Source organism: Crassostrea angulata, chromosome 4 (genome assembly GCF_025612915.1).
Source record: "Crassostrea angulata isolate pt1a10 chromosome 4, ASM2561291v2, whole genome shotgun sequence".
Classification (NCBI taxonomy): Eukaryota; Metazoa; Mollusca; class Bivalvia; order Ostreida; family Ostreidae; genus Magallana; species Magallana angulata.
Genome location: NC_069114.1, coordinates 23,656,397 through 23,798,216, shown reverse-complemented (window position 1 = coordinate 23,798,216; position 141,820 = coordinate 23,656,397). Strand labels below are relative to the sequence as shown.

Here is a 141,820-nt window from a genome sequence, read left to right as displayed (position 1 = left end):
CGTTGAAGGAAAGCGCATATGTATAGAGAAGTTGTCTAAGCCATACTCTCCAGAAAAAAACCTTATTATTATAATAAAAATGTTCATTTAAAAAACATGAATTTAGACGACTCCAATGATTGTTAACCAACGGGTTATGATAGCCCGTGAACGGTTGGAACCTAATTAAACTGTTAAAATACGTTCCGAGTGCTGCATATAATCATCTCATTCTCAATCATTTTAAACTGTTAACAGTATAAAGTTTTATCCTCTTAAAAGTGTGAAGTTTAAATTTAATTTTTCATTATACATCATATTTAAAACATTTACTTAGTATATACATGTATAATACAATTAACTATATGAGGGAGTTTGACAAACTCCCTCATATAGTTTTGCTATCGTAACTGCAGTTATAACTTACCATAAACAGAAAATTTACATGCATTCGAATGAAAAATTGTCCATATTTGCGAAGTATTCATACTTCGCAAATATGGACAATTTTTCATTCGAATGCATGTAAATTTGTTTTTCTTCTACCACTATTAAAAGTGATATGGAACACATTTAGGTACATCTAAGGAATTAAAACACATCATTTTAAAAAAAAAATATTTTTGTAAAAAAAGAAAAAATCCAACATACCCCCCCCCCCACCCCCCCCCCCCCCACACACACACACAGCAAAACAGTGTTCAATGCATAAGGAGATAAATATATTTGTTTTTTATTCTGTTAATTTATCAGAAAAACATAACCAAGAATGTAAAACATTTTTACAGAATACATTTTGTTTTATTTGTTTAAATTTCTCCAGCTTTAAATTTCTCCAGCTTTAAATTTCCAGCACGAAGCAATTTTTAATACTAGTATCTATGTCTAAAACATAATGCAGATTACTACATGTACTTTGTAGCATGGTGTTCATCATCCAAACAAAATCGAAGAATTTATTATGTCATTAACTTGTTTGGATGATGAACACCATGCCTGTGACTGTTTTTGATTAATTTAAACAATTAAATACTTTCTTTGGTGATTCTTTCGGGATATGAAGGTAGCGACATTGCAGAAATATACATAACCCGCGTTAGCGGGTTAAGTAAATATTTTGTGTAATGATCGTTTCCTTCATAACTCACATGAATCATCAAAGAAAGTATTTTATTGTTTATATTAACAACTTTCTTTTCACTAATTAAAAAATTGATTATGAAAAGGCAGTAAAATTCCCTAAATTGCTGTTTATGTACAACAGTGTGTTATACTCTGTCCCGAGTTTTTGCTTCCACCACTTTTTGCTTGATATTTCAATAACAGTAAATACCTTTGTGCTCAAACAACGTTCATCCACTAATATAAAAAATGTCCAGATTATCTGTTTTGAAACGCCCCCTCTACCGCTTCAGGTTTCAATACACATCCCGAAATTGAAAATCCACGGAGATTTTGCATTGCAACAGCCATTAAAAGGCCCGGATGATAACGTTAAAAAAATGAGCGATGTATTCCGAGTGTATTCCAAATGGAGAAAAGATATAAACATTCCCCATTATAAATCTCTGTATGGAATCTGTTTTCGTTCCTGTGATTTTTTCTGAGTGGAAAGGGATAATTGTTCAATGAAGATATCTTGGATATATTCCATTTTAACGATTTCAACTGTATTTCTTACACAGTTCTGTGTAATTTTATTAAAAATCATAAAAAAGCGATGGAAGCAATAACTTGGGACAGACTATAGCTATTTTTTTTTTATATATAAAAGAAACAGCCAAATCATCTCCTTTGAGACTTTGAGGCTATGAATTAACTATAATTAAGTTTCCGTAAGAAATAGTCTGAGTCATACTCAGTAGATGTAAATATACTTATATGGTTTTGTTTTTTACTTTAGAAAAAAAAATCATACTTAAAGTACGATAACTAAAGTCGAAAATCATATTGCCCTACATACTGAGTATCGATGTTGTAGCATAGTGGCTTTCCAACCAGTCCAAAACTAGTGCAATTTGTTAACACGTCTGGAACTGTAGCTCCCAGGTCGTCCATTCATTTTTTTCAGACCGGGAGAGCTCTACAAACTTGCAGGTAGCCTAAATATGCATGAACTCATATGCCGTGATATTTCTCAAAGAACTAAGACCATATTGTAAACGTGAAAATACATTAAAAAACTAGATGCTGTCATTAGACAGTAATACCCGCACCATGTGTTTGCCCCTAAACAACACTGTTTTGTACCAGTTTAATTAAAAATGAAGGCTACATGCAAACTCCGGTAATACATTTAAAAATTATAATTTTCATAACTGAAGGATGAGATCCCTGCCCATATGATAATACACATCGTGACATGAGCAGCACTTTATGTGCAATTTGGGGTAGAACTGTTTGCAGTGAATTTTCAGTTAATCAATAATCTTAACATTTTATGTCATAGGAAGTATAATGGTCTATATAATTATTTAAAACAAAATTAAAAATTAAATTATGCCCCCTCCCCGTGGCGGTTGCCGGTTTTAGATTTGCTTCTGTGTGCCTACATGAACATCATCGTGTGCACAGATTTAGAGAAGGGGTGGGAGTGAGGGGTCCAGACCCCCCCTCCCCATGAAAATTCGTAAATTACCAAAAATACACCTTGGACCCCAATGCTCTTACAGACATGTAAACGCTCTAACCCATTGCGCTTCAATGTTAGGTAACATTATTTGGGGGGTAAATATTTAATCAATATTCAACATACTTTATTGTTTATCTCAATAGGAAGTATACATGTACATCACAATATGCAGGTGTCCTGCACCACCTTAAAGCTGTTATTTACCTAATAAAATAGTGCAAGTGGATTTGAAGAATAGGTCATAAAAATACATGTATGTTACAAATGACTGATCTTTGTCTGAAGTTACGTACACAACACAGGTTTGCATGTCTCATTCGCGGGTACTAGTGTTATATTAAAAGTTTAAAATCAAAGATTTTTAAACTTATCTATAACAATCTTGGTTATCGATTTAAAATTTACAAGCTGCTATGAGAACTTAACTTTAATTTTTTTCTCTCAAATTAACTATGCAATTTCTTTTGTAACCAAAAAAAAAAGAAAATAACCAAAAAAAAAACAAACCAAAAAACAAACGGAGATGCTTTCATGTGACAAAATGTTAATCCTCTTGACACTAGTCATTGATATCTTCTTTACTTAATCTCCAAGCAAGTTAAATAATTGTTGGACAATAGAAGTGTGAAATTATCGTAACAGCTATATGTGTGAATGTTTACTTTTCTGGCATGCCATTACTCTCCCTTTGTCATAAAAAAGTAATGCCTGTCAAAAGAAAAATAATTGTAAGAGAGAATGGTTTAAGATCTGGAAGAGAACGGTTGGGCTAGCTGTGCTGGAACCCCGCACGTTAGCATAAAGTGATATGTTGGGCTAACTGTGCTGGAACCCCGCACGTTAGTGGAGTGGGTGTGATATCGGGCTAGCTGTGCTGGATTTCCGCACGTTAGTGTCGATTTTGTACAAAGAATTATATCGGACTGTCCGTGCTGGAATCTCCGCACGTTTATTAAGTTGTTATCTCGGAACTCCGAGAATCGGTTTTCATTGGAATACCATGTACCGTTATTTCATCAACTTAAATACAACTTGTTGAACTTTTGTTTCGTTTTGGAGTTTTTATTCAGCGTAAACTTGAGCGAGTGTAACGAATTGAGCTTTCCCCTGAATTCACCATATGGATTTTAAGAACTTTTACATGTACAATTTACAGTCTAGAATACAAATCAAATACAAGATACGTTCGTGAAAGTTGGGTAGTATTTTTAGTAGAAAGCCGATTGGCATGCTACCGGGCTAACCGCAAGTTCACGGAAAATTCGCGATAGAAAACTTAACACTTAAATTTCATTGGTGAAAATTGGTGTGAGAATCGAATTGTTCCCCGTCCTCTCAACAAAGCGAGTGATAGAAACTCTAACGTCATGATGAACCAACAAGTGCGACCGTCCATCCGCAAGAAGTCCGAAAAACAGAAATTACGGGACAGGAATCGTATGCAGCAGTTTTTGGATAAGAAATTCCAGGTATCTCAGAACTCTGTGTCTCCGCCCGCTACTAACGTTACCATCATAACCACGCATTCGGAAGGAAACCCTACGCAAGCTTCCCATGCGGATTTGGAACTGACCACCACCACCATTCCGTGTCCTGGTGATGTAGTGAAAACCCGTGAAAACGCCGTGGACGAAATAATTAAAGAAAATTCCAAACTAAGAGAACTCACAAAAACTTATGAGAAAAATATTAAAGACCTGAATGGACAGTTAATTATATTACAGACCCTGTTACAAAACAATCGAACTGTACTGCCTTACAGAGCAATTTATTAGACGCTAAATGGCTTTGAATTAACTTATATTGCACGTGAATTTTTGTCAAATATGTATGTTTGCATTGTTTTTAAAGCTTCAATTTTGTTTCAAAGTAGAACTCTGGGACAGAGTTCATTAAGGCTGTGAGAGAGATTGTTATAGATAAGTTTAAAAATCTTTGATTTTAAACTTTTAATATAACAGGTTATCGATTTAAAATTTACAAGCTGCTATGAGAACTTAACTTTAATTTTTTTCTCTCAAATTAACTATGCAATTTCTTTTGTAACCAAAAAAAAAAGAAAATAACCAAAAAAAAAACAAACCAAAAAACAAACGGAGATGCTTTCATGTGACAAAATGTTAATCCTCTTGACACTAGTCATTGATATCTTCTTTACTTAATCTCCAAGCAAGTTAAATAATTGTTGGACAATAGAAGTGTGAAATTATCGTAACAGCTATATGTGTGAATGTTTACTTTTCTGGCATGCCATTACTCTCCCTTTGTCATAAAAAAGTAATGCCTGTCAAAAGAAAAATAATTGTAAGAGAGAATGGTTTAAGATCTGGAAGAGAACGGTTGGGCTAGCTGTGCTGGAACCCCGCACGTTAGCATAAAGTGATATGTTGGGCTAACTGTGCTGGAACCCCGCACGTTAGTGGAGTGGGTGTGATATCGGGCTAGCTGTGCTGGATTTCCGCACGTTAGTGTCGATTTTGTACAAAGAATTATATCGGACTGTCCGTGCTGGAATCTCCGCACGTTTATTAAGTTGTTATCTCGGAACTCCGAGAATCGGTTTTCATTGGAATACCATGTACCGTTATTTCATCAACTTAAATACAACTTGTTGAACTTTTGTTTCGTTTTGGAGTTTTTATTCAGCGTAAACTTGAGCGAGTGTAACGAATTGAGCTTTCCCCTGAATTCACCATATGGATTTTAAGAACTTTTACATGTACAATTTACAGTCTAGAATACAAATCAAATACAAGATACGTTCGTGAAAGTTGGGTAGTATTTTTAGTAGAAAGCCGATTGGCATGCTACCGGGCTAACCGCAAGTTCACGGAAAATTCGCGATAGAAAACTTAACACTTAAATTTCATTGGTGAAACTAGTTTTACCCAGCTCTTCGATTAGATGGGTTCACGTGTATACATACATGGGTGTTGCTAAAACGCGGAACGGAAAACGGAACGGAAGGAAAACGGAAAATCTTATCTAATGTTATTTACCTCATAGATTTGTTAAGTATGCTAAAACGATATACTTTATGTACCTTTTTAATTTTTTTTGAAAGATTAGCAATATTAAATTATTTATTCAAGAATATTTATTTCCTCAAAATTAACAGTACATGCATTGACCACTATATTCTGTCCCAAAATATCCTCGATTCACTTTTTGCTGTATATTTATATATACCTCAGGGTTCAAGCGATTCTCTTTTAGAAGCATTAAACATTCTCATTATTCTTTCTTTAAAACGTCCTCTCTAGCTTATCAGCTGGTATAAATACACGGCAAAAAATAAAGAAGTCTACGGGGTTTTGCATTTTAACAGACCCGGATGATAGTTTTGAAAAATTGTGCAAGGTCTTCTGAGTGACTTCCAAATGGAGAAAAGATGTCAACATTTTCCATTATAAATCGTCCAAATGTGCTGCATGAATATTTTGGGATCGACAGACTATAGTCCCAATATATAATCGGAAAATCAAACCAGGCAATGTCAAGAGCTCTCTATTCGGATCATATGTATATAGCTGCTGGAATAAACAACTGCATGCTTTGTAATGCAAACGTAAACAAAATTGCATTGCTAAAAATACTAGTTTCACAACTAGTTTCACAAATTACCACGTATTTTAATGTTTACTGTATTTTAATTTTTTAATGTCGTCAGTCCTACAGTTTTTTTCTTCCATCTCAATGATACTGTATCGTCTGTATGATAAAAGATCGTCTAGAACACCGAAAATTCAATTTTGATGTAAGTATATACATGTACATCATATTTGAAAATAATATGAAAATACTCAAAACACGCATAAAACGCTTTCACTAACTGTGTACGTTACGCTAATATGCCAGCAATACCATATAAGAGAAATAAGTAAAAAGTTATAGCTAATTTGCTCGTTTAATCATGTTAATGTTTCACAATTCGTATACATTTGATTTTTCCGTTTCGTACTCAACTAAAGCCGAATGAATACAATGCTATAATTGATAGACATTCATATGAATATTAATAAGATAGCAACATGTTGATAATCATTCATTAGATATAAATAAAAGATACAAAGTAAATCGTTTCTGGCCAGTCTATACCCTTTTTAAGCGATAAACGTGATGATATTTTCCATTCCGTTCCGTTTTCCGTTCCGCGTTTTAGCAACACCCATACATACATGTCTGTGTTTTCCGTATGCAGAAAAGGATTACGGTAGTTAAGATCAGCTAAAGGAATTCATTATTGTGTTTTAATTGGATTATCATTATGATGTTGACCAATTTAGGTAAGCATAATACATGTAGTAGCAGTAGCACAATATAATAAGATGCCAGCATGGGATTCCTGCCAGCATACAAACACATGTATATAAGTTCTACTTTCACTTTCTAAATGTAATCTCCCTTTGACAGCATACTGTATCATCATCTTTTAATATTTAAATAAGCTTATCATCGTTACCTATCCTATCGCATTTGTAAAGTTTCTGTCATTTTAGTTGCAAAAGTTATTTTTTCATTTGTCAGACTGCATGCACTGTTGAGTTGACCCCATATTGACCCTGTATAAACAATTTCTTATTAAATTTGTGTATTACATATGTAAGTAAGTGTAGACACTTATATTTTTTATATTTGTAATAATAGGAAGGAAGGAGTATTTCTTTCTTAATGTATTATAATGCATCAAATACGATGTAGGTCATGACCTTATGGGACTGTTCTGACCCCACGAAACAGGAAAATACAAAATATCTTCTAAAGTCATTATGATGCATCAACTGGTGTAAAGTACATTAATGACCCCCAGGTGTTGTCTTTAACCCCCCCCCCCCATCCCCCCCGCCTTTATGAAATAGGAAATGATATGATACACTGTATATTTTGTTAACTTCTGAGATCTGAGATCCTCATCCCTAAACCATTTAATTTATTTTTGCTCTTTGTGTCATTGCGCGTAAAATTGTATTGTAAGATTATGCCCCCTTGGAGACACCCTGACATTTTAGAACTAGAAATAATAATGTATTTTATCTTATTCATATGTTATACAGTAGTGTTTGATCCATGTGGGTAATTCCTAGCCTAATGATGTCACTGCTTTGTTTAGGAGACTTTACAATTGCCCCAAATAGGTGAATACACATGGCAGTGATGCATATAACATTTTGTTTATAAATCTTAAAAATTGAATTAAGCAATTTCCAAAATGTTAATGTGAATCACGAGAGAAAAAGCAATCAAGAAATGATTTAAAATTTGCTACTGTACACATGTAAGAATGTATTAAGAAGACTGAATCTTTATAAGCAGGTTAGATTGGGGGGGGGGGGGGGATGAATGTGGAGTATAAACATTTATAATTTGAATCATTTATTGTTATTAATTAATTTTAACTTGTCAATGAATACTACTTATTGATCCCAAGGTAGAAATATGACCTCTGATCGTATCTCAATAGATCATTTGTCAATTATGCAAGGTGTAATGTAATTTTTTTTAAGAATAACATTTTTTACCAGTTTATAAAAGTTTTTAGACACCCAAATTATATTTTGATTTTAATAGATTATTCAACAAGGAGGGGGGGGGGGGAGAGAACAGTTTATATTTGAGTTTGTTTGGGAGTGGGGGTTCCAAGTCATATATTTGACAATTTTTTAATGTAATTTAAAATAAGACTAAGCCATACTACAGTCATGAACATGAATAATATAGAACAAAACACAAACTAATACATGTACATGTATATATACATAGGAAGTATTACAAAACAGATGATTGATCTATATCTGGGTTCTTAAATTGAATCATATATCATGTACATATTATATTATTGTTTCTTTGTTCAAGGCATTTAAGATGGTATGTAGGTCATGATCCCAAGTGCTCTTCCTGAAATTATCAAATATCATAAAAACCATTGAGATCCCCACCTTAATCCAAAGATATTATTCCTCCTTAGGTCATGCAGGCGCATCAGATCATTATGGCATGTAAGTCATGACCCTAAGGGGTCATCCTGACCCCCTTAGAATCAGAAATTGTCAATTATCTTTAAATTATTGATGTTTGATGATCCTATCTCTATTTAATCTTTATTAATTATTAAGTCTCCTGAATGAAGTTTGGAGACTTATTGTTTTTGTATGGTTCTTAATACATGTATATATTCTTCATCTTCTTTTTCTTCTTTCCCGCTCTGAACTTGTTTCTCAGAGATGGCTGAACATAATTGTACAAAACTCTAGGATATGATAGGCCTGCAAATCTAGTTGTGCACCCTGGTTTGATTTTTCTCATTTTGGGTTAGACAACCACTTTTCGGGGGAGGAGGGGGGGGGGTGTCAAAAGGGTGTGGGGTCTAACATTGAACCTTGTAGGAAGAATCATAGACTCTATTGTAAATGGTAACTTGAAAACAGACAAAGTTAATAATATAGGGTTTTCATAATCATATATTGGCTGTTACTGGCAATATATAGGGTTTATTAGATCTGACCCCTGGGGTCATCCCCACCCCCCAGGAATTTGAAATTACCATATATCTCAGAAACTGTTATAATCATGACCCCTAAACCATATATATTCATGTTTCTGATGTCAAGGGGCATCGAATGTTATGTAGGTCATGGGCCCTGTGGGTGTTCCTGATGCCCTCAAACAGCAAGTCCCTTAATATCTTCAAAACAGTTGAGATCCCCACCCTTAAACCTTATATATTCTTGTTCCTTGTGTCAAGGGGCATCAAACGGTATGTAGGTCATGGGCCCCGGGGGTGGTCATGACCCCCCTTGAACAGGAAGTGCACGAATATCTCGAAAACGGTTGAGATCCCCACCCCTTAACCATATATATTCTTGATCCTTAAAGGGCATCAAAAGGTATGTACCGGTAGGTAATGGGCCTCAGGGTTAAATTTAATTTTTCAAAACCGTAATGCACATCTATGGAACAGTTCCTTTCATATCCCAAGATATGATGTGTCTATCCATTAAATCATAAAAGGAGTTCTAGGATCTATGTTTTTTTTAAGTGATAAACGTCAATATTCTGCTACATTTTGACTCCCAGGATGAAATTTAAATTTTTAAAACCTTATTGCACATCTATAGGACAGCCTCAATTATATCCCAAGAGATGACGTAGCTACTCCAAAAGTTGTAAGAGGAGTTCTGGGAACCATTTTTTTTTGGCCAAAAAACGTCATTTTTTGTTGCCCACTGATCCCCTTAATTAAAAAAAAATTCTGGAACCTGATCATGCCTCAATATGACACCCCCAATCATATTCTAGAAGATCATTTGGCTACTGCTTAAAAAAAATGACGTTTTTTAAACCAGTTTTTTGGTAAAAAAACGTCATTTATTAGCCATTAAATGACCCCCAGGACAAAATTGAAAATTCCGAAACCTTATTGCGCATCTATAGGATACCCTAAAACATATTCCAAAAGATGATTTGTCTACTTTTGAAAATGTAGGAGGAGTTCGAGGAAGAAGGTTTTTTGTGAAAAAACGTCATTTTTTACCAATTATTTGACCCCCAGGACTAACAGAGAATTTTTGAAACCTTTTTACAAAACAACATGATACCCCAAATCAAACTCCAAGAGTTCAGTTTGCTGGTTTATAAGATGTAAGAGCAGTTTGAGAAAGTAAAACGTGACAGACGGACGGACGGACGGACGGACGGAACAGGGTAACAACAATATACCCGAACTTTCTTTAGAAAGTGCGGGTATAAAAAAACAACCCAAGATATACAAATGGAGATAATCAAAGCCGTTTGCCAATATAGTCTTGAAAAATGATTTGAAATGATGATTTTGATATTCAAGATCATTCACAAACAATTTGTTCACTTGTCATCAAAATCGGTTCTGTCTCAAGCTATTCATATTTTATCAAATTATGTCTAGGAAACGCCCTCTTGAAATCTTTTTAATTTTTTATCACAACATTACTTGTTCACAGCTGTTGTTTTGATATACGATTGTTTTTACGCCAGATACACCAGAAACGACATGATGTTATATTTAAACAATAAAATGCTTTCTTTGGTGATTCATTCGGGATATGAACGTCACAAAAGAGTTTTTTTATGAACATATTTTATTGATTGCTCAGAAGGATCAAAAACAACTTCTAAGAACTTAATAGTTCTTCTCCTTAAATATAACAGTGACTGTCATACATATAAATTTAGAACGAAAGAAAATATATTATGATATTGATAAACACAAAGACAATGAAAAATGACAATAACAAACTGTCAACCATCTCAAAAATCATGAAACGAAATACAAATTCAAAGCAGAGCAACACGGACCTCAAAAAAAGATAGAGGTAGGATCAGGTGCCTAGGAGGAGTGAGCATCCTCTGCTCACCAGTCACACCCGCCGTGTGCTCTTTGTCGTACTCGGGAAAAACGGAAAAGTCCGTAGACAATTAGGTGATTAATTATGGCCTAACAATTAGAATGAAAAACGTCAGTCAGCATGCGACCCAGTGGAAGATTGTATTTGATGAAAAGGTCGTTGTATCGACGATAGAACTTACGAAAAGATGACTTCGAACGAGGCTGTTGATAGTCCTGTTCTATCAACTTGTTTGTCAGTAGCTTGCTTCGCCTTAGAAACTGTTCATACGAAGAGCATGCCCTTGTGTATCGAATTAACTGACAGCCAAAAACAGCATATGCAGGTGATGAAGGTATATTGTTACATAGTAAGGAAAGTTGACTACTAGTATAGAATAATTGAAGTCATCGCGATTCTCATAAAGTTTTGTTGTTAGGTTACCATCAATGTCCATTTCCAGTAAAATTATCAAAATATGGAACAGATGACACAGTCTCTGTGGTATCTTTTATTCCAAGTTCACTGGGATACATCGAGTCCACGTAAGTGTCATGTTGTAAATTTTGAATTTGCTGGGTGGGTGTAAATACAAAATTTACAACATGACAACTTGTAAATTTTGTATTTACACCCACCAAGTAAATTAAAAATTTACAACATGACATAAGTATGGAAATAACAAGTGTTAATAGATATTACGTCGTCGATATACCTGAATAATTGAGTTGAAGGCCACAGCGAGGGATTTATTTTTGTCACGTACAAGTTTTTGAATAAATTCTACTTCATAAGAATACAAAAATAGGTCTGCTAACAATGGGACACAATTGGTACCCATGGGAATTCCAACAGATTGTTGGAAGACTTGATTTCCAAACACTACATAGATGTTGTCAATCAGAAACTCAAGCATCTTTTTAATGTCAACTTCAGAGTACTTGTGTGTGCAATCAGAATGGTTTTAAACAAAATTTTTTTTAGATTTCCAATGACAAGGTAAGCATTTTTACGACTTCCATTTTTATGGAAGAAACAACTGTCGATGAAATCAAAAAGCCTAGATTTTAATTTGTCATGGGGAATGGTTGTATAAAGCGTTGAAAAATCGTACGTTTTGATGCTATTAATTTTGGTAAGAATTTGTGACCTCAAAGTTTCTAATAATTCTTTAGGGCTTTTTTAGTATCCACATCTGATTCACACCACTTCTGGAGTATATTGTTGTACAGTACTCTTGATGTTTCTCCTTCACTTCTGTAAGAATTTTAATAAGGCGTAAAGAGATGAAGCATTTACTAGAACCTGCAATATATCTCTGTTTGTAAGGACTTTTGTGGAGCTTTGGAATCCAGTATAAATAGGATATTTTTTTTATGGCAGCAAAGATAATTGTTCCTAAATTTACCTTTTAAAGATGAAAATATTGAGAAGTTGGAGTCATAGGTAACATAACCCCCCCCCCCCCCCTACGGATTAGGAATTTCATGATTTGGGGGGCATGATTTGGGGGGGGGGGGATTTGTGGTAGGTAAGAATTTTTTTGGAACTGTAGGTATACCCTCCCCCCCCCCCCCCCCCCCCACGGATTTTTGATTTTCATGATTTTGGGAATAAGGTTGGGTTTTTTTTTGCTTGTCAAGGTCTAGCCCCCCCCCCCCCTTCAATTTGCTTCCGACGCCACTAAGTATAAAACATATGTTGAAACTACGCACAGTAATTATCACCTAGATATGTTATCTACAAACAAAAAATGAATTTCATTTGTGATTTGATGTAACGATCGTTTAAACACACTGCTGTGATGTCAATTCTTTGTTCCATTTTACCTTTGACAGTCCGATATTAGTGAGCTTCTTAATTTCAGACCGTTACCAGTGGTTACAGTACTGATAATTAAGTATACTGGTGATAAATTCACCCGGGCGCAAATAGTGTTTTATGTGCAAAAATATAAAATTTAAATGCTCCAGAGGGTTAGACATAATCCTAAATTTCTTAATTATGTTTTGTCTTAAGATTTCAACGATATACTATTGAGTATACCAAATCTGCACATGCTTTATGATAGACAATATACTAGTATATTTCTTATATATTTGTTACGTTAACGGTTTAAAATCAAAGGTTTCTAAACCTACCTAAGATTGATATGCCTAAGTTTAGAAATCTTTGAATTTTAACTTTTAACGTAATAGGTATAAATGTGTGCACAACTGTTTGACCCAATTCCTCTTCAGATTATCCCCATGGGGAGCCCCACTCCGTTTAGTGACCAATGGTCAAACGCTCAACGTACCGCTCTCGTTATTTATGTATACAGCAGTTTAAAAATGAAAGAAATGTCAGTACTTGTTCGTAGAACGTGAGGACTGAGCATGTTAATTGTTGTCAGTGTTCATAGAAGTGTGGGAAACTAAACAGAACCCGGTATAGGCAAGTATATTTTCTCTCTCTCTCTCTCTCTCTCTCTCTCTCTCTCTCTCTCTCTCTCTCTCTCTCTCTCTCTCTCTCTCTCTCTCTGCTATAAGATGTACTGTACATGTATCTATGATGTATTTGATTAGCATGGCGGATAAACCACCCTCTCTTTTCAACACACGACTACGAACATTCTTTAAGTTAATCTTGTATGGAACATGGATGGAATCTTATAATCTTGCATGGAACAGCGAGATATAATCTTGCATGGAACAGCGTTTGGTACACCCTTTACTAACGCCAGGGAATTATCTGTGTTGCGATCGATGTTACATAATAAGAGGTCGAACTGCTCACCAATGATATAAAGTGTAAATATAGATTCCAACAGAGTCCGATAAAACCATAAGAGGCAAAATTATGACCGAAGTAAACATTCCCCAACCAGTCGATAAGTGGGAGGGCCGTGAAGGGAAGTGTTGGGTGTAGTTTGTATCTGAGGCTAGCGGGTCATGTACGTTAAATTTCAAGGTGTTTGCTCTACTATGTAAAAGTAGAGTCTTGATTTCATTTTTACACGTGAGTCAATGATCCTCGACACGTAGAAGCAAAAACCAACGTAAAGTACACCCGTATTTCCGTGCATTGTTTTGGAATCTTCTATGGTATTTAAGGTGAAAGGAGGGAGAAATAGAGGATCACCTCTCTCTCTCTCTCTCTCTCTCTCTCTCTCTCTCTCTCTCTCTCTCTCTCTCTCTCTCTCATGTTATCATTATTTTGTTTGGCCGTGGGAATGTTAAAGGGTAAGTAATGGACATTAAGTTTTGACGATGAACAGTGTTTTTACAAATTTGTTTAATAATTCGATACTACATATATATATGCAGTCTATTTTACTTTTACACATTGCCTAAACAATATTTTGAGCCATACTGTACACATACTGTTTTTGATAAACAAAGAGTCAAAAGTGGCATTAAAAATAAATCCTGGTTTGATGAAAGTTGTAGATACCTGTATAATATAATTATCTAAAAAAAGTTGTATGAATACAACATGTGGAGAAAATCTGGTCATTTATTAAAAGAAAAAATCAAGAAGCCTCTGGTGCTGCACTATTGCGGAATACTGATGGACTCATAACCAGTGACCCACAAGCTAAGGCAACGAACAGTTCAAATCCGTACTCGCAACAGAAGACAACAGCCAAGCTCCAGACAAGGTCCTAGCCCATTCCCGGCTATGAACAGTATATCCATTACTCCACGTGGTGTCCACAAACTACGAAGTAATCTACAACCACACAAGCCTACCGAACCAGACGTTATATCAGCACGCTTTCTGAAGAAGAAGCCTCCAAACATCACTTCACAGTGGCTGTGTGCCAGAGAACTGAAAAATGGCCCATGGTGTCCCCATCTTTAAGAAATGAGACAAGAGTACATCAGCCGACTATCGTCCAGTATCCCTCACAGGGACTTGCTCAAAGATCCCGGAACGCATCAACCATTCTAATAACATTGTCCTTTACAAAAATTTAGATTATTGAGAATCAAAATTTGTACATGTTGTCATGTACAAATTTTGATTCTCAATAATCTAAATTTTTGTAAAGGAAAACATCATGGACCACTTTGAAAATAAAACTCCATCCTTACACAGACACTGCATGAATTTCGTAGTAAACGCTCATGTGAGACAGCTCACTCCCACAGTACAAGACCTGGCTAGTAGGCTATCAAACGACAACCAGATCGAAGAAGAAAAATGTAGAAGCGACTGTAACAGACAATTGTTGACTGAATGTAAAATTAAAGGATATGCATAGTGTAAAAAGTAAGTTTAGGGGATGTCAAGGTAATCAAATGGAGTGCCTAAGGCGCAATTTACCGGGTGAATTTTACAAAGATGGATGAATAAGGCGTGTAAACTGCCTATATGGGGAACGATAAGATACTATAAAATTAAAAAATGGACAAATCTCATAATTTCTTTCTCAATTATTTAAAACAATGTATATTTACCATAACATCGATTTATAACCTTTAAATATGTTAAATATTTAGAATAGGTTGATTTAAACTGGCGTATGCGTGCCAAAACTTCCAAATAGTGTTATTATTAGCACTTCAATGCCTTTTCTTTTATAGAGTGGGTCTGGGCTCCATATTTTTGTCAAAGTTTATATAAGTTTTAAAGGAAATCAAATCGATTTCAATCAACAAAAACGTGGAGAGATGACCCACTGTACTTTAAAAATGTCATTTTGTATCCCAACAATTGAACGTTTTAGAGAAATACTATACAAGTCCCTAAATTCGTGGTTGAAGTTGAATTTAGCATTTAACAATGAAGTTTGTTGTGACTGAAATGGCTCAGTGTTATAGAGCTAGGGTTTTTAGGTTGTGGGTTCGATACAACAAAAACTATAGAATTTTTTTCTTATAGTTTGATAAAATATTCAGAACTGAATGTAGTTAGAAATTATGCTTTTGTAAACTTGTAATATAACATCATCTAGTAGATTTGGTTGGAAAAAATTATTTTGAAATTGTTTTTTACGACAAAACCAAATGGGCATTTGCGCTATCTTGTTCCCCCATCTTCTTTTTAAATATTTGTAGACAAGAACGTAATTGTAATCTTGTTGTAAAAAACTTTTTTGAACACTTGAAAAAGAAAGTGAGCGCACAAGATTGTAAGTTTGCAGGAATCCTCGACACGAATCAATTGGGATTTAAATGTCTATAACCTCGAAAGGCTATGTACAGGTTTCAACAAAAATAAATTATGTTGAGAGTCGAAGTACATGGCTATTCCGGTTATTAAAAAACTCACAAAGCTTTCAAAAAATGGCAATGAGAGGTAAACCGATAACTAGTTGGAAATGTTAATGAAAACATTTATATTTAATGAAGTTATATTGTGTTATCCTAAAAAAATAGTAATAAGAAAAGAATTTTTTTATAGTGTTCATACAGCAGATCTAGAAATCATTAAAAACAAATTAAAATATACCGGTATATTATAATTCAACATCATGTTATAATAACATACATTTAAAACAAAAAAGTTTAATTTTTTTTAAAAAGACCACCAGTTGGATTTGAACCCAAAACACTGAATGTATGTATTCACTAAATCCAGGACGAAACCACTGAGCCACGGAGACTTGTCAATATATGCTCTATAAAGTACTGTTTGAAACACCACTGTCATATCAATGGACTTTGTTTTTTATCCATCAAAAAATAATTTGAAAAGTACATAATTAGTCATCTCTGGGTCATCTCTCCATCTTTTTTTAAAATGCGACATTTTTAATGTTGAAATATGTTACCTTTACACGTTTCAAATTTGTGGAGAGAAGACCCAGAGACAACAAAATCATTTAAACACAGTTGTAAATAAGTAGGATTTTGCATGAATTGCATCGTGTTGCTATATTTAGACCCATATTATAATAAAACCTTTTGCATTTCAAATATTTTTCCACTCATTCCACATCCAACAGAAACCAAATAACGGTTATAATTCGAAAAATATTCAGAATTAATTGATGAAATTTTCACTCTCCTTGTGCGCCTAGATTCCTGCCGAATCTTCATCTTAAGCGCCCACATTCTTTAAGTGTTAGCAAAAGCAACGATATACGCTATTTTTTCACTTCCAGGTATCATTGAGAAGCATTTTACGAATAATAAAAACAATATTGCTGTTTTGTAGGCATTCGATAGTGTTAATAAAAATTCTTTTAAAAAGCTTATGAAACTTGGTACTAGGGGAAAAATGTCCCAGAGTATACTTTTGTTGTACACAAATGTCAAGAGTTGTGTAAAATATAACAATAACTTTAGTGAATATTTCAATGTAAGACAAGGAGTCCTCCAGAATAAGACATTGTCTCTTTTATTTGAATGATTTTGAGAATTCATACATAATGTCAAATTGGGGAGATATATCATACTCCAAGAAGTATCACTGTTTTTAATGAAATTGCTGATGTCATGGTTTTATTATCTGAATCTCTAGAGGGCTTACAAAATATGCTTGATACACTTCATGAATATTGTAATGACTGGAAACTATCAGTTAATGTGTGTAAAAAAATAGTTTTTAGAAAATCCGGACGTTTGAAACAAACTGAAAGGTGGTTGTATAATAAGAAGGTCTTAGGAGGAGGTTGAAATTGTTAATCAATTTACTTATTTAGGGCTTTATTTCTTTCTTTACCATCAAACGATTCTATAAATGAGCTGAAAACCGTATATTAATAAGTCATGCCATCTAAAAGTCTTGTCATACACACACTCACTTTGACGATGTCAAATCGTCACTACCGTATCTTTTCAAGAAAGTATTAAATATGCATTGATATATGCATTACGAAGACATTGTTTGTGCAATAAATCGATATGAATAATAGTTTTATATTTACCCCCCCCCCCCCCAAAGTTTACCATATAACGTAATTATACCCCCGCTCCGAAGGAGAGGGGGTATACTGTTTTACCCTTGTGTGTCTGTCTGTCCGTCCGTCCGTCCGTCCGTCTGTCTGTCTGTCTGTCCGTCTGTCTGTCCGTCCGTAACAAAAATTTCTGTCGCATTTATCTCAGCAACTATTTATTGCAGATGCTTGAAATTTTAACACAGTGTTTGTTAAGGCATGCCATATCGTGGGATATATTTTTGTACCAATCGGACGTCAACTTCCTGTTAAATGACGACTTTGCTAATTTTTTAACCAAAATTTTCAAACAAAATTTTCGTCAAAGATTTTTCAGCAACTGTTTATCGCAGATGCTTTAAATTTTAACACACTATTTGTTTAGGCATGCCATATCGTGGGATATATTTTTGTATCAATCGGACGTCAACTTCCTGTTAAATGACAACTTTGCTTATTTTTAAACCAAATTTTCAAACAAATTTTCGTCAAAGATTTCTCAGCAACTATTTATCGCAGATGCTTGAAATTTTAACACAGTGTTTGTTAAGGCATGCCATATCGTGGGATATATTTTTGTACCAATCGGACGTCAACTTCCTGTTAAATGACGACTTTGCTTATTTTTTAACCAAAATTTTCAAACAAATTTTCGTCTAAGATTTCTCAGCAGCTATTTATCGCAGATGCTTGAAATTTTAACACACTATTTGTTTAGGCATTCCATATTGTGGGATATATTTTTGTATCAATCAGACGTCAACTTCCTGTTAAATAATGACTTTGTTTATTTTTTGCCAAAATTTTCAAACAAATTTTCGTCAAAGATTTCTCAGCAGCTATTTATCGCAGATGCTTTAAATTTTAACACAGTATTTTTTAAGGCATGCCATATCGTGGGATATATTTTTGTACCAATCGGACGTCATCTTCCTGTTAAATGAGTACTTCATTTATTTTAGCCAAAATTTTCAAACAAATTTTCGTCAAAGATTTTTCAGCAGCTATTTATCGCAGATGTTTGAAATTTTAACACACTATTTGTTTAGGCATGCCATATTGTGGGATATATTTCTGTACCAATCGGATGCCAGCTTTCTGTTAAATGTCGACTTTGCTTATTTTGCATATTCACATCAGAGCGGGGGTATCACTAGTGAGCATTGGCTCACAGATATCTTGTTCTATTTCATAAACCGGTATCTATATCTAAATAAACCTTTGTTTAATTATCTTACACCTTTGCAGGTCTGAACATTTGATAAATTATGAATGAAGAAGTGACGATAACGGTAGAATCCTCTGAGAAAACAGATGAGCCGGATGATTTATCTCAGGACAAAGGTGTGCAGCACGACCAGGGGATCGAAGAAATGGCTGGAAATGGAAACAATGCTATTAAATCAGAGATGTTCATATTAATGGGTAAAAACGTTGAAGATTACTTAGACGACGACGACGATGTAAATGACGAGAGCGATTATTGCGAGGAAAATGAGGATGAACTCGATGAACATCCGCGCGACAAGTTTATCTTGGAAGAAAGTCAGGATCCTGCTCACTACTATCCGACCACAAAATCTGGGTAGATTACTAGTAATTCATCTATATTACTTTTTTACCCAATAGCTCTCCCTTTTTTTCACAAGCTACATGTTGTTGCGTGGAGGGCCAAGATGCCCTCTTTCAAGAGCAATGCTGGGTTCCTGATATTATAGGATTAATACCAGGTCAAATGAAGGTGCAATGTCATTCATAAGAATATACATTAGAAAAAAAGGATAACCGTTGGTATCAAATCTCCAAAATTTAATGAATACTTTTTTTAAAGACTTGTCATGGCCAAAATGGAAGTTCAGAATTTTATACAAAACGGATACAGATATACTAGTACTGTACATGTAGTTTTAAAAATGTTACTAGAGAAGTGGGGTCAGTTACTAGTATGTGGCACCTGTTTATCATAATATCTTAATTATGGTCATTTAGACATTACACATCCTTTTAGAAAGGCCCGTTACATGGTGGGTAAGGTAATGGAACACATCGCCTTCCACCTGTTCACAATACTATTGATCCTGTTTGACATCGCCATTGTGGTGACGGACCTGGCGGCCGGATCGTCCGCCCACTACCATGATGAGTTGGAGATCTGTAGCTGCGTCATCATCACTTACTTCATTCTGGAGGTTATGTTACGAATCTTCTACAAAGGGTGAGCAAAAGACAAATTCAGCCGAGAAATTCTATCTTATGTAATCTGCCAATCTGAACATGCGTTCAATGTGGCGGACTTTTGATATGAATTTTGGGGTATTTTTCAGAACTAAAAAAAATTGTTTCAGTTGCAAATTAACAGAGCTTAAAATTTAATTGATCTCAATTTACGCATAATATATTCATCTTATGATAAATGTTTAATAGAGTCAAATTTGTAAAATTTGTGTATTTTTTATTTTAAAAAATTATGCTCATAAACATCGTTATTTCTTGATATTTTTAACTAAATGGATAAAATTGAAATAATAATTCAAACTCCCACAAATTAAACATTCGCTCTTTTAAGATGAATTAAAACGGAATAACAATTTTCAAGAAAATATTTGTGATTTTTAAAACATTGAACCAATTTTGATTGTAATAAAAACTGATCCAGATTAAAGTTATTTCAAAATTAGGAATTAACTAAAAACACTGCAGTATTCACCTGGAAATTAATACACATTTTATAATTAATTACTAGTAAACAACAAACCATTTTTACAGTTAAACAAAGAGAATTCTTGAAAAAAGTTGATGTTTTTTTTTTTACTCGGAATGCATTTGATCGAGATGAGTTTAATTTCAATCGGTATCAGCTTTAATTTAAGAATTAAGAAATTTCGCTTCACTTTCATTTCAAAATATGACGAATTGATCATTGCAAATTTAAACGATAATCATTTCGTAGATATAAAAAGATCTTTAAAAATCTACAATTCACAATTTTCATTTTTATTCAAAAGATTTCAATCCAGAGAATTCTGAAACAAGAATATCCTATTTGCAGTCAAACCAGTTTGAAAAAAATTGAGAAGGATTAATATGAAATATCAAAGAGCTCTTAATTGAATGAAATACTGGCTTGTCGTTCAAACTTTAATTTTCTAAGTATTTAGGTTGTTTTTTTTTATAATCTTTAATTGCGAATGTTGTTTTTCAGGGACGAATTTTTTCGTAACTGGGCAGATATTCTGGATATGATAATTGTGTTTGGAACCTTTATCATCGATTTTACTCTTGGTGGCTACGGAAGGTTAGTAAACTCGAATCTTGAATTGTTCATGTCCTTGAAATACTAGTAGTAATAGCGTTGATAGTTGTTGTTGATAACGATGCATGTTATGACGATGACGCTGGTGATTTAGGTTGAAAATCATTGGACGAGTAGTACGGGTTATCCGAGGAATGCGATGTATATACATCATGTATTCGGAGTACCGACATTTCAAGAAAGCCACCAGGAGAGTCGTATCCCAGAACAAGAGGAGGTACAGAAAAGAAGGATTCGACCTTGACCTTTGTTACGTCACAGGTCGGTACTATTTTATATTTCGAAAAAAAAATGACCCGAATAATATGAATTTTGCAACATACACATTCCACATTCTCGCTTCTTGTTAAATTTTGTAAATTTGATTCTGTTAATCTTATCCTCCTCACTTTCCTTTAAAGAGTGAGGAAAAGTGATAAGCATCATGGCAATGACCCCGCCATCACACAAACTGTGAAATTTCCTTTTTTTCAACCCAGGTCCTTTAAGTTTCTCGGTCCGATTTTTTGGCCAATAAATTACCAAATATTGACATACAAACTAATTTTCTTTATTAATAAAAATTGTCAATAATTTCTATAGCATATCTTTTTCTTTCAAAGATTAAAATTTTTTGAAAATGATTAGATAACCTTTGTTGCGATGGTAAAAAAACGATTAAAAATACAAGGCGCATGCATCATTAAAGAAGAATCTGTTTGGTTATTTAGTTTCATCTCCTGACTGTTTGGTTTTATTCAGTTCTGTTCTAACCTCTAATGATACAGTATCCACTTACAAAGTCAAGTTGCATTAGTGGTCGGAATCCTGATCATTATTGATAACATTTTATTAACGAACTACATACTGTATAATCCTATTTAAACGCAAGGAATTATTATCTGCGAAAAATCGGGAGAAGCAACACATCGCAGATTTTAAAATCTCGCTATTATTTTCTGAGATTTGAGAAATTTAGGATTTATTAATGCCTGCTCTTTTGCAGGACAATCGACATAGTTTGGTAAAATATTACTTAACATAGTAGTTAAATTCACGATATTTATTCATTTATCAACTAAAACTTTACCTAATTACAACTAGACCAATTTGCGTTACACAACCCCCCCCCCCCAAAAAAAAACAAACAAAACAAAAAACTGTGCCGCTGTTATTATAAAAGTGTTAATCTCCAGGCGAGAGCAAAAATTGTAATATATAAACTAGACTTTGACCCGTACGGGTTGACATTGCATAATTATGAAGTCGGACATTTAACACGTTACAAAATAGATACATCGAAACACCGTATATTGTTGACATTTGCATAACCAAACTTCAAGCCTAAAATAATGCTTTTAATTTCACTACAGTACACTCTGCTGAGTTGGAATAATCTGTGTCTCGGGGAAGGCCTTCACCACAGTTATATGCCTCCCATATACCCGTTATGTAGCAGAAAATTGCACGATTTTGGAGAAAATTAATAAAGTTGCATTGAAAATAACAATCAAATTGTTCATAACAAACCATTTTGAAGCAGTTAATACCTTTCTTTGAAAAGTTTAATTCTATAATTGCAGAATTCAACATATTTCAACAACGTTTTTTTTACACACCATAACTCTCGGAATTTTTTGTCGTAGTAAATGCACTGTGTTAGGGTTATCTCCCGTATTTTCTTTGATGAACAGAAAAAAAAATTCCAATGAAAATTAACACGCATTTGTTTTATTGTTTCTAAGTTTAACCATGCAAATGTGATATTGTGGAAACATAAAATTAAGAGCCTCTCGTGATTTAGCCTAAATGTCATGCGCAAGATTGTAAAATCCAAAAAATTCAGATGATTTCCGGAATTTTTTGAGGAATTTTCGTTGATTATTAATTAACGAAGCTTGATTGAGAAACAATAAAAACAAATTGGTAATCTTCAAGTACTAATGGTGTTTATAATATATAAAACAAAAGACAGCACTCTTCCGATTTCTCTGTATTAAAGCCCAAAAATTCGAGTCTATTATTTTAATATAGCAGTATAGATGTTGTATTAAAGTTTTAAAATTCAGAGAATTTAAAACTATCTACAACAATTTTAATTGTTATAGATAGTTTTGATTTATCTGAAATTTAAAACTTTAATGTAACATACACATGCATGCATCAACATCAGAACAAATCTCGAGATGTCGTATCGTATGTATCCTCTTAGCTAATTCATGCACTCCCCTCAATTAAGTAATTACATTTTTGTAAACATATTTTTTTTTACATCACTTTATCCAATGAAATATTGCTTATACATGTAGATTATTGAGGATTATCAAGTTTAAGCAAGTTTTACCGTCGGCGTTGGCGTCCGGACCGAGTGAAAGTTTTTGTTGCAGGTCATGTATCGAAGTTGCATGTAATACTTGTCCTATCTTCACCAAACTCGCATAGATGATGCATCTGGACCTACTTATAAACTTGAAAGACTTGGAGGCTGAATCTGGGCCGTGAATTTCAGATGCTTGAGGAGGTTAAGGTTTTTGGAGCAGGTTAAAGTTTTTGGAGCAGGTGCCCTTTGATAGCCATATCTAAGTTACTGCAGGTCCGTACTTCACCAACCGTGCAAGGTCGATCCGTCTTATGATACGGATGCACCTGACAGGCTTGAATGATGAATCTGAGCAATGGGTTTCGGATGCTGGAGGAGGTTTAGGTTTTTAGAGCACTTAAAGTTTATAGAGCAGGTGCTCTCTGGTGATTATATTTTAGTTATTACTGGTTCTAACTTCACCAATCTTGCATGGATTATGCGTCTTATGATACTGATGCACCTGACAGGCTTAAATGCTGAATCTGAGTGATAGGTTTTGGATGATGAATGACGTCAATGTTTTTAGAGCAGGTTAAAGTTTATAGTTCATGTGCCCTCTTATGATTATATCTTATTTATTACTGGTCCTAACTTCACCACACTTGCATGGATGGAGCGTCTTATGATACTGATGTACCTGACAGGCTTGATTGCTGAATCTGAGCCATAGGTTTCTGATGCTGGATGAGGTTTAGTTTTTTTGGAACAGGTCACATGATTAATAGATAATAGCACTATTTCAAACTTGAATATTTGAACTATGGTATAAATGAATCGCAGAGGTAGCTTCTGATGCAGAGCAAGAATTCCATTATCAAGGATGCTAAAAAAAACCCTCCTACCCCACACAAACCTGTTTGATAGATGTGTTTGTTGTGAAATGATATAACATGATTCCTATGATGCAGTATTGTATTATATGAAACACTATTGATTTATATGATACAGTATTAGATCATAAATTATATTGTAAAAAATTATATAATACAATATGATATTGTATCAATCATATGATATATGATATTGTATCAATCATATTGTGATGTATAATATAGTATATTATGATACAATATTGTATTATTTGATATTGCATTAAAGATTATTGTATCAAATGATATTGTTTCATGTAAAATTGTAATTAATAACAATGTGTCATATGATACAATATTGTAAAATATTGTATCATATGATACAATATCATATTACATGATATTGTATTATTTATTATGAAGTTGTATCATATGATATATTGAATTATATAACATTGTAATTTTTGATACAATACTATTTAATATGATATAGTACTACATAATAAATTACTGTATCACATGATATTGTATCATATGATGTGATATTTTTATTTATCAACTTATATTGTATCATATGATACCATATAATATTATGTATCATATATAATACAATATCATACAACGCAATATCATACTATATCAAATCATTTGTTACAATATTATGATGTATTATGTAATATGATATTGTATCATATTATAGTGTATTCGACCATATATTAAATATGATATTATTGTATTATGTGATTGAACTTAATAATGATATTGTATTATATTATATTATAGTATATTGGACCATATATTAAAAATATGATATTATTGTATTATGTGATGGAACTTAATAATGTATATCACTATACAATACCGTATCATATTATACGTTACAATATCATATTGTATCATTATATCTTAGAGTATTATATTGTATCATATGATATATTTTGTATAACATCATAGGATGCTATATTTTATTTTATATCATTGTATTGAAAAACAGTGTATCTTACAATATCGCATGAAATTATCATATGAATATCAAACAATTCTTTAACATATGATATAAGATATTGTGTCAAAACAGTATCCATGAATATCCCAAATCATTAACTATGATTTTCATATAACATGATAAAGGTAGTCTAATAAAGGTGATGCTTTGTCTCGGTGAGCTTTGTAATCTGTAATCTATGTTTAAATTTAAAGAATAAAATGCTTTCTTTGGTTAATCATGCGGGATATGAAGGTGGCAACATTGCAGAAAAAATATATAAATCGCGTTAATATTTTTCTGCAATGATCGCTATCTTCATAATCCGTATGAACCTTCAAAAAAAGCATTTTATTGTTTATATTTACCTCTTTCTTTTAACAAATTTATAAATTCATTGTGAAAAGTAAGTAAAAATAATTAATAACTGTTAATGTACACCAGTGAATTAGCTAAAAGAAACAGCCAAATCGTCTCCAATGGGAATTTTAGTCTGACATTATGATTATTTCGTGCAGTCCGTGAAGTCGTTGTAGGTTTCGACTAATTGATTACAGGGCGTGTAGATTTTAGTCTGGCTGTTTCTATAGAGCTATGAATTAACTGTAAGTTTCCGTAAGAAATAGAGGGAATTATACTCGGTAGATGTAAATATAAAGATGTAAACAACTATACATACAGTTTTTATACAAAAATACCTTTGTGTTACTAAATGATATTCTATACACAGTGTACTAGCAGATTTAAATGACGTGAATAAATTGAGGCAAAACCTCATATGTTAAGTTAATACTATTAGTCTCAAGATGGTGGAAGCTAGCACACATCACTGTAATGAATATAATAAATTTTAATATAAGATTGTCAAATAGTTGCGATTCGTTGAATAACGATGGTTTCCCCTTATCTGTTTTAGAGAGAGTGATTGCCATGTCATTTCCTTCGTCTGGTATGCGATCATTGTATAGGAACCCTATTAAAGTAAGTCCACATGCATACCGTATAAGAGAACTTTTAAAAATTGATATCACTCACTGGGTCATTTCATCTCATGTCGGTAAACTTCCCATATATATACAGGTAGATGTACCTGCATTTATTGTTATAGCTACTACTATAGAAACTGGAACGACGTAAATGAAAACGGTTCACCAACAAAAAATCTGTCCTGTTACATAAAAAAATTAAAAGAATATTACTCCGTAAATACTTACTCCGTAAATACAAACCCTATTGCCGTAACCAGCAAGCATTCTTGACTGATTTTACACTGTACAATGACGTAATTGTCAACAAAATGTTCAGAAAAGTCAAGCCTTTCATGCAAATAAAAACTTAGAATGTTTATTGTTTGCCATGAATTCCTGGTATCCATATTTGGGATGTATTGCTTTTGATCATTAATTTTTTAAATAAAAATCTTGGATACTGGTGCATGTTTTTTTAAATTTCAAATGTTCAATATTTTTTTATTTTGAATTTATATTTAGATATATTTCAATATGTCTATATTTTCAACAGAAAGTTGGCAAGTTTTTGGATAAGAAACATTCCAGTCACTATAAAGTGTACGATCTATGCAGTAAGTACCTACTTACTATAATATATAGCGTGCGATCTGTGCAGCAAGTACCTGCAGTAAAGTGTACGATCCATGCAGTAAGTATATGCAGTTAAGTGTACGATCTATGCAGTAAGTACATGCAGTAAGGTGTACGATCTATGCCGTAAGTACATACAATAAAGTGTTTGATCTATGCAGCAAGTACCTGCAGTAAAGTGTACGATCCATGCAGTAAGTACCTGCAGTAAAGTGTTCGATCTATGCAGAAAGTACCTACAATAAAGTGTTTGATCTATGCATTAAGTACTTACTTACTTTAAAGTGTACGATCTATGCAGTAAGTACCTGCAATAAAGTGTACGAACTGTACAGTAAGTATCTACTATAAAGTGTAGGATCTATGCAGTAAGTACCTACTATAAAGTGTAGGATCTATGCAGTAAGTACTTGCAGTAAGGTGTACGATCTATGCCGTAAGTACCTACTATTAAGTGTATGATCTATGCAGTAAGTACATGCAGCAAAGTGTACGATCTATGCAGTAAGTGCCTACTATTACTAGTAAGTGTATGATCTATGCAGTAAATACATGCAGTAAAGTGTACAATCTATCCAGTTCGTACCCAAGTTGGTACTGTTCCATTCGGCAGACAATAACTCAATCTTTGTAACTTAGATCCAAAACTTTATGAGAGAACTTATTTCTTTGTCAGAAATTCAATTCTAGAGAACGCTGCGTTTGGAAAAACATTCGCTTGAAACATCGACCAAATAAGCTCTCTAGTGAGGGTTCCATCGGGGAGAGTTTTATGTAACGAAGTGTACGACTCATAAATTCTTTTGTTGTATAGCAAGATTTTTCCTTGCCATCAAATTATTTAGATTTTCGATTATCATACTGTACGTGTAGTAGCTCTTTAGGGGGAAAGGGTGTCTCAAATTTTGTTTATGCAAGAGAATAATTACTACATGTAGACAATCGTACTATAAATTAAAAAAATAAATTAGTGATTTGATGTGCCTTATGTCTAAAACACGCAGAGAAACTCGTGAAATTGAATAAGAATAAAAACTGTAAGAAACGTTTGAACTCTTGTGTAAAATTGAAGAATAAAAGACTGACCAACAAATCGTTTTCTTATATTCCTATCTATTTCAGGTGAATTGACGTATGATAGAAAAGTTTTCCACGATAGAGTGGAAAAAGTACGGGTTGATGATCATAACGTTCCAAGACTCAAGTAAGGGATTTAAGATTTATAATTAACATTCCTGGGTAAACAATTTGATTTGTATTTACATGTATATAAGCATGGCATTGCACATTTTCCTCTCAATTCTATCGTTTTTTAAAATATCGTCGTCAATCTACTTTATTACCAAGAACCTTGCATTTAACCAATTTAATTTCATACAATTTTTAACTCGCATGAAAAGATTATTAAAGATGGTATGGGTCATCTGTCGATATTAATGTGGATTAAAGTACATTATAATTTAAAAAAAAACATTCACCGGTAAAGAATTTTCAAATTTTTCAATATTAAGCCAAAAATAGGTTTAATTTTTTTTTGGAAAAATAAAAGTTTTAAAACCCAAGCGGGATTAAAACTCATGGCCTACAGATTTGAAGCGAACCATCTACAGTACCAATCAGACCCGGGTTTACTTTGGGTTTACTTTTTGAAAATTTTGGTCCACTCGGGGTTTACTTTGGGTTTACTCGGGGTTTACTTATGGTTTACTCGAGAATTGCTTTTGGAGACAACTATACGCACTGAAGTGTGAAACAGACCAGTATTTTATCTTCCTACTGCCTGTGATTCCTGTCCCTTGTGTATTCCGAATACACATGTAGCGTCTGCTTTCAGGGTATACTTCTGATCGGGGTTTACTTTCAGTGGCCACTTTGGGTTTACTCTGGGTCAACTCTAGTAAACCCAGAAAGTAAACCCAGGGTTTAGTTGGGGTTTACTTTCTGTTAGGTTGGGTCTGATCGGTATTGTACATGTAGCCAACTGCGCTACGCTGTTAGTGTTCTATTTCAGGAAAGAAACTGTTTATAGAAGTACGCTTGATTTTATTGTTTATTTCGGTAAACTGTACGTCACAATATGGAAATGTCCTATACTTTCTAAATTAAGCGATCTTTTCTGAAAATAAGGTTCAAATATTGTCAACTCTTGAGTTAATATACTGTATGGTGATTTTTGTTTGGTTGTTTTACAATATTTTAGAAGGGTTTTTATATTTAAAAAAAATTGAAAGAGTTACAAGAAGTGTTGTAAAGGTGAGCTATGTGGCTCATGTGCCTCTTGTATCTAATTGTAAACAAACAGTTATTTTGAAAATTTTTAAATCATTTTGTGAAGCATGTCTCATCCTTCTGTGTATTCTGTAAACTAATATCACCAATTGTCTACGTTTTTGGGACAAATATGCTACTAAAAGGAATGGTATTTATAAATGTCCAATTAGAAATTTTGAACATTTGAATGAAATATAAATTTTTATTAAAGAAAAAAAAACAGCAAGTTAAAAACTTCACCGGGATATCAACTTGGTTAGTCACGTGATCTAATCCTGCGAAGCCTGAAGGTTTGAAGATTTGTTCACGTACCAACCAAGTTCATATCCCTGAAAATTTGATCACGTACCAACCAAGTTCATATACCGGTGAACTTGTTTAAAATTGCTGAACAGATAAACCGTTCAGAATTGTTAAATCTACCGAGATTTTATGTTTAAATAATCCAACCAACAAGCGCTTAGCCCGTGTATGATCATTGTGACGTCACGAAAAACTTTATACAGAATTGAACGCTTTCGCTATTCTATAGGTTCATATAAGGAAACATATTTGCAAATGTAAATATTCACTTTTAACTGAATTATCTTCTATAATTCTAGAGACATGATTGAATTCTGTGCTGACGTCAAAGATTGGTTAAAAGCAGACGACAATAACATCATTGCAGTGCACTGTAAAGGCGGGAAAGGGCGAACGGGAACAATGATTTGTACCTGGCTCATCCACACGGAACTGTTCGAGGAGGCCAAGGTACAGCAAATCTGGCGCGACAAGGACACGGTTTTTTTAATCGTGACTACCTCAAGTGTTTTTAGGTCCACTGAGTTGCACAAGTGACCTATTGCTATTGGTCTTTCGTTGTCGTGCGTTAACAACTGAATATTTTAAACTTTTTCTTGAAAAATACACGGCTAATAATGTTCACATGTGGTGTTATGCAGAGTTAGAGGAATATAATAATATCCGCAAACGAAGTTTAGGGGGGTATATTGGTTTCACCCTGTCCGTCTGTCTGTCTGTCCGTCTGTCTGTAGACGCAACTTTGTCCCCCCCTATATAATTTTTTACTACTGCATGGAACAGTCTTAAAATTTGTACATATGTTGATCACGATCTGAAGATGTGCACCTGCGATTATTTGAAGATCAGACAAGATTTAATGATTTGATGACAGTTTTCATTTTCCTTATTAGCTCACCTGAGCTGAAAGCTCAAGTATCAAAATAAAGTTCAAAAGCTGGTATTTTTTTCATAAATTATCGGAAATAAAAATCCTAGCAATATGCACACCTCTGATATATGTACAATTGATCTGCAAAAGAACAACTTCCTATCTTGAGAACTGTAGGAGGAGTTATCCGTACAATGAGGGTACCCTTTTGGCAGCCGCCCGCCCGCCATTTTCACCATTTTAATAACCAGATTTTTCTGTTGGAACACCCGGTTATAAATGACTTTATACTAGCATTTAGAGCCACCATAAAACCCTCTTCCAAAATCATAAATATCATGACTCCTGGGGGGGGGGGGGGGGGGGTCTGACTTCAGGGAAGGGCCAAAATGGTCATATAGTTTTAATGTATATACACTGTAAGTTTAAAAGTTACTGACGCTGAATACAAAGTGACTGCATAGTTCAATGGTGGAGGAGATGGATATGTGGATAGAACCGTAACTTTAACCTTCTAATTTTCAGTGCAGACCAAATTTCCAGATAGTTTATGCATTGGGATACCGGGGTATCTTCATTTTGTTCCGAAAAACATACTTGAACAATTTTTCAATATCTCTTTGACATATATTGTCATATTAACTTATATTTCATAAAAGTCAATTTATAGTTCAAGTTTATATGATTTTTCATAAAAGTCTATTATAATCTCAGAAAATGTTTGAGAGTTTTAAATAATATATATTCATTACAAGTTGAATCGTTAATAGATAAAATGGTTTATCATGACAGAAAGATCAGGATATCAATAGGATTAATATTGTGAAATTTGTTTTAATGTCTTTTCTGATTTTCGACTTGTCAAAAGTAAATTTGATTAAATGTTCATTAAACCAAGATAAAAGGAAATTAAAACATATTTTTCTTTCTTTTTTACTATCATACAACTTGGCATAGAAATAGTAAACAAAGTAGAATCTAGCAAGGACCATATTTTTGGCGGAACAATGGCGTATGAAAATATCACATACTTTTGCAATTCAGAGTAGCTGTAGATTCATGGGTATATTAGCAGTTTAAAAACAATAAGATTATGATTTTTTTAAAACTAATGTGAACTAATGATAAGATACTTTTGTTTCAGAAAATGTTTTTGAAATATGATTTGCCGATCAAATTACATTTAGCTTTTTAAGCGCTCATTTTATAAAAGGATGTGTTTGAAAAAATCACTAAAATCGGATTTTCTCTTTTATCAAATTTATTAGCTTTTCTGTCAATTTATGTCTTTATAAAAGTTCTTCATCATTTATAAAAATCAGAAATATTTTATTATTGGAAATATAATCAAAATATCTTTAAAATTTAAGAAAATTAGAGGTAATGCGGGCGAAGCAATATCAATTTTAGTTTAAATATTTATTCCAATTTAGTATTATAAGCTGATAGACATTCTGATATTCTATTATTTTAACGAAGAATAGGAACTTCATATCTTAAACAGATGTCTACATTACTGCATAAAACTACATTTACATCCATTAAGTTGAGGAAAAAGGTAATGACCTTGACCTGACCTTGATGCGAAAACAAGAAGGTCAAACCTGAACTGATGGAATCATTTGGCTATATAATTTTTTTGACTGTGTCAAAATGTCATAAATTTCTTAATATAAGAAGTATGTCTGATAACGAGAAGACTCCTTCCTTAAATAGTATAAATTTGCACTTGATTCCACGGTTCATTCCCATAAAAAATTTACAGACGGAAAAGCGACTTATGTGCAAGTTGCATTTCCAGTGCAGAAAGGTCAATTTAAATACATAAATATCGCCAAAAGGAGGATTTAAACCCTAAACGTTTGTTTTGAATTTTGGTTAAGCTGTGTGGGTAGATTTTATAAACCAAAGTACTGAAGTACTGACGGGAGTTTTTTTTATCGATTATCATTTATTTTAAAATCAGCTTAGTTTTTTGTCGGTATTTGAATTACGCACTTTTTTATAATATGAATTTTAATTAGACTTTTCAGACAAGAATTTAGAGAAACTCCATATGAATCATGTTGTGTAATATTTAAAGATAGATTTTTAACTATGTATTAGTAATCGAAACAATTCTAAAAATTGTATGGACCACTATTGATATTGAACTCCAGTCTCGTTGAACCAGACGCTCAGCTGTCTCCGTTAATCTCCGACAAGCAAGAGAGCCGCCTCTCTGTTTGTCGGAGATTTACGGAGAGGGCCGAGCGTTTGGTTGAACGAAACTATATTAAAATCTGGCGTAGGAATACATGAGACTACAAAAATATCTAAATTGTTCATATTATATAAAATCTATTTTCAAAGTGTTTATAGATAAGTTTCCTTGAAAAACAATGCTTCAGCATACATTACATCGAATTTGTCTATTATATTCAAGAACTAAGACTTGTCAGCGGTGATGATTTGTGCTTAGGTCCAAACACTGTTTCACTTTCGGTTTGCCAGAGTAACTGCATAGGAGAGTTGATTAAAATCAACTCCCAAAAATAAAAGACTTTTGATCTCAGGATCCAACCTCCTTAAAGCCTGTTGACCTCATGTTAATCAAATACCGGTAGTTCACCCCAAATCTCTTTCGTCACTGTATGTAACTCGTCATTGATAGACAATCATACTATATACATAGGCGTCGGAACCGGGGGGGCTAGGGGGGGCTTAGCCCCCCCACTTTTTTTGCAAAGTTATACCAAACCATTACAAACATAGCATGATAGAGGGTTCAGCCCCCCCACTTTTTGTCGTAGGAAATATTATTGTTCCTAAATTTACCTTTAAAGATTGAGAAGTTAGATTCAGAAGCATACTAGCCCCCCCCCCCCCCCCCCCCCCCCCCCACGGATTAGGAATTTCATGATTTTGGAAAAAAAATTTGGATAAGTAATTTTTTTTGTTTGGAAGTATAGGTATACCCCCCCCCCCCCCCCCCCCCACGGATTAGGATTTCCATGATTTGTGGAATAACTTTTTTCTCAATATTTCTGAGGATTAGTCTAGCCCCCCCACTTTCAATTTGCTTCCGACGCCTATGATATAAAAGAAAAAAAAAACCTCTTAAATAAAATAAAGCAATTCTTTGATGTTACATGTTCTTAACAATTTTTTGATTTGAGCATAAAAAAATAAAAAAAAAAATGGATTTTTAGCGGAACTTAAAAAAAGACATGACTGTAAATGCCATGGTGTTTTCCAATATACAATTATACATGTATTATTGCCAGTTAAATTATTTGGAAAAAAATGTACACGTTACAACACTGATTATTATGTTTTACCACTGACAAAAGTTACACCACTGACCCAGAGATAATAAATGAGAGATAAGTGTGTTAAATTTTGTAAAATTAAGTAATTTCTGTTTTAGATTCGATTTAAAACATGATAAATTTGCTTTTAAAATAAAGTTTTCGAGCCTTATTCTTTCATAATCTGAAGATAGACAAACTGTTACACCACTTATAATCAATGGTACACCACTGACAGAAAAAATGGTATGTAGATGTTTTTACACATGAATTCACCCATTTTTTGATATTATGGATTTTACTATTGGTTCATCCATATTGTACCGAGTTCAAACTTTCTTTGGCTCATTAATCTCAACAACATCGTCAATACCCAGCTCATTTCAATCATACATTTTGGACATATTTTAGTGGAACATAAAAGGGAATGTGAAATGTCAGTCGAATAACAAATCTTTTAAGACAATATAAGTCACTGAAAATATTGATTTCTTTTAAAGAAAATGTAGATAGTCTCATTTCTTTGATCAAATAAATTTGTTTTACTTCGATCTTTTGATTAAGTATATAAATGGCTAAAAAATAACTACAGCATACAAAATGTCAATGATGTAACAAATAATGTCAATGGTGGAACACTTCTCATTTTCGAGATTTAAGAAAACACAAATGCAGTCAAATAGCCATTATTTCTTTATTATGAAAGTGTCTAACTTGTAAAACTGATAAATAACAATATCTCTAATGCTCAAAACATAAATAAATGGAAGACAAAGTTAAATGATTATATAATGTCATGTGTTGTTACTTGTAACAATTTTGTCAGTGGTGTAACTACAAGTTTCGGTTACACCACTGCCCTTATACCACTGATGTATCCATAGTAAATGTAGCAGTATGACCAAAGAGAACAGAAACTACACAAAGCCACATAGCCCATGTTATAATGTGATAAACATTCATCATATATGTGAAGTTTTTTCTTCTTTGATAATAGAAAACCTTAAATAGCACGTTATCCCACTGACACAGTTAACATTGTATTTTTCTGAGCGTACTATCATTTTCTGTCATATTATCTTTTACAATGATGTCATCACTGATACGTTTATCGTCACTATTGTAACGTGTTTCTCTAACAATAATAAGGGTTCTTTTTAAGGTGGTATTGGACATTTCCATATTGCGACGTATTGTTTATCGAAATAAACAATAAAATAAAGTGTAATTTTATAAGTAGTTTCTTTCCAAAAAATGGTCACCTAACTCCGTAGCGCAGTGGGTTAGAGGGTTTATTACGAACATATAAGTCATGAGTTCGAATCCTGCTGGGGGGGTTTACAATTTATACCTTTTCAAATATTTGTTAAAGCTATTTTTTTGGCTTAATATTGTAAAATTTAAAAATCCTAAACCAGTGAAATTTTTTCAATTATATAGTACTTTAATCCACATTAATATCGACATATGTCCCATACCACCTTAAGGGATATAAAATTTTCCTATGATATTCTGAGTATTTTGATTGACCTGATTATAAAAAGATTTCCTCTACTTTTCCTGAGTTTTAATATTTTGCTAGTTTTAATGGGGCATGGTCACGATTTTGATCAAAAATTATTTTTCCGATTTCATAATTTACAATGCTTCAGAAAGGCATTTTTAATAGGCAACCGAAATTTCATTGTCATTTGTTGAGTTATAAGCGAGTTACAGAGCTTGAAATTCTTTGCTATATAAACAAAGCATTTGTTTACATTTTGAACGTTGAAGTAAATTTTTCAGGTATTTAAAAATATGTTTCCTTGAAAAACAGTGCTTTACATGTAGCATACAATATTTCGAATTTATCAATTATTCACAAGAACTAATTCTTGTTAGCGGCGATGATTTGTGCTTTGGTCTAAACACTGTTTCACTTTCGGTTTGTTAGAGTAACTGCATATGAGAGTTGATTAAAATCAACTCCCTAAAATGAATGTTGTTTTGAATATTAACGGCGATTTTTAGAGTAAAACATCAATATCATTGAAGATATTGTAGACTAAAGACGTTTGCAAAAATTCACTGACAACAGAAATTCACTGATATCGCATAAAAAATAATTTTTTGTAATATTTTAAGCTGTAAAATTGTCAATGTGTTTAACGATAAAATTTTAGGTTTCTAAAATCACTGGTACTGTATATATTTCTTAAACCATTACTTTTCCCCTTTTAAATTGATACTGACGCAAAAGACTGCATATTTTGATAAAGACCCAACTGTCTTTGTTATAGTTAAATAGAAACAACAATATCATCATTTTCACGATGTGGATATCATCAATAATATCGAACGACAATCAAACTATTAACGCAAAATTATTGTTTGGCAATAATTTTGATATAAACATTGCAAATGCCTCGATTTCTAGATCTAAAATAAATTTTCTTGGAGTTCGACCAGACATGTGTCATGTGATTTGACATTAACCCACGGTTAATTACTTGTCGGGAGAGGAACGACGCGTAATCAACCGTGGGTTTCCGACGATGGACATTATTCTGTTCTTAAAATGAGTCCTGAAGGAAGTTTGGTTGTCAAGAACGTTCCAAGCCAAAACAAGCAACAACAATTCTTTAATATAAATCATGACATCTCATGTTTTCCCCGCAGTGATAAAAAGATAATGTTGATTCGTGTTGACGTATGAAAATAGTTTTGACTTTACAGCGATACATGGACGATGATTGCTATAAATAAAAGCATTTTTAAAAAAAATATTTTTTACAGGAGAGTTTAAACTACTTCGGTGAGCGACGCACAGACAGACGGAAGGGAAGCATGTTCCAGGGTGTGGAGACCCCCAGTCAGGTGATTGACAGCTAAACACTCGGAGAATTGCATAACCTGGGGAATATAATTTTAAATATTATCTATTCAATGTTTGGAAAATATGTATTGCTATAATGTATATGTTGCAATAATACACACAATATTGTATTGAATATTAAATATTGAATTGAATTATTAAGTGATTTTCTAGCTTTAGAATAAGATTTTTTTTCTGTAGAGTCGATATGTCGAATACTACGAGAAAGTCAAGTGGGATCTAGGAGGAAAACTGCCAGCCATCCGAAAACTCCGAATTTTGTCCATGCGTATTAACTCAATTAAAGGTACTAGTTTTGTTAACAAAAGAGATCGAATGTGTTTACCTTTTCTTCACTTTAAAGCAGCAAATTTAATTTACATAAATTAATTTCTTTAATGTCATATCATATACAATGTCCTATCATATGACAATCTTGGTGTCTGTTCTTCTTTTTATGTTGTACATACTTTCATATGTCATATTTCTCTATTCTTAAGTTTACAGTTTGTAAGAGAGATTTATTTGTAATATTCTTTTCTAAAGATTTATTATCTTAATGTCTCAAACTGTCACTTTCATGAAATCGCTTACGATTATTATGCTTTTTATGCTATTATAATATGCCATATTATGTTTGTTAAATTTTTGATTGAATTTGCAAGAACACCACAAATGGTATTACATGATATTGATAATTTAACTATGTATAGAAAGTTTCTAAATCATTTGCTATTAGATGGTGTTATACATATTTAAAATTCAATAGGCCAGAACAGTAACCTCCAGTTAAGATTGTTTACATTAAAGAATGATTGAGCATCGGCTTCATATATCTAGTTATTCAAGAACGATGAATATGCATTTCAAAACAAATATCATGTTGACACCTTTAACATTAACACAAAAGAAAGAATTGCAAAAATAATTGTACTTAAGATCTTAAAGTGAGTGTGTACATTGGTAAAATTTTATTTTTTCTGTTTTTCATGTTTACAGAGCTTCAGTAAGGCATTTCTAACAGTCTAATAAAATTTGAGTTGCAGTGGCCGAGTTATAAGCGAGATACAGAGTTGTAAACAAAGCTCAGGTCATGGTGTTTGCTTACATTTTGAATGTTGAAAATAGAGTTTCAAGTTTGACCTTAAATGAATGCGAAAACGTTAGGAACTGTTTATTTTTGTACAAAATTTATCAGCAGATAGAAAAATCAGCTTGAAAGAACTTTGCACATAGGATACCGCCTTGTTTAGAAAACAAAGAATTGGGAGCTCTGTATCTTGCTAACAAGCTCATTTTTTAAAAAGATTGGTGAGCTAGCGCTGTAGCCATCATAAAACACAGAAGTAGATTTCTAAAACAATAGTTTAAGTTTCTGAATCGATTAATTGACAATAAGAAGGCACTGTGATGTACTGGAATTGTGCTGGAGTGGGGTCTCAATTTAGAATTGTGAATCTAGAATGGGCTTCACATCGGCAGTGGCATATTTCATTGACTGTGCCTTAATCACTATATATCTACTGTAATTTCAATTTCGAGATTTGTAGCAATCGTATCTTCTCGGGCAAGCCCGGAACACATATCCGATGTTGTTTTCCGAGTTTGAAGGGTGTTAAGAGAAAGCTAGCTATTTATTTTAATATTTTAATATTTTAAATAACTTTGCATAATAAGACCTAAGCTACTGTTACATTTTGACATTTACAATTTACAACACAAAACTTCATGTTAAGATAAAACGAAAGTCACAGGGTACAGTTTATCTACAGAAGTACAGTATTCCCAGAATCCCCAACTATGGAGTCGAGCATGCGTAATCCAGTGAAAAAGACTAACGTAGTTGCTAGCGCTCGAAAGTGCTAGCAATAACTCTACAACTGGAACTTAAATTTTGGTGTATCACTAGAAATGCATTACTATATAGCTATAGCTATAGCTATACTATATAAACAACACAAAAAAGAACAATAACATTTGACTAAATCATGCCATGCCCCTTCAAACAAACAGTTGTCGGTGTGTACTTTAATTTTGTAACGCTTAGGGAAAAAGAAAATCTTACCTATCCTATTTTTTATCTTTTTAAAAGGTGTTGGTAAAGGCGATGGGTCCGACCTGAGCCTCCAGATCTGCTTGGGTGATAAGAAAATTGGAGAGTGGACGCTGAAAAACCCCGACCACATAAAAGTGAGAGAGAGAGAGAGAGAGAGAGAGAAACTTATTACATCTCAACATATAATACAATCATTGTCAGAGCACCCCCCCCCCCCCCCCGAACAATCCAAATTTGTTAAATTTACTGGAAAAATCACCGAAAGACAAATTCAATTACCCCCCCCCCCCCTTGAAAAATGATGGATCCGCGTGTAAGTACATAATCCTAGTGACTTATATGGTGAGCACATATCTGTTACAGCTAATACACTCAAAGGACGAGGATTACATCGATTTTACCTTACTTCACTGTCCGCCTCTAACCGACGATGTCAAGTGTCGCTTCATCTCTACCTCAGTAAGTTATTGGTCAAATAGTACCAACATTTATCTTAATTCTTAAATGAAAATTGAATCTTGGTTATAATGTGAATGTTCCTCATTATATTTGCTTACGAATTGTTTTTGCATGTGCTTCATGTTTTCTAATCGAAATACAAATCGAAAATACCTAATATTTGTCCAAAACATAACGTACATGTATGTGAAAATACATGTAGTTTATCTTCATGACCTTTCATCTTCACTTTGATACTGTAGTTTTGTAACCTTAAGGGTCCTCCACACCTTTGAAAACGTTTAGCATACAACCCTTAAGGTGGAATAACACATCATCACAAAATGGCTGACCGCTGATCGAAACGCCATTGTGTTTTATTAAAAGGATTTTATGGACTGAAGCATGTAACATACTCCATAGCCGTGTGGATAAAGTGTCGGACTTGTAAACCGTACATCCCGAGTTCGGATCCCGCAGGGGCTTTTGTTGTTACTTACTGAAATAATTGTTTTAAATATTCATTTTTTATCCCCAAACTGCAAATTTTTCGCTTATTTGACATTTGTACAGTGTATTTATCATTATATCTTTCATTATCAAAATATTTTCCTGTTAATTTGAGGGACTTTTTTCAGGTGTGTTATTCCACCTTAATGATATATTCCTTATCGATATAGAGATTTAGCGTGCCTATGCTGTGTTCAAATTCGGTACCTGCAGTTCAAAAATTTACCAATTGCCCTACAGAGATAGATCGGGCAATGAATTTGGCGATGTAATTAGTTTCATATAAGGAATAAGGAATCATTATTTGAGTATTATGAGGTGATAATTTCGGTTGGGGCGTGATCAAATCCAATAAAGCCCGGAGGGCTTTATGATAGATTTGATCACGCCCCGACCGAAATTATCACCTCATAATATTCAAAGAATGATTCCTTATTATTTATATTTATATAATTTTTTGCCATCGTACGATTAAACATTTAGATATAAATGAGCAAACCCCGCTTGCGCCTCAATTTGGCGTCATTTGTATTATGGGTTATATAGTTCAAAATCGATACGTAGTGTTATCACAGGCAAAGACACTGGAAAATGTAAATATAATGAATTGAAATCTGATGCTGTGACGTGCTGTCATAAAAGGAAAGGTCTCGGGTCGTAGAGGATTTTGGGGCAGACAATTGATAATGCCGCTGTCCTGACATGATAGAATACAGAATCTTTTGGAATTTGTCTTTCTACTGTATGAATGTACCTTGCTGACAAATGTTTTGACAAGCATAGAAATATACAAAAAGTGACGGAAGCGATAACTGCTCATTGCAAAAATGATTAATATTTAATATAATTAATTTAAGAACTTTTCTATACAGAGAAACATTCCTAGAGTGTACGACGACTGTGCTTTTTATTTTTGGTTCCACACTGCCTTTATAGAGAAACACAGGTAAATGTTTGGTTGATCATGTTTAGTAAGATGATATTAAGATATGGTAATTCTGGAAACCTATTTTTTTTTAGAGATAATTTATATACAAGTTATTTAATTAAATTATGTTCTTTGGGTTTATTTGAAGGAACAATTTAAAAAAATACATCTGAATGGATAAAAGTTGAATATGCTATTACTACTTTTACAGATTACACCTGAACAGAGAAGAAATAGACAACCCACACAAAAAGAGAGCTCAGAAAGTATTCCGAGATTCATTCAGTATTACCGTCCACTTCAAAGGGAAATAGGGCCATATATATATATATACACACATTGTACTTATGTTTATGATCTCGAACGACCCGTCAATAGGTCTGATACTTAAGAGATTGTCAAATTTTATCTCAGGGAATTTTTTATGATTTATACTAGTATGTCAGAAGAGATTATACCTTGTTGTTGATAAAGGAATACAATTTACATTGATATTGTAAGAAAGTGGGCGCTTAAGATGTAGTTTCGACAGGAATCCGGGCACACAGGAAGAGTAAAAACTTCATCGATTAATTTTGCACATATTTTGAATCGGAATTGTTATTTGGTTTCTTTAGGGCGTAGACTTGGTAGAATAATATTCGTTATGCAAAAGATTTTATCTTATGTGGGTCTGAATATAGCAATACGACGCAATTAATGCAAAAATCTACTTATTTACGGCTGTTTTTAAATGATATTGATGTCTCTGAGTCTTCTCTCTCTTGAAACGTTTAAAAATGACATATTTTAACAAAACATATGCTGCTTTTAAAAAAAAGATGGAGAGATGACCAATTTTTGTACTTTTTCAAAATATATCTCTGGAAGGAAAATGAACAAAGTCCAGAGATATGACAATGTTGCTTTAAAGGGGCATGGTTACGATTTTGGTCAATTCTTTTTAGTAGATCTAAATGTTTACAATGCTTTGATAAGGCATTTTTAATCGACAACCAATATTTGAGTGTCATTTGTTGAGTTATAGGCAAGTTGCAGAGCTTACAATTCTTTGCTATGTAAACAAAGTCTTTGTTTACATTTGAATGTTGAAGTAAAAATTCCAGTTTTAGACTTTTTTTTAAAGGGTACCTGCAGTGCCGGTCAATTTTTGATATAATGGAGATCTATGTGTAAAAACATCATCCTGAAAATTTTACATCGATCGCATAAGTAGTTTTCGAGATATTTGGGGAAAACCCGATTTCACACCTGAACGAGTTTTGAATCAAGCCGTTTTGGCGCGAGATGAACTGTGACGTCACGGGGTCAACGCCGCTGTATGAGAAACAGGAATATCGTATGAAAACTGTTCGTTTTCTTGAATTGTTTAATCGATATATGAATATTTTTTTCTTTTATTTTGTTTCCGTATCAACCCTGGATGACTAATTATACTGTCGTTTGAGTTTAACCCGTATTTTATCGAACAAAAATGCCGAATTTGGACAATTGTTTGCTTCATGAATTTCGTCAAATGTGTAACACATTTTACATATAAATGCACACCATATGTAGCAAAATGACAATTAATCAAAGCATTATTGTTATACGAAACATATTTTGTTAATATTGTCATTCTTTCGAATGATTTCTCAGTGACATTATTAACTGATTACCGTATAATAATAATATTGATGATACATAATGATATTTCGTAAAAGGTAACTCGGGGTCTATTCCTCGTATAAGGCATAACATTACAAATGATGTCGCCCGATTATTCAATAATATTGATATCGGACCAATAACAATCAAAATAGTATGCATTCTTTAACAAACAAACACGGGATTATAACCGGATCAAGGCGAAAGTCCAAAATGGCTGCATGCATGATTATGTCTGTCTCGTATTCTTTTAAAAATACGATAATGGAATTTAATTTTACATTTATTTACATCCTTTGTCAAAATGTTCCAGTTTATTTAGATTTCATAATGATTCGTTGTCAGTATTACAATTTAAGCTATACGGAGTTATAAAGCGTTTAATTGCTGACCATAGCGCTCGAAAAAAAGTTGCACTTTATTAAATAACAAATTATAAATCCGAAATAATTACTTGATCACATAAAAAAGGTTTCAATTGCAGAATTGTAAATTTTTGTCATTATTTAAGTGATAAGATAAGTAACAATAAAGGCATTTACTTTGAACATTAGTTTTACTATTCAATAGTATCATGCATGCTTCTTTAATCACTGATTGTCGGACTATACACATGTTTTAGCTGACGAATGCTTGATTTAATAAAGAACTTGAACTTGAACTAGCTGACGAATGCTTGATTTTACACAGTCTAATTTATTTTTCTGTTTTATCTTTTAACAATTGAGTAGCTAATTATACACAAATCAATTTACCAGTCTAGAGGTGTGAAACCCTCTCTTTGTTCACCAGACTCGTGTACCTTGTGTATACATACCCCAGATACACGTGTGTCTGGAGCAGTGGCTTCGTTAGTTTACCTGTTTACCTGTGTCATTATCTCGGATCACTCGTGTGTGAAAGGATATTATGTAATCAATAAAATGAATAATGAACATAAATTTGCCCATGTAAGCGTTTTAAGATATCGTATTCATCGGTAAAAAGGCGACGAGAATAACAAATTTTAAAATCGTTTAAAAAGAAATCAGATTGTAATAAAATAATAACGGATACAAATTTCTAGATCTACAATACTTAAATTAACAAAATACGTCAAAACATCAGACCTATATCAATCATTTTGGCTGAAAAATCGAATTTAATTTGTATAGCTTTGTAAGGAAATTTCCGTCGTGTTGACCTCGTGACGTCACTTCCGCTGAAGCCTCGTTATCGCCTAATTCTGTTTTCTCTTGATTAGATTTCTCAAAGCAGGTAAAAATAGCCACTTTGAAGGGGCGTAACTTCATTATTTTTGCACCGATTTCGATGCGGTTTTTTGCATTAAATTTTGGTAAATAAACTCTTTAACATATGTTTCACATCGGATGGGCTGCAGGTACCCTTTAATGTTTTAAACGTAAGAACCATTTATTTATGCTCAAAATAAATAAGATAGTCAAATCAGCTTGAAATAATTTTAAGTTCACCGAGACGAAGTCGAGGGAAGCTTATGCTATACCACGGGCCCTGGAAGTTATTAAGGTCTTCCGTTTCCAACGGAAGACCTTGTACTGATTCTGATGGTTCTTCTTCATTATTATTTTTCTTCTTCTAGACGTTTTTAAATCCTCAATAACTTATTTGTTTGTCATTCGATTTAGTTCAAATTTTCACGGTATATTGTAAATTTAATGAGGTTTCTCGAGAACAAAAAGAATTGAAATCGTAACTTCCGGTTTTGAGTTATTCCCCTTTTTCTAAAATTTTAGGGGCATTAGTTTCCAGACAAAGGCTCCGAAATGGTCCGTAGCAAATAATTTATAGCTAAAAATCTTTATTATTGACACTTTGAATATTGTCCTCTGATTTTTGGATTTTAGTTTTTTCCAATTATTCCACTCGAATTAATCAATCGAAATCTATGTTCTAAAAATAGCAAAATTTTTCTCATGTTTTAGCTTCGTAACTTTTTAGTTTTAAATATTTCCTAAATACATATAGAACAAAAGTTGTGCATAATGTTAAGGGCTTTCATTTGACACCAATAAAAAAGGGCTGGCCCCTTGAATTAAGGGCCAGTAGCCCCTAAAAGATTTTGCTTAATAACTCAAAAACGGTTAGGATTTCGAAACGGCTGTTGCTGGAATAGTTGTTTGTTGGGATCTAATATAGGTCGTTACAATGTTATTTTGTAAGTGATGTGTGTAGTATGAGTGTAAAAAGCTTTACATGTTAACATGTACTTGTTTTCATTTGGCAAGTTAACGAAAGTCTTTGTGCCTAAAACTTGCATAAAGTGACCACAGAAAGTATGATGGTTTATACAGGAGGCTTTAATTCATTAGAAAAAAAATAAGAACACATGGTTTTTTTTTTAAAGAATTCCGAAGTTTAAGTCATTGATGTTTAGTTCTTATAGTGCACAGTCCTTAAAGACGAGAATCGAAAAACAAGACATTCTTTTTCTTCTCTAGTAAAACACAAAATACGTATTGAAAAAAATTCTATGCATTACATTTTTGTTATCATACTGCATGCATTTAAAATCCACCTTGATTCAGAGCTGTGTGCGTATCATTACGTAAGCTATCCTTCGCCCGCGGCCGAGAAAATCGGTCACCATGGTCGAGGCTGGACTACCTAGCGGTCAGCGGTTATCCAATACCCGAGCATTGCGTCTCTCATATGAGTTAATTTAGCTTCAAACTGAAGAATTGTTTCAGTTTTATTTACGTACACATAAAGGTTTATTTTTCAATTGGATTAAACGATAGGTGTCAATTAAAAATTCGTTCAGTTAATTAATAAAAGCAATGCAATATCCGACATATAGATCAATTGTGGGTTTTAAGTAAAAAAATAAAAACTTTCTATTTGATAGATTTTAGTCATTAAATTGCAAACTTTTCAAATCTTCCTAGGTTCTGAGCTGTGCGTGTGTATGCGTTCAATCTTTACGTAATCTATCCTTCGCCCGCGGCTGAGGAAATCATCCACGGCTGCACTACCTGGCGGTAAACGGTTATCTACATGTAATTAAATACACAAGATTCGGACCCGCACACTTACATTAATATGAACTTGTTTGAGTTTATATAGCCGTTAATACACTGTACACTGTTTTAATTTTATGTTATAAAAGTTTGTTCATTTTGTATATCTTTAAATAAAACATTGGAGAGTAATTTAAAAAGTCGTTCTGAAAATTAATAAAAGCGATATTACTCCAAATCGGGAATACTCGTCAGACATATTTGAATGGTTGGTTTGTAAGTTTTAAATTTTTTAAAAACTGTTCAAATAATGTTTTCAATCAACAAAAAAAACCAAAAAAAAACACAAATATTAAAACCTTTAAATAATGATCATCCCTCGCACACGGCCTAGGAAATCCCGCGCAAGTGACATCTTCTACATTTACCTTATCACGCGTGCATGTTTGGTATTTTGTATGAACGCAACTATTTTTATTATGTTATCAACTATTCTATTGGTTTAAGGTAAACAGATGAATTTATGTAACTCGTACAGTTGATTTACCATTGATTTATACGACAGCGTACATGGTAATTTAAAAATCAAATCAAATTATGATCAAAGTTCCATGTTACATGTTTGCAGTAGGTGCTGGCACGATAAAAGAATGCCCTAAATTGAGGCATTCGGTGATTATTTTAAAGAATATTCACATGAGTTTTGAACAAGTTTTGTTATAGATTCTATCGGTCACATATAAATATCTTCTGTAGTGTTTCTACATGGTTGTTCGATCGTTTCATTGTGAAAACGAACTTATTTCTGTGTTGCCCTCCCACCGCCCCGCTGCCAAGTGCTTTTTTTATTTATTCCAGATCTGTTGAAAATCATTTGATTGTGACTTCTTCTTAACATGTGTTAAGATGTGCAACATTTTCTCCTGAGCGTGTTTCTCTTTCCCACCCGTTTTTTATTCGGTCAGTCTTTGTAAATTTCAACTTTCTTTATTGCGTAAATTCAATCGCCACGTGCTACCGAAAATCTTGATGTTATGAAATACGACTAAATAATGTTATGCAAGTGGTCGCCATAGAAACCATCAAAGTATTGCAAGTGTGGACAGATTAGTTCACTTGACTTACAGACTATAATATAGCGACATATCTGCCTCCAAAACATATATGAGCTTCTCAAAGTTACACTTCAGTGAGATGGACATGTGTTCTTGGGGATTTTCTTTATTGCTAATAATATGAAAATTGGTTTTTAAAAAAGAATTTGTGTGGTATGAGGAAGTCATGCAACTTAATTTACTTACAAGGTTAGCTACAGCCAGTGGAATACTAATTTTAGGTCAACAATGAATACCCAATCTATTAAGATACAAGATAAATAGAGAAGGAAAATATTGTTTGTTACATGTACGTAGTTTTTTGATATATCTATGATAAAACAGAGAAAAGCAACAACAACAAAAAGAAAAAGAAAAAACCAAGAAAAACACAAAAAACAAACATGGAACTTGCATCAAATTTACTTCATGTACATGTTACCCCAATAATCCGACCGAATATGCCCCTTTGTCACATTTAATTAAATTAACTGAAAATAAAAACCGTAACACCATATCTTTTCGCTTATTTTTATTGAAGTTTCTCCCGTTTTTTTTTTTCAAAATACATACGTAAACTTTCTTCGAGAGAAGTACTTTTGATCCGATAAAGGAGAAAAAACTGACTTAAAAATAGGGATTTTAAATATTATTGCATCGTCGAAAGAAGTAATATTCGATTCATTTCTGTAAATAATGTTATTAAATTTTACGTTACATAGCGGTGTCTGTATATGACAGGAGTAAAATTTAGACGCTCACTTATGTATAAATTCACTCGATGATCTTTGATAGCTGATTGTTATTTTGAATGTTCAAGTCTACTCTTATTATTAAATAATATCGGCCCTGAATAAAGATGCCATCAATTTTGGCTATTTACCAAAGAAGGTGTTGCAAAACAGTGGGACTATTCCCTAGCGTGGAAAGGACCTTTAAATATCCGTATCGCTTGAGAGTCACATCTAAATATAGAAACATTACGTAGACGACTATATTTACATAGCGGGTGTGTTCCGTACGGAGGCAAAATAAACAAACATTTTACGCGCATTTCTATCGAACACGACAGCCACCAAATACAGTTGGAAAGATAACCATATACATGTTTTCTGTATTCGAATGTTAACATATCTCAATTTGATATCTACTGTCCAGCGTGTTTAAAATATCATTCTTGAGATACATGAATAAATCTTATTCTGGCTCTTCAAAACCGTCAGAGTTGTAATTATAACCATCCTATGCTTCTATAGTATCTAAATAAACGCTAAGTCTAGTAAAAAAGTACAAATTTTTCCGTACATATTTTCGCTTCTTCACCGATTCAAACTTTCTAAAATGATTGTGTTTGCTTTTAACAACCTGTACATGTATCTTTGAAACCAGCTTACCCGTTTATTTCACAAAAAGGGTGAAAAATCAACTGTCTACATTGATGCATACTAAGTACATTGTTTTAAAATCTCTTGTTCAGAAGAAAATGTTTATCAAGTTTATAATGGAGACTTCACACAGTAATGTTGAAAAAAATAAGCAGGCATGCAAACTATTTCATTACAAGAGTTTAAATAACTTTATTCAGACATTCTTAAATTATGTCAAAACATTACCTTTCCATGCGATTAAAAGAATTAAAATTAAAAAAAAAGATCTGGACGTCGCGCACGGTGTTGGTGTTAATTTCGGTAACGTAAAAAACGTCAAAAACGTCATTTTCACTCGTCATTATCATAACGTAATGATACATTTCATTAACCACAACATACAAATATATTAAAAAATAAGACCTTTAAATTGATTTTTCTTCCACATGTAAGAGATTTTATATTTCAAAACTGTTATATAAATACATATTTGTAAGAAATATCAATGTTCAAAAGCATGTGATTCGCTCACAGCTTTCAATTCTTATTCCTAAATTCTTAAATGAACTTCCTCTGAAATTAGTCATATATTATAAAGAATAGCTCTTGATTCAAAATTGATATACAAAACTCCGTCATTCCCGAGTCTGTTCTACCCTTCTATTTTTCCTTTTTTTTTCATAAATGTTAATTCGTAGTGTAGCAGTCAAAGATCCCGTTGAAATAATCAAAATACATGTTCATCGTCACATTACGTTTAACGTCATTGCGTCATTTTACATGTACCCATGTCGTCTATATCTTAATCGTAAAAATAAATTAATTCGACCGGTTAAGTTCAGATATTTATCATCAATTTTGTCTTAAAGTTATTATTCCTATATTTTATTATTATTATTTTTATACTTTGGTACCTTCTTCACAAAATAATTTGTAGTTATTTATAATTTTCTCTAGAACTGTTTTATGAAGAAAAAAACCCGCACACATACTGCATGCCGTAACGTTAAAAGTCCTTGCGTCATTTTACGTACCCGTGACATATAATGTTGACATCATTTTTTTTCTAAAAATCAATTATTTTTATTCGAAATGCTTGTATATTTGGCATCAAATTGTTTGGGAGAAAAAGCACATTTCTAACTGCGATTCATTTTTGTGAATTTTCTGCGCGACTTTTTTAAAAAAGTGTCGAAGTTACTTTCTCTCTCATTGCTTATGTAGTTTAATGTGTTTTTATGAAAGTGTGACATTTCATGTTGACATTCTAAAATGTTTCTATTAAGAAAATTTGAGGACACATTTGCTTCTTTTTAATGGCTATACAACCTATGAAAATGCACATTCTAAAATGATTTCTATTATTATGAAATATAGCCAACATTTTTTTTAAATGGGCATGATACTTGTGATCGCCATGCTACGCATAACGTTCGACTGTGAAATGTATCTCTTGTGACACGTGTCTTGAATAAACTCCAGCATAACGAATTTTTTTTTATCATTAAAAATTAGATTAATTATAAAATATATATTACGAAAATTTTACGCAGTAACAATTTCTCTTTATTGAAAAAGTCATATATTTAAAAAAAAACTTCAATAGATCATTGCAAGTTCCTGAATCACAATTTATATTTTGGCAATTAACTCATCTTGCCCTGGTCATTTTCGAGGATTTTTTACGCATCTACAACTCCATTCTGGGAATTCTTTGATCCGGCGTCGATTCCTGGCATTGTTTACGTCAAAAACGTTATGACGTATATCTGTTACATTATCAAAATAATTAGTCCACCAAAAATTTCCCTCCCAAAATGAAAGTTCACCGAGATAATGTAGTTTATTTGAGATATGTACCCAAAAAGTGTTACCTATCTACATGCCATTTCTAGAAAAATTTTCAGGTTTTAACACTGATTTATGAAATATAAAAAAAAATTCCTACATTTTATTACATGTTTTGTTGAAGTCCGTTTTCATTCGAACAGATCGGTATATAAAATTACATAAGTCCAAATTTTTGTTTTTAAAAATACTCAAATACTGTGCGCGCACCCTGAAAGGACATTTTAACACCAACACCGTGCGCGACGTCATAACTTTTTCGGGATTCGAACCCAGTCAAAAATACAAGTCACGGTTATAAACTATTCTATCTGCGATACCACTAGACTAATCTAGGCATGAAATAATAGGGGGAAATTTTATACGTCGTTTTTAGATTTCAAAGGTATTAATGATTTTTTCCAAAAGTCAGATTTATTAAAAATATGCCTCCTTGAAACAAAAATCGGAAATGGCAGTTTTCAAGAAATTGTCTTACTCTAAACGTTAAGATTAAATTAATTTTGTTTCAAGGAGGCATTTTTTCACAATGACGAGGATTCCCCTTTTATATAGCGGGAATTCTGCCACATTTGTCTGTGTAACCATTTTTAAATTTATCTCATGGTCTTAAATAAGTTAATACAAACTTCCGAAATAAAATTCTACACTGCTTTATTTACAACGTTGCATGGAAAAAAAGATTTACATCGAATTCTGTAACTTTGATTTTTCTATTTTATCTGCAACTCCTCTAGGGAAAATTAGCATAGGAACTGCAACACTTTCTTTTGACAGCACGCAACAATTTCAAACTTGCACATAATCTTCAAAAAATTAGAAAGATTTATTTACAGAAGTTACGTATTTTTTATGCACGTTTTTACGTGCATTTCCTTACATGAATCATGAGTACATGTATATAACAATCCATGCTACCCTGAAAAATTTAACTCGCCATTAAACTTCTCATTGTTTAAACCCCTGGCACACTGGAGCTGCGTCCTCACGGCGATCCCGCTGCGTAATTGAATAATGTAAAACGCCATGGTAAACGAACTAGGGTCTTCTAAAGCGCCGTAACAACGCAACGGCATCTTCGTTCGCCGCGGTGGGATATCCTAGCCTAGAACATTTTAGAACGCCATGCGACGGCGCGCACTTTGAACATGCAAAAGTACGCGCCGTGGCTCTGTGTTCCGATAAACACGGTGTAGAAGTTGAGTAAGCTCGCCATGACAGCGCCGTAAAGTCCTCAACAGCGCATGTGCACGCAGTCAGCGCGCAGAGCACGCTGTGGACGCACGGTAAAAACTCCTAGCACGACATGAGCGCTCGGCTGATACATGTACCCAGCGAGAGGGCAGTCAATCGCCAAGTAGAACTCAGTGGAAACGTAGTTAGGAACTCTGTAAGAACGCCTCATTTGCCATCAGAATGCCGTGACATTTTCACTTGTAAAATTTTTAAATAAGATTGTAGATTTTTTCTGAATTTTCCTTGCGATCCTACGGCGATTCCATGAATTTGAAAACGCCGTGAACACGCCCTGGGAACGCAACCTGGTGTGACAGGGCCTTAAAGAGTTTTCAAAACAATTACACAAACTGTGTTCGACAAATAGTTTTCCTAAAACATTTTCTTCCTGTCTTTATACAGGCTTTCAATCACAACACGTGTTTATAACAAAAGCAGAAGTGAAATTTTAGTCATTAGTCATTATAATCGTTTAACCCCAAATCATATAAATTTTCATCTCGCAGCAACAACGGAAGACCTACTCGTGGCTTTGCCACGAGCTCTGCTCTAGTTGTAAATATATTGCATGTGCATGTATAAAAAAGTAAGGGTAGGACACTCTTTTTGGGACGAAATCGGGTTTGACGAAGTCTGGGCGTTCCTCAAACGAAATTTCGCGATAAATCGTTCAAGTATACTTTACTTACGACATATGTATACATTCGTTCCGCTCCAATGCTGTTATGTCGAAGAAAAAAGTGTTTTTATACATCCAAGTGCCTAAGAATTTCGCTAGACTGGTTTACATCCGGTTTAATCGCAGTGAATCGAAAGGTAAATCGAAAGGTAAGTTCTGATTGGTCAATAATGAAATAAATTCTTTAATTTCTTATCGATATTTGTCAATCTTCTTCATTATTCTCGCATTTCATTGTTGAAAGGCCAAACTACCCAGTATCTATATGCATAACTCCTTTCAAACATTTGATACATACTCACCATAAATTGTTATCAGTTTCGCCACCTTATTGACGAGCAGATTTATTTTATTATTAACCAATCAGAACTTATCTTTCGATTCACTGCGATTAAACCGGATGTAAACCAGTCTAGCGAAATTCTTAGGCACTTGGATGTATAAAAACACCTTTTTCTTCGACATAACAGCATTGGAGCGGAACGAATGTATACATATGTCGTAAGTAAAGTATACTTGAACAATTTATCGCGAAATTTCGTTTGAGGAACGCCCAGACTTCGTCAAACCCGATTTCGTCCCAAAAAGAGTGTCCTACCCTTACTTTTTTATACATGCACATGCAATATATTAACAATAACTTCCAGGGCCCGTGTGCTATACCCCCGGCGTCGGCGTCCGGACCCGGTTAGTTTTTGTTGCAGGTCCTGTATCTAAGTTATTACTTGCCCTATCTTCACCACACTTGTATGAATGATGCATCTGGACCTTCTTATGGCGTAATTATCATTATTCAAGCGATTCGTTTGGTGAAAATTCTAAACACGATCTTGAAATCAATAATTCCTTAAGAAAGTTTATATCTTTTATAGTTAAACCAATCGGGAGTTATTTTTAAAGTATAAAGTCTTAAACATTTATAGCTAGCTAACATTTATTAATTCGATATGTTCAGGTTAATATCGGACAGAAATATGCGTCCCTGTTATTGGGCATCGAAGAAATTATATGAAACGTGAAGCAATGTCTGTTTCTTGTGTACGTGCTTATCTTTTAAAATGCCGAATTGGTCGTTTATAAATTCAAGCTTTTATTACTTTGCAGACTTTAAATGACACCCCTGCGAATGTGTTCGGAATGTTTTCTTTTTCGTTGCTAAGTATATAATAAATCCAGAGGTGCTCGGATGAAAGTTCACGAGACTTCACCGAGATTTGTTCAGTTCCTGTGAAATTTCGAGCGGAAATATAAGAGTTCGGATAATATTCTCAAAATACGTAAGTAATAGTCGTTTTCTTATCATATCCTACTTTGATTTATGTTAAAACATGAAATTCGTGTTGGATGTATGTTTTATTTCACCATCTAGCGGTTATTTGAATTAAACGATGATATTCAGAACAGATTTATCGTTCGTGTTCAACCACGTGTAGAGTGGTTGAAAATATAAACATTGGTTGCTTAATAAAATCATAGCCATGTTTGAAGCTTGTTGTGTGCAAAACCATGTTTTTAAAAAAAATAATGGGTGTCTGTTTTGCATAAAAACTTAGTATATCGAGCCATTTTCAAGGAACATTCTGCATAAAATAGTATAGTCTGTTTCACTATTGATGCTATTACTAGGCCAGGCGCGGATCAAAAATAAACCTTTAGGAGGATCTCTAATAAGCATATTAATTGTTGCAACAGCAGAAAAAACTATTTTTTTTTGTATTGTCACATTCATTTCTATAACACATTTTATCCACCGATTAATGAAGATAAAGTTTAAATAAAAAATCAATAAACGTCTAGATTTTATATTTGACTACAAGTACCTAGATTCTATGAAAAAGACTATGAACACGAGGAACGACTTTTTACTGCGAAACTGAAAGGGTCAAATAAAACCACGTGGTCTAAAATTTAAATGACAATAACATTCGCAGGGGTGAATGAAGTAAAAACAGAAATCTATTTCTGATGTTGTCAAATGTTGCATCGAATTCTCGCAGTAACTCCGTACTTGCGTACGAATTGACAAAGATGTAGCGCCGACATTTTAGCGCGCATCAATGTTATGCACCGCGTTCTTGATATAATAATTATTCTTAAGGAGGCTGGGGGGTCCAAATTTAATATAATATAAAACCATCAGATTTATTTGAAAATTTTATATGCAATTTCTGAAGCTATCAACTACTACTTGATAAAGAAAAATGTCATATATTTTGATATAAAATTTTATCATTTTCCATTATCTTTATATGGAGCTCTTCTTCTAAAGGAGATCAATAGTGTCTAAAATGGCAGCCACCCCTCAGCCCCCTTAAATGGTTTAACTTGTAAAACGTATTAAATTGACATTGAAAATACATTGTTCAACCAACTCAAATCTGATTGGCTACAGGATGCAGGATAGGATAGGATTATAACTATTATATATCTACCATGTATCCTGCATCCTATCCTATCCTTGTCAACTTTCAGGATAGCAGCACTGTATCATAGGATGCAATCTTGTATTTTATATTATTGTATTGATAAACATTGTATCTTGCAATATTGTATTATATGAACATATCATTATCAAATTATCTTTGTGTCAAAACAGTATCCATGAATATCCAAGATTATGATAAAGGTGACATCATACAGATGATGCCTCGTCCCTGTGAGCTTTGTAATCGATTATCTATGTTTTATCCATACTATACTGCACATAAAAATTAGTCTTACTTCAAATAAATATTTATTGCCAAATTCTTATTGAAATGTATTATAAAACTAAGAGCTCTCATCGATTGTTATTGAAACCGTTACGCAACCATCCACATAAAATACAGATAACCATATCTGATATTATTTTCTGTTCGCAGCACAAAAAATTGTTTATATGAATTCAAGCAATTGTTGTTAACAAACCTGTCGTATCACCTCGTTCACCATGCTGCTTTTCTATTCCCGCGCACTGTGCAAATCCACCTCAAGCTTTAATTGTTTATGAATATGCATAGGTAAATCGCCGTTATTCATTTTCAAAAAATGGCTAGTACCTCGTTAATGTTTATCAAAAAATTCCAAAATTTTCTGTAAAGTTCTTTTTCATATATTTAGTCATGCTGACAAAATTTGGGCCCATTTTTCAACATTGCAAAAATGCCGTTCAAAACGGCATATATACTTTAAAAATGTATGTTGAGATACCAATAACATCATACCTATAGTACAAATGTGTATATATTTGAATTTGTCGTAATTGATTTCTGCTACATGCACAACATTTTCTGTTCTTATTGCTAGTATACTAATATAATGATATAATTTAATGAATATAACTGCATTAAAATATATGCATTAACATTTGAAACATAATTATTTTTCGATTTATTTCATGAACCCTCGTGAACCTAAATTTTCAGAAAGTTTTTTTTTGTTAGTAGAAATATGCATGCATGTTCTTTTACTTAAAAATTACTTTAAAATTAAGTAAAAACATTTGAGTTATATCAAGGCTTGTTTAAGCTAATAACATTTCGAGGTTATAGACATTTAACTCCCAAATTATTCGTGTCGACGATTCCTGAAAACTTACATACTTGTGCGTCCACTTTCTTTGACTGTGGAAAAGAAACTAATCCTTTTGTTTGTTTTTTATATCTTTTTTTCCAATACGGAATTTGTTATATTTTAATTATACATGTACAATGTTGTGGATGAGTAATCATTAAGTGAATGCCTTGGGCTTTTTATTATACATGTATTATGTATCAAATTAATTTTAAGTGATTAAAATGGTATGCATAGTTTGCATGAAAAACAACATTTAGAATCTCATATTTATTTCTTTTCTATCTTTTGCCAACAGTTTGGGGCAGAAAAAAGGCAGTTCAAGAAATGTTTACATTCATATCTTCAAATTTACAAGATGCCTGCACATCCCCTTAAACTTAGTCTAATTTTGCCTAATTTTTTAAGAGAAATTTTGCAAAAATTAATGATACAGTGTACCAAAATGGCTGAGGAACTTTCTGTATCAAATAATCATTTCAGAGGATATATTGGACCAATATTATTGGTAAACTAGAAAACTGACCAGTCAGGAAGGGCCCCGCTTTGACAATTAATATAGAGAAGTGAAAAAAACTTTGAATTCCATCCTCTTTATATTAACAATGATGAAAAATAAATGCCCGGTAGAAGATGTAAAGAACTGGAATATATAGGATCTAGTGATTTGTAGTTGGATATGATTTTCATCCAACAATTAAAGTGTTTTTTTCTTGAGCCTTAGTGAGGGAATAAAACACACAAGTTGGATAAAAATCATATTATACTACAAATCATATGAGATTCTATTTATCCCATGTTTTATACACCGCAATCAATGTTTATACTGTTTATAAAATCTACATTATTTTACTTCATTATGCCTAGGCAAATCCCATTGTAAAGTCACAACTGTGGGATATCACAAAAATATCCAATGAGTTATATCCACGGGATAAAGTGGGTTAACATGGGATGAAATAAAATTTGTTAAAAAAACAAAGAATTGAGACCAATGCAATGATACCTAGGCTTTGCCTCTATTCAATAAATTATTATAAATCATTGTGTACAGTATTTTAACCAAAATAAAATATGAATATTATATTTTAAATCCATATTTCAAAGAATGTACACAATACTACACATCATTCAAAATTGACCTTAACTTCAAAACAAAGTTCATTTGCAGACACAGGCAGTGCAGTAATTAATCTCAATGTGACAGATAGAGATAAAGCTTAGGATTTTCTTCCTGTGGAAGGTTAATTAATCCCAAAGGACAAATATTGCACAGCCTTCCATGTATACAATGGTAACATTCTCAGCAGTTATCTCTCTTTGCCCATTCATTCTCAGCAGTTATCTCTCTTTGCCCATTCTTCTTATGCATAGTTAGGAATCTACCCCACCACCCCAGCTCCAAACCAGAAGACATAGAGAACCAAACTTAGCATCAAAATATGTATTTCTGCCTACTGAACTACCATACCAAATTTGAACTTGATTGGGCAACCATAAAAAAAGTTATTAGAAAAAAACAGGAAATTTGTGGACGGAAGAGTGACAGACGGACGGACAGAAGGACGGACGGACAGAGTGATTACTATAGGGCACCCGCAAATCCTTGCGGGGCCCTAATAAGAATAGTAAATTTAAAACTAGTACACACAATTTTCTTTTTTAAACCACGATCCTTAATGTCAGAGTGTTGCATATTCTTATACATAAACTACAAGGGTTTTTTTTTTATTTGCATTTAATGAAAGATATCTGTTCAGTTTGGAAACAAATCTTAATGTCAGAGTGTTGCATATTCTTATACATAAACTACAAGGTTTTTTTTTATTTGCATTTTATGAAAGATATCTGTTCAGTTTGGAAACCAACATTTTTCTGAGGAGCTGTACTTTGAAATATTTAAGATCTCTTTTTTGACACAGAGATTTTAACACATTTTGGATTTGCTTCATTGATATCAGGTCTTAGGTGAAGTTCATAATCTGGTTGCAGTTCATGATAGTTATCCTTCCTCTTTACACCAAAGTTTTTCGATTGGCCTCTCCCTTACTGTGGGGATACAGTTTAACACAATCTCACCAAGTTCTGCTGCTAGATCATCTTCTGTCTTATCTGCATCTATCTCCTGTCAGACAAAAAGGTTTAATGTAAGCTGAACAGTTGCTATACAGAGTTTATTTAAAGATTTTTAATTGAAACATATGTTGGTCCTCTAAATGTACTGCTTAATCATTTCAATTTATAGAGATATATTGTAAAGAAGAAGATTTTTTAGGATTTATTCCTTTCTTACTAATTGGTTGTACAAGCCCTTCCCTGAGCCTAGCCTGAGCCCCTCACCTAGGGACCATGAATTTCACAATTTTGGAAGAGGGCTTCATGGGCATCATAACCATGCAATTTGGTTTTTTTTTCTCACATGTGTGGGAGAAGAGAAGAAGATTTTTTTTAAAATTGGGCATTTTGCATATTTGGCCCATGCCTATGAGCCATAAATTTTACAATTTAGTTTCCTCTTATTCATGCTTCAAACCAAAATTTGTAACAATTGGTCATGTTGTTTTCCGTGGGACCGAGGTAAAACTTCAAAAGATCAAAAGTTTGACTTTTTAAGAGATCAGATTTTACCAGGTTGACCGACAGGTTTTAAATTTAGTCTAACCTGATGTTCAGACAAAGCCATTTATACCTAATGCATGTGCTTAAAGGTCATATGAAACGATATCCTGACCATACTGAGTTATATACGGGAATGAGTTCATAAGTGCCTATTTTAAAATAAGACTGACATTGTTTTTTTAATATTTTATGCATCGTGAGCATAAAAATCACTTAATCGGGAAAAGGAACATTGACTTACGCGGCTTACCTCCCTTGCTTATGACGTCAGTAAGACCCAATAATGTCCATGTCATTTTGCAGAATTTATATAACTACTTGTATAATTATACCATAATCAACCACGGCAGTATTTTTTTCTCTCAAGAAACAAAATCGTGTGCGTTTAAATATTTGATAGCGTGTACCTATTCAGTTTAGAGACTGCGCGGAGAATAAATGATTTTCTTCATAGATCTACATGCAAGTATAATATAATTTTAATACATGCATGTATATATGTTTTATTACAATTTTTTTTAATGAAATTGTCAAATTCAAAAATAACTGATGGTTTTTTCCCATTTGCACGTTCATGCAATTCATCAAGATTTATTTTTCCTAAACAACTTACAGGCCTCGTGGTGCCTAATTCGCTTCACGATTATGTTGTTTGTTTCGCTTTCAAATTTACTATTTCATTATTTTAAGTCTAAAAGAATTTTCTTCAAATGTTTTGATTTTGAAACGTGTACTTGTATGTGCGGTGTTTTGATTTTACAACGTATACATGTGTGGTGTTTACTTTCTGACTTTCTTCCGAAATTTGTTCTTTCGTTCTTTTATTATTATTGATGCTTGTTCTTAAAAAATCTGTTGATTATCTTCACATTCGTTCACAACAATTTTTATCAAACAACCGATTTATTTTATCGATACATTTCTAAATCCTTAAATGCCATGTTTCCGCGATCTAATTCAATAAAACGTTAATACACGTGTACACTTTAGTTTTTTCTAAAGATATTGCTACATGTATATATCAATAAGTCATAAATTTATATTATTTTAAAATAACATTTAAGAATAATATTGCGGCATTTTACAGCAGCTCTTTAAAAATGCAAACTATGTACACAATGCCTCAAACATTTTCATTGGCCTGCCTTATACTTTTTATTGTGACAAAAAAAATCAAATGAATGCTTTAATTCCGTTTAAATGTAGCTCAATCATAATACGTATCGAAGAAAAAAAATTATATTTCTATTTCAAAAGGATTAGGATAATTCATTAATCAGCTGTTAATGTTGGAGCATTTCTTTTGTTAAATGTTCACTGCAGTACGGGATCTTCATTACTCTGGTGAGAAACTGATATTAGATTTATTCATTAACGACCAATTAAAACGCAGTCATCTGTACTACGAAATCAAATGATCTCATTTGAAAAGAAAGACACGTTTATATATGCAAAAATTACTTAAATCAAACCGATAAACTACTGTAAAATTACACTAGTTTTGATGCATTGTTTACATCGGTGGGTCTGTGTGACGTCATAAATCCCCAAAATCAAGAACGATAAGCGGGGAAGAATTTTTTCAGGTGCTGAGTTTTCACGGTTATTTCTCAGTAATGCAAAGGCAAAAAAATCTTACTTCAAGTATTTTAACATTTGTTTATACCAAGCTTTATATTAATGAAAGAAAATCATAATGTAAAAAATCGTTTCATATGACCTTTAAAACAACGTTTTTTAAATACCGATCTGAATGTTTCAAAAACTAAAGACATGTATTAACAAATTATTATTTCATACAGTCATGATAATTATTTATTTTATGCATCAAGTTATGACCAGATTGCTCAGCACTACTGGACTGAGATGAATTGTTGTAAAATAGATAACCGAGTATCACCCACTGTACGGTTCATTCATCAGCTGTAAGAACTTGTGTCTAATGCCTGGAGCCATTTAAATGACCAAGTACATGTATAGGTGTTAATTAGGTAACGCTTGCATATATACACCTGAAGTATTGAGAGTAAACAAGAGGCTAATGGGCCACATCGCTCACCTGAGGAACAGTAGGTATGATAAAATCAGCTTAATGGGGTCATAATACAAACTATCTGGACAATGTACAATAATACATGTAGATCCTGTAAAAATAAAATCATTTCCCCCCTGGATATTCTTATGCTTATAATCATTAGTCCGTTTTCTAACAGGATGATTTTAAAGTCATATCACATGTTGAGTATTGCAGTTCTCAAAAAGATCCTTAACAATTGTTTATATATGGGATATAAACCTACATCAAACTCTGAACGTTTTTGTGAGGCCGAAGAATTGTCCTCGGGTCAAAGTCATCAAAAACAATTATAAAGAATCATCTGGCTGATTCGTTTCTGAGAAGAAGACTTTTAAAGATTTACTCCATATATTCCCGTTAAATCTCGACCCCCAATTGTGGCCCAACCGTACTCTTCGGGGTGTCAATATTTTCACAACTTTGAATCTGCACTACCTGAGGATGCTTCCAAACAAGTTTCAGTTTTCCTGGCTGATTAGTTTCTGAGAAGAAGATTTTTAAAGATTTACTCTATATATTCCTTTGTTAAACCTCTACCCCCCATTGTGGCCCCACCCTTCCCCCGGATGTCATGATTTTCACAACTTTGAATCTACACTACCTGAGGATGCTTCCACACAAGTTCCAGCTTTTCTGGTTCTTAAAAAGATTTTTGAAAATTTCTCAATTTTTAGCTCACCTGAGCTGAAAGCTCAAGTGAGCTATTCTGATCACATTTTGTCCGTCGTCCGTCTGTCCGTCCGTCCGTCTGTCCGTCTGTAAACTTTTTACATTTTGAACTTCTTCTCCAAAACTGCTTATCCAATTTCAACCAAATTTGGCACAAAGCATCCTTATGGGAGGGCGAATATAAATTGCAAAAATTAAAGTCCGATCTGTATTCAAAGCGGAGAAAACCTGGAAACTGTAGAAAAAGGGGGGTGCATTTTTAAAAATCTTCTTCTCAAGAACTACCGAGGCAAATTCAACGTAGTTTAGCATAAATTATCCTTATGGGAAGGAAAATATAAATTGCAAAAATTAAGGGGTAATTTTGTTTCCAATCGAAGTTATTACGAAAATAATAATAAAGGAAAGGCGTGTTTCAATCGGGCTCGGCATCCGGTAAAATGGGTAGGCAAGACTTGGCCTGGCCAAACAAAAGATTGGCAGTTATTAATCTGCCAATCTCATTAAAATTGCAGGATATTTGATGGACTAGTATATTTGTATTCGCTGTAGATATTGCTGCAAAATAATGCGTATTTGGAATTGACGATTGCTGATCTGCCCTGGCATTTATTTTGCCACGGCCCGGGTTTGCATACCCATTTTACCAAGACTCGTATTCCATACTTCTAAAACGAGGTTCTTTGTTTAAAGCAGCCATGACATTAAACGAAAAAGGGTCGATCTGACTAGGATGAATTTGCTTGTTGTGCAACAGTTCGCGTATGAAGGGAAGTTTTGAAACATTAAAAATATATTGGTGCCGATTTTGTGAAGTAAATTGAGGCTAAATATTTCAATGCGTTGACAGTTTTCACACCTGACGTTGGTGTTAGCTTATTCTGATTTTCGTTTCGTTTTCATTATTTATGCTTTTTAACCTGGAAACTATCGTCTGTATTTCGTGATTTTTACGTATCAAATCAATCAGAGACTTCGGTAAATCAAACAGTTACGTTAACTGTTTACCTGCGCAAATTAAGCAAAATCTGATGTAGGGGTACTGAAATACAATTCATTCTATCGGTAATTCGGCATTATCTTTTGCGTAATGGTAGATTAATGCAATAGGTTTTGTTGAGATGCACGGCATTTTCTCTAGTTTATTCAGTTTAAATAGAGTTTGATATCGCTTACGGAAATATGTAGGTATATCCATGTATATATATATATATATATGATTCATTTCGAAAAAATAAATTGTGTTGTTTACAATTTCTATTTACTAACCATATTTGAGTGTTAAGCTTCGAATTATAAGCAAGATACAGAGATTTGCTCACAATTCTATGTTTGTACACAGATCTTAAAAGCTAAAGATTAAAAAAGTATAAAAAAATTGTCAATATTTATTACGAAAATTTTCAAAATCTGTTCTTCCAGAAACCCACTTATTGAATTGTAAACTTAACCTTTTTAGCTCACCTGAGGATGGGGCCACAATGGGGGGTCGAAGTTTAACATGAATATATAGAGTAACTCTTTAGAAATCTTCTTCTCAGAAACTAATCGGCCAGGAAAGCTGAAACTTGTGTGGAAGCATCCTCAGGTAATGTAGATTCAAAGTTGTGAAAATCATGACCCCTGGGGGTAGGGTGGGGCCACAATGGAGGGTCGAAGTTTAACAAAGGAATATAAAAAGTTATTCTTTAAAAATCTTCTTCTCAGAAACTAATCGGCCAGGAAAGCTGACACTTGTGTGGATGCATCCTTAGGTAGTGAAGATTCAAATTTGTGAAAATCATGACCCCCGAGGGTAGGGTGGGGCCACAATAGGGGATAGACGTTTTACATAGGAATATATACAGTAAATCTTTAAAAATCTTCTTCTCAGAAACTAATCAGACAGGAAAGCTGACACTTGTGTGGATGCATCCTCAGGTAGTGTAAATTTTAAAGTTGTGAAAATCATGACCCCCGGGGGTAGGGTGGGGCCACAATGGGGGATCGAAGTTTAACATAGGAATATATACAGTAAATCTTTAAAAATCTTCTTCTCAGAAACTAATTCGCCGGCAAAGCTGGAACTTGTGTGGGAGCATCCTCAGGTAGTGTAGATTCAAAGTTGTGAAAATCATGACCCCTGGGGGTAGGGTGGGGCCTCAATGGGGGGTCGAAGTTTAACATATGATTATATACAGTAAATCTTTAAAAATCTTCTTCTCAGAAACTAATTAGCCAGGAAAGCTAAAACTTGTGTGGAAGCATACTCAGGTAGTGTAGATTCAAAGATGTGAAAATCATGACCCCTGGGGGTAGGTTTGGGCCACAATGGGAGGTCGATGTTTTACATAGGAATAAACAGAGTTATTCTTTAAAAATCTTCTTCTCAGAAACTAATCAGCCAGGAAAGCTGAAACTTGTGTGAAAGCATCCTCAGGTAGTGTAGATTCAAAGTTGTGAAAATAATGATCCCAAGGGGTAGGGTGGGGAATATATAGGGTAAATCTTTAAAAATCTTCTCAGAAACTAATCAGCCAGATGATTCTTTATAATTGTTAAGACTTTGGCCCCAGGACAATTCTTTGGCCTCACGAGAAGGTTCAGAGTTTCATGTACGTTTATATCCCATATATAAACTATTGTTAGGGATCTTTTTTAGATCTGCAATACTCAACATATGATATGACTATAAAATCATCCTGTTAGAAAAGGGACTAATGATTATAAACATAAGAATATCCAGGGGAAAATGGATTTTATTTATACAGGATTTACATGAATTATTGTACATTGTCCAGATAGTTTGTATTATGACTCCATTGAGCTGATTTTATCATACCGCTTGTTCCTCAGGTGAGCGATGTGGCCCATGGGCCTCTTGTTTTTTATTAATTTCTAATTATCTCCCCTTGAAAAACGGTGTGACCCTTAATTTTCAAAACTTTGAATCCCCTTTGCCTAAGGATAATTTGTGCCAAGTTTGGTTGAAATTGGCCCAGTAGTTCTTGAGAAGATGTTGAAAATGTGAAAAGTTTATGGACAGACGGACGACAGACAAAATGTGATCAGAAAAGCTCACTTGAGCTTTCAGCTCAGGTGAGCTAAAAACAAAAGATCATGAATAACTAGACTGCAGTTTGACTTAAATGGATCAAGAGTTTCCAGAGATCTAGCGATCGAAAAATTGCGTAATTTACTTATACATGTATAGGAGAAAAAAAATGGGATCAGACTCTCACTTCAAGGGATCAAAAACTTCATGAGATCCAAGTTCAAGCCATCAAGAGTTACCTGTATTTTTTTAAATGGCCAAAATTCTAAGTTTGAAGGGGATAATTTCCTAAATAAATAAGGGAACAGGAATTTGCTGTAAATATGCAAATCTACACATTATGCTCCTATAAAGCTACAAAGTTTTATAAATTCTGTTGAGTTGTTTTAGAGGAGACACACTAACCAAAAAAAAACTACAGGACTGATGGACAGACTGATCAACAGGTCAAAAACATAATACTCCGTGCAACTTGTTACCTTGGATATAATTGAAAATGAAGACATATGATATACATTGAGGATTTAAGGAGGCCAACATGGTTTTTTTTTTGCATTTAAAACTACTGTAAAATTAGAAATTTTTTACTCTTTTTATCTACAATTAAATTACATCATTTCTAATGTATCATCCAAATATTATGAAATCTTATTGTCTGGGGCCATCTCAAACACTCATGCAAATAATAAGATTAAAAACACTACCTTCCAGTAGGACTCCTTAAGAAGATGAAAGTTTTTCATGACCTTGGCCTGGAAATCTGTCTGTTCGTACCGCTCATTGCCGAAATTTCCACGCTTTGCTGCAGCATCTGGTCTCAGGTTCAGGTAGAGAACTAGATCAGGGCGAGGAAGTCCACAGTCTGGCTGCTTACACCAGTCTATTGAAAAGCCCTGAATAAACAAAACAAAACAAAAGTTACAATATGATCATGCCTTAAAAAACCTTACTCTTGTTCTTAATCTTTTGATGTGCCAAATGCCATATCCGATAAATGTACTGTGATATAATGTAAGAACAGAGAAAATTTCTAAATTTTTCACCTCCTCGAAAACCAAAGACAACAAAATGATTTGTTGATCAATTACATTTCCAGACACAATTTGAAAACCAGTAAGTAACAGATCCTAATACACTCTACTACTCCACATGCTCTCAGTAAGTGGATTGCAAGAAATGCAAAAGTTACCTTGAATTGCTACACACTTTGTTAGAAGTGCTTTAATGGTTTGAAAAAACCCAAAACAACACTGATTCTAAAAGGGGTAGACAAAATAAATCACATGAAGGAGTTTGTCTACTTTTAACACACTTTGGACATGCTTTAATCTTGATGAATTTAAAATTAAAGAGGGTGTGGTCCTTAATTTGAACAAACTTGAATCCCCTTCACCTAGTGATGCTTTGTGCCAAGTTTGGTTGAAATCTGCCCAGTGGTTCTTGAGAAGAAGATGAAAATATGAAAAGTTAACAACAACGACAACAACAACGCCAACACCAATGTCGACAGACAACGGACACATTTTGATCAGGTAAGCTTAAAAAGATAAAAAGTAAAAAAAGTACATAATTCATAGATAGACAGATGGACTGACAAACATTCATAGGCTAAAAGGTGATCAGAAATGCCAACTTGAGCATTCAGCTCAGGTGAGCTAAAAATGTAAATGAAATCAAATTCATTTTCAATCATTATCATTTACATGCCAACCACTTATAAAGTTTCAAAATGTGAAGTCAGTTTCCAAGTTCCAAGTTCCAAGTATCTGTGAATTACTTTTAGGAAAATTCATCTCAATGAAAAGTGTATTAAGGAAGCAGTATGAATAAATTAAAAGGACATTTAATTGTACATGTATAAGAAATTGACAGAACGAGAGATTATTTTTCTTGCCTCTTTTGCAGCAGTGAAGGAAACCCCAGAGTAGGCATATCTATCCACGATGAGGGTGGTTCCAGCCTCAAGAAGTACTTTCATCTTAGGACTGAACAAAAACAATAATATACAATGAGGCAGTTAAAATACCTTAAGATGACCCAAAACTACTTAATTCTCAGGCCAATATTGTCAACAGTAATTGTGGGAGGTAGTTGTATTAAACTTTTATCTTCAGCTTCTAAAACTTCACACCCTCACCAGTCTCACATATATTCAAAAATAACAGAGCTCATAAAAACATTTATAATGACTTAATATATGAGACCCTTTTATTTTTTATCAAAATCATACTTTAATTCATACTATTTAATGACATAATACAAGAAAAATGTTATGTCATGTTCTTATTAACAAATATTGTAGTTCAAAAGAAAAAAAGAAAAGGCATGTCCAATTGATACATTCCAAACAAATTGCGCGATTAACCAATTAGCAAACCTGTAATCAATTGCCATTCCCAATATATATTGACTGGGGTTAAGGGCAACATTGATTATATTGGCCCCAAAGTGACAAAATATTGCAGAGGACAATATATAATCATTCCAAGGATGCTATGTATTTTCTTGAAATTAAAGAGTAAATTATACATTTTGCAGTAAATAATTTATGGGTTTAAAATCCAGTTTAATATATACCGGTATAACACATTGCCATTAATTTTTTAATTGCATTATTATTTTAACAGCCATAGTATAGATGTCACAATGGTTTCCATATGTCACTATATAGGCTAATGATAATGGTTGTTCTTTTTTTGGCTATCAAAGTCAGGAAAGAAAAAAATATAGAGAGAGATAATACAACCCCAAAATTTTGAAGACTAAAGCATTTGCCATTTGTCAATATTTTTTCAAGGTTTGATTAAACATGTCACAATGTTAACAATTACAATCGTTACCAAAACTTACCCTGATAGAAACTAAGCTTAAAACTATCTTATATGAATAAGTTTTCATCTGAATAAAGATAAAAACAACATTGATTGGTAGCTGTGCATTTTTGTTAAAATATGCTATAACTTGAAGTATATCTAAAACAAGGAGCGTTAAGGCCACATCGCTTACCTGAAAGACAATTGCCATAAATGATATTTATAGTGTCATATACAAATTATCTGCACAATGTAGAAGAATAGGTTCTGTACAAAAAGACTCAAATTTTTCTCCATATATTCTCATGTTAAACACAAAGTCCCCTTTGTAACAGAATGATTTCATGGTCATATCACATACTGAGTATTGCAGTTTTCAAGAAAAAAAAAGATCTTATTCATTTAAAAACCTACATCAAATTTTGAGCCCCTGATAGGGCCATAAAAAGAATAGCTATAGTGGGGATACAGTCTAATTAAGCAATAGAAAATCAACAATATGTCAAGATGCTTGCATATAAGTGATACATATGTGATGTATCATAACATCTGAGTTTCTATATTTCCTATGTAAAAATTGGACCCAAAATAATAGTCAGAACTTTACTCTAAATACATATATAATACATTTACCAGTTTCTGTATCTGGTGATATTCTTTTATTTAATTGTTTTAAAGAAGAAAAAAAAACAACTAAGTGACCCTTTGCAGTAAATGAAAATAGCTAAGCAATGCCCTTCTGTAGATAAAAACTAGAACATGTTTCTAATCAGAGTCTTGGCAGATGCAATTAGTTATTTCAAATTTTCCTCATTTTCTCCTATGGTACAATGCAACTCCATATAAAACTCCTAGGACTATGAAACTCTTTGATGAGCTTAGTTAAACTTGGATAAACTCCCAAAACATTATCATAATTAGCATACTATGTAAAAATATGTAAAGGAGAATTTAATATTACAAACAATTTTAAAATTGTTAAAACACTACAATCATATGAAAAATTTTGAATTTCATTTACATTAATGCCCTATTGGGTCACTTCATCAATTTACTTGACTTATAAGTTTAAAACAACCTCTAAAAATAGCTAATTCTTTTTTGTTAATAATGATATAATTTATTTCCCAATAATGTAGAAACTTCTGGATTTTATGAAACATTAGCTGCAATAATATAGCCCTCTTCCTATTTTTTTAACTGGGGGGGGGGGGGGGGGAGGATTTACAACTCCATAGGATCTCTGTAATGGTGCAAGTGCAAGAGTGAATCACTCCCTCAATGATCTTGGCTCAAATTGTATATAAATGACAATAACATTTGCATTTCTTACCTCAAACATTGTAGTTGTGTATGACATAAATTAATCCAAAAATATCAAGTATAGTTATAGTCCATATATCAATTTCTCGTGTATTTCAACAAAACAAGTTGAATTTGTCCGCCACATTTACTGACCTTGAACAGTTTTATTTTGGGACAGCCAATGAAAATTCAGGAGCAGATCTAGAACTGAATATAGGAATTCCCCTATTTTAAACATAATTAACGTGATGAATATGAATTTTCCATTATACACTATTGCCCTTAATAATGTTTTAGTGATAAATAAGGTCAGATTGCTTATTTACACCGACAGTCACGTTATCAAGCCCACCAAAACTCCAAGTGTAAATCTCATAAAATCGTACAAGAACTGTCATGGCTGCAGAAAAAGACAACTGGAAAACATGCTGATGTGTTTCATCTGGTTTTGATTTATGTACCGGTACAGTTAGTTTGTTCAACCTGAATTAAAAAACCATTTTATCTAAAGGAAGTCAGATTTAAAAACGATCTTTTCAGACCGAAGTCAGCCACAATAAAAAATTAATTTTGCACCATCATGGAGATCCTATTGAATTGTAGCCCTCTCCAGTAACCATCAAATATAAAAAGAGGTCTATGGAATCACAACGCTCACCTGAGCAACAATGACTTTAAATGGGCGTTCAAAAGATATTGTGCCATATGGCCCTTCGGTAGAATAACAAAAAAGTAAATATTGTAAAGTATTCAAATTTTACACTTTTTTTGCATACAAGTAATCTTTGACATTGTACCTTTATGGAATACCATTTTTACCCAAAATAAGAAAATTCTATCCAAGATATAAACTAAACTTTTGGTAGGGGTTCACTGTTAACTTCCAATTCCCTATATTTTTGTTCTTCTACTTATTATAATATTTATTGTTAGATATTACACCAGTTGGTGGAATGAACTAAATGAGAAGAAGATTTAATTTTAAAAATTCCTTTAGATGTGAAGAAAATTTTGCCTCAATGCGCTCAATTCCTCAAATTAAAAACATTCAAAAAATTTAATTGGTCTTCCCCATCATAAACGACTGTTGTTTACCTTGCGTAAACTCCCGTGACTTTTTAACCTTGCTCACTTGATTGATGAATACACTAGAATAAAAAATGTTGTCATGTGACATATAAAAGAGTTATTATAGTCAATGTATTGACAGGCATATCACTGTATTTTACTAAGACCCACCCATAATTTTCATCTTTATTCAATAACAACAAATGGCTACAGACCAGGATGATTTTATGCTGTAATATTTTCTTAGGAATAGTGATAATGACTTTATCCCCATAACAAAATGTGTCAGAACTATGGAAACTGTTTTAACAGTGTCATTTTTATTTACTCGTGTCTGAAAAACTATCAAAATAAATGTGGAATTCATACTATTCATCATATAAATAGGAAAAGTAAGTTACAGAAAGTAGTTGCAGCATATCATCTTTTAAATTTTTTGTACAAGTATTTAACATTCAGCGAGACATTTCTAATCATGCACGGATCTAGAGGGGGGGTCCCGACCCCCCCTGGAAAATGAAAATTTATTAAATTTACATAGTAAAATTATCGCGAAAATATGCCTCGGACCCCCCCTGGCAAACACAATTATCCTTCGGACCCCCCCTGGAAAAATTTTCTGGATCCGCGCATGCTAATGATCAACCAAAATTTGAGTGTCATTCGTAGAATTATAAGCAAAATACAGAGCTCACAATTTGTTAGATTTTTCAATCGGTATTTACTATTCAGCATTTAAAATGTAAACAAAGAATGGCCTCATATCTGTGTAAATGCACAGCTCTGTATCTTGCTTATAATTTGAAGCTTCAAGGGACTTTGACACGATTTGAAATTTTCAAATTTTATTTTTCCATTTTCAATGTTTATACTGATAAATATAGAAGTTTATATTGCTATGTCAAAATTCGAAAGTCAAATATCAAATATAAGCAAGAGTTCATACTTCTTTGTTTTGAAAACAATTAAAGCTCAATATTGTCATTTTTTATACATGTGTTGTATTGGTGTAAGTTTCAATCAAATGTATCTTTCTTTTGTTGATAATAGTATTTATGAAGATATTGAATTAGTTTAAATTGTTTTTTACATGCCATTTTGTCTAAGAAATGGTAATTCTCTACATTACATTTTTTGTAAACAACTATAAGACTCGAGCTTTGTTTACATAACAACCAATTCTTACCTCTGTATCTCACTTGTAACTTGACTTTAACATTCAATATTCATTTTATTTAAAATGCACCAGTTAACCATTTTATACATTAAAAATAAAAATACAATTTTTGATCTTAAATCATGTCCAAATCCCTTTAACTCTCAAAAATGGTTAGTAAATAGAAATTGTAAACAGAAGAGACATGCACTAAAACAAACAATCTAATTAAAATTAGAGGTTAGATATGCTCGCTTACTCGCTACACAAACTTTTGTAGCGAGTAAGCAAGCGGATCTAACATCTAATTTTCATTAGATTGTATAACAAAGAGCACTATTTATTTTTTAAAACGAATCATATATATGTATATATATACCTTGTACATATTTCCTTCAGCGATATTAAACTGTGTTTAAACTGAATAAACTCGAGAAAATGCTGAACATCTCAACAAAAAATATTGCATTAATCCATTATGCAACATTTCATACATACAAATTACCATTAGAATGAATTGTATTTTAGTACTTTGTTAATACACCATGCAGAGTTTGCTTATTTTGCTCACGTAAACAGTCAACTGTCTGATTTACCGAAGTCTATGTTTGATTTGATACGTAAAAATTACAAAATATAGGCGATAGTTCCTCAGGTTACAGAGCATAAATAATATAAAATAAACGATACTGTCAAATGTTAAAAATAGTCAATGCATTGAAATATTTAACCTCAATTTACTCCACAAAATTGGCACCAATGTATCTTGCATGTTTCCCTTTGCACGCGAACTGTTGCAGAACATTTGTTAGATCGCCTGTTTATCATACGTCCTACATGGCTGCTTTAAACAAAGAACCTACTTTTACACCATCCCGTTGAACCCAAAGTTAAAATCTGATTAAAACATGCATTTCCTTCATTATTATTTTAGTAATAACTCACATTTGAAACAGAATAAGCCCATAATTTTTGCAATTAATATTTTTCTTTCCATATGAATTTTTTATGCTAAATTATGCTGAATTTGACTCAGTAGTTCTTAAGAAGATTTTTAAAAATTCAACCCCTTTTTCTACAGTTTCAAGGTTTTCTCCACTTGAATAAAGATCAGTCTTTCATTACTGCAATTTATATTCGCCTTCCCATGAGGATGCTTTGTGCCAAATTTGGTTAAAATTCGCCAAGTGGTTTTAGAGAAGAAGTTCAAAATGTAAAAAGTTTACACAGGTCCAGTACAATCTCTTGATTTAGCTATATAGCTTGAAAAAGCTTTATAGCTTTATAAAACTATTCAAAATAGCTTGAGAAAGCTATTTATGTGCAGTTTTTGAAGAAAATATTTATTGTAAGAAATGGACAAAAAATCGCAATTAACTTGCTACTCATATTTGCACAACTGACCATTACAAACTTGACCACAATTAAAGATAGTTTTAACACTGCAGCTTTTAATCACTTATAAGCAAAATATATTTCCATTGTTTGGGTAACTGTTTACCACTTTGTGTGCAATGAGGCGTGGATAAGTATGATTTCTTCTCATTGTGATAAATTATTACCAATCAATTATCTTGTTTACCATAACTGACCTCCTTTATATTTCATTCAAGAAGTAACTGTGTGGTCATGAATCAGTATCCCCAAAACTTTTAGTGCAAAGTCTCTTAAGGAGACGCAAATTGATGAATAATCTTTACATGCATTGTTCACAGAACAGTTCAAAGTTAATAACTATCACTGGACTAAAGTGCGATTTTTTATACCTACTGATAAAATTACAAATTTAAGACAAATGTATGACAAAATAGCTAAATGAAGCTACTCTGAATAGCTTAATAAAGCTATTTAGCTTATTCAAGCTATATAGCTAAATCTGGAGATTGTACTGGACCTGTTACAGACAGACAGACGGACGATGGACAAAATGTGATCAGAATAGCTCACTTGAGCTTTCACCTCAGGTGAGCAAAAAATCAGAAAGGGATATATCATTGCAGCTCACCAAATTTGTGTTCCGCCAAAAAAAAACTGGCTATATGGTATCTTCCCTTGAAACAGGGTATGGCCTTTTATTTTTTTCAAATATAACAAACTTGAATCCCCTTCACCCAATAATGCTTTGTGCCAAGTTTGGTTGAAATTGGCCCAGTGGTTCTGGAGAAGAAGTTGAAAATGTAAACTTCAACATTTACTAAGAGTGTTCAGAAATAATAACTGAGCTTTCAGCTCAAGTGAGGAATAAAAGTAATGGTAAGGGATATTAAAGAGCTCTGAGTTATAATACAACGCCAGATTTATCAAACAAAGATACGGTTAAATTTTTTTTTTTAAACTGAAAAGTGTTTTTTATATTGTTAAGATAGGACATGTAGGAATTTCTAAAAAGATACAGTTTAAAATTAATTTCTTGCACAATGATAAGAAGCAAGTTATTAAACAACAAAAGTTAACTGAATGAAATATTTGGTCATGGTGCATGCACGGATCTAGAGGGGAGGGGCTGAAAAGTTATGATGCCTTAAATATATTTACATAATAAATTTATCAAAAATATGGTTTGCAATACAATTAAACAGTGGTTTTAAGTGGATATTTCTTTTGCAATAGACAGAAATACATAAATTAAAGAATAAAATTTTTAAACATTTTTGTCTTTGGGAACAAATTATAAAGAACAGCACTATCCCGTAATCTGACAATCGCACCCTTCCTAGCAGAACTGGTTTACCTGTCGCTGACGAACGAAAAATCGTCGTTAGACTGCTACCGATACCGATATTCAATAGCTGAAAGCTGACATTAATAGTCGGTGAATGTTTGAAAAAAATTTGATCTTGCAGTAAAACAAATCCATTTTGTGCTGGTTCTATGCATTTTTTAATTCTGAGCAGGATGCAACGACAGAGTCTCAGGTTTACCCTTATCCAAGGGCAAACCTGTTGGTAGTCTGAAATATCTGACGTTTTCCTGGCTTTTTTAACGAGAAATTTTACCTGCCAGGCAAGTGAAATATTAAAATTGTTTCAAAGCCAGGCAAACTTCAGATATTTCGGACTACCTGGTTGGTTGTTTGGAAATATTTTGGCTTCACTAAGAAAAAAGAAGGTCCACCAAGTAAACAAAACTTAGATATGGCGGTCGTCATTTATTCTGCAAACTCTGCAGAAAATCGTATGCAAATAAAGGTAAACAGAAAAAGTTACAGTTTTGCGCCATGACTTGCACCTGCACGCTAGACATGCTCTGTTGTTTTTGCCCGGTCAATGAAGCTTGCCAGTAATAATTTTTAAATTAAAGTCTTTTTTTTGATCAGCATTTCCGATGATTCAAAATCTAAGATCTAGAATGAGACCGTCTCAGGTGGACACAATAGTGTCAGGGGTGTGCAATTACCATCGCCCGACGCCCGGGGCTACCGATTTTAGAGGTCGGGCTAGCAAAAACATTAACTGTGGTAGCCCGTCGGGCTAGTAAATCATAACCAGAGTTGGCAAAATATGCCGGTAAATTTGCAGTGTCCTAGTAGGAAAAGTGTATCGTCATTGTAATCACAGAGGCATGATATCTGCTCCTTTTAAGTCATGATAGCCTAAAAATTTCTTAAGCATTTTTTTCTCGTGCTACATTCTTATGAGAAAAACACTCTGCTGTAAGTTTCACACTTTGAAGTTTTACCGACAGTGTTGACCAGTGGCTAGACGAGATAGTCACGCCTCACTGCACATGGCTTCCGTAGTTACCTGTGCAGCTGTTTCAAGTGACATCACTGTAAAATGATTCCTTTTTCTTTAATATGTATTCATTGGCTTTTTTAAATATAATTTTTTTTTACAGAGAGAGAGAGAGAGAGAGAGAGAGAGAGAGAGAGAGAGATGCATTACAGAGATATTATAAATTTCTGCACTAACTATTCTCATGAACACATTTTAAAGTGACCTGCTTGGTGAATTAAAAAAAAATTCATATTTTGCCTATTATTATTTGTGCATTTTCCATTATTTTAAATTAAAATTGACCATTACTTAATTAATTGCATAGTTGTATTTTGTAAATGGAAATTAAACAGGATAAAATGCATGCACACATAGATAGTTGCAGTGATTTTATAGAGTCTGTTCACATTCACAATGTTATGTTTGGGTTTTATTATATAAACGGTACCCAAACCAATTTTGTAACTAAAATGTGAGAGATCAATGAAGTTGAATATTTTTGAACTAGTCTACCACAGAAAACATGCAAGTAATAAAAATTTCGTATATTAATAATTATATACTAGTATCATACAGGGTTTTTTATAAAATGAAATGTCGACATGTCCGAAATAGTCTGGCTAGTAACTTTGAATCTTGGGCTAGTAACTTTGGTACTCCCACTAGCCCCTGGGCTAGTGGCCAAATTTTGTAATTGCACACCCCTGAGTGTTTTTGAAAATGAATATGGATATGTACTAATGAAAATCTGAAAAAATGAATAGTGGTAAATACCTGGTACATTTTTCTGTTACATAATTGATAACTGAACTGAATGTTCATATCTTACTACTGCTTTGATTGTTACAGAAAAACTTGTTGAATCTGAAAGTTGTGCACTCGGGCATGTTGTCCAATCCAGCAACATTATTCAGTCCCTCAACATTTTCTTATCATTCTATGGTTAAAACATAGGTAATCACAGATTACAAAGCTCACCGAGACGAGACATCACCCTTATGAGACTTCACCTTTATGAGACCACCTTTATCATATTAAATGAAAATCATACTAATTGTCTTTATGATCTTGGATATTCATGGATTCTGGTGTGACACAATATCGTATATCATCTGTTTAAAAATTGTATGATAATCATATGTTCATATGTTAATCGGTACAATAATATAAAATTAAATATTGCATCCTATCATATTTACAACATATATCATATAAATCACAATAAAATACCATAATAAACAATGATGAGATATGATATTGTAACATATGATATGACATTGTATTGTGTTATACGTTATTGTATTTGATCACATAATACAATATCATAATATATAAAACAATATAGTATTATATTACAATATCATATTACATAATACATCATAACATTGAAACATATGATTATATATTGTATAATATAGTATGATATTGTATGATACTGTATCATTTTTGATACATAATATGATATTGTATCATATGATACAATATAATTTGATACAACATTGTATCATATCAAATGATACAATATTACAGTTGCACCTGCTGTTACGGCCACCTTTAATCAGCAGCCACTCCCCATGAGCGGCCAGTTTTAATCCCGCCCGTTTAGATTTACACTATATTTTAACTGATTTAAGCGGCCACCTGTCTAACGCGGCCAGTGGCCACTGTTTTTAGGTCCTGTGGCTTCGACATGCCTGTTTTCAACGGCCATTTTGTCTGTTTTGTCACATGACTTTTGAATCTGACATGTGACCCCGTATCGAAAGAAGACAAACTTCGAAAGCTGATAATGAGATAATGACAAATAATTGACTGTGTCATTTGAAGTCTGCTGAGATTTAATGTGATAATTGATTATCATAACACCTGTTTTGTGTTGTTTATATATCTACACGTACTTATTATATACTTCATTACAAAGTCATTGAATATGGCCAGTCTTGCGCTGAACAGCTTAACATGTGCAGCAATTAGCCAGTAATATGCACTTTTTTTTCTAGAAAATTTCTTTGAGATAATAAAACAAATGGCTTAATGTGATAAAGTAAAATATTACATAATACAATATCATATTATACATATTGTATCATATGATACAATAATATATTTTACAATATCATACAATACAATTACATGTGATGTGATAATATATCAGATTATAAACCAATATCATATTATACAATATCTTATGATACGATATTATAAAATATGACAGTATCATATTATACAATTTCATGTGATATTATTCTATATTACAGAAACGAATATCATATTATACAATACCGTATGATACAATATTATAGAATATACAATATTGTATCATAGGATACAATATTATATTTTGCAATATCTTATGAAAAAGTATCATGTGATAAAATAATAAATTAATAATTCAATATAATATTATACAATATTGTATCATAATATACAATACTATACATTACAATATCATGATACAATATCATAACATGAAATATCAAAAAAAATTATATAATATCATATCGTATCATATATCTTTTTATAATATTACATATGATATTATATTGTATCATATTAAACAATATTGTTTCATACCATACAATACTATATCATAGGAATCATGTTATATCATTTATCAACAAACACATCTATCTATCGAGTAGGTTTGAGTGAGGTAGGAGATTTCTTTAGCATCCTTGATAATGGAGATCAGGCTCTGCATCTGAAGCAACCTCTGCGTTTCATTTATAATATAGTTAAATCACCTATGCAAGCTATCATCTATAAAACATGTGACCTTTTCCAAAAAAACTAAACCTCATCCAGCATCCGAAACCTATGGCTCAGATTCAGCATTCAAGCCTGCCTGGTGCATCAGTATACATAAGACACATCTCCATGCAAGTTTGGTGAAGTTCAGACCAGTAATAACTAAGATATCTTCATCAGAGGGTACTAGCAATTTAAACCTTAACCTACTCCAGCTTCCGCAACCTATGGCTCAGATTCAACAACCATGCCTGTCAGGTGCATCTGTATCATAAGACACACCATCCATTCAAGTTTGGTGAAGTTAGGACCTGTCATAACTAAGATTTATTTTTTAGCATCCTTGATAATGGAGATCAAGCTCTGCATCTAAAGCTTCCTCTGTGATTCATTCATATTACATTTTAATCAACTATGCAAGTTTGAAATAGTACTATTATCTATTAAACATGTGACCTGTTCCAAAAAACTTAACCATATCCAGCATCTGAAACCTATGGCTCAGACTCAGCATTCAAGCCTGTCAGGTGCAGCAGTATCATAAGACGCACCATCCATGGAAGTCTGGTGAAGTTAGGACAAGTAATAACTAAGATATAATCATCAGAGGGCACCGGTTTCAAAAACTTTTACCAGCTCCAAAAACCTTAACCTCCTCCAGCATCAGAAACCTATGGCTCAGATTCAGCATTGAAGCCTGTCTGGTGCATCAGTATCATAAGACACACCATCCATGGAAGTCTGGTGAAGTTAGAACAAGTAGTAACTAAGATATAATCATCAAAGGGCACCTGCAACAAAAACTTTAACCAGCTCTAAAAACCTTAACCTCCTTCAGCATCTGTAACCTATAGCTCAGATTCAGCACCCAAGCCTGCCTGGTGCATCAGTATTATAAGACACACCATCCATGCAAGTTTGGTGAAGTACGGACCAGCAGTAACTTAGATATTGCTATCAAAGGGCACCTGCAACAAAAACTTTAACCTGCTCTAAAAACCTAAACCTCCTCCAGCATCCGAAACCTATAGCTCAGATACAGCACTCAAGCCTGTCGGTGCATTAGTATCATAAGACACACCATCCATGCAAGTTTGGTGAAGTACGGAACTGCAGTAACTTAGATATTGCTATCAAAGGGCACCTGCAACAAAAACTTTAACCTGGTCCAACAACCTTAACCTCCTCCAGCATCTGAAATTTAGGACTCAGATTCAGCATCCAAGTCTTTCAAGTCCATAAGTAGGTCCAGATGCATCATCCATGCAAGTTTGGTGAAGATAGGACAAGTAATAGCTTAGATACAGGACCTGCAACAAAAACTTTAACAAGGTCCGGACGCCGACGCCGACACCGACGCCGAGGGTTTAGCATAAGCTCCCCCTGACTTTGTCTCGGTGAGCTAAAAATGTTGTACAATCCGGATCGTCTATTCTTTAAACCGACCGCGATAAAAAGACCCAACTATTTATAATTATTGAGAGTTATCTCCCATAATCTGGCCACTTATCGAATGGCCTTATGCGGGATAATTACTGCTCAATTATCGATCAATTTTCCTGTTGTTGCTTTTAATTTGAACAACTGTGAATATAATCCAAACTAGCAACTCATTTCAGTTTATACCGTTAAGTCTAATTATCAATAAATATGCATTTTTTCTGCCAGAATTACATCTAAAGTGGGGGTTGTATATTGTACTTCACCCTTTTTTTCAGGCCATGATTCTGGATACCGCGGGAGTAAGACTGCCAATATTGTTTGTATTGCGCGTTGTATGGTTACACTTACAGAATCACATTTTGATCTGTCATAATGCTCCAATTCTTTATTTTATTCCCATTTAATTGAATATTTATCCTATGTTCCTTGCTCGTCATCATGTAATCAGCCACCTTTTGACTTGTCGCGTGGTCAATGTTTGATTAACAATTTCTGGTGATTCATGCACTTGTCTGGTATCAGACTTCTCAGGTTAATCGGGTGTTTGAAAATTTATCAATTACAATTATTTTATTGAAAAGTATTTTCATCGTACATATTCTGTTATGCAATTATTGTTTTCCAAATAAAAAAAATGAAAATCGCACCGTAACCACGATCAAGGAGGCTTAACATATTTCAAAAGAATTAAACATTTTGCAAGAATAGACGACCAAGACCTACCGCATTAAATACCTAAATTAATTTGCAACAATGTTCTTCAAAAGGGATGTTTTTTTTTTCAGAACCATCCTGTGCCGGATTAGACAAGTTTTACTGTATAAAAGTAATAACACTCCGTTATATAACAGTAGCTGTGTTTACCTGCAAAAGCTGAATGTCTTAATTAGAAAAAAAACTTGTATTGACTAATTGTGTTATTTATCTAGAAACAAAATCTATCAAGCTGAAATATAACTTCTTGTCTTTGATTAAATAATAATAGCAAGCGAAGTGAGCTCTAAGAACAAGTGTGCGCAGGAAAAAGAACAAGCTAAACCTACAGATTCATCAAACAACATTTTTTGTCTACGTCACATTATGCTCTCTATTGTTTTCACCCGTGGTGCTATGCCAAAAATGGCCGACATTTAACTCTTAATTTACAGTGTATTGAGGTTTGAAGACACGTTTAGAGCACCGCACAAGCTTTGGCGAGACCCAAGAGATTTGTTACATGTACATACCTTTGTATTGAGTCGAGATACATAAACAAAGACAAAAAAAGGTATGGATGACATCACAGTGCTCTTGCGCTACATTTCCCGCGATTAATTTAGCGGTGGATCAAACATCTGTAATGCATGTATTAGCTATTTCAGTATAGACTGCGAAACCTGCCTCATTGACACATGATTTGTTTTTATTTTATTTTTTTATATAGAGATTATATAAATATATCCTAGCAAGAGCCATACGCAATTGTACATGCATGTACAGTAAGCAGGTTAGAATATGAGTAGAGGGAATATAAACAAGAGGACCTTTTGAACTAAATAAAAAAGAAAAAAAAGAAAAACTTAACAATTAAAAAATTTATGCAGATATTGCATATAATTAAACCATTAACGAGGCCGAGTACAGAACGAGTACGCACGCTTTCGCGCAGCGTTTCATTTGTATTGTGACGTCATCTTTTTGCTTGGTTGACGCCATGGCGTGATAGTTTCAACTGCAGATATTCAGCGAAAATTGTTGAAAATATCTCGTTTGATGCGTAAAAATAATGTTATATTGTGGAATAAACATAAATGTCTCGAAGTATAAGCTATATTTGGGCTCGGGTCGAAAACGTGAAGAGGGTTCAGCAAGCCTAGCCTTCTGTCACATTTTCTTAACCCGCCTAAATAAAGCTAAATTCATATATTTCAGACAGTAACCATGTATTTTATATCAATGACCCTTAATATGTGATGTTATATATTTTTTTATTACTTAAATATGTCTGAATGTTTTAATAATACTATTTAGATCACCTTTTCCGCTTTTGTCAAATAAAAAATAGCCATTATCTGACGAATCTGGGAAATTGGGCATACAAAAATCAACTTTGATAAGACCCCTGGAACAAACCAGGAGGTAAAAGGTTTTTTTTATTTGACCATTAGATGCCTTTTAGCAATAACTTTAATATGTAGAACAGAAAAAGAAATCCCTAGGGCAGAAGTTTTGAAAAAATGTAAAAAATATGCAAAATTGATACATTTCAAGCAAAATCCCATAGGGTCCTATGTTAAAGATTAACACACTTTGAGATGACCCCCTAAACAAACGGTGTGGTAAATGTCTTATTTTTTAATCTTAAAATAATAATTATATCAGTAGAAATTCATGTAAAAAGTTTCATCCAAAAATCTAGGGCAGAACAAATTAGACCCGGCCTCGTTAAATTTGAAGGTGGAAATTTACACACCTACAAACAGGGACCAGACACTCACTCGTTATCTCTCTCTCTCTCTCTCTACGTCTGAAAAATTGTTTGATGTTCGTAAGACATTGATACCTAAATATAACACTAAGTTGACAATGACGCAAGGTATGTGTAATTCTTGCTGTGCTCGCCACAATGGTAGCACCATAAAACATATTAATTGAAGTATATTTACATTCTAAATATTTTTTGCGAGTAAAGTGTGTGAAAAGACGCTGAAGTTATAAGACCGTAACACACACAGGGTACTCAAAGGTTAGAATGACTAGTTTTATTATGACGTCACAAATGTTGAACCCTGTAAAATGCAACGTCACAAGCGAGAATCAAAGTTCACGCTTGTGGCTGTTACAGTGGCTCTTCCGATTCTGAAACACTACCTGGAACAGTCTATAGCTATACCTACACTAGTTCCCATCTGTTAGCTGAAAACAGCAGATGAACTGCGTGATCTTCGATATCCTGTTTGTTGCTGAGGTAGCTATTAATCATTTGACCAATTGCCGTTGTTCTGTCTACAAGTAATTTTTTTCTCTTAACATTTTGCTTAAATTTTCAAATAAATTAAATAACTATGAACCAAAAAACATGAACGAATATATAAATTAACACAATAAAAGCATGCCTGGAAATCTGAATTGCTGGACGGGTATCCGTTTTTGCTCCAACAACTCCACCAGTCGTTTGCATTGCGTCGTCTTGCCACTGTGGTCGCAGCCTTCAAAAACAATTAGTGCCCCTCGATCCATCATTCTGCGAGAAAAGGAGCTAGAGCGAAGTATCATAAATCTTTTACAATAAGCAATTTTACTCAACCCATGTAATCACTACAAACGTCAAGTTATAGTAAGCACTTAATTTTCAGTTGACTACAGAACAACAGACTAGAATGCAGAATTTGTCTACTCTAGAGTCTATGGGTGCACTTCGGGTACCGTGCACTTCTAGCAATTTTTAAAATTTACTTTCAAATTTAGGAATTTCGATCCCGACTTAATTTAGGACGTGCCCAAGAGGAAACGTATCCAGGAGAAAACGTACCCAAGTTATAGGGTACGTTTTCTCCAAGAGAGAACGTACCACGTTTCTCTTGCAGAAAACGTACCCTATAAAAACCATAAACATAATTTTAAAAAGTTTTAAATACTATTTTACTGCTTAAATTTTCAGGAATATATGAATTTAATATATACATGAAATAGATAAAAGTAATTACTTTATATGATTATGTAATGGTTAAATATTTAAACGATTTGGACATGTCAATTACATGTAGTTTTAAATACTACTTTGATACAGATTTTAATGCATAATAAATATAGAAAATATATTAATTTTATACATAATATCTTTTGAATAATATAGATCCCGTAAGGTTTTTCATATCTGTGTATCGTTTGAATATTTAACGGACTTGGACATGATTTAAGTTCAACTTAATTTTCATAAATGATTTTAATTAAACAGTTGATCAATAGATTTACCATGTTTGTTATCTGTATTCTGCTTTAATTAAGTATTAGTAATTTCAATGTTATTATTGACCTTTGAGACTTTCAAATACAACACTTGGTCCTCTTTTTTTCTATTTTATAAATCTTTCTCCTGCAATTTTGACATATAATTATTTATTTATTGCTTTATGCACATGTTCTTCCCGAAAAATGTACTACATTTATATTGCAATACTAATCTTATCCCACAATAGTATCATTTCCCAGAGTTGTTTTTAAATGGCAAACGCAGCAGTTTTTGCTCGGGATTACTTTTCTAAGTGACTTTGTCTCGAGTAACACAGAATGACCCCCCCCCCCCCCCCCCCCGGATGCTACGTGTCTGTGTATTAATAATTTACCTTGCTTATTTTATACAAAAATCTAAGTACTGGTGAAAATTATCATTATAATTATATATAAGTACAAACTGAGACGTATTTGCAACGATATTGTATTTTGTTGTTCAACATGTACGGAGAGGGCGAATTGAGTTTTTAATAACTCGTACCCAATCCCATTGTAATGTATAATTACAATGCAATAAAATGTAAGTTCAAATCAATAATTTACCACATAGGGGAGTAGCTAGGCGCGGAAATATGTTTCCATACATAAAAATATTAATTGACGTGTATTATATCGAGTGACATAAAAGGTGTTTTTCAACTAATAATGATATTAACTGATTAATAATAATAATACTTACAAATCAGACCCGACAGTAGATTAACCATAATAAATTTTATCTAAACTTTCATCGGAAACTGTCATATGAAAGGAATCTGATGTGTTCAATATTCCTAAGAAAGCCGAGGAATATAGTTTGAGATCTATTGTTCATCAATCATTATGATTATATTCGTATTTTCTTCATGGAATGGTTTTTAAAAGTGTTCTTCATTCACAATGAATTCTTCATTCAGTCATACCGTTTGATACTTATATTACAAAAGTCTTAAAAGCTTCCATACTTTCACGGAATTGTCATTTTGCCATTCTGTAGGTCTTTATGGCTTTCCATACAAGTTCACATTTACCTGAGTGTCAAAGGTTAAATACCGAATATTACTACGCTAAAGATTAAAGTTTTTGAACGATTTACTCAATTATTAACAGTCTTGATAACAATATTAATGTACAAATTAACAAGATAATCTAAATAAATATTTGTTATTTATTCTAGTGCAATAACATCGCTTGCATACTTTCTTTCACAACATATACGCAGCACTATATTGCGTGCTGAACATTGTTGAGAAAACCGGACACACCCTTGAAACAAAATGGCGGAGTATTTTGATGAACTCGACCCTAAAACTAGTTAAAGAGAATAGTTTAACAGCTATGTATTGGAACTTCAAAACCAGGAAATTTTTGCACAAAATATATCACAAGACGCTGGAATGTTAAAAGCCGAGTAAACAAATACAAATTTGAGAACAAGTCATTTGGAAAGTTTTTAACTCTTTAGACGACACTTGCTGTGATCTTATAGTGTCAAACATCATGGCTCAGCAACAGGTAAGAAGGCAAGGTACGCGGATCTGACCCCCGCCTACGACTGTCTGAAACGTTGGAGGTTTTAATCATGGCATTTACATAACTTTTCACAATTTCCGACGTACATGTTACCAAATGAGTTGGATAATCTATTCATTAAAAGAACAGGTGTCCCTTCTTCATGTTCTTTACTGCCTAATTTTTAAAAAAATACCATGAGGATATATGTATTGTTTTTGAATTACAATGAATTGCATTCTTATGCCCATTGAAAACCTAAACTCAATATACATGTATAACAGACACAGATTCTTTTTAAAAACAAATATCCTTATACTGTACTATAGAACATTATGTTACTGAAAGATGCTTGTATAGATAATGGGCAAATGGGTAAAAGGATGAGATGCTGGGACTACTGTAAGGTGATAGTTTTATGATTTAGGTTAAGATATGTGACTTCCTCTCTAATGATTATTCTTGTTATGAAATAACTAAGATGTACACTTGTGTTATGCGTTTTCCAGTAAAATTGACTGAAATTAGAGTCCTTGAATATGGAATGGGATGTGGGGCTTGTTAAAGAATGTATTTTAATTAGAACCTTCAATATACTGTACATTTGAATAGGTAGAGTGCTTTCCATTTGATAAAAATCAGAAATTAGTTTTTTGCAGTAATTCAAATATTCTGTACATAATTGATAGTTTAATCTGGGAGGACTTTGATTTCGATGTTGTTAAAAGCTAATAATTTGATATAAAAATATTTATTATACAGTATACAGTCTTATGAATAATGAATTTGATATTTCATTCAGGGTTCAGGATGATATCCTATTGTATTACAAAATCAAGATTATATTGTACTTTTATTCAAAATTCAGATAAAAAGCCTAACATCAATAATATTGCCCTTATTTCATTAGAAATTATTGTGTTTTTTTAATTGAAAATAAAATTTATTATTGCAATGATGTGTCATCATAGGTCTTATATCCTAACACAAATATTGTAATATGCAAAATTTATATGGAAAATGCTGTAGTGTCTCTGCAACTCTAGGTTTTGAAGTCCCATTAGGCCAACCCGTTTATAGTATAGTTAATTTGTGCATGTGAATTCTACCCATATATGTCATTAACACAATTTCTATTCATCCATACTTATTGTCTTTTAGGATTTTTGTACTCTGTGTTCAAAATTAAATAGATATACAAAATGTATATCTTTATATATACATGTATGTTATAAAGTTCTCTAAGTTATGAAAACATTATGCATGTGTGTAGAGGGCCTTTTAATGTAAATCATTTACACAACAAATCATTCATTAAAACTATTTTAATATTAAAAGCAGTGTATCACTAAAAGAGAATTGTGTAGATATGTTTATATATCTCATTCTTTCATCTTTTCACTGAAAATGATAGTAACAACCAGGGACACAAGGATACTGCTCTTTCTCCATTATCCAACTCATTTGATTAATCTGTAATGATTGATAACACTTGGTTAATATCTATAACAGTAAGAAATTTGAATAATGTTCTTATATTTGTTGCACTCAAGCAAACATAATAACAAACCTGTGTTTTAGTGAAGGAAGCATTGCTCTGCGGGTATACATGTATTGCATTAACTGGTATTATACCTTTTTCCTAATTTAACCATTTGCAAGTTGTTGTAGAGGTATATCTTTTTTGACCCATGCATCAGTCAGTCCTTTTTTTAGGTCACCTGAGTTACTCAGGGGGCCTATTGCTGTTGGTCTTCATCCGACATTGTGTGGCATCTCTAAGATAAGAGGAATCTAAATTGTAAAATTTATTACCATACCACCCCTGTGGGCAGGGCCAAATATTCAAAAAAGGCTAAATTTTCAAAAATCGTTCATGAAATTCATGGTCCCTGGGTCAGGGGTTCAAGCATTGGGGTGGGGCCAATATTGCCATGTAGTGAATGTGTATTACATCTTAAGAAATCTTCTCTACACCCATATATATTTGAGGAAAAAACTAAATGCACGGTTCTAATGTCCATGAAGTCCTCTACCTAAATTGTAAAATTCATGGCCCCTTGGTCAGGGGTTCAGGCCCTTGGGCGGGACCAATTTGGCCATAAAGTGAAAAGTATTTAATCTTAGAAAATCTTCCTCTGTGTTTCCACAGCAGGGGAAGATAAACTGAATGCATGATTATGATGTCCGTGAAGCTGTCTATGTCCAGTATTAAATTCATGATCCATGAGTCAGGGATTCAGGCATTTGGGTAAAGCCAATATGGCCACATAGTGAAAATATATACAATTTAATAAAATTTTCTAATCTACTTTCAGAGTCATTGGAGACCAACTAAAACATATGTATTTTTTCCATAATGTTCTCTTCTTAAATTATGATATTATTGCCCATAAGACAAAGTTCAGGCTTTTTATTTAGGTGTGGTTGTTACAAATTTGGCAATAGCAAACATGAATTTCTTTTAGATCACGAGTTACTCAGGTTACTTATTTTAGTTTGTAAACATTAAAGGGGCATGGTCACGATTTTGGTCAAAAATTATTTTACCTATTTTAATGCTTATAATGCTTCAGTAAGGCATTTTTATAGACAACCAAAATTTGACTGTCATTTGTTGAATTATAAGCGAGTTACAGAGCTTACAATTCCTTGCTGTGTATAAGAAAGCATTTGTTTACGTTTTGAATGTTGAAGTGAAAATTCCACATTTAGACCCAAAATGAAGGTATTTAACGTTAGGAACTGTTTATATATGCTTCAAATGAATAAGAAGAATAAAAAATCAGCTTGAAAGGATATTTTACTGGTATATTGAACCTATGTTAACAAAAACAGGGCTTGACCCTTGTTTACATGACTAAGAATTGTGAGCTCTAGCTGTATCTTGTTTACAACTTAACAACTGACTCTCAAATTTCATTTGATCATTAGAAATGCATTCCTTAAGCATTGTCAATAATAAAAACAGAAAAATAGAATTTGACCGAAATCGTGACCATGCCCCTTTAAATGATAAAAGCGGGGGTAACAGTCAGAGGACTTAGGATTCCAAAATGAATCTTAGAATCCAAACATAAGAGTTAGACTCCCAAACAGGTCCATGCATCTACGGGCTATGGTACTCAGGTGACTGTCAATGCTTGTGGGCCTCTTGTTTTTCAATGCAACCCCCTTTAACTTCTGGATAAAATCTTGTTAAACTTTGTAGTTTGTAGTTGATAAAAACATGTTATATATATTCTGATTCAATTATTCTTCTGAAAAATTGGGCCCTTTAAAGTTTTAAACATAGAATTCTGGCCAATATTAAAATTGCTGCGGTAACTGTTTGTCATTGCAACTCCTATGAAACACCAGAAAAGAATTTCATGAAACTGTGCTTAATATGTAAACAATAAAATGATAATTCATGTGTGTGTGAATTTAAGATATCTTGCATTATAGAAAAAATACATATTAAAAGCAGGTTGCAATTTTTTTTTCAGTGCTTTCTCCCTTCATATATTTATAATGCACAGGTTGCTATTCAGTATGTGCAGCATGATATGTTAAGTTATTTGGGAGAATTTGGCATGTGACCCCACAAATTGTTTTCTTTTATTTTCTTTAATATTACTATGATCCCCATTGAAGATCGAGTTTGATCAAAGATTAAAAAAAATTTGGTGCATTGTCACTGACAGCCATAAGCATGAATGAAATAGGGTACAACTCATTGAAAGTCATGTAGTGTTTGCTGTGACTTCTACATAGTGAAGGTGGTGTGAGTTGTGAATGAAGGTTAGAATGTTCAGTGAGAGGACGAAAACAACTCTGGGTATCTCGGAGTGATGTGATATGTGCCTGTGATATATGCACAGAAAGAAAAGCCCATTCATTTTTGGACTGAGTCACATTAATACTTTTAACTATCAAATTTTTCCCCCAGTTAAAATTTTTCTTAATTCTTAAAAATGATAAGACCTGAAGGTGGAAATTTTTTGCACATATTCCAACATTGTAAACTATGTTAAATTTAGGTAGTGGTGTACTTTATGCTCCTCTCTAGATTGTAAAAAGCAATAAGGAAGTGATTCAGAGGATACGGTTAGATACGGGGCATCTCAGTTACAAGGGTATATGTGCACATAAAACTTTGTGTCAAGTTTCATAAGAATGCAATATTGTTCAACCAAGAGAAATAATTCATACAAGATTAAATTTGCCTTGTTTGTTGTTGCTTTTAATTCACAAATACTGTCTGAAAAAATGTCCATTGCAAGTTTTCAATATACAGTTAAACTCGGATATAGCGAAGTCCTAGGGACCATTAGATTAACTTCGTTATATCTGTAATTCGTAATATCCGAATAACGAATTTGTAATAATAACTATACCAAATTCACTATTAAAATGTTTTCTTTCACCAGATTATGAATTTTGAAAATTGAGACTGAAATAGAAATATATTTTTTTGTTACCTTAAATAATCGTATTGTGAATTGAAAATTTAGTAAGAAAAAAATATTCATTCAAAGTATTATGTTTAATGATAATGCAAACTTTTTAAAATGTAAAGAAATTCATTATAAAAGTGGTAAATGTTGTGATTATTCACCTCTGCGGGACTCAAAATCAGTTCGCTATATCAGTAAATTTGTTAATTCCGAATTCGTTATAACCGTAATATGTTGCAAATATTTGTTAAGAATTTTACCGGGGACTCAAAAAACTACGCTATATCCAAGAATTCACTATATATACATGTTTTTCAATTGATTGTTTATGGTATGGGTAAATGGGGCAAAAATAAATGGGCATGCAATAAATATGTTTAATATGTTTATTATTCCTCAATATGATAATTCTATATATTAACTCATCATCTGAATAGTTTAGACAAGCTGGGATTTATCAGCCTATTTTAGGAAACGCCATTTTTGGGGAATTGGGAAATTTTATCGACAGTTTGATGAAATTGGGGAAAAAGTTTTCTATGTTGAATACATCATAAATTTAGGATGTAGTCCACATAGACCTCTGAACGTGGACAAGCCAAAGAGCTAGACTTTTAAACATATCCAACTTATATAAGATTCCTATATTTGGTCGTTAATAGAAGTCTTTTTTTGAAATAAAAAGCTTAAATAAGAAGAACACAATTTATCAATATCCCTTTATACATATATAAAAAATGGATTGAAAATATATGTTTCTATATTTGAAATAAATCCTAATGCTTAACTTTTACTCAACTATCAATAATAACACGATACATTTACAGAATACCACAGAATTACTTGTCACAGACAGACTAGCGTGCGTTACTCAATTTGTATGCACACACCGCTGCAATTATGAGACTATATCTTTCAAAAAATAATGATTCAATGCTTAAATATTGTATCAAATTTTTTGTATATTAAATTATCATATTGTATCATATGATATTGTTTTATTGTATATTGTATATTATGATATAATATTGTATTATATATTATTGTATTAAATGATATTGTATCATATGATGGTAAGAAATTTATGAATCAGATATGATATGATATTGTATCAAATTTTGTGTATATTATATTATTATATTGTATCCTATGATATTGTTTTATAGTTTATATTTGATACAATATCATATCTTGATATAATTTTATATCATAAAAAACAAAAGCGATGTGTAAGAACAGAAATTTCCAGATTGTGAAAGTGGAACTTACCAGTCACACAGACTGGTAATACATGTACTGTATTTTTCCGACGATTAGTCAGTATTTTTTTTCTCTGAAGCAGAGCACCCAATTTATCGTCGATATTTTCTAATATCATTAGACAAATGTTTTTCTATTGGTTTTGCTGGTAGGACCGATAGTTTTCAGAAACTCTGTAATAAACATATGATTATCAAACAATTCTTTAACAATGATATTGTATCAAACCACACTACAGTATCCATGAATATCCAAGATCATTTACTATGTGAAGCCTCATCTTGGTGATCTTTGTAATCTTTGACTACCTATTTTTCGTTACAAAATTTAATTTCACATCTCGCAACTTGTTGCAAAAAAGGATGTAGCACCACCTATGCATGTGCGTTAAATTATCCCCTCACGAAACTTTTTGCAAAGGGAATAGCATTGCTTTTGTAGTGTTTGTAAATTTGCAAAATTGTGGTCAAAATTTCCCATAATATTAAGAGTGGAACTGGTCCAAGATAGATTCAGAATAGACTTGGATGAATCTTGCGAACATTAATCTGACACTGTGATTTAGTTTCATAGTAATAGCTGCATATCATCTGTAACTCTCCTTACAAAGGACTATGTGCGGTTTTATTAGCTGCAGATCTGTAGCTCTCTGGTTGAAAAAATTCGGATAGACAAACCAGAGAGCTACAGTTCCAAGCGTTGTAAAAACCTCCGATTTACGCCGCCGTTTTTGTGTCGCTCGCTTCGAGAATTATATCCGACTTTAAAAGCATTCAACCGCCTAAAAAATTGGATTTATTAATTAAACATATAGTTTACCCTAACTCTGCTAACTTTGTTTTCCTTTCAATGGTTCACAACGGCCATCCTTCGCCTTGGAATGTCATCGTTTTAAAAAACTCGCCTTATGACAACCATGTTTACCTAGTAGCGAGATCTCGGGTGCGTCGATTTACCCAAATGGACCCAAATGAACCCAAATGGCGATTAAAGTGGAAAACAATTATAATCTAATCCTCATAATTTAGGGAAATTTGGAAAAATAAAAGCCGAAGGTCCAAAACAATAATTAAAATTATTTCAGTATATCTTTAAAAATTGTTTTTGAAAAATAAAGATGAGCATTTTATCTCGATTTGTAAAAGTATATAATGTATGTAATTATATTCAAATAATATAAATATATATATTATATAAAAATAAAAAAACTTTTTAAAATAATTTTAATTATTGTTATGGACCTTCGGCTTTTATTTTTCCAAATTTCCCTAAATTATGAGGATTTTATTATAATTGTTTTCCACTTAAATCGCCATTTGGGTTCATTTGGGTCCATTTGGGTAAATCGACGCACCCGAGATCTCGCTACTAGGTAAACATGGTTGTCATAAGGCGAGTTTTTTAAAACGATGACATTCCAAGGCGAAGGATGGCCGTTGTGAACCATTGAAAGGAAAACAAAGTTAGCAGAGTTAGGGTAAACTATATGTTTAATTAATAAATCCAATTTTTTAGGCGGTTGAATGCTTTTAAAGTCGGATATAATTCCCGAAGCGAGCGACACAAAAACGGCGGCGTAAATCGGAGGTTTTTACAACGCTTGGAACTGTAGCTCTCTGGTTTGTCTATCCGAATTTTTTCAACCAGAGAGCTACAGTTCTGCAGCTACGGTTTTATGCATTTTTTGCCCCCAAAATCAAAGTTTTAGAAAGAGCTTTAAAAATAAGGTGAAAGATAGTTAAAATCATATTTGAAATAAAGGTGTAAAAGGTTATCACCAAAGTGACGTCATAATGTAGAAATGACGTCATGAAGATTGCATTATTTTGAGAAATTGATGTTTTGTAGCGAAATATGGGTGTTTTCCGATGGTTTTTCGACTGGGAAACATCGAGCGCAGGCTTGCTCAAGTACCATTTTTTAGTATAATGTGTATAACAATCTGAAGAAAAACATATGTTAAAATCGTACTTGAGCAGACCTGCGCTCTATACTTCCGAATGCATAATATAGAGCAAAAATGAGAATATTTTCATTTGATTGCAAATTTGCGGGAATTTGGCCATTTAGGTGACGTCATAGATACACAGCGAATGAGCAATGATGACTAAAATCATTATTTAAGTTATAGGCACCCTCTATACAATGATTTGTGAAGATTTTATTTTTATACGATACTATTTAAAAATTGGTTGAAATCGGGGGCAGATATTTGACGATACCGCACATAGTCCTTTGGGTTGACATTTGGCATGCTAAAATTTCTCACCTAGCATTGACTGACTACAGATTGCTAGAATCTACAGCTAAGATTGATTATAAATCATAGATTTGCTTACATGGATCGTCAGATTTAATGTACATGTATGTTACTTAATGTAGCATAGATGGTGTTTCTCTAAAGGGAAAACTACCGGTATTCAACCAAGTAAATGTACCCCCCCCCCCCCCCCCCACACACACACACACACACACAATGTATAGGAATATTATGTTGAACACCCCAGAATTTCCAGAATTTTGGGCTAGGGATATATGTATATATGTATGTATGCTTACTGGTAATATAAGTCCATTTCCTCCATGATATTTCATGTCACTAGGGGATGGATGCTCCACTTAGTGGTGCTCTTGTTTATATGTTAATAATACATTGTATAAACAGTTACTTCTTTTGTCTTTTAATAAGAATTTGCCCATACAAAATATTCAGACCGAGGTTTCTTGACTTTAGACAGAAAAAAACCCATGTTTTTAACTGGATGTTGTTATCTCCCATAATTAATTATAAAATGGACAATTTTAATGTATCAAAACACATGTATAATATTTTCAAGCTATTGCAAATTCTATTTATTGGATTTTTACTTTTTATTACTGGTAGGATTTTTGCACTATTGGTATTTAATTTTAAACAACCTTAGCTTGTCACCCTGTTGCCATTTGGGTGAACTAGGTTAGAGACCAGGTTGTAAGTATTCGCTACTTACAACCTGGTCTCTAACCTAGTTCACAGTGCTTTGTTACATGTAGCATTTAATGTGATATTAAATCAACAATTTTATGATACTGTAAACAAGACTGAGTTGCTAAAGATTTTGTGAGTGAAAAATGGAAGCACTCTGCTGTTGGTCATAGTTAAAGATGATTAATTTTATCATAGCAGCTTGTGTCAATAACAGACAGAAATGAAAATATACAAATTGTTTTTCCTCCAAATTATTTTTTCCTGAATAACTTATAAAAAAAAATCCAACTGTATAAGCTTCACATGATTTATATCATTTCAGCGTGGAATGCAGATTGACCCAGAGATATGCTTCACCAAAATGGACAAGATTGGGAAGGGATCATTTGGGGAGGTGTATAAAGGTCTGGATAATGAAACCAAAAAGGTGGTGGCCATTAAAATAATTGACCTCGAGGAGGCAGAAGACGAGATTGAGGACATCCAACAAGAGATCATGGTCCTCTCCCAGTGTGATAGTCCATATGTCACCAAATACTATGGCTCCTATCTCAAGGTCAGTGGAAATGCTGTGGTCAACAAAGTTTCAACTAAATCTATTCGATAGTTTTATAACAAAAGTTTGCAAAAGCACAATTTCAAGCTACAGGTGAATCTTGATAACTCGAACTTCAGGGGACCATGATTAAACTTCGAGAGATCAAGAGTTTGAGGGATCGAAAGTTTTTAAAAATCTGGAAATTTTTGTTCCGGTCATTTTGGTTCTAAAATTAAAGTAGCCAAGGTCATAGCAGAGCTCTTTATAATCAGTTTTATATCATAGATTATTTTCCATTTTATTAATCTGTTCAGATTGAGCAAATGACTGTAACGTATGTAAGGGGTAATGAGATTGAATTCGAAGTTCTATGCCAGCTTGAAAATTTCAAAGTTATAGGTCAAGGTCAAAGCAAAATTCTTTAAAATTCTTTTAATCCTTTTTTCCACTATTTAAATGGGCCCTTCAAGATGGTCACCATTTTATTGTTGTCTATTGTAGACTATTACAAAAATATGGAGCATAGCCCCTCTATAAAATAAAAGGTATTGAAGTTCTAAAAAACGACACTATTTGGAGGTTTTGATATGCATATCTAATTTAAATCAACATATTTCAAGTATTGATCACACTAAAGGGTTAAAAATCAATCATATGTTAAATATATATTCTTTTCATGAATTTTAGAATAATTAAATGCATCAGAATTGCAGAAATTTTTATTTTACAAGATCTTAAATGTTCTAATATAGGCATTTTACATGCCTTATTCCCCTATCTTGTTAGTATTCACTGTTGATTTAAGACTTGCCGTTGTAACAAATTGTTCACCATTCTTGTTAACCCCTTTGAGGAAAAAGTAAAAGAATTAGGTAGCATGGCACGGGTTGCTTTTTTGAGTCGGCTCGCGAAGCGAGCGAGTCCTTGTTATCATAGCCGTTTTTGCGAAAATTTTGCACTACATTATTCATGCCCTAAAGAAAATAGTGCAAGCATTAACCTCTTTTATTTGCGTGATTGCCAATTTGAAATGGTTAAACATTGTCATCTTTATTTACACATATATTTTTTAAGTTTTTCTCGATGTTTAAAAAACAAAAGCAAAACAAAGCAGTTTTTGTTCAATCTCTGCCCATGCATTCGACAACTTACATGGGGAAAACCTTGTTCCGTATTAATGAATGTAACTATTTGAGAAGTTCGGAATGGAGATGTGCATAAAATCTATTTTTAGAAAAACCCAGTTTGTTTTTATACCCCTGCTCCGAAGGAGAGGGGGTATACTGTTTTATCCTTGTGTGTCCGTCTGTCTGTCTGTCCGTCCGTAACAAAAAATTTCTGTCGCATTTATCTCAGCAACTATTTATCGCAGATGCTTGAAATTATTACACAGTGTTTGTTAAGGCATGCCATATCGTGGGATATATTTTTGTACCAATCAGACGTCAACTTCCTGTTAAATGACGACCTTGCTTATTTTTTAACCAAAATTTCTTCAAAGATTTCTCAGCAACTATTCATCGCAGATGCTTGAAATTTTTACACAATATTTGTGTAGGCATGCAATATCGTGGGATGTATTTTTGTACCAATTGGATGTCAACTTCCTGTTTAATGAGTATTTTGTTTATTTTTAGCCAAAATTTTCAAACAAATTTCCGTCAAAGATTTCTCAGCAACTATTTATCGCAGATGCTTGAAATTTTAACACACTATTTGTTTTGGCATGCCATATACTGGTCGTCATAATGCCTTCAAAATGCATTTTTATACCCCCGCTCCGAAGGAGAGGGGGTATACTGTTTTACCCTTGTGTGTCTGTCTGTCCGTCCGTAACAAAAATTTCTGTCGCATTTATCTCAGCAACTATTTATTGCAGATGCTTGAAATTTTTACACAGTGTTTGTTAAGGCATGCCATATCGTGGGATATATTTTTGTACCAATCAGATGTCAACTTCCTGTTAAATGACAACTTTGCTTATTTTTTAACCAAAATTTTCAAACAAATTTTCGTCAAAGATTTCTCAGCAACTATTTATCGCATATGCTTGAAATTTTTACACAATATTTGTATAGGCGTGCCATATCGTGGGATATATTTTTGTACCAATCAGACGTCAACTTCCTATTAAATGACGACTTTGTTTATTTTAGCAAAAAGAATTCTCAGCAACTGTTTATCGCAGATGCTTGAAATTTTTACACAGTATTTGTATAGGCATGCTATATCGTGGGATGTATTTTTGTACCAATCGGAAGTCAACTTCCTGTTTAATGAGTACTTTGTTTATTTATAGCCAAAATTTTCAAACAAATTTCCGTCAAAGATTTCTCAGCAACTATTTATCGCAGATGCTTGAAATTTTAACACACTACAGCCTACTCCAGATATATTGAAATTCAGGGGACCATGCAAATTATTTCAATATATCCGTATTTCAATATAAGCGAAATTGACTGACGTGAAGCCGCCATTTTTGAAAGTCCAATCCCGATGTAAGCATAGAAAACCAAACCCGAACAAATTCTTTGGTCATCATTTATCTATTACAATGAACAGATTACATGGAACATTAGTCCTTGAAAGTTTGATTAAATATATCCGAAAGTTTTGTAAGTTTCATTTTGTTACTATCTTAAACCTCATCATCATAATCTCCGATCACATTCTTTTACGTTTTAGAAAAAAATCACCAGACTCAAACGCTTCAAATCAGTACTGCTGAACGCTTCTTGTATACCATCGTAAGTGTACACGCAATAAGCTCAAAATCCTTAACTAATTCGAATTTAGGCTTTGTCCTTTCATAGCCATAACTAGTTTGTATTTAGCGTCTAGAGATAAGGTATTTCTTTTCTGTGGGATTTCCATATTACGTCTAGCATCAATACATCCGTATTCGTAAAAAACAAAAAATTCAACAGTAAAAACATTTTACTTTTTAATAGAAGTATAAAAACACACCTGATGAGAACTTTATTCACACCTTTGTATATCAACCGGTCAGTCTGGCATAATTACTGTCACCAACCGTGACGACAGCCGCCAGGGAGTACTTCAATATAACCATTATAAAAACAACTAATTGTCACCTTTGGGGACCGTTCAGTGGCTTCAATATAAGCGATATTTCAAAATAGCCGATTTCATTATATCCGTTAAATCAATGCAAAGAATATGAGAGGCAAAACCTGGGGATTTATTTCTATTTCAAAATAAGCGGAAATTCAAAATAAGCGATTTCAATATAAGTGGAGTAAGCTGTATTTGTTTTGGCATGCCATATTGTGGGATATATTTCTGTACCAAACGGATGCCAGCTTTCTGTTATATGTCGACTTTGCTTATTAGTCCCCTACCGGTTTCACCGGAGGGGACTATAGCTTTCCTCTGCGTCCGTCAGTCTGTCTGTCCGTCCGTCAGTCCGTCTGTCTGTCCCACTTCAGTTTTCCACACTTTTTTTCTTTATGCATTTGAGGAATAATATGAAACTTGCTGAACAGCTTCAAAATGTCAAACTACAGATCAAGTTTACACTTTTGTAGCGTCTGATTGACATATTTTCGAGAAAATTAATTTTTTATATTCCAATTTTTTAATGTTCGGGTTCGTTATCGGGTTCAGAGTGTATTGAATAAACGAGGCCAGTATGTAGTCAGTGATAATATCGTGCGTTACTTGTACCAATCCTTTTATCATATCTAACAAAAAAAATAAATTCTGTAAAATAGTGTTAAACATTGTGTTGTAAATTTAATCGGCAGGTTTTTTTTTTTTGTATTATTATTGCAATCGGGTTCATTGTCGGGTTGGGCTGTTTAACTGTTTGGTTTGATTCGGGGTACAGAAGACGGTAAGAAATGATATTGTGCATAACAGTGCATTGTTTTCACAAATTTTTACCAGCGAATACAGAATAGACTTGGCGAAATTACAGGAGATGAAATAGAGAGTATTACTTCACCTATTTTGTATTTAATTTCTATATCAACCATATAGTTTTAATTTCCTCTGTTCTTTTTTCTCTGATTAAAGCATGATATCTCGTTTACATTTTACAATAGCTCTGAAATAGTTGTGTGCTTGGAAGCTTTCATAGAATAATACAAACCGGTAGGGGACGTGTATTGCTTATGCAATGCTCTTAGAATGCTTGTTTTACATATTCACATCAGAGCGGGGGTATCACTAGTGAGCATTGGCTCACAGATATCTTGTTTGCAAATATTTTAATATAAAATTAAAGTGCTTGGTGAATGTAAAAAAATTTCCAATTTGAAAAAAAGAATAATAATCATAATGCATAATTATATATTAATTCAGTATAATGTATTAATTTTTTGTAGGGATCCAAGTTATGGATTATCATGGAATATTTAGGAGGAGGGTCTGCACTAGATCTAATGAAGGCTGGAGCTTTCTCTGAGAATGATATTGCCATCATCTTACGAGAAATACTTAAAGGACTAGATTATTTACATTCTGAGAGGAAATTGCATAGAGATATCAAAGGTAAATGTATATATATGCCATATGATATTATGGGTAAAGTAAACAAACCAGAAGTACTTTCACTTAGATCATGTAGATTACAAGAAAAGAGAATTTAGGTTGAAAGTTAAAAAATCTTCTAAATGATGTTTTTGTCACAAATTACAGGAATGTGTCTTTTCTGATCAAATTTTGTCTGTTGTTGATTTTGTTGTCTTAGTTGGCAAGCTTATGAACAAACATGATAACAAAATATATCAAATAAAATGCTAGTATGATATTTTGTATCATTTGATGCAAGTGGGTATCAGTATTATACAATAGGGCCAAATTATGTGTTATGTGTTAAATGTGTTATTAATTATGTGTTATTTTTTTTTTTAAATTGTTGAAATTTTCAGGGGCTGTCAACAAATTGACCCAGTATTCCAATATTTATTCAACTTATGTGTAGAGATGTTTGGATTTTTCATAAGACAAAAGAAAAACATTAGATGTATTAAGATGAGAAAAGAAAATTATGCCTATTACAATTTGCAGATGATACAAGCAAAAGCAATCTGGATTTGCGCAAAAATTAATTGCAATACAATTTGCAGTGATACTGGTCTACAATGGACGACAGAACCTTTTACAATTCTTGTAGTAACATATACTGCTAACCTTAAAAACATGGAACTATTGAATTTTGATAATAAACTTAAACTAGTTTAGAAAGAAATTACCGGTAAGGCCACATAAAATTAATTCTCTGGTTCTCAGGCCAAATTTTCCAAAAATAGATGAGGGAGGGAGGCTTTTTTTTTTCTTTTTTATTGGTAAAAAAACAGATGAGGGAGGCTTTTTTTTATCGGAGAAAGAAATTAACTACTTAAAATTTAAAAAACAAGATTTTCTTTATTCAAGCTGCTGTTTTATTATTTAATAAAGGATATCTATTAAATTTTTAAACAGATAAACAAAAACCAATGTATATTTTGAAAATACAGTCCAACTATCAAAATACAACGATGATCTTTAATATTTAAGTCACATTAAAAAACATATAGTCATTTATAGGTGAACTGTTTGTTTTCATTTTTTTCTACTTCTTTGCTGTTGAGCTTTGAACATTCCTCCCTTTCAAGGGGGGCTGTTGTTGTGAAACAATACAATCAGGACACATTGGGTACTTCCTTCTTCTGTATCTGTATCTTGTGTCCCACAGTGATAGCACATTGGGGGAAATACAACAGAGCTGTACATATATCAGGGAGTCTCAATTGGAGATTTGATCTCATAGAAACAATCTCCAACAGAGCACATATACAGGGTGCTTTATTAGGATTATTAGGTTTTAATTCCTGAAGTTCAGGTCTACATAAACACTGATCCAAGTCCAAAGATTTTGGTAAGCAAGGCACTTTCTCGGGCACAAAGTTTAGTAGCACTATATATGACTCTGGGTTTCTGGCAATCTATGCAGGTTACTGTTTATTTCACTGTTTTTGGCAGTCTGAGCAGATAGACAAAATGGAATTTCATGTCTGTTTGCAACTGATTGTGCCCGTTTGATGATAAAGAAGGACAATATTCCTCTGTATAATTGGTTCAAAAAAGCCCACTGAACTCCTTGTAGTCCTCCTTAGTACTCCTTCTTCTCCTTTAATAAATGACAAATTAATCATTTAATACCAAACCACTTTACAAAACGTAAAATGACATATATGATGTTTACTTTAAAATACCTTGCACTGGATCAGGAAAGTTGTGTAACTGGCTAAAGACATCTTTAGGCAATCTTGGGGCCAAACATAAACGACAGTCACTAGGACCACATTTCGTCATAATTAAGAAGTAAGTGTTGAATACATTGATGACACAGAAACGAAGACACCCAGTAATTTTTCTGGGAAGATCCAACTTTCTAAATCGAATTTCATCGATTTCACGCCCTGGTACAGGTCTAACAAAGAACATCCATCGGGTAAACCTTCAATAATAGTCCACGGTAGAATTAAAAGGGTTCCATGGCGGATACAAATCGGAACAGCAGACATTTCATTCGTTATAAGTCCAAAATTTCCATCGACCCCATTTTCACAAGTATCATCTATATCATCGGGAGGTTTGGAACATTAAGTTTTTACTTACGAAAGGAAGCGACTTAATGATTAAGACTACACCGGAAGCTGCGAAATAGAAGCGAAAGTAAAACTATATGCAAACCGAAAGCGAAAACTTTTTTTTCCCGGAAAGGTTTCCGCATTATCAACTTTTTATTTTATTGAAAATGCAATAAAATTTGCAATGCGGCACCCTCAAAACGGATGCGCGCGGGCCTGAGAACCGTAATTTCAATTTTATTTAGCCTAATCGCTGGTCGAAAAGAAATATTTCAGCATTGAGAAAAATTTCAGTTGTGAAAAGTTTACTTTTATCAAAATCCACACATTTATTCATTTCTCTTCCAAAACATAGTTAGGGCCCCGCAAGGATTTGCGGGTGCCCTATAGTAATCACTCTGTCCGTCCGTCCTTCTGTCCGTCCGTCTGTCACTCTTCCGTCCACAAATTTCCTGTTTTTTTCTAATAACTTTTTTTATGGTTGCCCAATCAAGTTCAAATTTGGTATGGTAGTTCAGTAGGCAGAAATACATATTTTGATGCTAAGTTTGGTTCTCTATGTCTTCTGGTTTGGAGCTGGGGTGGTGGGGTAGATTCCTAACTATGCATAAGAAGAATGGGCAAAGAGAGATAACTGCTGAGAATGAATGGGCAAAGAGAGATAACTGCTGAGAATGTTACCATTGTATACATGGAAGGCTGTGCAATATTTGTCCTTTGGGATTAATTAACCTTCCACAGGAAGAAAATCCTAAGCTTTATCTCTATCTGTCACATTGAGATTAATTACTGCACTGCCTGTGTCTGCAAATGAACTTTGTTTTGAAGTTAAGGTCAATTTTGAATGATGTGTAGTATTGTGTACATTCTTTGAAATATGGATTTAAAATATAATATTCATATTTTATTTTGGTTAAAATACTGTACACAATGATTTATAATAATTTATTGAATAGAGGCAAAGCCTAGGTATCATTGCATTGGTCTCAATTCTTTGTTTTTTTAACAAATTTTATTTCATCCCATGTTAACCCACTTTATCCCGTGGATATAACTCATTGGATATTTTTGTGATATCCCACAGTTGTGACTTTACAATGGGATTTGCCTAGGCATAATGAAGTAAAATAATGTAGATTTTATAAACAGTATAAACATTGATTGCGGTGTATAAAACATGGGATAAATAGAATCTCATATGATTTGTAGTATAATATGATTTTTATCCAACTTGTGTGTTTTATTCCCTCACTAAGGCTCAAGAAAAAAACACTTTAATTGTTGGATGAAAATCATATCCAACTACAAATCACTAGATCCTATATATTCCAGTTCTTTACATCTTCTACCGGGCATTTATTTTTCATCATTGTTGATATAAAGAGGATGGAATTCAAAGTTTTTTTCACTTCTCTATATTAATTGTCATAGCGGGGCCCTTCCTGACTGGTCAGTTTTCTAGTTCTCAATGGATACAGCAATTTGAAAAACTCTGTATAATTTTATTTGGGGAAATAAAATAGGTAAAAATATCATTAAAACAACATGGGTTAGGAGACTTTAAACAACTAACTCAAGCTGGATAGGTATTTTTTTAGCTCACCTGAGCTGAAAGCTCAAGTGAGCTTTTCTCACGTCACATTTTGTCTGTTGTCTGTCTGTAAACTTTTCACATTTTTAACATCTTCTCAAGAACCACTGGGCCATTTTCAACCAAACTTGGCACAAAGCATTCTTAGCCTAAGGGGATTCAAAGTTGTGAAAATTAAGGATCATGCCCTTTTGCAAAGGTAGATAACTAGGAATTTATGAAAATTTTCGAGAAATTTTCAAAAATCTTCTTCTCATAAACCATAAGACCAGGAAAGCTGACACTTGTGTGAAAGCATTCTCAGGTAGAATAGATTTAAGGTTGTGAAAATCATGATCCCCAGGGGTGGGTTATGGCCACAATGGGGGGGGGGGGGGGGTCAAAGTTTAACAGGAATATACAGAGTAAATCTATAAAAATCTTCTTCTCAGAAACTAATCAGCCAGGAAAGCTGACACTTGTGTGGAAGCATCCTCAGGTAGTGTAAATTCAAAGTTCTGAAAATCATGACCCCCGTGGGTAGGGTGGGGCCACAATGGGGGGTCGAAGTTTTACATAGGAATATATTGAGTAAATCTTTAAAAATCTTCTTCTCAGAAACTAATCGGCCAGGAAAACTGAACTTGTATGAAAGCATCCTCAGGTAGTGTAGATTCAAAGTTGTGAAAATCATGACCCCCGGGGGTAGTTTGGGGCCACAATTGGGGGTCGAAATTTTACTTTGGAATATACAGAGTAAATCTTTAAAAATCTTCTTCTCAGAAACTAATAAGCCAGGAAAACAGAAACTTGTATGAAAGCATCCTCAGGTTGTGTAGATTCAAAGTTGTGAAAATCATGACCCCCAGGGGTAGGTTAGGGCCACAATGGGGGGGGGGGGGGTTGTAGTTTAACATAGGAATATATAGGGTAAATCTTTAAAAATCTTCTTCTCAGAAACTAATCAGCCAGGAAAGCTGAAACTTATGTGGAGGCATCCTCAGGTAGTGTAGATACAAAGTTGTGAAAATCATGATCCCCAGGGGTAGGGTGGGGCCACAATGGGGGGTCAAAGTTTAACAAAGGAATATATAGAATCTTCTTCTCAGAAACTAATCAACCAGATGATTCTTTATAATTGTAAAGACTTTGGCTCCAGGACAATTCTTTAGCCTCACGAGAAGGTTCAGAGTTTGATGTAGCTTTATATCCCATATATAAACTATTGTTGAGGATCTTTTTGAGAACTGCAATACTCAACATATGATATGACTATAAAATCATCCTGTTAGAAAAGGGACTAGTGATTATAAACATAAGAATATCCAGGAGGAAAATGGATTTTATTGATACAGGATCTACATGTACATTGTCCAGATAGTTTGTATTATGACTCCATTGAGCTGATTTTATCATACCTATTGTTCCTCAGGTGAGCAATGTGGCCATGGGCCTCTTGTTTGTAAATGGCAGTGATATTGATTTTATTATAACTTGCATAGTTTTTAGGAATTTCAGCTGACCATGTTATAATGAATTTGCTTAAAGATTTCTTATGAACGCTTTAGTGTAGATTGAATTATGGTTTTAATGAAGTTTTTTCTATGGTTCCTTGAAATTCACTATAAACGATTTTTGCTGTACTTATGTCATTGCTTTTTAGCTCACCTGAGCTGAAAGCTCAAGTGAGCTTTTCTGATCACATTTTGTCTGTCGTCCATCTGTCCGTAAACTTTTCACATTTTCAACATCTCCTCAAGAACTACTGGGCCATTTTCAACCAAACTTGGCACTAATAATCCTTAGGCAAAGGGGGTTTAAAGCTGTGAAAATTAGGGGCCACACCCTTTTTCAAGGGGAGATAATTAGAAATTAATGAAAAATTTCTCAAAAATCTTCTTCTCAAGAACCATTGAGTCAGGAAAGCTGACACTTCTGTGGAAGCATCCTCAGGTAGTGTAAATTCTAAGTTGTGAAAATCATGACCCCTGGGGGTAGGTTGGGGCCATAATGGGGGGGTGGTCGAAGTTTTACGTAGGAATATATAGAGTAAATCTTTAAAAATCTTCTTCTCAAAAATTAATCAGCCAGGAAAGCTGAAACATGTTAGGAAGCATGCTCAGGTACTGTAGATTCAAAGTTGTGAAAATCATGACCCCTGGGGGGTAAGTCGGGCCACAATGGGGGTCGAAGTTTTACATAGGAATATATTGAGTAAATCTTTGAAATGACTCCATTTATCTGATTTTATCATACTTATTGTTCCTCAGGTAAGTGATGTGGCCAATGGGCCTCTTGTCTTGTCTAAATCTTACTATTTAACAAACTCAGCAATCAAGTAAAGATAAGTAAGTTAAATTGACTTGCAGATTGAGAGTCTTGAATTTTTTATTTGTTTTGAAACCTCTAAAACTTTAGAGGCATGTAAAAAGACATTTGTAGTGAGTATTATTTTGGTATCGATGTATGTAAAATGTGTTGATATAAAATGCATGCAGAGGTGAGGTAAAGTATCCCAACAGTATATCTTAAATATAAAAAAATAACGAAAGTGGTGAATTATGATTATGATAAACACAATTGAATTTTCTTTCTAGCTGCTAATGTGTTGCTATCAGAGATGGGAGATGTCAAACTGGCAGACTTCGGAGTTGCAGGACAACTAACTAATACAACAAACAAAAGAAACACATTTGTTGGGACACCTTTCTGGATGGCACCCGAGGTCATCAAACAATCTGCTTATGACACCAAGGTAATTGCATGTAGCAATCCATTCCTAAAAAAGTTTTCCATAAACATTGACAATGTTTCTGAAGGTTTCTAGCTCACCTGAGCCGCAGGCTGTAATATCTAAGCCTTATATATATATATAGTAGATTTAATTCTGTTCAAACCATCAATCTGGTGGGTCAAAAAGTGGCCCAAATGTTGGTTGATTAATGGCGTGACGTGGCGTCGGTAGCCGAGTGGTTAAGGTGCAGGACTCATGACTGAAAGTTGTGGGTTCGAATCCTGGCCGCGGCAAGTCGACGTTGTGTCCTTGGGAAAGACACTTTACATGTATTTCCTCACTCCACCCAAGTGTAAAATGGGTACCTGGCTATAGACAGTGAAAGATACTGTCGGAATGTGAGTGTTTGAGCGCCTTAACGGCTGCCGCACTGAGAAGGCTCTGGAATGCTTTAAGGTCTGCTGGGGTTATAATTGTAAAGCACTTTGAGAAATGCTTCGGCAATTTTAAAAGGGCTTTATAAAAACTTGCAATTATAATTAATTATTATTAAGTTTATGAAAGAAAATTTCGGGAGGGAATCATTATTGGCTGTTAACAATTCATAGATCATCTGAGTCATTTGGATGACTTATTGCTGTCAGATTATCTTCCATCATTGTAAGTTGTCTCTCATGAGTAAAGCCTGGAAAATTTGAATTAGATACAAATTTTTACTCACCTTACACAAAGGCTTATATGATGTTTTATGATAAAAATAATTGTGTGTTGTCTATTGTCATGATTGTTGTAATTTTTGTGGTTGACTCACCACATTTTGATCTAGTGTCAGCTTAATTTTCAGGATTTTGTACACATGATTTTTGTTTGTTTATGGTACCAAATTATTGTATATTAATCTGCTAAATTTGGCATGGTCAAATAAGTGTTTACATATTTTTAACATTGAACTAGACTTAGACTTGTGTGTGCACGGGTTAACATTGCATATGATATTGGAAATTTACGAAACAGATACATTGACACTGTATTGTTGACATTTACATAACAAAGCTATAAGCATACAAAAATGCTATAAATTTCACTACACTCTGCTTAGTTAGAATAATCTAACAGTGTCTCGGGACAGGCCTTCACCACAGTTAAAATGCCTCCCATGTACCTGTAATGTAGCAAAAATTTGCATAATTGCTCAAAAACGATTCTGGAGAAAATTGAATTGAAAATTTCATGGGTTGAAATGATTCCTTAGCAATTTTTAATTGATGATGTATGACTTATTAATTTAGGCTGACATTTGGAGTTTGGGTATCACGGCTATAGAACTGGCAAAAGGAGAACCCCCTAATTCAGACCTCCATCCGATGAGAGTGCTTTTTCTTATCCCCAAAAACAACCCCCCACAGTTGACTGGGAATTTTACCAAGCCATTTAAAGAGTTTGTAGAGCTGTGCCTTAACAAGGATCCAAATAATGTGAGTATTCAAATTTTCTTCTGCTGGACTTAGGTTCAAACTGAAATGACTGATATTTTAATGATGTTTTCATTTTAATGCTGGAATTTACTCATCTTCGCTAGCCAAAAGTTTTTCGGTTTACTCTGCTCCCCATAAACCCTTGGCAGATTTCATTACGAAAACTCTGTGATAAGCTCCGTTTTATGATTGGCTGCAGCTGCGAGTAGCTGATCCAATCGCAGTGCTGGTAAATATAAACTTTAAAAGAAAACACAAGTGTGATCTTTGGTAAAACATTCGGTGCTTTTAACAAGTTGAGACACAAGTTCTCGAGTACAGTGCCTCCCCAACGATGGTTTAACCAGATCGCTTTAAAAACCTTTATGTTTCACTGTTAATGAACATAGTTATACAAACTTGTCATTGCACACGTGAGAGCATGGGAAGTAAACATGGCAAATGTTGAAGTTGCCTATCCCGTTAGTCTATACGTTCCTGCTTATGATTATTGCTTTTAAGGGTTCAATGAGCTGTGTTTTATTTAATTTCTTTGGTCTGCAATATTCACGACAATTATACCTGGTTTTATGGCATGAAAGCTTTCATATAAATCGGCTACTTTTTCACTCACGGTACAGGTCCTTACAAAACATTTTGAATGAAATATTCTGTGCTTTCCCGAGATTTTACTTAATTTGTATTTGATAACATCGTTAATTATGTTCCGATATTCGGTAGTCAACAAGTTTTCAAGTTGTATTAATGCAGTAGTGTGTATATAACCAGTTGTTTAAAATTGATTAAAATGGGCAGAACTCAAGTTGCTCGCTCGATAGCGCCACCTCATCACCGAGTTTTCATAACACATCTACGGTATTTTGTAAATACAACTTCTTTTAAACCACTGCATGAAATTTGGTGAAACTTTGTAGGCATTTAGAACACAATGTGCACATGCGCATATTACCTGGAAATTCTGATTCTATTATTTTTCTGGAAATTTCAGCCCTTTTAAGCTTGGAGTTTTGTCATATATTGAATAAGCAATGAATGGTTGTAAGCACAACTCCTCTTGAACCATTGTATGGAATTTGGTGAAACTTTGACGGCATTAAGGACACAATGTGCAGATGTGCGTATTACCTGGAAATTCTAATTCTGTTATTATTCTGTAAATTATAGCCCTTTTGATCTTAGAATTTTGGCTATATATTGAATTTAGTAAAGCCCCTTGCACTTGGCGCACAAGCACTTTACAACACTTTGCAAACAGAATTTTTGGGCTTTGCCTGAGCTAATGCATACATTGCATTGTTGCATGCACTTTTGTGGTCACATCAAGTCTCCTCAAAATTGTGGACATTCACACTATTAAGACGCAGCTGAATGCGATCCAAATTATTGCAATGCAATGCACGAACATTAGTACAAATGTTTTACAACGTTTTGTGTACTCGCAAGAGCAATGCACAATTTTCAAAGATCGTAAGACCCCAGTTGTAATCCTTTAATTCCATTTTATTTAGACTTTTAACTGTTAATGCATGAAAAAATTTGTATCCTTATGATAACAAACATGACTGGAATGACATGGTAGTCCACATTAAAATATTTTGAATTTTTTTTGTACTGAGCCCAATTTTTTTTCCTGAAAATTTTTTTCCATAAATTTTCTTTTCAAGACAAAATAAAATACATAGGGGCAAGCCATTTTCAGAGGGGCGGTTGGGGATGAAAATCTAAAAATTAATTTTATGTGGCCTAAAGATTGAAATGAGTGAAAATAAACCAGGGGAAATAATTCCCTAATACAGCATATATACTGTACAAGCATATCTATTTCAGGTCACAATTGACCTTGATTTTTGCTGTTTTGAGGCAGAATTTTCTAGATTTATTGGTAGTGAGATTGAATAATGAAAGCCAGATGTCAAATTCATGCAAAATTTTGTAGTTACAGAAAACGGAACACAATTCCTAAATACACGAATATACCGGTAAATTTGAATTTTTTCAAAAAGTTAACACAATTATTTTGTTAACATGTTAGATTTATCAAATCCTCTTACACCATTTATTGGAAAAAATCGTAAATATAAGTCTGAAAACAATAGACATGAATTGAAAAGTCAACCACAGGTACATTTAATTATTTACTATCAAAAACGAATTTCGTGATGACAATGGAATCTTTCTATAAAAATTATTAAATAATTATTTGTAATACATACAGTTTGAAATATGTTTATCAAGTATCTGTAGTGAAATTATTCTTAATAAAGCTTTAATGTAGAACACTCAGTTTTATTTTCATATACCTGTTAGCACCTGTATTGTTTTATTAGTGACTTAAATAATTTTTTTTTCAATGAATATTGAAAATTTAATTCATTACAAATCCATTGATATATAATTTTCTATGTGTTTGATTTGCTAAGACCTGTAATAAGTCTATTCAAAAACACACACCAGCTGTTTTCAGTTCATCTGAAAACACTCTAAGGGAAGCCCAGGGTAGAGTGTTAAGGATATGGCCTATGCGTCAAAAGGTGGCATTAAGGGGTAAAGAGTTAATGAACAGTTTGTAAGCGCAACTCCTCTTAAAGTGCTGCATTAAATTTAGTGAAACTTTGTCAGCATTTAGGACACATTATGTAGATGTGAATATAACCAGGGAATTCTGATTCTGTTCTTTTTCTGGAAATTTCAGCCCTTTTCAACTTAAAAGTTTTTTAATTGTTAAAGACAAAGGAAGAGACATTCATATTTGCTGGAAGTTTTTTTTGCTAGTTACACCATTTTTCACATTATTTCTTGTATTTAATGCATAACTTGCCATTCATTACGTGTATCATTGTCAACTTATAGGGGTGCGTGGAGTATGTGGGCCTCCTCACTTTTTCTTTTAGTTACTTGTCATTATTTGTACTTCCCTTAAAACAGGATTGGTACATTTTTACATGCAATGGTTTTGATCTTATTATTACATGTACTGCGTACTGATTTCAGAGGCCATCAGCAAAAGAATTGTTAAGGCATCCTTTTATCAGGAAAGCCAGGAAAACAACTTATCTACAAGAATTGATTGACAAGTATCAGCGATGGAAACAGGAAAAAGGAAATGACTCGGATTCTGATTCAGATAGTGAAGAGTAAGAAATAAACTATGATAGTGTCCTTTTTGCAAAAAAAAGATGGCTTTAAAAAAGTTAAACTACATCTTGAAAACAATGTTGCATCTTAGAATCTGTTTGTTCCCAGTGGCCCTTTATTAGAAATGGCAGTCAGGTCATTCATTAAAAAATTGATACACTCTTCTTCAGAGCTTTATTGCAAATCCAGAGAGCACATTGATATTTCTTTTACCCTTTCATAGTCAACGGAATCACACAGATAATCAGTTTTCTACCATCTTTCTGTCTTTGCCATCTGTTTTGTGATCACAGTAACTTCACCAGAATTTCCTCATAAAAAGAAGTTTAAGTTATTCTGTCCTTTAGCTGAGTTTCTGTAAATTAATTTCCTTGGCAATAAAATGATAGTTGATAAATAGAAAGACATTTTTAATGCAAAACAGAAACTAAAACAATTATAATTTAACAGTTGGCTATCCTCTACAAATTGGTGGTAAGTGGGTCATTGGGTTAGACTAATACCCCTAAATACACTGAAGTAAAGTGACAGATTTTCATTTGTCACTTAGCGTACAAATGATGAGATATTTCCCCCAAAAATAGTTAGATTTTTTTTATTAGCTGTTGTGGACATACTTCTAATCCAATTTACAAGTATTTAAGTATAGTCTGTCCCAAAATATTTAACAATATTTTAAATTTAAGTTTTGAATTTGTGAATATTATTGTTAACTTAATAAATAAAATGAAGTCTCCCTGATTTAATTCTCAAACTTCTTTCTATATATTTTGCTGTTGGGGAGAAATAAAATCTTCCCCTACAAAAATTTGTGACCCAGTGAAAATATTTTAAATATAATATGTTTTGCTAGTGGAAATGATGATGATGTAGGAAAATAAAATAAGTTCAATAAAGTAGAAGATTAGACATGTTTATGTTCAAATTAATTGCATTTAAGAAGGGTGCATAGCATGGATTAAATTAATTCAACAAAAATTCCAACATTAATGAAGGTCCACCAAAAATTCTTGACCAGTGGACCTGCGGTCCACCAAAGTAAAAAAGTTAGTGTCAAACCCTGATAATCAGACACACTTTAACCAAAATTGACCCATCTAGAATACCTGGAACACTTTTAAAAATGTTAAATAATAGGGGCCCAATATTACTCTCTTTATAGATAAAATAAAATTCATGGCCCAAGGGTCAGGTGGTCTTGAAGATCAAGACACAACTACCTGTAGTACATGTCATTCTCAGTATGAATTGGTAAGCGGGCAGAGAGGTGAAACTGAATTACATGTACCTCATTGTTAAATTGCAAACCAGCTGCTCTTAATATACATATTTATAATCTCAGGCATAATATAATACAATACAATAATACTGTAATACATGCACACCGTATAGTTTTTAGATACATGTACTAATTTATAAAGAGACTGGGATTTAAGAATACTGTTAAAATAATGTTTGTAAAAGCATCTGAACTATTTGACCTAACTTGCAACTGTTGTATATAACAGAGATGTTCAAGAAGATGAGATGCAAGGTGACTGGATCATGACAATAAAGGAGGCTGATAAAGAACTGAAAGAACAGCTTATGAATGGGAATGATCAGGTAAGAAAACAAACAAGATAAAGAAAACAGTAAGATAGATTGTATAAGATATTGAGATACTGTGAATGAAATACAGCTCTTTACATCTATCTCAGTGTAATAAAAGGAGATATGTGCATACAGATGTGTTCCCATTGTCTTGTATCTCAGTTTTTGTAAAATAGTGGGTGTTTTTGTGCTATGTGTCCCAAGTAGAGTAAAGATCACTGAGTGTTGAATATGATGTAAATGTCAGCAGTTGAGAGAGAGAGAGAGAGAGAGAGAGAGAGAGAGAGAGAGAGAGAGAGAGAGAGAGAGAATTTTTGGACAAGGTATGAAACTCCACTACCACCTTTTCCAATTTAGTAGACTTTTAATCAGGTGTAATGATAGTGTTGGGAAGGGGCGGGGTTATGATACTAGATTTGTACAATGCAGAAGTTTCCAGCTTTAGAATGTATATACTGGAAAGTAAAATCTGTAAAAAACGCTGTTCCTATTTTTACTAAGCACTCAAAAAACAAAGAAATTTTCAATTGAGATTTTTGAAATGTCGTTGATGTGCATGCGTTGATAATGTTTTCAAAGCACTGAAAATAAAAAAAATGTTTGCGGATCTTAACCAAAACAAAATCAATGACAGTGTCTATGTAAAACAATAACGTTTAACTGCATAACAGGACACAAAGTAAAAAAGTTTTAAATCATATCATAATTATTGCTAATCTTCCTGCACTTGAATAAACTGTGAAGTCCAACACGAGAGAGGGGCATGCTTCTAAAACCAGAAATTGTTAAACATTGACCTCTTGACTAGTCAACAGGTAGTTGGTTATGTATGGTAAATATACTGGCGAGAACTTGTTTGATGCAAGGAGTAGTGGTCTGAGAAGATTAATATTGTAATACATGGAAATAAAATTAATAATATGGTATTTTTATGTTTAGTGTAGATTGTACACATACAACTTGCAAAACACATGAAATCATACTCCCATGGTATTCAGAAAAATTCTCTGAAAAAATTGCATCAAATTTTGTTCCTTTGTATAATATGCACTCTCCACTTGTGATCAAATTTTGGCTGAAAAAAACAAGACTTAATTAAAGTAATTGTTTTTAAGTTTCGTTAATACTGCAGCTTTGCATGAAATGACCTGATGTATCATGGTGAATGCTGTAGTCTACTTTTAACCTGAATGTTGTAGTATATAATATTCCTTTGATTTATCTTGCATGTGACTTTTTAATCTTCAGTTCAGCATTGCTCTTATTGACATGTAAATTTGTGTCACAAAATGTTAGGTATTACTATATTTTCATTTCATTTTAAAATTTAAAATTGTTGTTTTTTATTACAATATTACGGTATACCCTTCTTCTCAAAAAAGAGGAATTTATTTATGTTTGAGAGAGAGCTGTGACTGCTGTAGTTTGAGAGAAATTTTAAGACCAAGAAGGGAGAACATGTATTGACTTGCCTGGCGGTTGGTTAATCATTTAACTTATTTGCAACCCAGTGTAATGAATTGTAATAACCTATGTAACATTAAAAATGAAGTCAGTTCTAAAATTTGTAACAGCTATAACTATAAGGAATGTATATTGATATACTAACTGAAAGAATGCATATATATATATATATATATATATATATATATATATATATATATATATATATATATATATATATATATATATGTGTATCTATTATTTAACTAATTAATGATTCTGTGCTTGATTGTTCTCTTGATTATAAATATATGATGAAGAATGATTTGATGTTTAAAGAAGATGGGTGGATAAGGTGTGTAAAATGCCCATACATGGTCGGACAAGCTACTGACAATATAAATTAAAATATCAATAAATCTGATATTTTTTAAAAAATCATTTAAAACTATATATTTAATATATCATTGATTTTTAACCTATAAATATGTTTAATGTTTGGGATATGCTGACTCAAACAGGCGTATATGTAACAAAACCTGCAAATAGTGTCATTTTTTAAAAATTCAAGGCATTTTCTTTTTGCTTTTCTGTGCTCCATATTTTTCTCATAAATCTAAATAAGATCTAATGGAAAACAAACCGATTTCAATCAACGAAACCTTAAAGAGATGACCCACTATACATTAAAGGGGAAGGAAAGTCAAAAACATAATTTATTTATTTTAATAAATTGGTGTAAATTATCACATGTGGTCATGCTGTTTTGAAAATAAAATACGTAATTAAGCTTTAATGAACGTTTGAAGTTGGAGAAATCGTATTTACTGGAGGCTGACATGATGTAGAACTCTTTTGTATTAAAAACCAAAAAAATTAATTATTTTGACGTCACACCATCTATTCGGGTTTAGTTTACATATACAAATGAACGTACACAGTGCTCTGAATATAATTAACGCTGGTTTATACCTTTCTGTTACTCAAATAATAATCGACAAAACAAAATTGATAATGTTTGAGTTCACACGTCAATCTAAAGAATAAATACATGTATCATTGTATGCATGAATATATGCATTTTTTTAAAAGTAAATGACAGCTGTTAATCTGCTATCATTCAAAGTTGAAAACGACCTTGGTTAAATTTTTTATTCCAAGTCAAGTTCTTTGCTAACTGAATAAATGTTATAATTGTAATCGGGATGTTTAAAATTCATTCTTTTAAGTCGGAATTACCATGTCGAAATAACGACGGCAGACATTTTCTATGATACTTGGCATCTGTTGACAATTTCCACATTTACGTGGAGATTTCTCCGACACTTACCTCCGCTTTTAGATTTCACCGAACATGCTCCTTTGACGTTAGTTTGTAGTTTGCAAAGGTAAAAGAACGGTCTCAAATCAATATTGTTTCAAATTTTCCAGAACTTGTCATTTAGAGCGAATATCATGATGTTATGTTGGTAAGACAAACCGGAATAGATGGTGTGACGTCATAGATTAAAGTTCAATGGCAGCCCCCATGGCAGCGGGAAATATAAATTAAGCGATCGATTTTCTTGATTTATTCATTGTTCCGGGGATTTTAATGAAAATAAATACGATTTACAATTAAAGTGAGGATAATTTATTGATCTATTGTACAACATATTTTTAGTTTCCTTCCCCTTTAAAAATAGCATTTTGTTCCTGAGATAAGCTTATTTTATATCTAGGGTTTTTATGTTATGGGTTTGATACCACCAAAATTTCAAGCAATATTTTTTTTTCTTATCTTTTGTTAGATATATTAAAAACTGAATATAGTTAGAAATTGTGCTTTAGCAAACTTGTATTATAATATATTTGAATAGATTTAATTGGGTAAAATAAATTCAAGATTGTATTTCATGACTAAACCGAATGGGCATTTGCGCTATCTTATTCCCCCATCTTCTTCTTCATAGATTCAAGTAAAAGAAATGAAATGGAAGTTTAGAACACAAAATGAAACTCTAGAAGTCTGTTGTGATTATGTGAGTAATATTAGGCACATTTAGACAGAAACAGCAAATCAATCTTTTAGGAGATGTAAATAGGTTAAAAAAACAGATTAGGAGTTTCAGAGCAGTGTTGAATAGAGATCATTGTATGGGTGTTGGTGTCATCTGCATGTTCCTTATTTATGTAGAACCATCCTCTCAGTGCCCAAGCCATGTCGCATGTACCTAATAAACGACCAGCACCATCTGTACCACCTCACCCCCAGGGAAATCACAACCCCAACCAGAACAATGTAAGTCAAGGCAGTCAGTGTTTGACCCACAGGAAAGGTCATCATGATAGTGTTAGTAAAGGCTTGAAATTATAGGGCATTGTTTCAGTTGATTCCAATACTTAAAGAGCTTTCTTTAATGTAATGTCCAAGGTCTCTTGTAAATAAAGAAAACACATGTTTCAACACTTTGATGCATTTGAAAGGATTTTTTTCCTTAATTTTCTACATATAATGTATTTTCAGGAATAGAGGTCAATAATTTTTTCCCTGACATGTAAATATAGCCCTGTAAATCTATTTTTGGGAGTTCATTTTAATCAACTCTCCTATGCAGTTACTCTAGCAAACCGAAAGTGAAACAGTGTTTGGACCTAAGCACAAATCATCACCATTGACAAGACTAAGTTCTTGAAAATAATAGAAAAAAATTAGATGTAATGTATGCTGTAGCATTGTTTTTCATGGAAACTTATCTATAAACACTTTGAAAATAGTCAAATTTTATATACTACGAACAATTAAGATATTTTTCTAGTCTCGTGTATTCTTATGCCAGAGTTAAAATAGTCTCGTTCAACCAGACGCTCGGCTGTCTCTGTAAATATGCGACAAGCAGAGAGGGGGCTCTCTTGCTTGTCGGTTATTAACGGAGACAGCCCAGCGTCTAGTTAGACGAGACTAGAGTTCGATATCAATAGTGCTTGGATCCATACAATTTTTAGAATTGTTTCGATAACTAATACATACTAGTAGTTGAAATCTATCTTTAAATATAACACAACATGATTCATATGGGGTTTCTCAAAATTCTTGTCGGAAAAGTCAAAAAATATATATTTTAAAAAAGTGCGTAATTAGAAACTAATTGCCATGCAAGATAAATTGATTTTAAAATAATCTATAAAATCAACTCCCGTCTGTACTTCAGTACTTTGATTAGCTTTTGACATTAGCATACTTGAGCAAAAGGCTTAAGGTGGCTCTATACACCCACAGTTTATTCCAATTTTCAATAGAAGACCACAAAACATATGCTTATCAAATATTAAAATGACGATAGGGATACTATAGGTATTTTTAAAGAATTTTTTAATGTTTTTTCGTGTTTTTGTAAAATATTTTTTGAAAAGACAGCTTTCAACAAATTGAGAGAAATTATTTTGTCATATGATGGATATTTCCTTCGGACACATAAAAAAAATATAACACTTCTTAACATTCAAAGATGTTATTATTGCAATTTTTTTAGTATTTCCCCAAAACATATTTTTTCATATTTTCTTACTCTGTTGACAAATCATCTGAAAAAGTTGCTTGATGTTATAAGAAAATGTATTTTAATAAATGTGACATAAAAAAATTGAATGAAAACCATTGCAAATAAACACAAAAAATATCTTAAATTTTATTTGGTATGAAAGTTCCTCATGTAAGGGTTATCGTTCCTAAGTCCCAAGGCCTAAACACCTTGGGGACTTTTCATTTCTGAGTTGAAGAAAATTTCCTAAATATAATGTTGGAATGATAAATACATACATATTTCATTATAGACTTTGCCCTGTATAAGTGAATATATTCGCTTTAATGCAAAACTTAAGTCAAATAAATAAAGGAGAACATTGACTAGGCTAATAGGATTTATATGTATCCCAACCTGAGAGAAATTCAAAGCAACCCTCTCATCTCCGTTAGGTGTCGATATTAATGTGCATTAAAGTCTATTATTATTGAATTATTTTCACCTGTTTAGAATTTTCTTTCACGGTATTCAACCAAAAAATACGTTTTAAAAATTTTTGGAAAGTTAAAAAATTTATTGTTCTCAACGGGAATCGAACTCATGACCTACTGGTTTGTAGTGAACCCACTAACCCACTGCGCTACGGTGTAACATATCGAAGATGCTAAAGAAACTCTTTAAAAATTTATACTTGATTTTATTGTTTGTTTCGATAAATAATACCACACAACGTGAAGGTGTCACATACCACATTACTTGTATGTAATGAATTTTCCAATTATCAAATTAAATCTATCCATATAACAAATTTTTCAAAATAGCGGTTCCCATACAATTCACCTCAGTTTAAATCAGCCAGTACCGGAAATGCATTTTTCCAGATTTACTTTTTTGCGTACTGCGTCATCAAGAAGTGGTGTATAGAGCCACCTTAAGTGAGCTTTTTGTGATCAAACTTTGTCTGTGTTTCAGTCATTTTCAAAATCTTTCATATTTTTATCTTCAGACCCACTTGGCCGATTTCAATAAAACTGGGCACAAATCATTCTTGGTTGAAGATCTTTCAAGATTGTAAAAATAAAGGGACAGGTCCTCTTCAAAGTGGAAATAATTTGTAAATATTGATTATTGGGTGGCATATGCAGATCAAGAGGGCATGTCTAGAGACCCCTCCCCCTGGAAAATTCAAACTGATAAAATTCTTACTGTAAAATGAGAATTATGTTGTATGCTCATTCTTGAGCTTTTTTATACCTGTAGCATGAAAATCTCAAGGTGAAAATGGTGGGTACTTGAAAATTGCAAACGAAATTGAAATGAAAGGAATCGAAACCAAACGAAACAAAACCAAAAATCGAAACAAAATGAAACCAAAGTAAACAAAAAGTTTCGTTGATTTGTTTGGTTTAGAAATATTAGTTGTAAAAACAAAGTGTATTTTAAATATTGTAAATTGTGTTTATAGGCCTACAATTAGACAATGGTATCCAATCACATGGTTTTTTTTTTAAGGCGTCGAGCTAATGCTCGGCAGCCTTCTAGCGATCGTCTGGATCGGCAATCGTCCAAAAATTCATGCTCTGCACCGCCTTTTTAATGCGCATAAAAAATAAGTTCCTTGAAGTATTAAACGTATTACAAGATTTGTATTCCTTTTATTCAACTAAATTGTGAACAAAAAAACCAACTTTGCCTCCCTGGTTATTGACAACTCATTGCATTGGTATAAATTTGCTTAATCAAGAAATGGCGGATGAATACAATAAGGTGCAATGTAAACATTCACTAAAATATTATTTAAGTTTATCGCTTACATTTTGATTGGAGACGATAGAAATAAAATTTGATATGTAAATTTATTTGTTATCGGGCATGGTCTCCAAAATAATTGTAAGCGATAAACTTAGCTAGAGATTTTGTTGCAATTAATAAACACGATAATGCAGTTGGATTGGTGAAGCATTTTAGATAGCACGTGTTGTGGATTGGTTTGTAAACAACCATAGCATAGGTAATCTTGTTTTAAACGGGAATTGAAATAAATAAAAGTATGTTTTATTATTATAATTAGGGACACACTGTTAATGTATTCAAATTATGAGCCTGTGAAATGTGCAAAGACTTTTTAAAGCAGAAAGAAAATAATTTTTTTTTAACTTTGAAATTTCTTCGATTTTTGTAACCATGATGAGTTATTGTATTATAAACTCATCACTACCTATTTTTAACGAAGTATACTGATTATTGTTTTTGAAACAGCACAAAACGTAATTTATTTCCTTTTTTATTCTAATATTATTTGATAAACGACTATATATATTAGTACAGAAATTCAAATTATTGATATCATTCTATATAAAAGAAAATGTCAGCTCGACGTCTTTGTGGCTGTTCCGGCCTTTGATTTTAAAATAGGGCATATATCATATTAAATTCAAGTGTACATGGCGTTAATGGTAAGCTGGCAAGCTGAATTCAACTTTTAAGTTAGAAGAAATTAATTTACCATATCTATAATAAATAAGTTTATCGGATCTTAGATTTGCAGCCATTTGAAGTATACGATTATCATAATGAAAGATTTAGAGCATACTGGATGGTGACCAGTTGCAAAGATACAATAAGAACTGTTTCAAGATATGTAGCATGAATATGGACGTTGTGTTGATGCTTATACACTGATTAGAAAAACTTTTCAGGTAGACTTAATTTAAATATTTGAATATTTGTTATAGAATGTTTGTAGATAATTAAATATATGATACTGAAATTGATTATTATTTGTATTCAATATATTATACAAGGAAATATAGCTTATACTGTGTCCAAAGTTTTTGCTTCCATCACTTTTTGTTAATGATATTTCGATAACCATAAATATCTTTCGCTTAATATGAAAAATGTCCAGATTATCTATTTTGAAATGCCCCCTCTACCACATCAGGTTTCAATACACATCCAAAAATAGAAAGTCTATGGGAATTTGCATTGCATCAGCCATTGATAAGACCGGATGATAATGTTGAAAAATTGCGCAAGGTATCCCGTGTACTTCAGAATGGAGAAAAAGATGTAAACATTTCCCGTTATAAATCTCCGTAAGAAATTTGTTTTCGTTCCTGTGCACGTTTATGAGTGAAAACTGATAATTGATCAATGAAGATATCTTGGATATATTCCCTTTTATCGCTTTCAACTGTATTTCTTTCACAGGTATGTGTATTTTTATTGAAAATCATCAAAAAGTGATGGAAACAATAACTTGGTACAGATTATAGAAAGGAATACAACATACATGCACATGATACCATTTAATGCATAATGTACAAAATAATTATAATACTTAGTGATGGAGAAATTTAATACTTGTGTTTTAGCACCTTTTCACATAATTTGCCTACAATATAGTGCTTTTGCAAACATCAAACATTTTCAATATTATACAATAATTATTTTATTGAAAAGAAATGTAAATCACAAAATTACCATATTGAAAGAGTCATAACCATTTTACATGACATCATTAACATCTTCAGGTTTTGTTAAAGATACATAGCAATATATAGTTGGTATGCAATAAAAAATTGGATATTTGATTATGTGAACCACTTTAAACCAAAGAAATCCTAATAAATCATGTTCTACAGGTATTGTAGTACACGTTTACATCGAAATAATTTTGGTTTATTGTGGTCTTCACACTGAAACTCAACAATTATTTCAGTGACTTTTCTAATACAACTGTATATGTACATATACAGTTGTATTAGAAAAGCCACATTTATTGAAAACGCATCCCACTTAAAATTTAACAGCATGGTCTAGTGGTAGGGTGACTTCATTTTGATTGTGCAGTCTCTGGATCGATTGTATGAAGTATTTACCGGTAATATCTTTAAGGCGTCAAGCTAATTTACTAATGAACCTAGACTATCAATTTTAACACACACCCCCCCCCCCCCCAAAATAAAAAAATTAATAAAATGAGTGTGATCTTACTTTATAAGGAAGCAAATATATATTATTTCATGTTTGGATGGTAATCAAAATAAGTCTGGACTAGCCTAGTGCAGTAAACCTATGTTGTTTGTAAAGTGCCTCCAATTCTGTGTAGATGTTGCACCTTGCACTGCATGTTCTTCAACTATATGTCTTGCAGAATATTAATGATGGAATGCAACGTTTAGACATCCGACGCAATAACATTCCTGATCGTGACCCTGGAAGACCTGTTTCCATGGCAATGGCACCAGTAAGATTCCTATCATATGATAATCTATGTCTTAGTTGGTTGTCGTATCAAATAAGCATATAGTAACTAGTCATTTTATATATTGATAAGTTTTTACTTTTTAGAATGCTAACATTCCAATTCCATGTGAACAACTAATAGTTAGTATTAGTTATGTCTGTAAATATTAGCCTATACATAAATTGTTAGTAGTTTCTAAGTAAGAAATTTAAGTTATTTGATTACCAACTTTACCTACAACAGAATTCTCTACCCTATCAAATGGGGCACTCTGAGTCCACACCTAATATATATAAAGCCCCAGTGATTCACAGCCGAACAGAGTCGGCTCCAGTTCTACTTGATCAAAAAGATGCAGTAAGTCTTCCTACTCTTGTCAGCTTGGTGATGTGCTCACTGTTGATTAAGTTGCACAAAAAAGAGACACAAAAACCTGCAAGCTTTGGGAAGAGCACCAGCTTATCAGCTTGCTTTACTTGTCCTTAATTATTGTAGTCAATTTTTTTCCTAAAAGTTTTACTTATTCTTTATTAGTTAAATACATACATTGGGTGGCCAGAAGAATTGCAACAAACATTGCAAATGTCCTCACAATATAACATCAAGTCCTTGAAAAAATTTTTAATTACATGTATTATAAAAGGAAAATACCATATTTATTTTAATACAATAGTTAAACTTTTTTCTCTGAGGTGCTTATCTCATAATCTCATTTTTCTGCCAATATTGTACTATTTCAGGCTTAAATGATTTAATTCTATTAAAAGTTGGGGGATATTCACCATTAAAAATTCTGTTTGATTGACCAGAAAAGCTGTAACTTAATTGTGTAGAAGTATCCTCAGGTAGGGTAGTTTGTTCAAATCATGATTTCCATATCATGGTAGGTTTGGGCCACAATGGGGGGGGGGTCAAATTTTTACATAGGAGTGTAATGAGAAAATCCTTAAAGATCTTCTTTATTTGAAAAAAGATTTAGCTGAAACATTTATGAAAGCAGATTAAAGTTTGTTAAACCATGACTCCCAAATGAAGACATCTGAATGGCATCAGTCATGTTTGTTGCAATAACTTATTCCCCTATGTATATTTATTTATGTCATTTATGATATTCTTATTGAGGGTTTCTTTCAATACTCTTTATTATTATTTCTAGTTTGAATGTATAGCTTCTCTTTGCTTTGTGTAGCTTTATTTATTGGTACATTGTTCTTTGATTTCATATTTGTTTGTACTGTGTGGACTTCAAATATGGTATGGTACACTCTGAGGTTTCAAATTGTACAATTTTGTACCATAAACTGCATTTTAAAATTCATTTTAGAAATAAAAGTGGTAAGATCTGTATTGAAGAAAAAAAAATATGCAGTAACCACAGTACTGTTGTAGTTTTAAATTTGCACCAATATTTGTCAGATTGGTCAGATCTCTATTGGTTTTTGAAATCATGACTTGCAGATCAAAAGTAAACTTTCCCTATATTAAAATTTCCTAAAGCAATTACCCTGCTTATTTATAATGTGCAGATTTTAAGATCTCCTGTGTCACATGAAAAATAAAGATAAAATTGTTAGACATCAGTTTAGGCAAGCTGTCTGTGATGTATAGGACAAACTAAATTTAATTCACTCCATCAAAAGATGTGGGAGAAAAGAATTTTCAAAAATTATAGGAAGATGCATTCATAGATATTAGCATTTTTCATAACGAGATGTTTTAGTAATATCGAAAATAATGTAGATGGGATGGAAACAATGACTCACACATTAATGAGAGACAAAGACAGGCTTTTTATGTGCTAAACATATCAAAATTACGATGCTAAAAATAAAAATATGCAAAGTTTCTAGGTCTAAGGTTAAGGTCATACAGAATTACTGTATTTTTACGGACTATTATTGGATGCTGGGTATAAGATGAATTGCTCATTTTGAGACAAACTTTTGAAAAAATCTGTAAAATGGACCATCTTAGGAATAAGACCATTTTTTTTTTTACTGATCACTACCTAAAATTTATTAACGATGATTAATGTAGAAGTCACCTTATTATGATAAGACGTAATCATAAATGATAATAAAAGGCTTTAGGCAGTAAGAAAAATAAAGACATTAAAGCTAAACACCGCTCATAAATAGGCACTGTCCACCATATTTCTCTTTCATCACCACTTTCCCTACAACCCATATATAAGCTTCAGACCTCTGAACAGTTTGAAGTATTTCATTGTAGAGGTCTCACCTGTGTGAACGTACATCTTTCCTCGTTAATCAGTTAATCAGTCGTAATGAAATTATCAAGTTTTACACACTTTTTTCAAGCCTGAATACTACTAACATCAGATGAACAGGTCAATGCATTATTTACAAACAGTATATGCACATAATGTTAGAAATAAATGCATAAAATCAAAAAACCACGAAAGGAATGCAACACGTTGGCCATGGGTTTTAGGTGAGCAATCGTGTGTAACGAAATCGAAGGGTTTATATACCAGGGTGACGGTGCCTTTTTACGGTGCTGTTCAGGTTTAATATATTTTCAAGATAGTTTAGAATGCTGCTGATTCTTTGAACGTTTTTTGTTTCTGTAAAGGACACTTCCTTCTGTGGTCACTGTGAGCTGCACAGTTTCTGTATGTCTAATGTTTTTCTTAGTCTTTCTTTTCTGCACTACTAACCTATGTTGATTCATTTTTATGAAGTTATTTGTATGCCATACAATATGTATTTTAATTTACAATATTTCTTAAACTCTGTTAAACAGAAGTTTAGCCTAAACTAACCTAATATAAGGTTCCGATGTCTATAACGCGCTAAGTGCAACATATGTTTCCTCCCAACTAGCCAACTAGAGGTGCCTTCAGTAATTGCATTGAACTTGACGAACAAACCCCCCCCCCCGATTACCATTTGAAAATTTTAACATTAATATATGTATTCTTGTACCTTTGTATTATTAAAAGAAAGGATGATTGCACTTATAGGAGCATGGTATCGAGTTTGGTCAACTAATTTTCTGTTTTTATTATTTACAATGCTTTAGAAATGCATTTCTAATTATCAACTGAAATTTTAACGTTAGTCATTTAGTAATAATCAAAATACAGTGCTCACAATTCTTTGTTATGTAAACAAGGCTCGTGTCCTGTTTTTGTTAACATAGGTTTTATATACCTGTAAAAAATCTTTTTAATCATTTGAGGCATTTATAAACAGTTTCTAATGCGTAACACATTAATTTTAGGTCTAAAACTGGAATTTTTACTTCAACCTTCAAAATGTAAACAAAAGCTTTGTTTACATAGCGAAGAATTGTGAGCTCTGTAACTTGCTTATAACTCAACGAATGACACTCAAACATCGGTTGCCTATTAAAATGTGAACGTCAAAGCAGATCTCTTTAAAGGCAGTTTTAGACCATAGATTATTTTCCATTTGTTTAATCTGTTCAGATTGAACAGAAAGGTCTGTATGTAAGGGATAATGAGATTGAATTAGAGGTTCTATGCCAGCTGGAAAAATTCAAAGTTACAGGTCAAGGTCAAAGCAATATTTTCTGTAATTCTTTTCATCCTTTTGTCCACTTCTTAGCAAAGCTCTTTGAGATGGTCACCATCTCAATGTTATCTTGTAACTGATTTGTGTGCTGGTGATTTTTTCCTTATGAATTTTTGTTATTTAATGCAAGTTTTAAACATAGCTTAAGTGGGCTCCTTTAGAAGAAGAGCTCTGTATAAAAATACCCAAATTTAAAAGGTAAAATATATAGATTTTTTCTATACAAATGATAGTTTATAGCTGAACGAATCATATCTTAAATTTTTACGCAGGTCTGATGGTTAATTTGTTCATTATCCAGCCTCCTTAACACTCATTAACAGATTTACCAGTGTTAATATTGTGAATGACTTTCATGTTTTGAGATTTTTAATAATGGAATAATGTGCAATTGGGATTAACAGATAATAAATCTCTTTTACTATTTCTTATTTTGCCTGCATTTTTTATGTATATTCATTTTTGGGAGTTGATTTTAATCAACTCTCCTATGCAGTTACTCTGACAAACCGAAAGTGAAACAGTGTTTGGACCAAAGCACAAATCATCGCTGCTGACAAGAATTAGTTCTTGAGAATAATTGATAAATCCGAAATAATGTATGCTAAAGCATTGTTTTTCAAGGAAATATATTTATAAATACCTTGAAAATAGTCAGATTTTAAATGGTACAAACAATTTAGATATTTTTTGTAGTTGTATGTATTCTTACGCCAAAGTTCAATATAGTCTCGTTCAACCAGACGCTCGGCTGTCTCCTTAAATCTCCGACAAGCAGAGAGTCTCTCTTGCTTGTCGGAGATTAACGGCGAGAGCCGAGGGTTTGGTTAAACGAGACGAGAGTTCAATATTGCTTGGATCCATAAATTTCCCTGAAATATTTCTATCACTGATACATAGTTTGATTGAATTTATTCTGTCTTTAAATATTACTTAACATTATTCATATGGGGTTTTATCAACATTCTTGTGTGTTGTGTCGAAAAAGTCATATTATGAAAATGTGCGTAATTCAAATACAGATTAGAAACTACCTGTACTTGTCATGCAAAATAGCATATCATTTTTTATAAATAACCATCAATAAAATCAACTCCCGTCAGTTCTTCGGTACTTTTATTATTGTGAGTGTTTACTCCTTTAAGTCTGTTTTGCTATTTTAACTATATACTTGATTGTGTGCTATCATGAGCCTGTGAATTTAACTATATGTTTACCTTTAATTAATTAAGTGATGATTAATGGCTGAGACAGAATGTGAATTTTTTTTGTGTGGTTTTTATCTATTGCAAAATATGTTATCTTTGTGTGCCTATGTTAATTGTGTGTGATTTTAACTTTCCAGGGCTCCCCTGTACACCTGCGTAGTAAATCTGACACCACCACCCCTATCATCTCACCCTATAAATCCAATATAAGCTTGTTTGGACAACCTCCCCACCTCTCCATAATAAACAATAGAGTAAGTCTAAGGAGTTATCTCCCTTTTGACCAAAAGTATTTCTGGTGGGTAAGGAAAATATATATGTGAAATCTTAATACCCCAGTGAAATATTTAGTGAAATAACAGTGAAACATTTTATACACCTTCAATACTATTCTTCAAGATATTGTGTAATTACATGTCTGAGATGAAAATATCAGTTCAACTTTATTCTTTATAACATTTTTCCCTTTTGATCGAGATGTAGGTATGCTCTTTAGAAGATACTAGTATATACATGTTGATATGAAAGCCAAGGTAAAAGCCAGAGCTATGTACAGTCAAAATATTATTAAAAGCTGTATTTTCTTTTTTTTAAAGAATTTAAAAGACATGGTTTCTGAGTTAACATTGCATCTAAGTCCAGTTGATCTACCCACTCTGGCTTTTACAAATCGAATCTGTAGTTGCATGGTTTCTGTATTGGTGTTACTGTTTTGACATTGTACTTGAATTTCTTCTCTTCTTTGTATAACAGCCACCCATCTCGCGTCCTAAGTCCCAGTATGATTTACCAAATTCTAGCCATCCCCCAACTCATGTGGGTTCCTCACACCACATGTTGGATACCTCACCCTACAAGAATTATGTGAGTCCTCACTGTAGGGAAATGGACAACTGTATTAATATTACAACAGGGAAGCATCACTACCCTCCCAGGGACATCCCTATTTTTTTTTAGTATGCTAATTCTTTCTTCCCTTCTTCCTTTGTTAGATATTATTTTCTCAGCAAAATTTTATTAGAATTTTTTTGTAAACTAGTTAGTAAAGAATGAGTGATAAGGAAGAAATAAATTGCAATAGAATAGGTATGAAGTGTTTTGGTGCTTGGTTCTGAAGTTATACTAATTGGATGTACCGGTAATAAGATGAAAGTGAAAAAATGGTCTGGCAACAATTTGTCCAACAAGGAGGATTGTGATGCACATCCTGAAACTAACATGCATGTTGGCATGATTTAAAGTCTGTACATATCCATTAAGCCCTTGTTCCCATTGTATTAATGGCAGTTGGTTTTAGTTCTGTATTGGAATGAAAATTAATTTTGTTTTTTTTTCCAGGAATTTAATAACTTTACAGTTTTTACTTTTTTACTAACTTGTATGTAGTGATACCTGGTTCTTTTTAATGTCACCTGAGTCAGTTAGGTGATCTGTTGCTACCATTTTTTCTGACTCTGTGCATCAGTTATAAACTTTTGAACATTTTCATCTTCTTTTCCTAAATTACAAGAATAATGTTGACAAAATTGGTAAATAGCATCAGTAGGAGATGAGGTACATTAATTGTGAAATTCATAATTCCCACTTATTAAAAGGGGGGGGGCATAAAGTTTTAAAAAAGTGATATGATAAATATTTTGAGAATACTTCTTCACTCTTGTTTGGCCATCTGGAATTGAAATTAAGGATCCGGAGTTTTGGAAAAAAGGAAATTTGAAATGATTATGGCACCACATGGGTGATAGCTCTTTACATTTTTATTTTCAATGTGATTTCAACCATTTTTATTTTAAAATTTTTTAAAGCTCACAATTAGACTGAAGTTTCACTTTGGGGGTGAGAACTTCATAATGCCACATGTAGTACTTAATTTAAATGCATACCAGAAGAAATTTTTATTACATTGGTTCCTTTTGACAAAGATCTCTTGAAAAAGTTTTCCACAAACTAAGCATCAATTATAAATTTTGAATTAATATTATTAGCTTATATACACCAAATGCTTTGATGTACTTTTTCTCTTAAAATATATTTCCTAAGAATGTAGGTTTTTGCTTAACAAGTTTTTAATTTTTACAATCATTTTTTTACTGTAACAATTAAAAGCAATTTTGAGAATAGATTCATTCACATGCCAAAAGTATGTAAATATTTTCTTTTCCCCTATATATTTCATTGAAAATTAGACTTTAAAAAAAAGGTTTTCTGGTGTTATTTTTTGTCAGATTTAAAAAAAAATTATATTGATTACAGTAAATTCAATTTGCACTTTTTGACATGCATAGAAATAGTGTTTTTACAACTCATTGGTTAAATTTGATATTTCAAACACAACACAAATATTTTTTAAGAGCTCTACTATGTATCTTTTGCAATATGCAAGTCAAAAAATCTTCCTTTAGATTGTTAACATAAAATCCCAGGGAATGAGGGTTGGACAAATGTTTGAATATGATGCGTAAAAAAGCTAAAGAAATTCTTATCAATCCAGGTCTTTTGAAAATCGGTAAAGGGTTACCTTTAAACAATTCTGTGAAAAATGTTTTCAATGAAGTATTGCCGTATAGTGAAAAGAAAAAAAATTGACATACTTTTGTCATTTAAGAGTGTGTGTTTGTTGTTTTTATATATATATATATATATATATATATATATATATATATATATATATATATATATATATATATATATATATATATAGTTTGTGTAATATAAATATATAAAGTTTGTATAGTTTCCACATTTATCATGTATAGTTGTATTTTTAATTTTACTGCTTGATTTAAATATATTGTAACACATTTTGTATGTAGTCATATATTGTCCTACTCTTCTGTAGCATTCTGCTCTAATTATAAATGCAGGGTTGGTTAAATACAATGTATATGGTATCATGGCTTGGGTTTATGGCAGCTTAAGTCAAATTGCGAGAAAAGAAAGAAAATTATTGAAATGTTAATGTTTTTAGACATATGGTGGTAGAAATTTTTATATACAATTTCAAGAATTTTCAATTTTTTAGTTAAAGTGTATGGACATTCTGATAAAAAAAAAATAACCAGTACAGTACTGATTGTTAAGGTAATGGGTTTTTTAATACTGTCAGTTTAAAATCAAACATAAGAGGCAAGCAATTCTATTTTCAGCAGCGCCACCCAGCGCCCCAGCCCCCTCAGAGACCGGTGTCACAGTACGATGTCCCGCGACAGTCCTCCTCCCTGTCCTCCACCGTGGTTCCTCTCTTGCTGCAGGTTAGTGGTCAGATCAGATAGTCAGGCATTACATTTCAATTGAGTAACAGATAGTTAAAGACTGGTTTCACAGGTCAATTTAAGCAGTGTCTTGGTTTAAGATTGGATCATTTAAACAATAAAGTGCCTTCTTTGGTGATCCATACAGGTATGAAAGTAGCAAGCATTGCAGAAAAAGTACATAACCTGTGTTAGCAAGTTAATTAAGAAATAAAGTACGAGTTTTCGTGAATGTTGCAGAAAAACCTCTGAGGTCGAGAAATGTTGTTTTGAAATATAAAAGCCGGAGGTTATTCTGCAACATTAACTTTATTTCTATTCTACTAATAGCCCAGTATTTCTACAGATCATTTCTCCTATAGAGAGACGATCTAGGTCATTTTGACGGCTGTTCCGTGTAACCCCAACAGTTTTGTTAGTAATGTTTACATGTGTATCGATCAAAGGAATCACATGCAGACGACAGAATTTTTCTTTGAATTTTTAATACTCTTCACTTATTTATAAAATATCTGTGAATCATGTTCCTAATATTTTAAGGGCAATTTAATATGATTATTACTACTAAACGTTATATATTTTATGTAAAAACACACAGCGAAAATGTGGTAGGGAGGTCCTAGGAACAGCAGCATTGATCTCTTTAAAATAAACATTTGCGGCAATACACATCGTTTTGACTGGAACTAACACGTAAAATTGACATGATTTTAAAACATTTTACGGTTTGAAGTTGTACTTTCATGATCAGTGCGAGACAAATAGGTATTTCTGATCTGATAATTTACTGATGACGTTCGTGGTATATTGGAGAATAATGTCCGCGGCATCTCTTTGATCTCGGCAATAACTGTAGTAGAATAAGTCATTAATGATTCATTTATGCTGCACACAATTTGATATAAATATTTATACCCCCGCTCTGAAGGAGAAGGGGGTATATTCTTTTACATGTACCCTTGTGTGTCTGTCTGTCCATCCGTAACAAAAATTTCTGTCGCATTTTTTTCAGCAACTATTTACTGCAGATGCTTGAAATTTTAACACAGTATTTTTTTAGGCATGCCATATCATGGGATATATTTTTGTACCAATGGGATGTCAACTTCCTGTTAAATAACGACTTTGTCTATTTTTAGCCAAAATTTTCAAACAAATTTTCGTCAAATATTTCTCAGCAACTATTTACTGCAGATGCTTGAAATTTCAACAAAGTATTTTTTTAGGCATGCCATATTGTGGGATATTTTGTTGTACCAATCGGACGTCAAATTCTTGTTTAATGACGACTTTGTTTATTTTTAGCCTAAATTTACAAACAAATTTTCGTCAAAGATTTCTCAGCAACTATTTATTGTAGATGCTTGAAATTTTGTAACACAGTACATGTATTTGTTTAGGCATGCCTATTGTGGGATATATTTTTGTACCAATCGGATGCCAACTTTCTGTTAAAGGCCGACTTTGTTTACTTTGCATATTTACATCAGAGTGGGGGTATCACTAGTGAGCATTGGCTCACAGATATCTTGTTTCAAATTCTTAATCATTATAATATGCTTATTAGACATTGACATGTAGCATGTATTATTCTTTAATAATACACAAGTGTATATATTATACTAAGCCTAAGGAAACAAACGTCTATTGGCCCGAGTCCACCAAAAATTGGGAAGGTCCACCAACAGTTCAGGACCTGGTGGACCATCGGTCCACTAAAGTTTTAAACTTATATTATGAAAATCAAATTATCAAATCAAATTAATGCAAATTCTTTAATTGAAATTGACAACCAAAAATGAATAAAAGTTTTGTGATTGCGGTAACTTCACCAAAATTTCCTCATAAAAAGAAATTGAATTTATTCTGTCCTCTGAGTTCATGATTGTTTAAATTACCTTCCTTGGCAATAAAATGATAGTTGATAAATAAAAAAACATTTTTAATGCAAAATAGAAACTAAAACAATTATAATTTAACCAGTTGGCTATCCTCTACATATTGGTGGTAAGTGGGTCATTGGGTTAGACTAATACCCCCAAATACATTAAAGTAAAATGACAGATTTTTATTTGTCACTTAGTGTACAAATGATAAGATATTTCCTTTATTAGAGATATAAATACATTAAATAAATCAGATTTCAACCCAGATAAGCTTTTTATATTTTTTTTCAAAAATAGTTCGATTTTTTCATTAGCTGTTGTGGACATACTTCTAACACAATTTTTCATTGGAAGATCTATTTAAGTCCAATGTATAGAGAGAATCAAATGTTATGTTGACCTCCTAGCTAGGTCATGTGCAGGTTAATTTTACATCCTATTTTAAGCTCACCGAGACAAAGTCAGGGGGAGCTTATGCTATACCCCAGGCGTCGGCGTAGGCATCCGGACTTGGTTAGAGTTTTTGTTGTAGGTCCTGTATCTAAGTTATTGTCCTATCTTCACCAAACTTGCATGGATGATGCATCTGGACCTACTTATGGACTTGAAAGACTTGGATGCTGAATCTGGGTAATGAATTTCAGATGCTGGAGGAGGTTAAAGTTTTTGATGCAAGTCCTGTATCTAAGTTATGACTTGCATGGATGGTGCGTCTTATGATACTGATGCACCAGCTTGAATGCTGAATCTGAGTAGGTTTCGTATACTAGATGAGGTTAAGGTTTGTAGAGCTGGTTAAAGTTTTTGGAGCAGGTGCTCTCCGATGATAATATCTTAGTTATTACTGGTCCTAACTTAACCAAACTTGTATGGATGGTGCGTCTTATGATACTGATGCACTTGACAGGCATGGATGCTGAATCTGAGCCATATGTTTCGGATGCTGAATAAGGTTAAAGTTTTTAGAGCTGGTTTAAGTTTTTGGAGCAGGTGCCCTCTGATGATTGTATCTGAGTTATTACTTGTCCTAACTTCACCAAACTTACATTGATGGTGTGTCTTATGATACTGATGCACCTGACAGGCTTGAATGCTGAATCTGAGGCATAGGTTTTGGAGCTGGATGAGGTTAACTTTTTAAGACCTGGTTAAAGTTTTTGGAGCAGGTGCTCTCTGATGATTATATCTTAGTTATTACTTGTCCTAACTTTACCAAACTTGCATGGATGATGCATCTTATGAAACTGATGCACCTTGAATGCTGAATCTGAGCATAAGGTTTTGGTTGCTTGATGAGGTTTAGTTTTTTGGAACATGTCACATGTTTTATAGATAATAGCTTGCATAGTTGATTTGACAGTAATATAAATGATGTGCAGAGGTAGCTTCAGATGCAGAGCCTGATGTCCATTATCAAGGATGCTTAAACAAATCCACTGCCTCACTAAAACCTGCTTGATTGATATGTTGTTTAATGATATTAAATGCTTCCTATGATATAGTATTGTATGATTGATACACTATTGTTTTATATGATACAATATTAAAGCATCTATTATATTGTAAAAAGTTGTAATATTACTTATTAGGTTAGTTACTGACTCACTACGGAAATATATTGGGTTGATCAATCTCATAGATGGCGAGGCGAAGTGTTTTGTTTTCCCGAGGACTATCAAGCGACATATTCATTCACAAATAGCAGTGATCTACGCAAAGCCATGTACAAGATGCCTTACATCTCGTCCAATTAAACTCATTTAAACTCTTCAAAATTATCAATACCACCTTTAAAATAGGCTTAAAAAATCTTTGCTTCACCCATATTACAATGTTTTGTTGCTATTCAATTTTAAACCTCTGCAGAGATTTGAGCAAATTTAGACGCTGCCATTTTGTTCTGCTCCAGACACAACAACATGACGTCAATATTCAAAGGGCAACTACTCTAATTTAAAAATAATTCCAAAGGGCCACTACTCTAGATATTTTAATGACTTACTAAACACGATTTCTGTGTTAAATAATATGAAATATCAAGATGAGTAGGTGAGGCGGCGACCAATGACGGCCTAATATTAATCCTCACAGAACCTACATAGAGGTATATGAGGCAATCATGTGCCATGTTTAATCCAATGAAAATGTGACATTTCAGTCTGAGGGAAAACAATATACAAAGTGATATTGTATCTTTTTTTTTGTACATTATGATATGATATTGTATAATGATTTTTTTATGTATAATATTGTATATTATGATACAATATTTTATAATATGATATTATATACTGTTTAATCACATGGTATTGTTTCATATGATATTGGAATATATAATATTGTATCATATGATATGATTTTGTACAATATGATATGGGTTTATATAATACATTATTTTATCACATGAAATTGTATTACATGATATTATAATATATGATATTGTATCATATGATATAATATTGTATAAGAAAATATTGTATTACATGATATATCACTATATCAAATTATATTGTATCAAATTATATTGTACTATATGATACAATTTCATATTATGTGTCAAATATTTTACAATATGATTATCATACAATACAATATCATACTATATTATACAGTATAATATCATGTGTTACAATATTGTGAATTATTATGTGATATGATATTGTATCATATAATGCTATATTGTACCATATATATATTATATATTATGATATTGTATCATGTGATCAAATTCAATAAATGTATAACAATGATGAATGTCATATGATACAATATCATATTGTATCATTATTTATTATAGTATTTTACTGTATTATATGATATATTTATAATTATCATAGGATGCAATATCGTATTTTATATTATTGTACTGATAAACATTGTATTTAATTATAATGTATGAATTGATCATATGATACAATTTTTTAAGATTTGATAAAGTAATAATATAGTGTGTCAAAAGCAACTATGATTTTCATATACAGAGCGTGGGTTCCACTCAATCTGATAGCGGTTAATCGAATAATTTGGTTAATCTGATATAATATCAAAACACCAAACCATTTCTTATATATCCCTTATATCCTTTTTTTCCTAATTATTTGATAGGAATAAATGTCATTTTTGGATTGTGACTGTGTAATAATGATTTCTCACCCACTTACACCTGTATATTCCTTAAGTTTGTTTAATTGGTTAACATTTTGTGTACACTGCAACTCTTTGAAGGGCATTACGTTACACATCAACACATACGGGTGGCTAACCTTCTTCATAAGATGAAAGCTACCAACATCGATAATTGTTGCGGATGACCGCACACAAGACTGACTTTACCTGTGAACACATTTTATTGTTTGTTAATTTACCTATTTTATGTGTTGATTTCATGCGGGGCTTGCACCACTTATTAAGAATTATTTGAACATGTAATTTCTGAATCAAAATGTGACTGGGTTTGGAACATTTGATATCGAGGAAATTCTTATTACTTTTAATTTTACATCGGGGTAGAAAACTTAATAAAAAAAATTCAAATAATTTTTTAACATGTATGACTAATTATTTAAGAACATTTTATATAACAGAAAAGGAATTAAAATAAATTGTCTAGGTGAAAAGAGGGACTGTTCAGACAATTAGCCATTCCTGTCAAAATGACAGCCACTTTGAAACCATCGTTAAGAGAAACATTTTCTTTTGAGAATTTACAAACAAAATAAAGCCTAAAATGCTTTTTCATTGCTAAACCAAGGTAAGTTATTTCATTTCAAACTACTGACATACAGATTATATCTTTAATTTGATAAATTATACAGGTAACTCTCGATAGCTCTAAGTCCATGGGACCAAAGAAAACGTTCGAGGTTTCAAGAGTTCAAGTTTTCAAGAGTTCGGAATTTTGTGGGTTGATCGACGGGTTTTAAAATTAGTCTTACCGGATGTTATGATTCAGCCATTTATTGAGTGCTAACCATATGCATGTGCATAAAGAACGTTTTCTTTTCAGTAAAATACGCAGAACTGGATGTTTTTAAAACTATAAATACAAAACAATTATTGAATAAATTCATAATAATTATTTATTTTATGCAATATATTAAGACCAGATTGCTCAGTAGTTCTATACTGCTAGATGATTGACATATCATAAACATGATAAATGTGATAACTGAGTATCACCCATTGCTCCCACTATACGAGTCCTTCACCAGCTTTAAGAACTTGTTCAGCAATAATCATTATAATGACAATGATGCTGATATGCATAAATTTAACAGTTTGATAATTCTAAAATTTGACTATGGCTCAATATTATCATTTCATCTCAATTAATTTTTCATTTTCATTGTGTCTCCAAATTATCATAAAATGGTTGGTTGTGATTATAGTTCAGGTATCAGTATGGTCAATAACCAAACAATTATCACCTTGCAGGACAAGTGTCGCCTGAATAAACAACCCGTGACACGGGTCCCGCGCCTGGAGCCATTTAAATGTTCAAGTAGGTGTTAATTAGGTATAGCGCTTGAAGATACACAGCGACTTTGAGGAATTGAGAGTAAGAAACTATAGGTTATGAACAACGGGACTGCAGTTTGACTTCGAGGGATCAAGAGTTTTGAGAGATCAAGAGTTCAAGAAATCAAGAGTAAATTTGCTTCGTTATATAGGGAAAAATATCGGGACCCTAGACACACTTCGAGCGATCAAGAACTTCGAGCGATCGAAGTTCGAGTCATCGAGAGTTACCTGTATCTTGAAACAAGTTAAATTTTATTTTATACCGAAATCAGAGAGCACAAAAATGCTAAATTGGTTAATCTAATAATTGGTTAGTCTGATAATTTTTTTCTGACAAATTGACTATCAGATTAAGCAGAACCCTCTGTAATATGATAAAGGTGGTCTCATAAAGGTGATGCTTCATAAAGGTGATGTCTCGCCTTGGTGAGCTTTGTAATCTGTGATTACCTATGTTTAACAAATACAATACTGTGTCAAAACAGTATTCATGAATATCAAAGATCAATAACTATGATTTTCATATTGATAGAGGTGGTCTCATAAAGGCAATGACTCATAAAAATGATGCCTCGCTAGGTGAGCTTTGTAATCTGTGATTACCTATGTTTTCCAGATAGTTGGATATCAGGCAATCAGAGAGCTGAGATCTAATCAATCATATAATAGAATAATTTATTATAAAACAGTAGATTGGATATTATGAACAGCAAATAAAGTGATAAAATTCAGTTATTTATTTTGATGAACAAAAGGTCTGTATTTTAAAGTAATTTATCATAAATGCATCCAGTCCAATCTTGGTTGATTTGCTGATTTTGTCATGGTTTTTTTTAGCTGAAGGATGACTATAGAGAGGACTACAGGAGGCGGGGACACCCTGTCCAGCGAACAGAGGCAGTAGACGAGCTGAAAAATGCTTTTGATTTGGCAGAACGGTCATGTTCTGGAATAACAGATGACCTCCTAACAGGGGTCATAAGTCGCTTAGCTACCACAGCAACAGTGTCAGAGGTGGAGATCAGGAGAGCAATAGACAAAGTGAAAAGGTAATAAGTTTTATTGTGTCATATTGATAAGTCAGACATTTTCATCCATTCTCTGGAAATACCTAATTACCGCTATAACTAAATTCATAGCCATCTCACATTAGTGCAGCTTTCAATCACAGGTTGTTTAGGCTCATATATTGGATATTGCTAACAACAAAAATCAAGCTTACTACTTTGATTACAATTAAAACATACAATCATTCGATGGATGGCTCATATACTGTATATTTGATATCCCATAACTTTATTATCTTAAGCTCACCTGAATGGAAGGCTGTAACATTGGAAACTGATCTGGCAGCAAGCTGATAAATAGAGGTTTTAAGTTTGTCTTAGAACCATTTCAAAAAGGCCTTGAACTTTCAGTAGAATGTAACTATCTATTTCTTGCTTCATAATAATTTTAGAATGACGCTAGTTTCAAGTGAATTACACACTGATTACATAGTCTTGCTCAAAAGCCAGGCAAATCTTGTTGATTTTGAATAGCTGTGGCTGAATAGTTTGCAATTAAATAGACAGGCCTATATAACAATGCCATTTGACACAACAACCCAACTGCTCGTTTATGATTTGCTATGCAACTAACACGATCTAACAACATCCCTTACAAAGTCATCTCAGGTGATCTTTTAAATCAAATAACCGCTGTTTAAATCTTGGCTTGTAGTTTGTGTTTCTTCATCACCCATAAACCTAATCCTCGAGGTGCTTTGATAAGTAAAAGTCATTGCAAAGTGAATATGTCGTTTGTGTTATTGTTGTTTGCAAGAAGGATTAGCAAATCAGACGAACATTGTTCCCAATTTTGGTAGGAAAAACTTAACTTGGCATCAAATAATCGGCTGAGCATACGAGTTGTAAAAGATAAAGTTATCAAACTATTTTGTACTTGTATATATTAAAGTTTGAATCCAATTTACCAACATTTTTATGTTTATTCATGGTTATTTAAAAGGTTGCTTTTAGATGACCTCCTACAAGATGTTGTTAGATCTTGTATAGTGTATTGTGGAGAACTTGTTCTCACAAGTCTATAATTTTACTTAAATTAAGCAGCCAAACCCATACCACTACCATTGATCTCTGTGATATCACCTTTAACACTATGTGGTTCCTAAAACTAGGGGTATTAAGGGAATTAACTTATTCAATATCCAATAATCTTCTGCAGTTTTCGGTTAAGATTAATTTGAAATAACATTTAGCTTGATAAATGTAAAAATCTGTGAATGTATTTGAATATTGAAATGCAAGAGTATTTTTCCAGACATGTGCAATTTTTACACTGTTTGTGACCTGCTGTCTAACATGATTTTGTTAGGAGAGTTTCTTTTAAATCTGTAAAATATATATAACTCTGATATATTTTACGTTGTAGCTCCTTAGGATTGATAAATAAGCTGATCTCCTTTTTTTGGGAGAATATTGTTACTGTTATCATTTATGCAATCAACTCTGCCATTTTGATTTCTTGTATAGGTCGGGTTTTACATGCAGAAAATTAAATCTGAATCAAAATGAGGCAAAATCATTGACCTTTGACCTTTATGTAATTTTAACCAGCCAAGGTAGACACTTTCATCCCAAGTGGGCTGATGTATCTATGATAATTGGTTCAAAAGTAGTTAGTGTTTTTAATAAATATCCAAAACTTTCAGGGGCAATAACTGTTAGAAGGGGACCTCGGACCCTTTCAGTATGAAAAAAATTGAAGGATCCTTTAAGTGAACTGAAGACATTGGTAAAATTTTCAAGTTTCTCCCTCTAACGGTGTTTGAGGAGTAGCGATTACAAGCATCTTATACAATAGGGGAAATAGTTCTATAATTGTCTCAAGGTAGGGGCTGAAGGATGATATTTTCAAATGTCTTAAGGGTCCTACTTCATCCTTGAAAAAGTTTATCAATACCTTCATATGCCAAAAAAATATGAAAACTCATTAATACACAGATTTCCAAATGACTTTGACCTTTATGTTATTTTGAGCGGCCGAGGGAGACGCTTCCATTGCAAGTGGTCTGATGTCTCTACGAGTTGTAAGTGTTTTTATTGAATTTTCAAAAATTTCAGGGGAAATAATTAACTGCTATATAGAAGGAGACCTCAGACCCTTTCGGTATGAATAGATTGAAGAAGCCTCTAAGTGAACTTCACACATTAGTAAAAATTTCAAGTCTCTACCTCTAATGGTTGAAAAGGAGTAGCGATAAGAAGCTTTTCATGCACAAGGGCACCTGAAAGTTGGAAAGACCTAACAATTCAAAAAAAGAAACTGCCGGTTAGATTTACAACACCATACTTGACACTATTTTACAGAACTTATTTGTTTGTAATTTAGAAATGATAAAAGAAATGATACAAGTAACGCACAATATTATTACTGACCACATACTGGCCTCCTTTATTCAATACAAACCAAACCCGATCTCGAACCCAAACATTAAAAAATTTGAGTACGGTAAAAAAATTAATTTTTTCGAAAATATGCTATTAGACGCTACAAAAGTGTAAACTTGATCTGTTGTTTGACATTTTAAAGCTGTTCAGCAAGTTGCACATTATTCCTCAAATGCATAAATGAAAAAAGTGTGGAAGACTGAATTGGGACAGACAGACGGACATACAGATGGACTAATGGATGCAGAGGAAAGCTATAGTCCTCTTTGGTTGAACCGGTAGGGAACAAATAACATTAAAGAAAAAGTAAAAATTGTACACCTTTGAAATTTTACACGCAGAATAATGCTATCATCAGGGTTATTTTTCTTAATATTTGAAATGAAATTATTGTACCATGCTTCATTTGTAATACTGAGCCAGATGTGTAGCAAAATTTTGTGCTCTTTTCCCCTTAGAGGTTTCTATCCTTTAACCCTTAATGACACGTTTTGACGACCCTGGCCATATCCTTAATGACGACTTTTGACGCACCCTATATACAGCTCTTAATTAGACCCCTCAACACCTGTTGTTTATAAAAGACATTGACTGGTATATACCTGCATGGCCATGTGTACGGATGGTTGTTCACTCATTCTATAAAGATATCACGTGATTTACCTGTGCATGGTGGCGTGATGCATTACTACAATAAACAAAGATGGCAGACTACGATGCAGACATCGCACATGTTTTCAATTTTTGTTTATAATCAAGTTAAGAGGCAGAATTTTCTAGATTTATTGGTAGTGAGATTGAATGATGAAAGCCAGATGCCAAATTCATGCAAAATGTTTTGGAAAAATCTGTGTAATTACAGAAAACAGAACACAAGGTGTGCACTACCTGTAACTCCTAAATACACGAATATACCGGTAAATTTATATTTTTTTCAAAAAGTTAAAGTTATTTTGTTAATATGTTAGACTCATTAAATCCTCTTACACCATTTATTGAAAATTTTAAATATAAGTCTGAAAACGATAGACATGAATTGAAAAGTCAGCCACAGGTACATTTAATTATTTACGATCAAAAAACGAATTCCATGATGATAATTGAATCTTTCCATAAAAATTATTAAATAATTATTTGTAATACATACAGTTTTAAATATGTTTATCAAGTATCTGTTGTGAAATTATTCTTAATAAAGCTTTAATGTAGAAGACGAAGTCGGGGGGGAGCTTATGCTATACCGTCGGCGTCAGCATCCGGACCTAGTTAAGGTTTTTGTTGCAGGTCCTGTATCTAAGTTATTACTTGTCCTATCTTCACCGAACTTGCATTGATGATGCATCTGGACCTACTTATGGACTTGAAAGACTTGGATGCTGAATCTGAATCCTGAATTTCAGATGCTGGAGGAGGTTAAGGTTTTTGGAGCAGGTTAAAGTTTTTGTTGCAGGTGCCCTTTGATAGTAATATCTATGTTACCACTGGTCCTAACTTCACCAAACTTGCATGGATGGTGTGTCTTGTGATACTGATGCACCTGACAGGCATTGATGCTGAATCTGAGCCGTAGGTTTCGGATGCGGGAGGAGGTTAAGGTTTTAAGACCTGGTTAAAGTTTTTGAAACAGGTGTCCTCTGATGAATATATCTTAGTTATTACTGGTCCTAACTTCACTAAACTTGCATGGATGATGCGTCTTATGATACTGATGCACCTAACAGGCTTGAATGCTGAATCTGAGCCATAGGTTTCGGATGCTGGATGAGGTTTAGTTTTTTGGAACAGGTCACATGTTTTAAAAATAAAAACTTGCATAGTTGATTTAACTATAATATAAATGATTCGTAGAGGTAACTTCAGATGCAGAGCCTGATATCCATTATCAAGGATGCTAAAAAAATCTCCTACCTCACTCAAACCTGCTTAATAGATGTGTTTGTTGTTAAATGATATAACATAATTCCTATGATATAGTATTGTATGATATGATACATTATTGTTTAATATGATACAATATTAAATCATATGCTATATTGTAAAAAGTTATATGATATGATCTGATATTGTATCAATTTCTTTGATATTTTATGATATGATATTGTTTCATGATATTGTTATGTATAGAATTGTATATTATAATTGGAAACTTATTTATAAATACATGTACTTTGAAAATAGTCAGATTTTAAATAGTACAAACAATTTAGATATTTTTTGTAGTCGTATGTATTCTTACGCCAGAGTTCAATATAGTCTCGTTCAACTCGACGCTCGGCTGTCTCCGTAAATCTCCGACAAGCAGAGAGTCTCTCTTGCTTGTCGGAGATTGAACCAGACTAGAGTTCAATATTGCTTAGATCCATAAATTTTCCAGAAATATTTCTATCACTGATACATAGTTTGATTGAAATAATTCTATCTTTAAATATTACTTAACATGATTCATATGGGGTTTAATCATTCTCTTGTCGAAAAAGTCCAAAAATTCATATTATAAAAATGTGCATAATTCAAATACAGATTAGAAACTACCCGTACTTGTAATGCAAAATAACATATCATTGATTTTAATACAAATAAACATCCATAAAATCAACTCCCGTCAGTTCTTCGGTACTTTGATTTAACCAATGTAAACAAAAACATGGCACAAAACTTGTTTACTTATGTAACAAAAGAATTGTGAGCTCTGCATATATCTGGCTTTTAACTCTATGACTGACACTCAAATTTTGATTGATCATTAGAAATACATTTTTAAAGCATTGTAAACAATAAAAGTAGAAATATAAAATTTGATCAAAATCGTGACCATGTCTCTTTTAAAGTTCTTTTGGGGGGGAAATTTTCTGAAGCAGCCATTACTAACAAAACTGGAGCAGCTGTTTCACCCAATTCAGAATCGTCCTGCTAAACATAACAACAATGTTCGTGGAAATAAAGTAAACTTCTTGTGATTTTGAATTTTGCAGGATAAACTCTTTGGACTTAAAATATACATACCATTATTTTACATTTCAGAACAGCATTTTGAGATGAGAGGTTATCTTGTAACATTTATTAAAAAAAACTATTACTTAGTTAAGAATATCCATTGACCTGCTTAAAGCAGAGTTAGGTAAAAAAAAAAATTTATAACTTTTTCATAGAATTTTTTACATTAATGAAATTCATTTATTGACAATTTTTCTGAGAAAAAACACCCCAAAACAAATAAAGAAATTAATTTACGATGGCGGATAATATCTGTAAAGTTTATATAGACCCTGTTGAGCTTCCCTTTTTTTGTCTCATTATTTTATCTTACGTGGCTATGTACAGCCTTCACAGGGTGTCAGTTCACCCAGATGACTGTATAGATTCAATAAACTCTCATTAACAGTATACTTATAAATTGTATTTGCAGACCTTCCTAGCAGAAGAAGAGAGGGACATATATTGTTCAGTGCTTGGACAGAGGAGAAAGAAAATGGAATGAGGATGATCCTTCATTGAGGGGCAAGGACTTGAACAGGCTGAGGATTAGGGCCCCTCCTCAGAGAGGACACATTTCTTCTGTGTTATTTTATTTCTGTATGGACTGCTGTTGCAGACAAGGCTGAGATGAATTCCTGTACATGACATTATACTCCCCTTCTCCTGTATTGACGGTCACATGCCCTTTGTCAGTGACCGTATGAGGGCAGCATTTAAACAATATTCTACTCCTCTGTCTAGTGGTTGTCCTGTTTGTAAAGTGGCAAAGTTTAAATGGATACTGAAAGAACAGTTCTGTGGTTCTATGAAATCACAAATTTCTTACAGGGTGAATGTTCCAATACTTCCCTTCACATTGAAAAGAAATTATGTGTGCATTTTCATGGTAGAATTGAGAGAGATATGAATCGATGGTGGACAATTCTAGAGGATATCAGAGAGTTGAATTTGCAAATGATATCACAGGAGCCATGTTTCTTCCTAAGTTATACAAGGACCAAAGGTTTCACTTGTTTCAGGGACTGTATTAAGTATTTATTTGTGTTTTAGACTAATAACACTTCTTTCAGCAGTCAGGAGCCTAACCAACACCAGATAGTACACCACTCACACCTGTTAATGTATTGCAATAAAATTGTAGTGTTTGCAAAAGAACTTCTTTAAAGAACTTTATATGATAATGGCCTAAAATTGCTTTCAAAATGAAAATATTCATTTTACTCTATTCTTTGTTTTCTTTGTACAGTAATATTCATATGAAGTTTTTTCATCATTTTCATTTTGATTATATTGCCCCTAATTTTGAAATATGACATCATAAAGCTAGATCAAAGCTGCGTTCTGTATATCCCATTCAAAAAACGATGATACAATTTTGACATACATGTATTTTGATACAATTACAATAATTATGCCAATTCTGATGTCATATACTGCCAGTGAGTTCAAATTGAAGACGAAATATACTGTGGAATCATTAAATTTCGCATTGGCTCAATTTTCGTGGAATTCGTGGGTACCTCTCATCCACGAATTAACATCCTCCACGAATGAATAAATTAAAGTAATAACGTCATATTTCCTTTAGTAGATATATGAGAATACACGAAATTACGTCCCCACGAACCTGTAAAATTTAAGTCATCCACGAAAATTGGCCCCCACGAAATATAATGATTCCACAGTAGATGAAAAAATTAAATCTTCTAAAAAAAAAATAGCATAATAATATCATGAACCTGTAAAAACTTTAAAAAATTGCAAATTATGGGGGCGAAATTGTTGTCCATTTTATCTTTGTAGTACATCGACACATTAATTTTTATTTATAATTCTTTAAAGAAAACAAAAGCCTTTGTTAATTCAGAAGGAAACAGGCAAAGCACTGCATGTATCTCAGTGTGCTAATGTTTAGATGGGATTGTTCAACACTGTTTTTTGGTTGTTGTTGTTGTGGGATTTTTTTAAATAAAGCCCCTGACTGCTTGATTGGAGATCATTATTGTTTGGAATAACTGATGTTGAATAACTTTAAAACACATTTTGGGAAAACTCTTGATGAGCAATTCCCGTTCTGTCCACGGAATGTTACGAATCATATCGAGTGATTGTGTGAGCAAGTTTCCAGTGAAAGGAGTATATCTGAGCTAGTAAGTTTTTACTAAGAAGTGGGATGTTTCCAAGGTTGAGTTGTCATTCAGTGTTATTTGTGTAAATGGGATTATTTCTGGCAGTTTCAGTTGCATATTCTATTAATGTATTCTTAGACTAAATAATTTTTTTCATGTGAGTTAGGGTATGTACTTCATTAATGTATATCATGACATATCATTCTATATCATAACATTGAAAATTGGTTTTTTGAAATTACGTTATTTTATTTTTATGATATTTTTGAAATACAATTTGTCTCAAAGATGGTAGGAAATGGTAGACTCTAACGTTCTATCATATTCTGTGCAGAATCTTTGAGATGACCAAAAAATTGTTCATACTTTTGGTCAAAATCTGGTTT

General features: G+C 32.9%; 3 protein-coding genes across 19 annotated transcripts; 2 read left to right on the top strand and 1 right to left on the bottom strand.

Annotated features, from left to right (window-relative positions):
* The first annotated feature begins 6,240 nt into the window (after positions 1–6,240).
* LOC128180763 (phosphatidylinositol 3,4,5-trisphosphate 3-phosphatase TPTE2-like) lies at positions 6,241–41,246 on the top strand. Of its 2 annotated transcripts, none has more exons than XM_052848916.1 (15): positions 6,241–6,897; positions 19,088–19,424; positions 19,848–20,054; positions 21,042–21,134; positions 21,247–21,413; positions 26,204–26,268; positions 26,809–26,869; positions 28,011–28,092; positions 29,762–29,912; positions 36,399–36,479; positions 36,679–36,784; positions 38,570–38,667; positions 38,897–38,992; positions 40,354–40,427; positions 40,621–41,246. In XM_052848916.1, the coding sequence occupies exons 2-15, from the start codon at positions 19,108–19,110 to the stop codon at positions 40,721–40,723; spliced, it is 1,701 nt and encodes a 566-aa protein (XP_052704876.1). In that variant the 5' UTR covers positions 6,241–6,897; positions 19,088–19,107; the 3' UTR covers positions 40,724–41,246. The 2 variants fall into 2 exon arrangements, with proteins under 2 accessions (XP_052704876.1, XP_052704874.1); XM_052848914.1 differs by lacking the exon at positions 6,241–6,897 and adding an exon at positions 13,248–13,407.
* A 15,276-nt stretch (positions 41,247–56,522) lies between these two features.
* On the bottom strand, positions 56,523–80,893 carry LOC128179616 (thymidylate kinase-like). The gene is made up of 5 exons (XM_052847098.1): positions 80,554–80,893; positions 80,335–80,443; positions 65,104–65,194; positions 63,914–64,102; positions 56,523–56,935 (listed from the first exon to the last, which is right to left on the bottom strand). Exons 1-5 carry the CDS (start codon positions 80,711–80,713, stop codon positions 56,813–56,815), a joined length of 672 nt encoding a protein of 223 aa, XP_052703058.1. The 5' UTR covers positions 80,714–80,893; the 3' UTR covers positions 56,523–56,812.
* Positions 80,894–82,685: 1,792 nt separating this feature from the next.
* Positions 82,686–140,997, top strand: LOC128179612 (serine/threonine-protein kinase 25-like). Of its 16 annotated transcripts, none has more exons than XM_052847078.1 (15): positions 82,686–82,945; positions 91,932–92,165; positions 96,497–96,662; positions 102,914–103,071; positions 104,340–104,525; positions 107,517–107,659; positions 109,169–109,265; positions 112,873–112,977; positions 118,359–118,451; positions 118,695–118,808; positions 123,357–123,473; positions 123,973–124,083; positions 126,369–126,470; positions 133,715–133,926; positions 139,736–140,997. In XM_052847078.1, exons 1-15 carry the CDS (start codon positions 82,931–82,933, stop codon positions 139,743–139,745), a joined length of 1,863 nt encoding a protein of 620 aa, XP_052703038.1. In that variant the 5' UTR covers positions 82,686–82,930; the 3' UTR covers positions 139,746–140,997. The 16 variants fall into 16 exon arrangements, with proteins under 16 accessions (XP_052703038.1, XP_052703037.1, XP_052703041.1 ...); XM_052847077.1 differs by having other exon boundaries at positions 126,366–126,470; XM_052847081.1 differs by having other exon boundaries at positions 82,686–82,958; positions 126,366–126,470.
* The last annotated feature ends 823 nt before the right edge of the window (positions 140,998–141,820 follow it).

Coding starts and splice junctions, on each gene's coding strand:
- LOC128180763 (XM_052848916.1), top strand. CDS start 19,108: ATGAATGAAGAAGTGACGATAACGGTAGAATCCTCTGAGAAAACAGAT. Junction 26,870..28,010: donor TAAAGTGTACGATCTATGCA/GTAAGTACCTAC, acceptor TATCTATTTCAG/GTGAATTGACGTATGATAGA. Junction 38,668..38,896: donor AAAACCCCGACCACATAAAA/GTGAGAGAGAGA, acceptor TATCTGTTACAG/CTAATACACTCAAAGGACGA.
- LOC128179616 (XM_052847098.1), bottom strand. CDS start 80,713: ATGATACTTCGCTCTAGCTCCTTTTCTCGCAGAATGATGGATCGAGGG. Junction 80,444..80,553: donor CCAGCAATTCAGATTTCCAG/GCATGCTTTTAT, acceptor AATTACTTGTAG/ACAGAACAACGGCAATTGGT. Junction 65,195..80,334: donor GCTAACAGATGGGAACTAGT/GTAGGTATAGCT, acceptor GTTTTTGTTCAG/TCCTAAGATGAAAGTACTTC.
- LOC128179612 (XM_052847077.1), top strand. Junction 96,663..102,913: donor ATTGCATAGAGATATCAAAG/GTAAATGTATAT, acceptor TTTTCTTTCTAG/CTGCTAATGTGTTGCTATCA. Junction 124,084..126,365: donor CCTCACCCTACAAGAATTAT/GTGAGTCCTCAC, acceptor TTCTATTTTCAG/CAGCGCCACCCAGCGCCCCA.